General features: G+C 46.0%; 2 protein-coding genes and 1 non-coding gene across 3 annotated transcripts; all 3 read left to right on the top strand.

Annotated features, from left to right (window-relative positions):
* The first annotated feature begins 38,967 nt into the window (after positions 1 to 38,967).
* On the top strand, positions 38,968 to 64,585 carry CGN (cingulin). The gene is given in 30 exon segments (XM_047782900.1): positions 38,968 to 39,062; positions 42,588 to 42,715; positions 44,932 to 45,284; positions 45,286 to 45,807; positions 46,986 to 47,086; positions 47,532 to 47,601; positions 47,712 to 47,807; positions 49,729 to 49,856; positions 50,469 to 50,601; positions 51,324 to 51,536; positions 51,942 to 52,090; positions 52,351 to 52,483; positions 55,683 to 55,883; positions 56,230 to 56,436; positions 56,812 to 57,069; positions 58,305 to 58,355; positions 58,357 to 58,476; positions 59,258 to 59,305; positions 59,307 to 59,420; positions 59,998 to 60,067; positions 60,699 to 60,787; positions 61,234 to 61,317; positions 61,430 to 61,548; positions 61,870 to 61,885; positions 61,887 to 61,925; positions 61,927 to 61,980; positions 62,626 to 62,650; positions 62,653 to 62,788; positions 63,102 to 63,130; positions 63,133 to 64,585. Coding segments are annotated over 29 exon segments (3,708 nt in total). The 5' UTR covers positions 38,968 to 39,062; positions 42,588 to 42,675; the 3' UTR covers positions 63,243 to 64,585.
* Positions 64,586 to 65,799: 1,214 nt separating this feature from the next.
* Positions 65,800 to 120,190, top strand: TUFT1 (tuftelin 1). Its single transcript, XM_047784654.1, has 13 exons — positions 65,800 to 65,947; positions 92,572 to 92,646; positions 93,048 to 93,149; positions 98,929 to 99,015; positions 99,857 to 99,946; positions 102,318 to 102,395; positions 107,571 to 107,684; positions 112,240 to 112,368; positions 112,886 to 112,980; positions 115,540 to 115,645; positions 116,760 to 116,843; positions 117,745 to 117,845; positions 118,623 to 120,190. Exons 3-13 carry the CDS (start codon positions 93,069 to 93,071, stop codon positions 118,684 to 118,686), a joined length of 1,029 nt encoding a protein of 342 aa, XP_047640610.1. The 5' UTR covers positions 65,800 to 65,947; positions 92,572 to 92,646; positions 93,048 to 93,068; the 3' UTR covers positions 118,687 to 120,190.
* LOC125130174 (small nucleolar RNA SNORA11) lies at positions 68,272 to 68,400 on the top strand. Its single transcript, XR_007135674.1, has one exon. It is a non-coding gene; the product is annotated as a small nucleolar RNA SNORA11 (small nucleolar RNA).
* Positions 120,191 to 143,286: the final 23,096 nt, after the last annotated feature.

The raw sequence follows: 143,286 nt of genomic DNA, 5'->3' as shown, positions 1-143,286 counted from the left end.
CTAAGACCAGAGAGTCTAGCTCCCTTATACTGTTGAATTGACAGCATTGGAACTGAGGAGGTTATTTCTGATTCTCCAATTCTGCAAAAATATTGACCATTCTGGGATGCTGGCCCCACTTCACCTGATTCATTGGCTGTGGCTCATTGAATATTCATGTGCTCTCTGCATTTCCAAGCCTCCCTTGCAGTTATTTGGTTGGGCCTCAAGATTGAGTCCTGGCAAATGGGTATAAGAGTGTTAAGTGATGGGTGACTTCCAGCCATGTGGCTCTTCACTTCCCATTTAGTGAAATGGTAGAACCACAAGGTGAAAGCAGCCTAGATCCCTAAGTCACCCCAGGGAGGAGAGCTGAACCAGTGAATATCCCAAAATACCGTGGACTTTACTAGAACAGTATCACAAAGATAAACCTTTATTGTGCTAAGCCATTGATATGCCAGGATTGACTCATTAACTCAACATAGCCTAACTATATTGGTGAATACATTGATATAAAGCTGGATTTTTGTTTTTTTTTTAAGGGCTGCACCTACAGCACATGAAAGTTCCCAGGTTAGGGGGTCACACCTATGCCACAGCCACAGCAATACCGAATCCAAGCTGTTTCTGCCACCTACACCACAGCTTGCAGCACTGCCTGATCCTTAACCCATTGAGTGAGGCCAGGGATTGAATCTGCAACCTCATGGATACTAGTCAGGTTCATTACCACTGAACCACAATGGGAGCCCCCTATATTGGATTTAAAAGAAAAAAAAGAAAAAAGAAAAGAAAGAAATTCTCCTGGAATAGTTTAATGGCTAAGAATGTGAATCAGAATGGTTAACTGGACAGAACGTGACATTATCCACATTGCAGGGTTATTGTATATGGACATGATAGTATATAAAATGCCTAGGATGGCACCTCGCTTATATTAGTTACTCCATAAAGAGTGGCTTATATTATTAGTTCTTAAGATATCTGATACAGGGAGTTCCTATCGTGACGCAGTGGTAACAAATCTGACTAGGAACCATGAGGTTTCAGGTTTGATCCCTGGCCTGACTCAGTGAGTTAAGGATCCAGCATTGCCATGAGCTGTGGTCTAGGCCACAGATATAGCTTGGACCCTGCATTGCTATGGTTATGGTGTAGGCTGACTGCGCTGTAACTCTGATTCAACCCCTAGCCTGGGAACCTCCATATGCCATGGGCACAGCTCTTTAAAAAAAAAAAAAAAGATACCGTAGTATAAGTATTTTATATGACATGACAAAACTCGACTATACTCGTGGATGATAAGCCATGATTCTGATTCTTTCCCAGATTTCTCACCCTAAGGTATCTCTTCTGAATAGTTTAGGTATTGGGCTCAAGCTTTTTTTTTTACCCCTGCCCCCATCTTTTATAAAATTACTGGAAGTAATAAGCAGTATATTGTTTTTAAACAAGTATTTACTCAAATCCTATTTTGTCTCCCAATGTTAATTAACAAATAGCATAACAGTAGTATAATATTGCCAAGTGCTAATTCTTGTGGTCCAGAAATGAAAAAACATAAAATGATGCTATGTGGAGTTCCCGTTGTGACTCAGCGGGTTAATATACAACTAGTATCCAGGAGTTCCCATTGTGGGGCAGCGGAAACTCTACTAGGAACCATGAGGTTGCGAGAGTTCAATCCCCGGCCTCATTCGGTGGGTTAAGGATCTGGCATTGCTGTAAGCTGGAGTATAGGTTGCAGAAGTAGCTCGGATCTGGCATTGCTGTGGCTGGGGCACAGGCTGGCAGCTGCAACTCTAATTCAACCCCTAGCCTCGGAACTTCCATATGCCATGCAGATGTGCCCCTAAAAAGTTAAAAAAAAAAAAATCTGATGCTGTGTGAGACAGGCAGTACATTCTGCAAGGAAAAAGGAAAGCTCTATGGGGGCTCAAGTCTTCAGTGGAAACTTCTTGAAAAGAGTAGGGCTCAGGAGTTCCCGTAGTGGCACAGTCGTTAACGAATCTGACTAGGAATGATGAGGTTGCGGGTTCGGTCCCTGCCCCTGCTCAGTGGGTTAACAATCCGGCGTTGCCGTGAGCTGTGGTGTAGGTTGCAGACGTGGCTCGGATCCCGTGTTGCTGTGGCTCTGGCGTAGGCCGGAGACTACAGCTCCAATTCGATCCCTAGCCTGGGAACCTCCGTATGCCACGGGAGCGGCCCAAGAAATAGCAAAAAGCCAAAAAACCAAAAAAAAAAAAATAGTAGGGCTCAGATCTTGTCTCGAAGCACAGGTAGGCTGTGGATCAGTGAGGGATTGGAAGAGACTCATTCCAAGTGGGCAACAGGAGGATCAAGGTACTAATCAAACCCATAAAGTTTATATGTCACGTTGGGTCATATAAAATTACCGGGGGCTTTCTGTAGGTAAAAAAACAATCAAATATTAGTAAAATTTCATAAGTTTTTACCTAATAAAAGTGGCATTTGTGGGAATTCCCATCATGGCGCAGCGGAAACAAATCTGACTAGGAACCATGAGGTTGCAGGTTTGTGGAGTGATATGCTAGAAGTTTCAGCTGTATTAGTAATATTCTGTTTTTAGTCCTGAGTGGTAGGTACATAGATTCCTTATATGACTTCATATTTCCTGTGGTTCTTAACTATTTCACAATTATTAAAATAATTTAAAGAATAGAAAAAAAAAAGCTGTCACATCAAATGATTTAAACAACCCCTTGAGGTAACACTCATTCTCTTAACTTTTTTTTTTTTCTTTTTAGGGCCTCACCTGAGGCATATGGAGGTTCCCAGGCTAGAGGTCGAATTGGAGCTACAGCTGCTGGCCTAACCCACAGCCACAGCAACGAAGGATCCACGCCTCATCTGCCAAACACACCACAGCTCACAGCAACACCGGATTCTTAGCCCACTGATCAAGGCCAGGGATCAAACTCGTGTCCTCATGGATACTAGTCAGGTTCGTTAACTGCTGAGCCACGATGGAAACTCCAACACTCATTCTCTTGATGAAAATAACACTTGGTGTTCTCAGCATTCTCAGACTTTGATCCTCTTCCCCAGCTTTCCTCCAAGTACATCAGGGGACAGCATGGCTCAAAACCATATGACAAAGGAGAGAAGCCAGAGACACCCCGAAAGTGCAGTGTCCTGTGACTCTTCTGGCTTTTGGGGCAGTATCCCCTCTCTACCTGGTCATTGCTTGCCATGCTGGTGTCTGCAGCTGGGATTTGTGGTTGGAGACCATGTGGACATGACTTGTGAGCTGGCCTCCCTTAGGCGGCTCAGGACTCGTGGCTCTCCCTCAACCTCCCCTCAGCTCTCTGGCTCTACAGGGCCTTCACCCACTTGTCTATGAGGCCCATTTGGGTGGCCATGTCAGGTGGTTCCCTCTGCAGTCTTCACTGCAGTGTCACCTTGCTCCAGAATATCATCCCCCCAGCCAGCTCCTCAGCTAAACCCTGGCTCTGACTGTGGCTTCCCAGGAAAGCTAGACCTCAGGGCCCTCTGCCTGACTACACTTTTACCTGATGTGCTGTGTCAAAGGAGGACAGTGCGCCCTGGGCCTCCTCACAGGGGCCTAAATGGGGTAGGTCCCTGCTATTTCCTCCAATTATATGATGTACCTCTGTCATCTCTAGACAGGAGCCTAGAGTGGAGAAAGTGGGACATGCATGTGACAGTTTTCCCCTTCCCTCTATTTCTTGCTCCCCCTTCTTTTTTCTATTATCCCCCTGGGACCAAAACCACAGGCTTGCCTGCCTTCCCCCACTCCATGTCCCTCTACCCCTGAGCAGCAGCCAACCGGGCCTGGCAGTCACACCCTTTGGGAGAACTCCCTGAGTTAGGTTCCTCAAGCTGGGCTCTTCAGGGAGTTACAGGGAAGAAAAAAAAAATAGTTTTTTCTTTAATTTTAAAAGGAATTTAGGAAATCTTCTTTCAAGCCACTAACCTGTCTTGGAACATTCTTGCCTTGCTGTAAAATCCTATGTTGAATGTCAGAAGCCGAATATCTCAGTATTTCTTTTCCATCCTTCTTTCTGTAACAAAGTCTTATCTTCCCCAGGCAGATGGATGCCAAGGGCCAACTAAGGATAAAGTCATTTTCTCAGAAAGGGAAAAGGCAAGCACCCTATTTTTCAAAAGATTCCTTTTCTTTTCTTTTGCTTTTTTTTTAAGGGTTGCACATGTGACATATAGAAGTTCCCAGGCTAGGGGTTGAATCGGAGCTGTAACTGCCGGCCTATACCACAGCCAAGCAACGCAGGATGGGAGTTGCATCTGTGACCACAGCTCGTGGCAATGCCAGATCCTTAACTCACTGAGCAAGGCCAGGAATGGAACCCGCATCCTCATGGATACTAGTCGGGTTTGTTACCGCTGAGCCACAATGGGAACTCCCAAGATTACTTTTCTAATTGCATTAAAATTCTCCCCATCCCCTGTTCCTTTCCTTCATGGAACTCCAACAAATACCCTGTGATCCCCACAGGTCACAGTCCAAGATTTTCTGCCAGAGTTGATACTCACTCAAAATGTTAAACACCTAGCTGAATAACTAGCTGAATGACACCCCTGACCCATGATGAATATGTACAGGAAATAAAACTAGTTAAGTACGTTCACAGTGTTTCCTTTTTTTTTTCTCTCCCAAAGCACCTCTGGGTACAGCTTTGTGAACAATTTACCCAGGGGCTCCCTTTCCTCCGTCTGCGTTGGCAATGACCCCTTCTGGCCTGGTAAACAAGATCTATGGAGTGTGGCTGGTGCACTTCAGATGCCAGTTAACAAGGCATGACTTCAAGGAACATAAACTACCTCATTGATATCACAGCTGCCTTTTAGGCAAGAGGTCTTTGGAGGAAAACGCACAGATCTGATATTCAGGGAGTCATCGAAAAAAAGTGCAAGGAGAGACTGGCAGCGAGTGAAGAGTCCTGCCGAGCTCGAACTAGCACATCACCGAACCTCCTCTAAGCTCAGTTTCTTCAACTGTGAGATATGACTGTTAGAATTCACTGACCTAATGAACAGAATTTGATTAGCATAGAAAAGTGTTGATAAATGAAAGTGAGAATAATGATAATTATTATTTTATTACATTTATTTAAAAAAAATGTTTTTGGCTGCACTTGGGGCATATAGACTTTCCCAGGCCAGGGACTGAACCTGTGCCACAGCAGCAACTGGAGTCGCTGCAGTGATTGTTGTTTTTATTACTGGCCAGTGGCCACCTGTTGAGGATGAGAGGTGTTCCCCGACCATCAGCACCCTCACCCACATGCCTATGTGGGCTTTCTGATCCAAATGTTGAACTAATGAAAATGGCAAAAATGAAGTGAGTGTGTGTAATGGGGGCAGAGCTATAAAATTCAGCCACAGATCACAGCCTTGATTAGCACAAAAGAGCATTTCCTCTACTGAGAAGGGACAAAGTCAAATTCAAGCACTTCAGGCTTTCATAATACCTTTATAGAACAATTAAAAAAATTTAAATAGGCAATAAAGGAAAAGAGAAAATAAATATTTATTTTAAAGTAAACATAAATTGGAGTTCCTGTTGTGTCTCGGTGGTTAATGAACCCGACTAGTAACCGTGAGGTTACAGGTTCAATCCCTGGCCTCACTCAGTGGGTTGAGGATCCAGCGTTGCCGTGAGCTGTGGTGTAGGTTGCAGACATGGCTCAGATCTGGCATTGCTGTGGCTGCGGTGTAGGCGGGCAGCTCTAGCTCGGATTCGACCTCTAGCCTGGGAACCTCCATATGCCGTAGGTGTGTTCAGCCCTAAAAAAAAAAAAAAAAAAGAAAAAAGAAAGAAAAGAAAGAAAAAAATAACAAAGTAAACATAAATAAAGTAAAATAGGTCCACAGGAGTACTTAACTTCCAGCACCCCAAGCTCCCAGGACGGCATTGCAGTCAGCGCTTCCAGACATATATGGAATACGTCCATGCCACTGGGGTCCCAGGGTAATAGAGGAGCCATAGGAAAAAACGGGAGCCTGGCAGAATTGCCTTTTTTTTTTTTTTTTTTGCTTTTTAGGTTTACTGGTTAGGAAATTCATGGGGCCTATATTTTTCAAATTGTGAGGGGCAAAATCAGTTAGTTTTACCCATTCAGAATATGTATAGAATTCAGCCAACTGCCCTGAGGAGCAGTTTCTCAGTTTGACTTTTGTCTCTAGGATTTAAGAAGTCATTCCCAGGGGAACTTGTTTTTCCTATAGCTGAACATAAGGATTTGGGAGCCAGGGGAAGGAAGGAGGCAAATAAAATGACAATCCACAGAACGAACTGCAAGGTCTGAAGACAAGAACAATTTGTCTGGTGGGATCTATATTAATTAAAAAAAAATCTCCATCTTAAATATTCAGCATCATCGTGCACCTTTTACAATTAACCCAACAAGCAACACTCTTGGTTTGTAGGCCAAATATTTCATTTTCATGGAAGACAGAGCTCGCCTTAAAAAGCCAGACTCCCCTCAGCGACCAGCCGCTTCTGCAGCGTCGGGTAACTTTTCCCTCCAGTTTGGTGGAAGGTTACATTAGAAGAAAATAGTCCCTACCGTCTAGAAACTTTTCAGGGGAAAAGAGGGCTTCAGACGTGCGGGTGGGTGGGCAGCACCCGCCCGCGCCTCGGGAACGGCGAACGCCGGGGGCTGGGCTGCCAGCGAGTGCGGAGGCGCCAGCGGCGGGGGCGGGGCGGGAGGGACGCGAGGCGGGGCCCAGGGAGAAGAAAACCCTGAAGTCCTGCAAAGGGCAGCGTCGGCCAGTGCTCCTCTGCTGTGCACAAGCCTCCCGGGAGGGGGCGCTGGCGGACGGGGTGTTAAGGATGGGGGTGTCGGTCTCCGGAATGCTAGAATCAGCTTGTGTTGTCAACCATCTTTTTTTATTCATCACTTCTTTTTGTCATGATGATCTCTTGGCCTCAGGCTGCGAGAAGGGAGTCATATTCAAAGTGCAGAAGAAGAGGTGACCTGGAGGAAAAATTAAAATGCGATTTTTAAAAAATAGAGTTTTTCTTACTTTCTTTTTCTCTCTCGAGTTAATTTAGATGTAAATTACATTTTGAAAGGCCTCCAAGCTCAGGCTCCAAGGCTCTGTGCTCTTGCCCTCACAGATGCTTAGCATTAAGATTTTGGTGTAATGGTAATTTTGTCAATGGAGGCTGACTCCTCAAAACATCACCCTGGTAAGTAAGGAACATTTCCATGGGTTATGACTTTGAGGTTTTATTTTACTTCATTCTAATAAATGTCCCTTCTAAAAGTTGGTACGATTAAACCTGGCTGAACCCAGGTTTAATTTGGATTATTTTTTAAAAAACCTTAAGGTAATTTACTTACTTTCTCATTCATATTTAGGAAATTTTGCTTTATTGCTATGTGGACTTTATCTTTTGCCATGCTGTTCTTAGTGTGGATAGAAAACAGCCTGTCTTTCTCTTTCCTGGTTGGTACTGTCTGAAATTGTGAGGAGTGCTTAGTGCAGAATATTGCTGAGTATTGCAGATTAAACAATCTGCCATACCTGTTTATTTAATCAGAAACAGCAATCATGTATACAAATAGTCTATACCAAGTTATATACCAGAAATCATCGTGTAAAATAAACTCCTCAAATGTAGAGACCCTATTTTATTCTTCGGCGAAATGGAGTAAATCTTCTTGCAGTGTTGTGTATTTTAAAGGATCTAGGATATTGGAGTTCCCGTCGTGGCTCAGTGGTTAACAAATCCAACTAGGAACCATGAGGTTGCGGGTTCGATCCCTGGCCTTGCTCAGTGGCTTAAGGATCCTGTGTTGCTGTGAGCTGTGGTGTAGGTTGCAGACGTGCCTCGGATCCCTTGCTGCTGTGGCTCTGGCGTAGGCCGGTGGCCACAGCTCCAATACGACCCCTAGCCTGGGAATCTCCATATGCCGCGGGAGCAGCCCAAGAAATGGCAAAAAGACAAAAAATACAAAAATAAAGGATCTAGGATATAATAGGGAGTCATTAAATAATAGCTATTAGTATTATTTATCTTGATATCCTCGAAGTGCTTTGCCCATTGCAGACAATAAATGGTGGTTGATTGAATGAACATACTTTGTTCCTCACTATACATACAGGGAATATACCAGGATGGGACCCTTTAGCCCAATGACTTCATCAATGAAGCTTAGTGTGGAGGTGTCTATACTACAGCTCTTTTATCAGATGCAGGTTCTCTTGACCTTGGAATGTGGGCCACTTAAAGTTTTCAGGGGGAAAACAAGTGTGCCTACTTCACTATTAGGCCCTAACCTCTTGTCAGTATGGAACTTGAAAAGTTTGCTTAAATATGGAAAAGCTAAGCTCACTTGACACAAATCAGGGAGAAAAAAAGTTTCTGCACTTTATTCAAGTTATTCATGTCAAAAGCAATTAGTGGGCCCCAGCTTCCATTACATCATTCATTAGCAGAGTGTGGGCTGGGAGCTCTGCAAGTCACCTGATTTGATGGAGGACTTAAGACTGAATTTGCTTTTGTGTTTCTGCCCTTAGCCATTTCAGTGTTTAGCATGTTTGGAGAAGGTTAGAGCATAACCTGGAGATCTAGTTTATTTATTTTAATGCTGTCAGACGGCTAAGCGGTGGCAACTTGTTGAAGAGATTGACTGATCTGCTTACTTAGATGAAAGACTTTAGTGAATTAATTGAAAGGATTCTGAGAGATACAACATGCCAGACCCCTACTGGCTCATAAAGTTGTTCTTTCTGATTGATGTGACATGACAGCTGAGCACAGTGCATGTAAAGCTGCCGGGGAATAAAACAAGCGTAGTGCTGATGTGTTCAAAGACATGTAAGTGTTCCACTTGAACTGGCTGTGACAACGGAGTCAGCTGGACACTGTGCCCATTTCCTTTGGCTCAAGCACCCGAGCTCAATAAAAACACAGATTTCACAGGTGATGAACTGTTGGGTGAAAATAAAGCCACAACTTCTGAAGAGCTGCACAGATTTTGCTGTGTATTATGTTTCATGTTTTAGTCATTGCTTTTATTTATTTATTTTTTTGCTTTTTAGGGCTGCCCCTGAGGCATATGGAAGTTCCCAGGTTAGGGTTGAATCAGGCAATGCCACATCAGAGCTGTGTCTGCAACCTACACCACAGCTCACGGCAACGCCGGATCCTTAACCCACTGAGCAAGGCCAGGGATTGATCCTGCAACCTCATGGTTCTTCATGGTTCATGGTCGGATTTGTTTCCACTGCGCCATGATGGGAACTCCTCCCCTTTCATGATTTATAGAGAAGAAAATGGTGCTCTGTTGTAGAACACAGTAAACTACATCTAGTCACTTGTGATGGAACATAATCGAGGATAATGTGGGAAAAAGAATGTATGTACATATATATGACTTAGTCACTTTGCTGTACAGTAGAAATTGACAGAACACTAAATCAACTATAATGAAAAAATTAAAATCATATAAAAAATAAAGTTATTATAGAAAAAGAAAGAAAGAAAATGGTGCAGCTGTTTACACCGTATCCTCTAGTGATTTGAAACAAGTCAGAAAAAGCCAGGTGCCTGTCCATAGCTGTGCCTGTCTTAGGTGGATCTCTGCTGCCTCCTGGCAGTAGGGCAGTGAGGCAGGTTAATTACTCAGTGAGTGGAAGTAAATAAGTAAATCCCTAATTAAATAAACCTTCGGGGTGCTAAGAGCTGGCAGTTTCTTTGGATGATCAGTTCTCTTGTTTAAAGGAAGAGCAAACCCAGGCAATTGGGCTCTTCCCTTTTACTTCTGAGAAAGTGGATTTATAACCATCTGGGTCCTCAGCTTTCTGCTTATGTCTCTGACATAGACAGCTCTGCCAGTTGCCAACACTCTTTCCACCTCCCCTGAGACCATGGAGAGATCCTGCAACTACAAAAGGAAGAAAGGGACTTATAATTCAAGAAGGGCTTCCTGCTGTCAAGGCATAATAAGCACCAACACAAACAAGTGAGGGAAGATCTTAGCCTAGAAAATATGTTTTTGTTACAGAAAAGACACTCCCTCCCAGCTCCCACATCCCAGGTCTGGCCTGAGGGAGGCTGTCCCCAGAAAGATGTGGGCATTCAGAGTCAGAATCCGCAAGCATCTGTTGAATAGATAGATACTGCATACAAGGCAGCTCTGTGGACATCTTTCTAGTACACCTTTTTAGCATCTGAACCCAAGAGAAACCCTTCAACTTTTTCCCAAAGGGAATGTTATCCTGCAACAAGATCCTGCAGAGTGAGGACCAACACCCACCGTGATGAAACTGTCAAGTCCTAACCACTAGACCACTGGGGAACTCCCTTAGAAACTTCTTTCTGAACAGAATTATTCTCGTGAAAGAAATAGGAGAAGCATAATAGAAAAAAAATTAAAATCTTTATAAAAAAGAAAAAGTAAACTTGATTTAAAGTTAAAAACATAAATAAATAAAATGAAGAGATTAAAAAAAAAAGAAATAGTAGAAGCATGTCATATTAGGATAATTGCTGTAGAAGATGTATCCAAATAAGGGAAATGGCTCACATACAATTGTTTATTTCTTTCTTCTTGGCCCTCCTTCATGCAGCCACTTAGGAATCCAGGTTAATGAAGGCCTGCAAAAGTCGTGGAGGAGACATGTGGGAGGTTTTTGTGGGCCTAGAAGTAGGGTACATGCCCCCAAATGGGCTCCACCAATGGGTGTCAGTTTGCAAACAATTACTGATGCCTAGAAAAAAAGTACCGAAACAGACTAAGCCCTTAGAAAATCTTATATTAATTTCTTTCCTTTTTTTTTTTTTTTTTTTTTTTTTGCTTTTTAGGGCCATACCTGTGGCCTATGGAAGTTCCCAGGCTAGGGATCGAATTGGAGCTACAGCTGCTGGCCTACGCCACAGTCATAGCAACTCAGAATCTGAGCCGCCTCTGTGATCTACACCGCAGCTTGAGGCGGCATCGGATCCTTAACCCACTGAGCGGGACTGGGGATCAAACCTGTGTCCCCATGGATACTAGTCAGGTTTTTAACCTGCTGCACCACAACGGGAACTCCCTATCATTTCTTAAACTATCAAAATAGCCTCATAACAGAGGCCCTTACCTCTAGCCTCACCCCCCTCTGCCCCATCTAACATGTGAATCCACCATGCTATGCTTCAGTAGTTCCCCCTCACCTACAGGCTTGAGTTAACTTTTGTCACCAAAATCCCATAAGGGCATTCACATTCGCATACCAGTCCCTTCCTACCTCTTAGGCCTCATCTCCTGGCACCGCTCCCTGGGCATTCTGTGCCCCAACCTTACAGACCCCTTCTATTCCTGCACTAATGTGCCTCCTTGCCTTGGACACACATCCTTCCCGGGCCCACTCCCTCCTTCCCTCAGCTTTCGCTTGAATGTTCCTTCATCCGTGAAACCTTGCTTGATTTTCCTCAGCTTGGTAGTGTACCCCTTCCTTCAGGAGAATCATAATTATTTGGTAAAGAATAGCTCTCTCTCTAAAAAATGTATTTCTGCCCCTCGGACTACAAAGTAAATTAGACTCTGGAACATGTGTTTTCATTTATGTATCCCAAGTGCCTCCCGTGGTTTCTGGCAGAGCTGGTACTCAGTGAATGAATGAATGGTTTTCAAACTTTGGACCATTTCAGGAGGAAGACACTCTTTCCTGTCTGTCCCCTGTCTAGGAATAAAGGGGTTGAGGAAGCTAGCACAGGAAGTTGGCACAAAAACAGAAGAAACAATAGATCTCAGAGGAGTTCTCTTGTGGCAAAGTGGGTTAAAGATCTGGCACTGGCGCATGTTTGATCCCTGGCCCAGGAACTTCCACATGCCATGGGTATGGCAAAAAAAGAAAGAAAGAAAGAAAGATCTCAAAAAGACTGTTAGTTGAGAGGACTCTGAGATGTCAGTGTCTAGGATTGGATGTGACATTTCATCCTTCCTTGCTGACAGAGCACTTATACTATTGAAAGGGGCGCTGGGTCTAGCTAAAAAAATGACATCTCTTTGACTCCACTAGATATGAAGAGCCATGTGACAGGGGTGGGAACATTCGGATAGGGTTTTCTTGGAAAGAACTTTAAAGGGGACTGACTCTGCTAGACAGCTCTCTCCTTCCACCTTTGCCTCAGCCTCATTTCTGTTGCTTAGAATATAGATCGGCAGCCACAAATCTTGCTACGAGGAGGCAACTTTGAGGATGGAAGTCATGAGCTAAGGATAGCAGGATATAGATATGGAAGGAGCCTAAGTCCCTAATGTGATGGAACCACACTTTCAGGCTCGTCTGAAAGAGAAATAAAGTTTTGCTTTCTTTTCTTTCCTTTCTTTCTTTTCTTTCTTTCTTTCTTTTTCTTTCTTCTTTCTTTCTTTCTTTCTTTCTTTTTCTTTCTTTCTTTCTTTCTTTCTTTCTTTCTTTCTTTCTTTCTTTCTTTCTCCTTCCTTCCTTCCTTCCTTCCTTCCCTCCTTCCTTCCTAATGGCTGCACACATGGCATATGGAGGTTCCAGTCTGGGATGAATTGGAGCTGTAGCTGTCAGCCTATACCATAGCCACAGCAAACGCCAGAGCTGAGCCAGTCTGCGACCTATACCACAGGTCATGGCAACTCTGGATCATTTAACCCACTAAGCTAGTCCAGGGATCGAACCTGCATCCTCATGGATACTAGTAAGGTTCATTACTGCTGAGCCACGACGGGAACTCTGAAGTGTAGTTTCTTTAAATTGCTCTTACTTACATTTTCTGTTTTATGTAGCCAAACCTAACCCCAATGGATACAATAATATTTACAGAGTCCTCATACTTTAGATGTTTTATGGATGTTGCCTCTATATCTTATGACAGTGCTATAAAGTTTGGCCAGATTGGTCCTTGTCCAGCTGTGTATCATTGGGAATGTGACTTCACCTCTCTGTGCCTCAGTTCCCTCATAAGTAAGATAGAGACAATAATAGCACCTCCACACAGACTTGTGAAGATTGGACAGTTCCTGAATGTAAAATACTTAGAACTCTGCTTGGCGTGTCATCAGTGCTCTCATTAGCCTTTACCATTTTAGCAATGACATAGTAGTCTCCAGAGGCCTGACTCCAGCTCAGAACGATTCGGTAGTTTGTTTATGATGACACAGTAAGTGATAGAGCCAAGATTCAAACCCAGGCTCATGTGAAGCTTAAGGCTGTCTATTTCCCCATGCATATTGGAAGGACCCAATGTGGGTATGCTGCAGGGTGGAGGGGCTGGGGGCCTGACGGAGGGAATGAAATCCTGCCTTTTACTCCTCTGTGACCCTTTGGAGTCGGGCATCCATTGCGCCCTCTTGTGGCCACAGGACTCACTGTGCGCTCTTGGCGCAGAGTGCAGAGGAAGCCCCATCAGGAGGGGGGTCAGCAGAGGGCTTAGCCCACACACGGGAGAAGGATGGGGTATTCAAGGAGGAGAAAGGCAGCTAGCAAGTTCAAGGGAATTAGGACTTCCCAGTCCCAAGTCCATCCCCAGAGCTAGGAGTCTCAGGCTCCTATAAAAACGGGGCCCTGAGAACTCCAGGCGGTTGATAAGAGTTTCTTAAGCATGTTATAGGGCTCTCAAGAGAAGAAATGGAAGATAGTCCCCTCCCTCCAGGAATTCATCACATAATTTGTCCATTCTGCAGTCAGCGGACAGAATTTTATATGGTTAAGAGCATAACTCTAGAGTCAGACTGTCTGGGTGTGAATTCTGACTCTGCTACTTACTCTGTGACCTTGGGCAACTTAATTCTCTGTGCTCCCAATTTCCACACTTAAAGGCGCAGCAGAAATGAATCCAACTAGGAACCATGAGGTTGTGGGTTTGATCCCTGCCCTTGCTCAGTGGGTTAAGGATCCGGCGTTGCCGTGAGCTGTGGTGTAGGTTGCACACTCGGCTCGGATCCTGTGTTGCTGTGGCTCTGGCGTAGGCCAGTGGCTACAGCTGCGATTCAACCCCTCGCCTGGGAAACCTCCATATGCGGTGAGTGTGGCCCTGAAAAAAGCAAAAAAAAAAAAAATGCAAAATAAAGGTGATAATTCTACATACTTTATAAGATCATCATGAGGATTCATTGAGGTAGTATTTGTAATTAGAATACTGTTTGGCATATAGTAAATTCTTGTGTTTTTCAAATAAATAAGTATATGCAAATGTAGGCTTTAGATAACATATAAATGAAACGTTCATTGTGGTTTAGCTTCATAAAATTCAGAAATAGGAGGTCAGGAGTTCCCACTGTGACTTAGAAGGAAAGAAACAAAGAAGGAAAGAAAGAAAGAAACCTGCAAACGATAAGGATGACTCATATATAGAGAGAGGACCAGCTTCTTGGCCATGTGACCCGTCTGGTCACACAGAGACTGCATCAGAAGGGCAACAGTCTTGGTTTCATGTTCTACTATTTTTCTGTTTTGAAATTCTTAACTTTTTTTTCTTTTTTGACTGTCCTGCGGCCTAATGGAGTTGCCTGGCCAGGGATCAGATCTGAGTCACAGTTCTGACCTAAGCCACAGAGGTGGCAAGCCAGATACTTAACCTACTGTACCCAGCCTGGAATCATGCATTCCACCCTCCCAATACACCACTGATCCCGTTGTGCCACACAGGAACTCATTTAACTTTAAGAAAAATTGAAGTATAGGTGATTTACAGGATTGTATTAGTTACAGTTGTACAGGCAAAGTGATTATCTACATATATGTTTTCAGATTATTTTCTATTATGTTATTACAAGATGTTGAATATAGTTCCTGCGTAATGCAGTAAATCCTTGTTTGTTGCCTATTTATTTTATATATATATATATATATATATATATATATACACACACGTGTAGTAATGTGTATCTGTTAATCCCATACTCTTGACTAACCCCTTCCCTATACCCTTTGAAATTCTTCTTTTTTTTTTTGTCTTTTTGTCTTTTTAGGGCTGCACCTGTGGTATATGGAGGTTCCCAGGCTAGGGGTCCAATTGGAGCGTAGCCACTGGCCTACACCACAGCCACAGCAACTACAGATCCAAGCTGAGTCTGTGGCCAATGCCACAGCTCACAGCAATGCCAGATCCCCAATCCTCTGAGTGAGGCCAGGAATCGAACCTGTGTCCTCATGGATGCTAGTCAGATTTGTTTTCCCTAAACCACGATGGAACTCCCTGCCCTTGAAATTCTTAACTTTTGGACAAAAGGCCCCACGTCACTTTCATTTTGTACTAGGTTACAAATTATGTACCTAGTCCTGTATATATATGTTTGTGTATGCATATTTAATTTCATAAATGAGATAATATTATAAATACCTTTCCTTTCTTCCTTTTTATATTTTCCTTATTTAAAATTCAAATTATATTTTCTTTATTCTAAAACTCAATATTATATCTTTGGAGGTATTTTCCTATTGACATGTAGAAATCTTTCCTCCTTTTTAACATCTGTCGTATAGCTATACAGCAGAAACTGCAGGACATTATAAATCAACTGTAATAGAAAAAAATAAAAATCTTTTTTTTTTTTCTGTCTTTTAAGGCTGCACCCTTGGCATATGGAAGTTCCCAGGCTAGGGGTTGAATCAGAGGTCAGCCTACACCACAGCCACAGCATTGCCAGATCTGAGCCATGTCTGTGACCTGCACCACGGAAATGCCGGCTCCTTAACCCACTGAGCGAGGCCAGGGATCAAACCTGCCTCCTCATAGACACTAGTCACATTTTCTTCTGCTGAGCCACAACGGGAACTCTGAAAAAATAAAATCTTACCAAAAAAATCTGTGGTGTAAATGTGTCATGGTTTGTCTAGTCTTCTAGACCACATGCTGGACATTACTTCATAGATTTTTTGCTTTTAGAAATTATGCTGAAAAGACCGTCCTTGTTATACACACACGCTTTGGCATATCTTCAAATTATACGCATACACTACACAAGCAGTTGAATTGCTGCTACATCTTAGGATATTTATATTTCAAATAATGATCGTTATTGCCTTGTTGTGCTCCAAAATATTTGTACTGATTTTCACTCCTACCAAGAAAACCCAACTTCATACATTTCCAAACTTAAGTTTGCCAGTTTGATCACCAAAAAGTCATCTTGTAGTTATTTTAATTTGCATTTATTTAATCATTTAATCATGTGTGAAGATGAACACTTTTTCTATATGTTTATTTATTAATCATTTTTCCCTGGTTTTGAATTTCCTATTTTGAATTTGCTTTGTTGCTTTTCCTACGAGGTTGCTTGTCTTTGTTGTTTCTTTATCTAAACTAAAGAAATTAACCTTTTGCTTATGATATGAATTATAAATATTATCCCTAACATATGTGTCTTTTGATTGTATTTGCAACTTTGTTTTTTTCCTATACAGAACAAAGATTTTCATGTCATACACTGAAACTTCCAGATGAGAAATATTTTAAGTTTCAATCAATATCACTTGATGATAGCTTGGATGTAAAGGGCCTGCCAGAGGAAGACATCAAATGCAACAAACACCAAGGTTTCTAGGTTTGGAGAATAATAATAGTGTCCTTACCGGGCTCCTCCAGCAGGGATCCTTCCAGCGATATAGGTGCTTCTCTCTGGTGAGCTTAGGCAGCCCAAGTTTCAAAATCAAGAATTCATTAGAGTTTACTGCTTTTTCTTTTTTACTTCTTTCTTTTTCTTTCTTTCTTTCTTTTTTTTTTTTTCCTGCTTTTTAGGACTGCACCTGAGGCCTGTGGAAGTTCCTAGGCTAGGGGTTAAATAGAGGTTGCAGCTGCCGGCCTACACCACAGCCACAGCAAAGCGGGATCTAAGTCGCGTCTTCGACCTACACCGCAGCTCACAGCAATGCTGGATCCATAACCCACTGAGCGAGGCCAGGGATTGAACCCATGTCCTCATGGATACTAGTCATGTTCTTAATCCATTGAGCCACAGCAGGAACTCCCTGGTTTTATTTTTTAATAAATGATTTAGGAATAATTTCAGATTCACAGAAAAGTTGCCAAATAATACATGGAGGGGATTCCCAGATACTCTACACCCAGTTTTCCCTGTTGTTAACCTATTACATTAATTTGGTACATTTATTACAATTAATGAGCTAATATTGACACACTCTTATTAACTACAGGCCATACTTTCTTCAGATTTCCTTAGTTTTTAGTCTCCTATCCTTTGTTCCAGGATACCATGTACTATTTATTGCTAATGTCTTGGGTTCCTCGAGACGGTTCGGGTTCCTCAATGACAGTTGAGTTTCCTGCTTGTCGTCCTTGTCATGCCACGTCAGTTCACTGATGGAAGCCAAACTCTATCTGAACTAGCCATGCCCTGGACACAGAATCAGCAAATAGCCAAGTCTAGGTCCCCATCCCCACACTTCCATCTGCTTCCAGCCCCCTTCTCTGAGGCCCTCAGGTGCCCTCCTCTCCCCTCATCCCTTCAGCACCCTGCACATTCCTTCTTTGCCCTCTGACTTTAACCCAACAATTGTTACATCTTGCTTTGAAGTCAAAGGCTGCTTTCTAGCCACCATTGCGGAGATTGGGATTAACCCCCACATAGTCCCAGAAACTAGCTTTCTTTCTTTCTTTCTTTCTGTCATTGTTTGCTTGTTTATCCTCTCGATAAGGAGAGCTGGCTGGGTTTTCTTCATTGCTAGTCTCTGGTACAATGCTTTTTTTTTTTTTTTTTTTTTCCTTTTAAGGGTGTACCTGAGGCATATGGAGGTTCCCAGGATAGGGGTCTAATTGGAGCTGTTGCTACTGGCCTACACCACAGCCACAGCCACGCCAGATCTGAGCCGCGTCTGCGACCTACACCACAGTTCAAGGCAACACCGGATCCTTAACCCACTGAGTGAGGCCAGGGATTGAATCCACAACCTCATGGTTCCTAGTCAGATTCCTTTCCGCTGCACCATAATGAGGATTCTATCTGGTAAAACTGAGCTGCTAGGAAAGATTGAGCACTACGATTAGTAGAGACAGGGAAGTTGGGAAAGAGAGCTGGTGTCCTGGGGAAGTTGAAGCACCTGGTTTCTATGCGTCCTAAGTAAAGGAGAGAGGCACAAGTGGGGAAGTCCTGGAGAAAGTTACAAATATAGATTTTGCGCACTGATGAATGGTTAGTGTTTAAAACAGAACTTTGAGGAGTTCCCTCTGCGGCTCAGAGGAAAGGAACCTGACTAGTATCCATGAGGATGCAGGTTCAATCCCTGGCCTCAATCAGCAAGGAGCTGGCATTGCCATGAACTGTGGTGTAGGTCGTGGATTCAGCTCAGATCTGGTGTTGGTGTGGCTGTGGCGTAGGCCTGCAACTGCAGCTCCGATTCAACCCCTACCATAGGGGCTTCCATATGCCTCAGGTGCGGCCCTACAAAAATTTTAAAAGTAAAATAAGATAAAATAGAGCATTGAGGAGTTCCTGTCATGGCTCAGTGGTTAACGAATCCGACTAGGAACCATGAGGTCACGGGTTTGATCCCTGGCCTCGCTCAGTGGCTTAAGGATCCAGTGTTGTCGTGAGATGTGGTGTGGGTCGCAGATGCAGCTCAGATCCTATGTTGCTGTGGCTCTGGTGTAGGCCAGTGGCTACAACTCTGATTGGACCCCTAGCCTGGGAACCCCCATATGCCGCAGGTGTGGCCCTAGAAAAGGCAAAAAGACAAAAAAAAAAAAGAGCTTTGAGAGATGTCTGCTTTTAGAAGTGGCAGCAGAAAGTAGAGTGAGGGAGAAGAGTAGGGGGCCAAGGAAAGGATCTTGTCTACATTTAGGGGACAGAGGAGGAAGTTCCAATGATGGAGACCGAGGAGGGGCTGGAGCTGCAGAAGATCATGGACAGAGCAATTGTATAAAAACCCGAGGAGAAAAGAGTGAGGAAAACTAGGAAGCAGAGGAGGAAGAGCCATTTGGTAAAGGGAGGGCTAAGAGAAGGTCTTCAATTTCTGAGCTCACCTGCAGAGGAGGGACAAGGGGACTTGGAACCACTGAGTGTGATAAACTGCTTGACTCCGGTGTAGTGAATAGAAAGGAAAGAACTAGGAGAGCAACTCCAAGCTGCAAAGGATGAGGATAAGGTGCTCCTGTACATCTTCAGGTTTAAGGAAAATAACTCGGGGAGGGAACTACTGAAGATGATAGAGAGGAAATGGGAAACTGGTGGAAGTAAGATTCTAGATTTTAGATTCCCTGCTTCACTTAGGATGTAAGTTCACAGAGCCAGGGGTTTCTGTCTGTTTTGGCTTCTGTTATATTTCAGGAGCCTAGAACAGTGCCTAGTGCCTGGTAGGAATTTAATAAACGTTGCTAAGAGGAAGTGGAATTTTTTTTTTTTTGTCTTTTTTGCTATTTCTTTGGGCCGCTCCCGCGGCATATGGAGGTTCCCAGGCTAAGGGTCGAATCGGAGCTGCAGCCCCTGGCCTACGCCAGAGCCACAGCAACGCAGGATCCGAGCCGTGTCTGCAACCTACACCACAGCTCACGGCAACGCCAGATCGTTAACCCACTGAGCAAGGCCAGGGACCGAACCCGCGACCTCATGGTTCCTAGTCGGATTCGTTAACCACTGCACCACTATGGGAACTCCGGAAGAGGAATTATTAAGTCTAGACACTAGGATGAGAGGCTGGTTTTAGAATGAAGGATAAAGATCTCTTCCTCTGAGACCATAGGAAAAATTGAGAAGCCAGAGGTAGAGAAGGAACCCAGGCCTGAAGCCCTAGACTGAGTAACAGGTTACCCAGTGAGGACGGACTGCGGGAAGGCGGGCCTGGCAGGGAACTGAGGGCAAAAACCCCCTCCTGCTCCCATGCAGGGCAGCTGAGAGCTGGCCTGGGACACCAGCTGGGCACTTTTCCCAGCCCTTGCATTCCAGCTGAGTCTCATACACAATGAAGAAAGGGAACTGACAGTGTAGTGACATGATTTAGGTTAATGAATGACTGACTGATCATCTGCCAAGTGGGTGGGAAGTTGTTTTTCTGTCTGCCCACTTTTATAGAAAACATTTTTTATGAATGATTCATCTTGTCTCATTACTCAGAGCACAAATTTGTGAGCTGATAACAAGAGGTTAAAACCCAGGGAGAACAGAGTCACCCTCCTCCCACCCCCCAGTTTCTAGTGGATGGGTATGTTCACTCTCCTGATTGTGGTGAGGATTTCAGAGATGTGACATATGTATATATATATGTGTCAAAACTATCGAATTGTGTATTCACATGTGGGCAGTTCACTGTATGTTAACTGTACCTCAATAAAGCTGTTTAGAAAAAGGAAAACAGAATCCTACATATGAATTTTTTCATCTTTTTTGTTCTTTTTAGGGCTGCACCCGCAGCATATGAAGGTTCCCAGGCTAAGGGTCTAATCAGAGCTGTAGTTGCCGGCCTACGACAGAGCTACAGCAATGCCAGATCCAAGCTGAGGCTACAACCTACACCATAGCTCATGGCAACGCTGGATCGAGGTCAGGGATGGAACCTGCAACCTCATGGGTCCTAGTCCGATTCGTTTTCTCTGCACCACGACAGGACCTCCATATGAAATTTTTAAAATCACAAAGGTTGGATGTTTAAAATGTATATATATAAGTTCCCACCATGGCAGTGGTTTAAGAAGCAGACTGCAGTGGCCTAGTGCAGTGCGTTAAAGGATCTGCGTTGGGAACGTCCATAAGCCACAGGTGCAGCCATTAAAAACAAAACAAAACAAAACAAATCAAAACCAAAAAAACCCCACAAAAATTTTAAAAGGAGTTCCTGTCATGGCTCAGCGGTTAGCCAACCTGACTAGCACCCATGAGGGCATGGGTTCGATCCCTGTCCTCGCTCAGTGAGTTAAGAATCCGGTGTTGCTGTGAGCTGTGGTGCAGGTGGCAGACATGGCTCAGATCTGGCGTTGCTGTGGCTGTGGTGTAGGCTGGCAGCTGCAGTTCCGATTGGACCCCTAGCCTGGGAACCTCCATATGCCAAGGGTGTGGCCCTAAAAAAAAATTATTTGGGGAGGCAACAAAGGTCAACTCAGGAGGACAAGATACAAAGAGAGTCATTGTAAGATTTCCGGTCACCTCCCAGGATAAACCAGCCACTCCCTCTCCTAGGGTTGGGGGTGGGAGGAGGACTGAGGAGGAGAAATTCTTTGGTTAGTAGGGGTGAGAATGTCGTGTTCCTTCTATAAACTTTTTGTAATTGTTTATTTAACTGCCTGGCTCTCTCCTTGAGACCGTATTCTCCTTGTCCCCTTCAATCCATAGAAAACCCTCCCTGTCACAGCCTGGAGAGAAAGATGGCTTTTTCCCAGGGAAGCTAGTCACTCTGCCACTCTGAGGTGTCAGGGAGCCATTTCTCCATCCACCTAAAGCACGACAGAAATTGAGAGACACCAGTACAATCCATGGAATAGATGGATCTGGAGCCTGGTTTCCCTGCCCCCCACCAGAACTCAGAGGTGAGCAATCCTAGCTGAGGCCAGTTTACTTTAAACTTTTCTGAACAGGTTTTGGAAATTTTTCCAAAGGAATTCAATTTAATTGAGTAAGAACTGAAATTACTCCCAGTTTAGTCTCTGCCATCTCATTGCAGTCTTAGGGCTTGTATGCTGGACAGTATGCATGAAAGAGTGCTGGGGGCTCTTCTTAATCCTAAAGAGACGAAGAAGGATCATGACTTGAAACTCAGAAAGCCGAGAGGTTTGGGGAGTTCCTGCTGTGGCTCAGTGGTAATGAACCTGACTAGTATCCATGAGGATGTGAGTTTGATCCATGGCCTCACTCAGTGGTTTCAGGATGCTGTGTTGCCAGTGAGCTTCGGTATAGGTCACGGATGCGGCCTGGATCTGGTGTTGCTGTGGCTGTGCTGTGAGCCAGCAGCTAAGGCTCCAATTTGACCCCTAGCCTGGGAACTTCCATATGCTGTGGTGTGGTCTTTTTTTTTTTTTTTGTCTTTTTGTCTTTTTGCCATTTCTAGGGCCACTCCCACAGCATGTGGAGATTCCCAGGCTAGGGATCTAATCAGAGCTGTAGCCACTGGCCTACACCACAGCCACAGCAACGCGGGATCCGAGCCGAATCTGCAACCTACACCACAGCTCATGGCAATGCCAGATCCTTAACCCACTGAACAAGACCAGGGATCGAACCCATAACTTCATGGTTCCTAGTCGGATTCCTTAACCACTGCACCACAGTGGGAACTCCTGAGGTGTGGTCTTAAAAAGACAAAAAAAAAAAGAAAGAAAGAAAGAAAGAAAAAGAGATTTAGAACCAATATCCTTATTTTCTCCTGATTTTTGCACAATGTATAAACAACGTTAATAGTAAAGGACAGGTAAAAAAATTCATTCATGGAAATGCCACTGTGGCTCAGCAATAACAAACCCGACTAGTATGCATGAGACCGGGTTTGATACCTGGCCCTGCTCAGTGGGTTAAGGATCTGGCTTGCCATGAGCTGCATTGTAGTTTGTAGACACGGTTTGGATCTGGTGTTGCTGTGGCTGTGGCTGGCAGCTGCGGCTCTAATTGGACCCCTAGCCTGGGAACTTCCATATGCCGAGGGTGCATCCCTAAATTAAAAAAAAAAAAAAGAAATCATTCACAACCCTTTACTTAATCAACCAGTTTTATTCTTCTATGTCTTCTTCCAGGTCTCATCTATGTACATGTAAAAAATATTTGTAATTAATGTGTGTTGCACATATGCATGGTTTTCATTTTTCTAATTAGTATTATTTTATTGCCTGGGCGTGTTGGTTTGGGTCCTTTGGGACACAGATGCTGAGACAAAGTTAACAATATAAGATGTTTATTGGGGGTAACACCTGTGAAAGATAAAGAGCGAGGAAGCTGGATTGGACAAGGAGAACCCGGTGTCATGATCCAGCTCTGACAGTCTAGCCAAGGCCGATGAGGAGATCTAGCACAAAGTTTGCCAGTTAGAGGAGTCTCGTATTGAGCAAAAATGGCCAGTCCTAGTTCCCACAGGCTCAGTCACTGGCTGGGGCTGCCTGGTTGGAATGGTCTCAACTTGAACATAATAGTGAATCCTGAAGATGGTGCATCTGGGAGCTGGGAGATCTTGGCACGCGTGGCAACTGAACAGACACACTTTCTCAATGGGAATCCAAGTGAGGCTCCTCCTTGGCTGCTGCCGTCCACTCCTTGCTCATGTGGATTCACTTTTCCATGTATATTGAGCAAGTGTTCCCTGGACCTCTTCTCCTCAGGAGAAACTTAGGGAGGTTAGTGGGAAAAAGTAGAGCCCCATTGCTGCAGTTAGTCTCAGGGCTGCACCTGGTACTCATGGTTTCCTTCCTTTACTCTGAATCCCCTGGACCCTCAGCCATCACCTCTACTGGTCTTGGTGGCTTACCCGGTGGTGTGGCCCAAACCCTCATTTCTGAGGGGTCTGAGGTACCTTCTCGGGTCAGGATTGCAACACTTGTCCATTCGTGATCACAACTAGCCAAAGGAGTACCAAGAGATGCCCGGAGGATCACCGCACCTATTCCTCCCTGCCCCAGCTGGGTAACAGCCGTCCTGACCTTCCCCGATCAAGGTCAATTATCTCTGACAGCATGGTCATTTCTCCTCTTGCCTGCTGCTCCCTGTATACAAGGAATCAAAATGCCCAGGTGGCAGCCATAGCATGAAAGTCAATGCTACCTCTGTGGAAAGAATATGCCCCTTTGGGGATTAGAACTTCAAACCCGGCAGAGCCCAGGGTAGAAGGAGCAGGAAGCACAAAGTCCCCACTGCAATCATTGAGAGCGATGGTAAGTGGGTGCTCTTGTCTGAATGTTTGCGTTCCTCCAAAATTCACAGGTTGAAATCCTAATACACACTGTGATGATGTTAGGAGGTGGGGGCCTTTGGGAGGTGATTAGGTCGTGATGGTGGAGCCCTCATGAATGAGAATCGTGTCCTTATTAAAGAGGTCCAAGAGAGACCCCTCCCTGCTCTGCCATGTGAGGACACAGTGAAAAGACAGACCTCTATTGATGAACCAGGAAGCCCTTGCCAAATGGCAAGATCCTGGATTTCCCAGCATCCAGAACCATGAAAAACCAATGCTTGTTGTTTATTGACTCCCCATTCTGTAACATTTTGTTATAGCAGCATGAGCTGACTAAAACTGTGGGGCTAGTCCTTTTCTGCTCTGGCCCCACTCAGAGCTGGCAGTCTTAAGTGTCACCGAGTATTCCTAGTGTGGAAAGTACTGCTTTCACAACCTGAAGAGGCCCCACAAGTCTGTGACCCCTTCTTTGTGGTAGGGATGGAAGATGGAGTAATTTGTCCTTTTTTATTATTATTATTTTTGGTCTTTTTAGGGCTGCACCTGTGGCATATGGAGATTCCCAGGCTAGGCATCCAGGTGGAGCTACAGCTGCTGGCCTACACCACAGCCACAGCAACGTCAGATCCAAGCTGTGTCTGCAAGCTACACCACAGCTTATGGCAACATCAGATCCTTAACCCACTGAGTGAGGCCAAGGATCGAACCCACCACCTCAAGGTTTCTAGCTGGATTTGTTTCCACTATGCCATGACGGGAACTCCATTGTCTTTTACTTTGGAAGGGATGTCCTGGCATATCTCTTAAACACCAGACTCTTAAGAACTGTACTGATGTGATAGGCCCCTGAATTTTTGTAGGGATTATCTTCCATGCTCTGGAGTATGTGTGTCTTACTAAGGCTTTTAGTGTGCCATCCTGACTGATCAGCATGGTGTCATCATTGTAATGGACCAAAGGGATATTCTGCAGGATGTCCCAACAGTCCAGATTGCTTCTGACAAGACAGGGTGGATCCAGAGGAAGCTGGACTTCGTCTAGGAATCTATTTATTACCTGGCTCTCCTATGCTCCCACTCCAAGAAGCGGGTGAGTATAACACTTTGGGTCTCGAGGTACCAATGTCAACTTAGATCCTGCGTCCAATAGTCCTCAAAACACCCATGTGTTCTCTCCTCTATTTGCCTGAGTAAACAGTCACAAGTCCCTTTTTGGAAACTCTGGGGAATCATTACAGTATACTTACCATGGTATTGCTAGGCTTAGAGGCACAGCTACCTCTTTTTTTTCTTTGCCTTTTTTTAGGGCCGCACCTGTGGCAAGTGGAGGTTCCCAGGCTAGGGGTCCAATCAGAGCTACAGCTACCGGCCTACACCACAGCCACAGCAACACCAGATCCAAATCACGTCTGCGACCTACACCACAGCCACAGCAACACCAGATCCAAATCACGTCTGCGACCTACACCACAGCTCACAGCAACACCAGATCCTTAACCCACTGAGCAAGGCCGAAGATTGAACCCTCAACCTCATGGTTCCTAGTCAGATTCTTTTCTGCTGTGCCACAACAGGAACTCCACCGCCACCTCTTTAATCACTGAATTTTGGGTCTGAAAACTGAGTTTGGGGAACTAAATAAGGGATCATGCTTTTTTTTTTTTTTTGTTTGTTTGTTTTACTGAGATCTCCATCCTTAGGCTTCTGCTCATCTATTTTTGCTTTCTTCTTCTTTTTTTTTTTTTTTTTCCCCTTTTTGGCCACCCTGCAGCATATGGAGTTCCTGGACCAGGGACCAGATACGAGCCACAGTCTCAGCCTAAGCCACAGCTGTGACAATGCTAGATCCTTAACCCACTGTGCCAGGCCAGGGATTGAACCTGTGTTCCCCACACTCCCAAGATGCTGCCAATCCCGTTGCACCACAGCAGGAACTCCTGTTTTTGCTTTCTTTTGATTACATATCTTCAGCAATACCCTTGTTTTGACTGCCCATCATTTTGCCCCTAGGAATACTACATTCTATTACCCATTGACAAATCTTTGTGTCAAGCTCCTGGGCCTTCACTCTGAACCTGCCAGTCATTAGCATGATGGTAACCCCCAGGTTTCTGGCAGTGAAGTGCCACTACTTGGCCTCTGTTGCTTTAGGACTCCATTATTCCTGTTGCTGTAAGAGAGCCTAGCTGTGTCAGCATCTCCTGTGGCTCTGGCTTGCAGAAGAAAGCCAACACTGAGCTCCTTGGTGATGCTGGTACTCCTCTCACCAGCATATTCCTGATGGCACTGGCGAATGAGGTTGTTCCTTGTATAGAACCCCCTTTGTTAGGGTACTTGGCCTCTTACAATTGATGATAACATGAATTCACTGAGCAATGGGCAATTCAGGCAATCAAATTCATTCAGCAAAGTTTATTGTCTCTTCCAAGTTCCTAGGAGCCACTGGGGAACGTCCTTTGAGGAAGTTAAATTCTATCTCAGGAGAGGGAATCCCATTCAATAAGCTCTTTCTTATTCACTGTTATATTTCACCCTTTTATTAACCACCATCAAAATCCAATCCCTAAAAAATGGGGAAAAAATCCTATCCCATAAACCAGTTCCCACTGTGGCACAGGGGGTTAAGGATTGCAGTTTTCTCTGTGGCTGAACAAGTTTGATCCCAGGCCTGGCACAGTGGGTTAAGGATCTGGCATTGCCATAGCTGCAGCTCAGATTTGATCCCTGGCCTGGGAACTGTCATACACTACAGGTGCAGCCTTTAAAAAAAAAAAAAAAAAAATCCAATCCCATAGATACTTCCCAGCTCTTATCAGTTCATATTGGTCAGTTCCTACAGCTCCTTTGGGCTATGTTCCTTTTCTTCCCTCATCAGGATCAGCGTGTTCTTACTGGACTATGCTGTAACTTAACCCTAATTAAGATCCTGGCAGTCAGGAGTTCCCGTCATGGCACGGTGGTTAACGAATTCGACTAGGAACCATGAGGTTTCAGGTTCGATCCCTGGCCTTGCTTAGTGGGTTAAGGATCTGGCGTTGCCATGAGCTGTGGTGTAGGTCGCAGATGTGGCTTGGATCCCATGTTGCTGTGGCTGTGGCATAGGCCAGTGGCTACAGCTCTGATTCGACCCCTAGCCTGGGAACCTCCATATGCTGCGGGAGCGGCTCAAGAAATGGCAAAAAGACCCCCCCCCAAAAAAAATCCTGGCAGTCAGAAGAGGTAGAGACAAATTCTGAGAGAGGGAGGCCTCTGCATCGTCTTGCCACATGGAGTGAGTGCTAGCATCTAATAGGGAAGAGTGGGTGTCTCTTCTGCGGAGTTCAGAAGATTTTAGGGAGGCAAAATCTTTGGGGGCACCACCTGGATACCTCCATTCCACGTGTCGGGGTCCTGGTTTTTCCTGTCTGGGATCCTGACCTTGATTACAGATCTGCTTCCTGGAACTCACAAGTCCTAAGTTCTGTCTTCAGATTTTTTTTTTTTTTTCTCCCACTGCTGTAGATAAGGGCCTCTTTGTAACCCATCAAAGAGGCTCTCTGGCCTTCACAGTCAATTTTCAATGTTTGGTAACTGCTCTCAGCTTTTCATTATCTCTTGGCAGGACTCAACGCAACTTAGTAACAGTCAGCCAATTCCATTGTCCTTGTATCCACTGCTATCCCTCCCATTACCACATAAGCCTGAATTGTTGAACCATAGAAACATTTTCCCACTTCATCATCAGTGCAAGTTTTAGCAACTGGGCCATCATTTTGTTCCAGAGACCATCTGTACCCCACATACTGTCCAGGAGGGGTTCTAATTGCCAGCCAGGTGGTGAGTAAAGCAGTTCCCAAGCCCCATCTTTACTGCCTGCTTTTTCGGGCCACTCCTGGAACCAGCTGAGTCAGTTCAGGTGGTCTAGCAAGCAGATGCTGAGACAAAATTAGGAGTGCAAAGATGTGTGGGGTGGTAATGCCTGTGAAAGTTAAAGGGGACGGAAGCAGGGATGGGTGGGTAAAACCTTTGGGTAGTGATACAGACTGGCTACCTGTGAATGAAAAGGATGTAGAAAGGAAAACTGGGCAAGGAGAAACTCCCGTCATGATGCAGATCCTCCCAAGGTGTAGTCGACCCAGTTGAAAGCTAGAGCGCAAAGAGTGTCCTGTAGAGGAATCTAGCGGTGGGCAGAAGTGGCCAAGTCCTAATACATGCCTGGCGCCCAGGCTGGGGGCTGCTCAGGGAGAGCAGGGCCTTAGCTCTAATACTGTAACAGATCCCAAAGGTGATGGAGCTGGAGGTTGGAAGCTAACAGCAGTAGGGGAGCCGAATGGCAGATTCTTTTTTTATTATTATTATTAGGGCCACACCCACGGCATATGGAGGTTCCCAGGCTAGGGGGTTTAGGGGTTGAATTGGAGCTATAGCTGCTGGTCTCCACCACAGCTCACAGCAGATCCTTTAACCCACTCTGCAAGGCCAGGGATTGAACCTGTGTCCTCATGGTTACTGGTCAGATTCGTTTCTGCTGAGGCATGACGGGAATTCCTGGCAGATTCTTTCTTAAAGGGAGATCTGAGTTACATCGCTCCATGGCTGCCATATCAGGTATTTCATCTTTGAGTCCAGTGCTATATCCATATATCACCTTACCTCTGTATTTGAGACATGTATTTTGAAACAATATTCAGATAAAGAACCTAAGTCCATCAGAGAGGGACTCTGCTGAAATTCTTTGCCACCGTGGACTGTGAGAGAATGTGGGGCTTCGGGATTGTGTGCACAGGTGTAAGCTGCCTAGCTTCTGCCTTCTTTACCAGGACGAAAGGAAGGTGGGATGGGAGGTGGAATCAGCTGTTGTTTGGGAGTGTGGAGGAAAGCTGGCTCTCTCCTCGGAATGGCATTTTATCAACTCGAGGAAAAAAATTATGCAGAAGGAATCCATTTTTTTTTTTTAATTTCCATTGGAATTGGAAGTATGTGGCCTGCTTGCTCTTTTTCCCTTTTAAATGATACTCATATTTTGAATGCACTGGAGACTGAACATACTGGAATTTAATTGCTCAGGGCATTAGAGGTGGGGCAGCTGGGACCAGTAAAATGGTTAGGGGGTATGGGGCCACCTGAGGAGCTTGAAGATGAGTCTTCCTTTTGTCAGGGAGTAACTGATTAGGCCGAAAATGTTGCTTGGAATCATTGTCCCAAACAGTTACCTTGTTATAGATCAGATATGGTTACACTTGCTCATGTTTCTAGATGATGATAAGAGGAGCTGGAAGACAGATATGACTTTCCCCTGCTGAAAGAAGCCCAAAGGAAAACATATAATTATGGAATCTGGAATCAGCTTAATTTCTCAGAGGAAACTGGATCCCAGAGATTTTAAGAAACTTGGCTGGAATTACAGCTTTCGCAGAAGTAATGAGAATATAGGTTTCTTGACTCCTGACTCAGTGATGTCCACTCATAAAATCTCTGTGGAAAGAATAGAGGACGTGGATCAGAAAAAGTGAAATAGAGAGTTCCTGCTGTGGCTCAGTGGGTTAAGAAACTGACATAGTGTCTATAAGGATGCGGGTTCGATCCCTGGCCTCACTCAGTGGGTTAAGGATCCGGCATAGCTGTGAGCTGTGGTGTAGGTAGGTCGCAGATGTGGTTTGGATCCGGTGTTGCTGTAGTTGTGGCGTAGACTGGCAGTGTGGCTCCGATTGGACCCCTAGCCTGAGAACTTCCATATGCCACAGGTGAGGCCATAAAAAAAAAAAAAGTGAAATATCTTTTGGGGACTCTTGGAGATCCTGAAACCAAAGATTGGAAGAATATATCAAGTGAGTATATAAAGTAACCATTTCTCATTATCTTCCCTAACAACATCCATAAGAGAAATTTTACTCAACCAGGAAAAGCCCCAAGCATTAGCATAATTACATGTTGTTATTGCTGTTGAAGGGCAAAGTGTTTGTAATGGAATCTGTAAAGAACCGGTGAGTAATGTGCCAAAGGTCATTATGGTGAGTAGCTCTTAAGAATGGGACTTGAGGAGTTCCTGTCTTGGTGCAATGGGAACGAATCTGACTAGGAACTATGAGGTTTCAGTTTCAATCCCTGGCCTTGCTCAGTGGGTTAAGGATCCGGCGTTGCCGGGAGCTGTGGTGTAGGTCGCAGACATGGCTTGGATCTGGCGTTGCTGTGGCTGTGGCATGGGCTGGTGGCTACAGCTCCGATTTGACCCCTAGCCTGAGAACCTCCAAATGCTACAGGTGCAGCCCTAAAAAGACAAAAAAAAAAAAAAAGAATGGGACTTGAACACATGGGTTGGGACTCGAACCCAGCCAAAACCCAGATTGAGACTTGATCCTGATCTAGGAGAGACAGCAGTGAGGAATGGCTCAAAGTGAGACCTTAATTTTCTGTTCAGGAATTGAACCTGGGCAGCCTCAGTGAACACCAGGAATCCTAACCACTAGAGCAGCTAGAGGCTAAAAGTAGAATTGCCCTGATTTTTGCCCCCTGTTGAAAGCAAGAATGTTTTGAGGAGGCAAAGACTGTAAAAACAGGTATAAAGTTTATTGTTAGAAACACAGGGCAACACGTGGGAGAGCACACAGAAAAGCAGTCTATTTTTCTTTTCTTTTTTTTTTTGGTTGTTTTTTGTTTTTCATTTTTTTTTATTACTCAAATGAATCTATCACATCTGTAGTTGTATAATGATCATAACAATCTGATTTCACAGGCTTTCCATCCCACAGCCCAAGAAGATCCCCCCACCCCCCAAACTGTCTCCTCCAGAGACCATAAGTTTTTCAATGTCTGTGAGTCCGCATCTGTTCTGCAAAGAAGTTCGTTCTGTCCTTTTTTCAGATTCCACATGTCAGTGAAAGCATTTGATGTTGGTGTCTCGTTGTATGGCTGACATCACTTAGCATGATAATTTCTAGGTCCATCCATGTTGCTAAAAATACTGGTATTTCGTTCTTTTTGATGGCTGAGTAATATTCCATTGTGTATATGTACCACATCTTCTTGACCCACTCCTCTGTCGATGGACATTTAGGTTGTTTCCACGTCTTGGCTATTGTAAATAGTGCTGCAATGAACATTGGAGTACATGTGTCTTCGCGAGTCCTGGTTTTCTCTGGATAGATGCCCAGGAGTGGGATTGTTGGATCAAATACTAGTTCTATGTTTAGTTTTCTGAGGAATCTCCATACTGCTCTACACAGTGTTTTCACCAATTCACATTCCCACCAACAGTGTCCTAGGGTTCCTTTTTCTCCACACCCTCTCCAGCACTTATTGTTTGTAGACTTTTGGATGATGGCCATTCTGGCTGGTGTAAGGTGGTACCTCATCGTGGTTTGTTTTTTTTTTTTTGGTCTTTTGTTGTTGTTATTGTTGTTGTTGTTTCATCGTGGTTTTGATTTGCATTTCTCTAATAATGAGAGACGCTGAACATCTTTTCATGTGTTTCTCGGCCATCTGTATGTCTTCTTTGGTGAATTGTCTGTTTAGATCTTCTGTCCATTTTGGATGGGCAGTCTATTTTTCTAAGGCAGAAACAAAGCAGTGATACACACCCAAAGGAGAGTGAGGGTGTGGAGTTCCCCCTAAATGAGGAGCTCCCCAGAGAGGTGACTTAACCACTTATATGGAGGCAGTTCTTTCAGGTCTTTGTCTTCCTTTGGCCAATTATCTTGTTGTATCTTTCACACCTGACCAGACCCAGGGCCCTCCCTGATTTGCATGTGCATTTGGCCAAAATGGATTCCAAAGCAAAGCATGGTGGGAAGGAGATCTAGACTTATTTTGGCCTGGTACCCCCTCCCTTCCTGACCCAGAAAGATCTCTCTGTGCATGTGTAGTTGGGGTCTCCCTGACCCTGGGGATGGGGAGTACGTGACTCTTAGTCTTTTGTCCCAGCAGGGCTTAGCCCCTCTTTTGATCCTATCATTACCATTGTTTAACAGTTCACAAAAGACAAGCACCAGTTATTTGCCTTGTGCCTATTGTTATTTCTCTCTTGAAGTATAAGGTGGCTGGTTGTAAATGTTTATCCTGGAGCCCACCTATCTCTGGTTTCAGGAAGTGTAAATAGAGGCTAGTTGTACCCATCTCCTGCCTCAAGAAATGTAAACAAGAGGCAAGTTGTAAATGTCTCTTCTGGAGCCCATCTATCTCCTGCCTCAAATCCACTGTCTTTTAATTAAAATCACACACTTGGAGTTCTCTCTGTGGTGCAATGGGATCAGTGGTATCTCTGGGGTGCTGGGATGCAGGTTCGATCCCTGACCTGGCACAGTGGGTTAAAGATTTGGCATTGCTGCAGCTGTGACATAAGTTGCAACTGTGACTTGGATCAGACCCCTGGCCTGGGAATTCCATATGCTGTGCAGGGTGGCCAAAAATTTTAAAAATAAAATAAAAATAAAACAGCAATTATTATTTCTTTAAAAAATTAAGTAAAATCACACACTTGGTCTCAAGACTTATTGAAGTTCAGGTTCTTTATGTCTTAGCACAGAAGGAGTTCTGCAAGCAGTAAAGTGATAGGTAAGAAGTAGATTTATTAATAGAGTATGGGCCATCTCAAAAGGTGAGAGGCCTAGAAAATACACATTCCATTTCTTTTTCTTTTCTTTCTTTCTTTCTTTTTTTTTCTTTTCTTTTTTTGCTTTTTAGGGCAGCACCTATGGCATATGGAAGCTCCCAGGCTAGGGGTTGAATTGGAGCTACAGCTGCCAGCCACAGCCACAGCCACAGCCACAGCAATGCCAGATCCGAGCTGCATCTGTGACCTACACCACAGCTCATAGCAATGCAGGATCCCCAACCTACTGGGCGAGGCCGGGGATTGAGAGGGTGGGGATTTCCAGGAACTGACCTTTTACGGTTGGCCTTGGAACTGTCTTGGCACCTGTGGGTGTGTCATTTATTTTAATTTAATTTAATTAAATTAATTAATTTATTTTTTTGTCTTTTTGTCTTTTCTAGGGCCCCGCACCCGCGGCATATGGAGTTTCGGTCAGTTTTCTACTGTACATCAAGGTGACCCAGTCACACATACATGTATACATTCTTTTTTCTCATATTATCATGCTCCATCATAAGCACAGCTTTTATCCTAATATCCTATCCCAGAATCTGCCTTTCCAGTCTACTTCTCACTATTCCCGGGTCCTTGGGCTCAGCCTATAAGATGATCTTCTTCCAGTTTCCACAATAAACACTGTGCTTTCCTGCCCTAAGGGCAGTTGTTTCTCTCCCACCCCAGCACCCCCTCCCCTTCACCTACCTGTTTTCTTCACACCTTAGATACCACACAATTCTAGTAGGAAAGAAAACTTTTTTTTTTTTTTTTTGGTCAGGCCTGCTAAGGATTGAACCCATGCCACAGCAGTGACCATAACTGCTACAGTGACAACGCTGGATCTTTAACTCCCTGAGCTACCAGGGAACTCTGAAGGAAGACTTTTCAGTGGTATTTCGTTTGTGCCATTCATTGGGCACTTTTCATACCCTTCCTTAGGCTGTAGGTAAATCCAACAGTTCCAAAACTAGTTTACAGGGAGTTCCCTGGTGGTCTAGTGGTTAAGGTTCCTCACTTTCACTGCTGTGGCCCAAGTTCCATCCCTGGTCTGGGGACTAGGATCCCACATCAAGCAGCTGAATGCTGTGACTAAAAAAATAAAAGAAAATAAATGAATAAATTAAAAAAAAATGGAGTTCCCGTTGCAACTCAGCAGTAATGAGCCTGACTTGTATCTGTGAGGATGTGGTTTCAATTCTTTACACTGCATGGTGGGCTAAGTATCTGGAACTGTGGTGTAAGTCACAGATGCAAGTTGGATCTGGTGTTGCTGTGGCTGTGGTGTAGGCCAGCAGCTGCAGATCCAATTCGACCCCTAGCCTGGGAAATTCCATATGCTGTGGGTGCGACCCTAAAAAACAAAACAAAACAAAACAAACCAACAAAACTAGTTTACAAAGTTTTTAGCCCTCGGACTCACTCTTCTCTTTGGCAGGCCCAGCAATCTGGTGAACTAAAATTATTTGACTTAACTTCCTCAATTCCTCTCTCCTTCATACCTGGTCTTCCAATTTAAGTTTTAGAACACAAAATTTATCTTTTTGTCTATATCCAGGCTTTGACTGCTCTCTCTTTTTCATTTCTTTACTCTTGCTCACTCTTCTGGCTTATTCTCAAAATATAGCCAAGTCACTCTTTCCTAAAAACAAAACAAAACCAACATAAAACTTTCCCTTTATTTTCCTCTGTTTTTCTTTAGTCAAGAGGAAACTGCAGCTCTCAGGTGGGACTCAAACCGAGTCACACTTCAGAGGAGACTTGAACCCATGATCTCCCAGCTGAAATAACACACTTGGTCTCAGGATTTAATGAGGTTCTTTATGTCTCAGGGCAGAAGGAATTCAGTGAGAGAGAAAGTAATAGGTAAGAAGTATATCTACTGGAGTTCCTGATGTGGCACAGCAGGTTAGGCCTGGCATTGCTAGTATTGTCACAGCTATGACGTAGGTCACAGCTGCAGCTTGGATTCCATCCCTGGCCCAGGAATTTCCACATGCTATGGATGTGGCCAAAAGAGAGAAAATGAGAGAGAGAGAGGTAGATTTATTAATATAGGATGCTTGTGAAGGATACAAGCACAGAACTAAGTGGGAAAGCAGACTTATTTAGAAAGATACACATTCACTAGAGAAAATTAAAACTGTCTCGGAAGGTGAGAGAGGCCTTTCATATGAGGGTGGTTAGTTTGTCATGGGCTGGATAATTTATTTTCTTTTCTTCTTCTTCTTCTTTTTTTTTTTTGTCTTTTTGCCATTTCTAGGGCTGTTTCTGAGGCATATGGAGATTCCCAGGCTAGGGGTTGAATTGGAGCTGTAGCCACTGGCCTACACCAGAGCCACAGCAACACCAGATCCAAGCCGTGTCTGCAACCTACACCACAGCTCATGGCAATGCTGGATCCTTAACCCACTGAGCAAGGCCAGGGATCGAACCCATGACCTCATGGTTCCTAGTTGGATTTGTTAACCACTGAGCCATGACGGGAACTCCTGGATAATTTCATAGGCTAATAAGTGGGAGGATTATTCCAACTATTTTAGGGAAGGGGCAGAGATTTCTAGGAATTAGGCCACTGCCACTATTTGACTTTTTATTGTTGGCCTAGAAAGAGTTGTGGCACCTGTGGGCATGTCATTTAGCTGCTAATATATTACAGTGAGCGTATAATGAGGCTCAAGTTCTACTGGAAGTTGAGTATTCAGCCATCTTGGGCCTAGTTGGTTCTAACCAGTTTATATCCTAACATCAATGGCTATGTCATTCTTTTAATGATTGTGCCCTGCTCCCTTCTCTCCTATCTCAGAGGTATCTTTTCTCCTCTTGATATATTTCTTTTTGTTTGTTTGTTTTTGTTGGTTTTTTTGTTTTGTTTTGTTTCTTAGGGCCACACTTGCAGCATATGGAGGTTCCCAGGTTAGGGGTCTAACTGCAGCTGCAACTGCTAGCCTACACCAAAGCCACAGCAATGCCAGATCAGATCCGCATCTGTGACCTACACCACAGTTCATGGCAACGTGGATCCTTAACCCACTAAGCGAGGCCAAGGGATCGAACCTGCAACCTCATGGTTCCTAGTCGGATTTGTTTCCGCTTCACCATGAAGGGAACTCCTCCTCTTGATATACTTCTGTCACTGCAGTCTGAGCTAAGGGTCTGCCACTCTTTTGAAAATGATGTCTGAAAGATCAATCATAACTTCTAAATGCCAGATTCCAGTTTCTTCTCCTGCTTGAACACTTCTCTTCTGTGGATTTTTTCATCTGTCTCTCTGACTCCTCCATCCCTGGTTTTTCTTTTTCTCCATCTGTCCCATACTTCTCAAGATTTGTTCTTTGCTCTTTCTTAGCAACTTTCACATCTATGAGCATGATTCTTAGGTCTGCTCTAGCCCTAGCTTCTCTTCTAAGCTTCACTTCCAGTTTTTTGCTAGACTTTGTGTATGTGTCCCACCTACCTCTCCAAAATGGCAAGTTCCAAAGTTAATTTTTTAAATTCTTCCTTTTTGGCTTGTACCCAAGACCCCCCGCCCCACACACACTTTTTTTTTTTTTTTCCTTGTTACAGCTGCACCTGCAGCATATGGAAAGTCCCAGGCTAGGAGATGACTTGGAGCTGCAGCCGCTGGCCTACACCACAGCCACAGCCACACCAGATCCAAGCTGGGTCTGCAAACTACACCACAGCTCAAGGCAATGCCAGATCCATATCTTAACCCACTGACTGAGGATCAAACCTGCATCCTCATGGATACTAGTCGGGTTCGTAGCCTACTGAGCCTCACAGGGAACTCCCCAAATCCCTTCCAGGCATCACTCCCTTTCAGTTATTTATTTATTTATTTATTTATTTATTTATTTATTTATTTATGTCTTTTTGCCATTTCTTGGGTGGCTCCCATGGCACATGGAGGTTCCCAGGCTAGGGGTCGAATCGGAGCTGTAGCCACCGGCCCACGCCACAGCAACACGGGATCCAAGCCGCGTCTGCAACCTATACCGCAGCTCACGGCAACGCCAGATCCTTAACCCACTGAGCAAGGCCAGGGATTGAACCCCCAACCTCATGGTTCCTAGTCGGATTCGTTAACCACTGCGCCACGACGGGAACTCCTCAGTTTTTTATCTTTACTCTTTCTGTGTAGCATTCCTGCTGCTCCATTTAGGAATTGGCCAGATTAATAGCTGATCTTTGAGATAACTACTTAGTCGAGTTCTAGTGGTAGTGGGGATAGTCTTGGAGAACTCAGGAAAGAACTGAGGAAAGATTTGTAGGATAAGACTTTGGCTCCAAAAGTTCCATCATGGCTTAGTGGGTTAAAGATCTGCATTGTCACTGCTGTGGCTCTGGTTACAGCTGTGGCCTGGGTTCAATCTGATCCCTGGCCTAAGAACTTCTGCATGCAGAGGGCATGGCCAAAAAAAAAGAATTTACCTCAAAATTCATTCTTTCATGAGACCTCCTCTAATTTACCTAGAACATTCTCTTCTACACCTTTTCACAAAAGTAAAATTACGCCTTGAATATATGTCAATGTATTTCAATGTATTTCTTCTTTCCGTGTATTATATTTTGCTTTAATTTTCTACATTTGCCATACCATATTTATAGAATAGGGAATTTTGCCAAATTGTAACATTTCTTTTTCTTTTCTCTTTTTTTGATTTTTATGGCCGCACTCGAGGCATATGGAAGTTCCCAGGCTAGAGGTCCAATTGGAGCTGCAGCTGCCAACCTACGCCAGAGCCGCAGCAATGTGGGATCCCAGCTGAGTCTTCGACCTACACCATAGCTCATGACAACACCAGATCCTTAACCCACTGAGTGAGGGCCAGGGATCGAACCTGCATCTTCATGGATCCTAGTTGGGTTTGCTAACTGCTGAGCCACGAAGGGACCTCCTATAACATTTCTAAGGAATGGGACCACAACCTCTGGGAAAGGTCTTAGTGTCCCCTTTGACACCCGAGCCTAATGATAGTTTCTCTGTCAGACTGAGTGCTTCCTTGAGGAACAGATGACGATGACTGTGACTCAGAGGCCTCCTAGTTTTCCTTGCAATCTGTGTTCATAGTGCTGGGTGGGGTGTCTCCTTTACCACCCTAACTTTGTATTTACTACAAATACAACAAGTATCCTAATTATTAAGGTGTTACCTTAGGAGAGTTTCCACGTTTCCAATATTGGGTCAATTAAACAATCTCACATTAAAAAAAAAGCAAAAAAAACCCCCTAGAGATAACATGGTCCTGGAGGGACTTTTCCTTTCCCTATGCCCACCCTTACAGTTTTTTTTTTTTTTTTGCTGTTCCTCCCCGGGCCATGGGCCGGTGTGATGACTCTAATCCCTACATAAAGCTTCCCTTGGAATGCGGAGACTTTGCTTCCCTGCCTAGGAACTGGGAGGTGGACTTTACCCTCCAGGTCCTACACGTAGGCTTTGAAGTTTGGGGGGAGGGGAAGGAAATGTGCTCTCAGGAAAGCCCTAGACTGTCAGTGGCAGGTAAGATTCCTCTTCAATCCTCAATAGGTACACAATAAATAGTTGTTGAATAAATACGTGAGAATATCAGAACCTAGCAACATAAACTAAGTCAATCTCTTACATACCTCAACGATTAAAACCTAGGAGGCCAGTTTTCGCTGTTTAACTACAGCTAGAAGATAAGCAGAGTGCCTGCAGTTGGTTGAGCACCCCTGCCTTTACTCTTCAAGGGACTGGAGTCAATTTCCCCACTTCCTGAAAGGTTAAAATGGATTTACAAACTGGGGTTGAGATCCCCTTCTGTTTAGAATGACAGTCATTCCTATTCTGTGGAAACTTACCCCTCCCGGTTCCCATTCATTCATTCACTCATTCAACAAATATTTATTAAGCATCTAACAAATGTCGGTCCCTGTTGCAGGCGTTTGGGATAAAGCAGAGAACAAAGCAAGAGATCTTTGCCCTGGTGAAGCTTGGCGTAGGGCGAGACAAAAGACAAATATGATATTTAGATTTAATTACATAACTTGGAAGGTGATAAACACTACAGAGAAAAAGGCACCAGGCTGCATGATTTGGGGAGGCCAGGAGATGGGGGAGAATCCAAGACAGGGGTCTGGCTCGGGTTGGGGAAAAGGGAGACAGAGCTGATGTGGAGGCTCTGACGTCGGGGGACTGGGAAATATTTTCCGCAGAATGCGACGGAAGAGGATTCCAGCTTATGCGGAGGTAGGTGAAGGGCAGAAAGGAGTCTAGACAGACAGTCCCCTTGCGAAGCCGGGAGGCGGGGGATTGTTTTGCAGCAGAGGCGAGAAGATGCTTTGGCGGCTCCCTACCCGGGCCTGGCGGGGCGGGGGGCGGTAGCAGGCGGCTGACCACTACGCCCCCAAAATGGCCTCCCGATGCCCCTCGCCGCCCCGCCCCCCGGCGCTCCCCCGCCCGCCGGCCCACGTGACCCGGACAGCCCCTCCCGCCCACCCGGGCTGGCGACCCCAGGTCCGGGTCCCTGACGCGGCCGGCCCGCCCCTCGTGGGAAACGGACCAACTGGAGGAAGGGGAGGGCGGGGCAGGTGGTGACGGCCAATGGAGGTGGAGCTCCGGAGGGGAGTAACAGGTTGGTGGGAGGGGGAGAGAGAAGGAGGGAGCGCGGAGGGACAGAGGGGGGAGGGCCCGGGAGCCGCGCGTGCAGCTCTACCCGAGCCCGAGCCCGAGCCCGAGCCCGGGAGCGCCGAGCCCGGCTGGGGTGAGTGAACCGGGCCGGGGCAAGGGCACCTGAAAGACAGGCGAGCCCTCAGGTGTACCCCTGAGGGGCGGGAGTCGAGGCGATCTGAGATACCCAGGGCACAGGTGCTGTGTTGGCGAGAGGAGGAGGGGAGGTCGAGGAAGGGTGGGAGCACTGATTAAGAGCTGGCTCCTGTCCTCAGGTGCCAGAGGCAGGTGCTTGGGAAGGTGCCAGGTGAGGGGCACCTGAGGCTGAGGCTATTCCCAGGGCATGAAAGTGTTTCAGGGCCAAGATAGCTCTGGTGGTCAGACGCCAGTTCCCGGGGCAGGATTTCTCAGAGGCGGGAATGGTGGGGGGAAGGAGTGTTTTCTCAGTTGGGCAAAGGGGACTGCTGCCTGAGGTTCGGAGACATCAGTGAGAGGGCGTGGAAAGGTGCTGTTTCCCTGAGGTTCTTTCCTCCGACGGCCAGTCCGAGCTGGCGCTGATACCTCCCTTCTGACTTTGAGATGGCTCTGAGGTGTGCAATCTTTCTCTAACCATTGCTCACCTACAGGGCAAGACAGGTGCAATTAACAGGCACTGAGAAGTAGAGCAAGAGGGCACCCCCATGTCTGCTAGGTGTGAAACGAAGGCTTTCAGTTTTTGTCTTCCTTTGCTTTCTTGCCAGGGAGAATTTTTCCTACTTCCTCTTGAGAGAGTGCTCTACAGGAGAGGGATCTGAGTAAGCATAGATCCCGAGGTCTTCAAAATATGTAGAAATACATCTTTCTAAAGAGGCCTCTTCCTGGGAGCTAACGTCAAACCCTCCCCCATTCCAAGCACATACTTCCATGGTTTTAGATGGAGCCATTGGGTGACGTTTGGGAGCTTAACCAGGTTCCTTGATGCTTCTCCGAAAATCCCTATTACTTTCTGAAACCCCATCAGGCATCCCTGACAGCTGGACTGTGATGGCTGTCAGGCAGTAGGCATTGGTTCAGGAAACTGGCGGGACTCTTCAGGAGACCACCCGAGTAGGGGATTTAGCACGTCTAGGTCTCCAGGCTGGATGAGAGGTGCTCAGTCGGGGCCCAGGCAAAACTTCTGAAGCAGATTTCCTTGCCTTAGGCAGGTGAGGGAACCTGAGCCAGCCTTAGCTTAGCCCCTTTGATGCCCTGCCTGAGGAGAGTTGTTGTAATTGAGAAATAATTAGTAACCGCTATGTTGTTGACAGGCTGCCTACACATGCCTCTGCACCTCTTTTTTCATCCTGGATTTTTTGGAAATGGGGGGGCTGGTTCTAGGGGACTGCTCACCCAGAGATTTGCCTGACCCTAAGAGGATTCTGGCTTCCTAGACCCTTCCTGCTTTCCCCCAGACTGATCGCCTGCCATCACCCCCATGGAAAGTTGGGAGGGGTAGGGTTGCTGCTTCTTTTAGTACTGGCGGGTGGGGGGAGAACTAAGGTTCAGGGAGGTGGCCTGGCTAAGTGTGAGATCTGGAATGCAACCTTGGGAACTTGAGAGGGAGGGGTAGCGGGAGACAAAGTCTTCCTGTCGCACACTGACTTGTCACTTACCAGGTTCATTGTGTATCTGCTCCTCCTGCCTGTTCCCTCCCCAGCTCTTGCCTCTTCCTTCAGAGTCTTGGCATCTAGGCTGGACAGAGTCCCTTCCCAGGGCTTTGCCCCTCTGCCTCCTCTGCGGTGTGGAATTTCTCTGGTCTGCTTAACAAGCTGCCAGTGGCGTCTCCCTTTGCTTTCTCCCTCCCCTTCCCCTTGCTTCTCAAACCTGTCCAGCCAGTTTGCAGGGGCCCAGTTCCTCGTTGCATTCCCCCCCGCCAACTGGCCAAGCCGCTCTAGCCTGGTGCTCAGGTTTGGCTTTTTTAGTGGACTGAGCTAGGAGTATACTTGGGGGGGGGATTCATTTTGGATCCTCGGGCAACCTTATCTCACTAACTCTTTATGAGAAAATAGCAACTGAAAGATCAAGGTCACTGAGCTGTCCTTTTCTATTTTGACCAATTGCTTTCCTTGTTACCTCTGAGAGGAGTCTAATCTCTGTACCTTTAGTTCACCTGTTTTCTTCATCTGCCAGTTATATAGCATCTAGCATATTGCTTGGCCCTATGTATACCCACGCTTCCTCGGCACACCCGAAACCACCCCACCCCCACTTCCTGCCAGGAGTCCAGAGACCCTGTCCCTCCTAGTTGGAAGCCAGAGAAGCCTTTGCCGGGGCCAGAGGTGATGGAATAGGGGCAGGGCAGGCTAATGAGTAACTCAGGGAGAAGTGGCTGTCTGATACAGGTGCAGTGCCCTCCCCCTCGTTGCAGGCAGGAACAGCAGCGGCAGACAGATGTAGCTGAATTATCTTGTAGCCTAGTCTCTTCCCAGAGTACAGTTGGTGAGGAGTGCCCTGGGCACTTGCCAGTGATGGGAAAAGCAGGGTCAGACAGCTGGTGAGAGCAAAGGCTCTGGGCTCCCTGTTGCCTGGCACTAGATCACTGTTTACCTGCCTCGGGCTTACGCAAGGCCTTGGTGCTGCCCTGCTCCCCTGGCCCCGCCCTGCTGTCCTCTGTAACTGAAGGCGGATGGGTTTCCATGTTGAATCATTTAGAGCCCTGCTTTCTGACCCATCCCAAAGAGCCCTTCAGCCCTCCTGGCCCTGGACCCACATGTCCTGGGCCTTAAGGGAGTTGAGGTTAGGAAGTCATGGGACCTGGGTTAGGCTTGATGCCACCTCTGAGCAACTTGGTGCTCTTAGGCGGGCAAGGAGCTATGAACTGTGCTGGGATTAGGCTGGGAAGCCCTTGACCTGGATCTGATAGATCAGTGGAGGTACTGTCAGGGTAGAGCTGCATCATGCATAAATCATGACTTCTGAGAGCTGGCAGTCTAGGCACATCTGGTTCCAAAATTGTGACTGAGTAGGGCAGAGAGTCCAGGCCAGGAGGAGGTCCCATTATAAGGACAAACATGAAATGGCTGTATGGGATCCTTGGAAAGTCTCGCCACTGCTGTGCACATCTGCCTTGGTTCAGCATACAACCTTTAATAGACATGTATTGATATCTACCATCTGCCAGGCCCTGGGGACACAGGAGTCAGCTGAGAGCAATGTTTTTTGTTTTTTTTTTTTCCCCTCTAGGAGCTTATAATCTAGTAGAGAAGACAGGAGATAAAACATCACTCTGATAAAAGCGTAAAAATAAACTGAGGCAAGTTCACTGAAAGATGACCATAGAGCGTATAATGTAAAGCTGATCTTGTTTGTGCGAGGCTGTGGTCGGGGAAGGGCTCTTTGAGGAAGTGACATCCTTCCGTGGACCAGGTGAAGCCAGGAAATTTCTGTTGGAAGGAGTAGCATGTATGTGCAGAGTGACTTTTTTTGTCAGCTTGGTGACAGCCATATGCTGCTAGGTGCATTCATGCTTAAAATCTTGTCATTTCCCCTCTTTTTATTGAAGTAGAACCTAGGTAAATAAAGTACAAAAATCTTAAGGTTATGATGATAGATTTTTACAATTGTATACACCCACATAATTGTTATTGTCTAATTCTCACAGGTAGTGACATCATGGGATGTTACCATTATACCCATTTTACAGATGAGGAAACTGAGGTTCAGAAAAGTTGTGATTTGCCCAAGGTTATATGCCTCAAGTGAAGAACAGAAGCTGGAATTCTAAGCCAGGTCTTGACTCTAGTCCCCCTTTGCCTTGTAGCTTTTCTGGTCCCATTTCTACTTCAATTCCAACATAGGGCCCTGCCAACTACATATCCTGCTTTTGGGGGTCTCTAGTTAGAAGCTGGTTAAGTCCTCCCCAGTGTCTGAAGAGTGGAAGAATGGGGTCCTCAGGTGATTGAATGTGCCTTAAGGACCTCTTGAGGGAGTTTCCTTTGTGGCTTAGTGGGTTACAAACCCAACTAGTATTCATGAGGATGCGGGGTTCGATCCTTGGCCTCGCTTGGTGGGTTAAGGATCTGGTGTTGCCATGAGCTGTGGTATAGGTGGCAGACTTGGCTCGGATCCCATGTTGCTGTGGCTGTGGTGAAGGCTGGCAGCTGCGGGCTCTGATTCGACCCCTAGCCTGGGAACTTCCATATGCTGCATGTGCTGCCCTAAAAAGCAAAACAAAAAGGACCTCTTGATATTCTGTGATAAAAGTTTGGGAAGGCTGCATTTTCCCAAACACCACAAAGGTGAAGAACTGATAGGGCTGATAGGGATACCCTTTGTTTCTCTGGAGGGGAAGGGTTAGGAATGCTAAGAACTCTAAGCCCTTCTCACCTGGAGTCCCACCCCTCCTTTCCCTGCTCCCCCTGAGTTTCTTGCACTTTTGCAATCCTTGAAAGGGGACTTGCCAAGTTTCCTTGGCCCAGAGTTCCTCGGGAGGTTGAGTTGCCTATGTTTGTTGTCTCTGGCTGGCACATCAGAGGCTCCTCCTCCAGTTTGGTGATAGGCCCTGGTGGAGGTTAGCAGAAGGGGTGGGGAAGCTAGATTTTTATTTGCTCGAAGGAGAACCTCTCCTCCCCAAGTTCTTGGAGCCAGAGCATACCTGGAATACGTTCCATTTTCTTTTCATTTCTTCTTTTTTTTAACGGCTGCACCTGTGGCATATGGAAGTTCTTGAAGCTGGGGGTCAAACTGGAGCGGCAGCTATTGGCCTGCACCACAGCCACAGCAACTCCAGATCTGAGCTGCATCTGTGACCTACATTGCAACTTATGGCAATGCTGGATCCTTAACCCACAGAGCCAGGGGTCGAACCCGCAACCTTTTGGACACTATGTCGGGTTCTTAACCTGCTGAGCCATAATGGGAACTCCTATGTTCCTTTTTCTGACTCTGCACTTAGGCACTGTAGACCCAGGCAGCTGGCCTGTGAGTGGTCTTGGCTCTGGCCCTCGGAAGGCAAGTCTGCCTGTCCTGGAGGCTCTTGGACTGACACTATTAAATGTTATTTAAATATTTTTTTGAATGGGAAGCACATGGTTCCACCATGCAAAAGGGACAAAAAGATACATAGCAGAAAGCCCTTCATGCTCCCGTCCGTGTCCCTAGCTCTCAGTTCCCTCAACCTAGATGCATCACTGCTACGGTTTCTTTGAGCATCCTCCCAGAGAGGGGATGATATACCTTGGGGTTTTTTGCATTTGCTTTTTTTTTGTCTTTTTTTTTTTTTAAGGGCCGCACCCGTGGCACACAGAAATTCCCAGGCTAGGGATTGAATTGGAGCTAGGGGTTGAATTGAAATTTTGGGTCAAATCTGGCCTTTGCCACAGCAACGCCAGATCCAACCTGCGTCTGCGACCTACACCACAGGTCATGGCAATGCCGGCTCCTTAAGCCACTGAGCAAGGCCAGGAATCAAACCTGCATCCTCATGGATACTAGTCAGATTTCTTTCCTCTGTGCCACGATGGGAACTCTTGGGTTTTTTGTATTTGAAATGAGTTCTGGGAGTGGAGGCCCCCTATTCTCCATTGGATTGGAGGTGTCTGCAGGCCGGGCTTGGGTTCACATGTGCGAAGGGGGTGTATATTCACATGTGCGAAGATCAGGGAAACTCCTGACAAAGCCAAACTCAGCAGGACTGTATTAGAAGATAGGGATTCTGGGCCAGTGGGTCTTAAAGTGTGGAATCTGGGCCAGCCAGCATCAGCATCACCTGGGAACTTGTTAGAAATGTAAACCCTCAGTTGGGGACCACCTGCTGAATCTGATTCTCTGGGGGTAGGGTCCAGCAGTCAGTTTTAACAGGTGATTCTGCTGCTCAAACAAAGGATGAAAACTACTTTGGGAGAAGGAATTGGTAGGGCAGTCAGCCTCACAAAAGCTGAGCAAGTAGAGCTTTCTGGGTTTCTATTTCTAGTCTCTCAGCTTAAACTCTCTTCTTCGTCTTCTAGGACCCCTCCGATCCATGGAGCAGGTGTCCAGCATGGCTGAGCCCCGGGGCCCTGTAGACCATGGAGTCCAGATTCGCTTCATCACAGAGCCAGTGGATGATGCAGAGATGGGCACCCTCCGTCGTGGTGGGCGACGCCCAGCTAAGGATGCAAGAGCCAATACCTATGGGGTCGCCGTGCGCGTGCAGGGCATCGCTGGGCAGCCCTTTGTGGTGCTCAACAGTGGGGAGAAAGGTGGTGACTCCTTTGGGGTCCAGATCAAGGGGGCCAACAGCCGAGGGCCCCCGGGAGCTCTGAGCTCTGACTCGGAACTCACCGAGAGCCCCTACTCGCAGGCCAAGGAGTTTCTTGCCACCCTCGCGGGGCAGCACATCTGATGAGGAGCCCGGGGCCCACTGGAATGGAAAGCTGCTCCGCTCCCAGTCCCAGGCCTCGCTGGCAGGCCCTGCCGCTATGGGTCCGAGCAACAGGAGCGCCAGCCTGCTGGAGCTTGCCCCCCAGGGAGCTTCCCCTGGGAGCACCATTGACACTGCCCCCCTGTCTTCAGTGGACTCACTCATCAACAAGTTTGACAGCCACCATGGGGGCCAGATCCGGGGCCGGACTGGCCGCCGCATGCGGACGTTGCCCCCTGAACAACGCAAGCGGAGCCAGAGCCTGGACAACCGGCTCCCACCGGACACCCTTGAGGAACGGGAGCGCCGGTCCCCCGACCACTGGACCCCTAGCACAAAGCGTGACCATCACATGGGCAGCTCGAAACAGTCAGCCCAGAACCTTCTTGGTGGCTTTAGCCGCTCTCGTCAAACGCAGGACTGGGTCCTTCAGAGTTTTGAGGAGCCACGGGGGAGAGCCCAGGACCCTGGGATGCTACAGGTCAGACCCCACCCCTTCGTGGCTTCCAACCCCCCAGCCCCTTCTCATCAGCCCTGACCCACCAGCCCTGGGACCCCGTGTTGATTCAAATGACTCAAGGCAGAAAGTTGCTACTTTTTATCCATCTATTTAATAGATGGTGTTCACAAGTACAGTATACTTCCGTGGGCAAAATTCTAAAGGAAATGGAAGTAATTATGAAATCATTTACGAGCATGGAGAGCTGCTTGTCATCGCCTGACTGTTAACTACGCCTCAGTCACTGGCTTTTGCTAAGTTTATAGTATATGTGAGGCAGGCCTGGAGAATGTGAGCTGTTCCCTCATGCTCTTGCCAAGACTCCTACCTTCCGGGAGTTCTCTTATGCGCAGTGGGTTAAGGGTCCAGCATTGGCCTTAAGCTGTAGTGCCTGGGGTCACTCTTGTGGCACAGGTTTGAGCCCTGGCCCAGGACCTTTCACCTGCTGTGGGCGTGCCCCCCCCCCCCCCCCCCCCCCCCGCCCCCAAACCCTCCCAGCTTTGTCTCCCACGTAGGAATGCAAGTGAGTAGGGGAGTGACTTTACTCTGAGACAAAGTTAAGCCCATTCTAAAAGTAGATCATTTACAGATTCTAGTACATTAACTGCCATTAGTGACAAATAGCCTACGACACAGCTCACAGCTGTTTGAGATCTGTTTGTCGAGCAAAATCTGGTTTGTAGCAATAGTGAGAGGTGTATCCTGCTTGACTCCTTCCTGGCCTTTGCTCAGGCCTCAGAGGTGTTGCCTCTTTTTTTTTTTTTTTTTTGACTTTTCTAGGGCCACACCCATGGCATATGGAGGTTCCCAGGCTAGGGGTTGAATTGGAGCTGTAGCCACCAGCCTACACCAGAGCCACAGCAACGCAGGATCTGAGCCACGTCTGTGACCTACACCACAGCTCACGGCAACGCCGGATCCTTAACCCACTGTGCAAGGGCAGGGACCGAACCCGCAACCTCATGGTTCCTAGTCGGATTCGTTAACCACTGAGCCACGATGGGAACTCCAGTGTTGCCTCTTTACCTGACTTCAGGCCTATTTGTCATGCTTGAAGGACCTTGTTTCCCAGTTGCTACTTCTCTTCCATCTGAGCCCCACAATGCTTCTGGTTTATCTTCCTAATCTTTCTATTTCTTTGGTTTTACTTTTTTTTGTAGTTCAAATCTACTCCAGACCTTCTCCGAGACCAGCAGGAGGCAGCCCCACCAGGCAGTGTGGACCACGTGAAGGCCACCATCTATGGCATCCTGAGAGAAGGGTGAGTGGGGACCCTCCCAACAGCAGAGTCACACACCTCCCTTCTTTCCCTTCTAGCTTTGTTCCCCATCTCCCCTGCTCTCTCTCTCGCTCTCTCTCTCTTTTTTTTTTGCCTTTTGTCCTTTTAGGGTTGCACTTGTGGCATGTGGAGGTTCCCAGGCTAGGGGTTCAATTGGAACTGTAGCTGCCAAGCCTACGCCAGAGCCACAGCAATGCCAGATCCGAGCTGTGTCTGCAACCTACACCACAGCTCACGGCAGTGCTGGATCTTTAACCCACTGAGTGAGGCCAGGGATCAAACACGCCACCCCATGGTTCCTAGTCGGATTCGTTTCTGCTGTGCCACGACGGGAACTCCGCATCTTCCCTGCTCTTAACCCTTCCTTCTCTCATCTCTGCTTCCTCTTTCCTCCTCTAATCTTTGCATCTGTCCTTTTATTCTCCAGAAGCTCAGAAAGTGAAACTTCTGTGAGGAGGAAGGTCAGTTTGGTGCTGGAGCAGATGCAGCCTCTGATGGTGAGTGGCCTTCTTATGGTGGGAGCAGGGGGAGCAGGGGTCAGGGTTAGGGCCTTTGGGCCTTGGGATCAGGATGTGGACTCACTTCCTGCCCCCTGCATCTCTGGCAGGTGGCTTCTCCTGGTTCTACCAAGGCCTTGGCCGGGCAGAGCGAACTCACCCAAAAAGTGGAGGAGCTACAGAAAAAGCTGGATGAAGAGGTGAAGGTGAGGAAAGATAAGAGGTGCAGGAGGCATGAAGGACCACAGGGGGAAAGAACCTTGGCCTGGACTGGCTCTTCCAAGCAATGCAACGAGTCCTTGTTTGTCTTGTGCAACAAGAATGGGTGCCAGTCCTAGCAAGGACTTCTGTGGTTCTCTGGAGCTTGGAGAGGAAGAGCACATTCATCAGGGGTCCAACTACTTTTCCTTCCATTTCCTTTGGAAGTTCTTGTCCTGGCTCTGCCACTTACTGGCTGTATAAATCTTGAGCAGATTACTTACTGCAATTCTTTTCATCATAACAATGATGGCAATAATAGTACCTGTCATTTATTGAGTTTAAGTTTCTAGTGGGTACTATTCCAAATAGTATGTGATAATCATAGTGACCCTGTAAAGTAGGCATCTTGGACTCTTGTATGATGAGAAATTTGAAGATCAGAGAGGTTAAGTGAATTGCTCAAGGTGGTAAGTTGCAGAGGAGGAATTTTAAAATTCGGATCAGATTTATGCTCAAACCTATGTACTTCTCTTTTTTAACGCTGCTTCGACCTCTCACAGTGTGCCTTGTATGTAGTTGGTGCTCAGTAAGTGTTAGCTTGTAACTCCTCTTGTGTCCTGAAAAGCAGTGTAATGTACTGGTTAAGTGGTTGGCTGTGGAATCAAACTAACCGAGTTCAAATTGTTGGCTATGAAACTGACCTTGGGCAAGTTCTATAAATATTCTAAGCTTCTGTTTCCTTAGCTGTAAAGTGGGGATAATAATTATTCTGTGTTAGTTACCTACTGCTGTGTAACAAATGACCTCAAAACACAAACATTACCCAGTATCTGAGGTCCCGGGATCTGGGAGCCACTTAACCGGGTAGGTCTGGCCCAGAGTCTGTGATGAGCTTCCAGTCAAGGTATTGGCTGGGGCTGTCGTCATTAGAAGACTGGCCAGGAGTTGGAGGATTGACTTCTTTTTTTTTTTTTTGTCTTTTTGCCATTTCTTGGGCTACTCCTGCGGCATATGGAGGTTCCCAGGCTAGGGGTCGAATCGGAGCTGCAGCCACTGGCCTACGCCAGAGCCACAGCAACGCGGGATCCAAGCCATGTCTGCAACCTACACCACAGCTCACGGCAACGCCGGATCGTTAACCCACTGAGCAAGGGCAGGGACCGAACCCGCAACCTCATGGTTCCTAGTCGGATTCGTTAACCACTGCACCACGACGGGAACTCCAGGATTGACTTCTAAAAAGACTTACTCAATGGTTGTTGGTTGGAGGCCTCAGTTCCTTGCTCTGTGGACCTTGTCATAAGGCTGCTTGAGTGTCCTCACCATATGGCAGTTACCTTCCCCCAGAGTGAGTGATCCCAGAGAGAAGGTAAGGAGGAAGCTGCAGTGCCTTTTTATGACCTAGTCTCAGAAGCTACACTTCACTTTCCCTTTTTTCTCTTTGTTCAAAGAGAGTCCTGGAGTTCCCATCATGACTCAGTGGAAACGAATCTGACTAGCATCGGTGAGGACGCAGGTTCGATTTCTGGCCCCAGTTAAGGATCGGGCGTTGCCGTGAGCTGTGGTGTAGGTCACAGACATGGCTCAGATCTGGCATTGCTGTGGCTGTGGTGTAGGCCGGCAGCTGTAGCTCTGATTCAACCCCTAGCCGGGAACCTCCATAAGCTGCAGGTGCAGCCTTCACAAGACCAAAAAAAAAAAGAAGAGAGACCTTTGGAAAGGAATGTCAGAGAATTTGTGGATGTATTTTAAGCCCTTACGAGTACGCAGGCTTGTTAGGAGGATTAAATGCAGGTAACATACATGAGGTCCCTAGTACAGGGCCTATTAAATAGTGAATGTCAGTAGATGTTAGACATTCCTATTATTTCGGGTCCTTCTGAGAGGCTTGCCCTACTCTCCACTTGCTTTTCGCTCCTTTTCCAGAAGCGTCAGAAGCTAGAGCCGTCCCGGGTTGGGCTGGAGCGGCAGCTGGAGGAGAAGGCAGAAGAGTGCAGCCGACTGCAGGAGCTGCTGGAGAGGAGAAAGGGGGAGGCCCAGCAGAGCACCAAGGAGTGAGTGCAGCTGATAGGGCATGTGGGGCTGCTGGGGGGCCTTGGAGTTAGAGGCTCCCCCAGGGCTGGGGAGACAGAGGGAGATCTTAAGCTGAAGCTGGCAGACAAAGATGGTTTAAGATAAGACCTTTCTCTACTTTTTCTATTGGGAATGCTAATGGGCTACCTGGGTTTGCCTCTGTGCATGGGTTCTTAATCTGTAAAATAAGGTTAACAGTAGTACCTACTTCACAGGATTGTTTGTGAGCATTCATTTAGCAGAAGTGTTTGCAATGAGTACTGTGTGGTAGGCTCCTGGGGTATGTCAGTAAACCATATAGATGAAGAGCTCTGCTCTCTAAAAGTGTAGCTTCTCGTAGCGGGGAACAGATAGTAAACATTAAACATATTGTATACATGTGTCACATGTGAGCAGGTGATAAGTAGATCCGGTTAAGGGCAGATCAGGAGGGCCGGGTTGTAGGGGAGCAGGTTGCAAAAATTAAGTAGCCACTGGAGGCCTTGTTAAGGTTTGAACAAAGACTCGAAGGAGGTGTGAAGGAATTAATATTAAGTGTTTAGAAAACTACCTGACACATAGCACTTGATAATGTTATCTATGATAATTATTAGGCTCCAGAACATGAAGCTCCTCCTGGACCAGAGTGAAAGTGTTCGACATGGGCTAGAGACCCAGGTGATGGAGCTGCAGGACAAGCTGAAACGGGGCCAAGGTCCTGAGCCTGCTAAGGAGATGCTGATGAAGGTAGGGAGTAGGGCTGGTTACCCCAGCCTCAGCTTCCTTTTAGCTAGAGCATCCTCAAGCGTGCTCATCTACAGCTTCCCCAAAGTATGGGGAGTAGGTAGCTGCTTACAGGTGTACTTAGTACATAGGGTGCTTTCAGGTGGACCTAATGGCGGGGGGGGGGGGTGGCTGGAGCCCAGAATGGTGGTTTCCTTTACTCTAACTAGGCATCTTAGAGACCGGAGAGCACCTGGTACCGTGCCTAACTGATAGGAGCTACTCATTAAATTTTTTTTTTGCTCTTACCTGCGGCATATGGAAGTTTCAAGCCCTAGCTGCAGCAGCCTGGATCCTTAACCCACTGAGCCAGGCCAGGATTGAATCCATGACTTAGTAGTGACCTGAGTCACTGCAGAGACAATGTTGGATCTTTAACCTAATGCGCCACAGCTAGGGAACTCCAATAAATTATTATTATTTTTGGCTGCCCTATGACACATGGAGTTCCTGGGCCAGGGATCAGATCCAAGCTGCAGTTGTGACCTACGCCACAGCTGAGGCAACACCGGATCCTTTAACCCACTGTGCCAGGCCAGGGATCGAACCTGTGTCTTGGGGCTGCAGAGACGTCACCGATCCCATTGCATCACAGCGGGAACTCCAGTATTTTTTGATTGACTGGATGAATGAATTATTCGCTCCTAAGGTGGTCACCTCTGTACTTCCACATTCACTTTCCCCAGGACCTGTTAGAGACCCGGGAGCTTCTGGAAGAGGTCGTAGAGGGGAAACAGCGGATAGAAGAGCAGCTGAGGCTGCGGGAGCGGGAGCTGACAGCTCTAAAGGGTGCCCTGAAGGAGGAGGTGGCCTCCCGTGACCAGGAGGTGGAGCAAGTCCGGCAGCAGTACCAGCGGGACGCAGAGCAGCTTCGCCGGAGCATGCAGGATGCAACGCAGGCATGTGACAAGAGCAGGGCTGGGAGAAGAGGGTACCCTAGGGAAGGGGGCTGCCTTGAGGTCTTGGTATTTTTGGATTTTTCATGGTCATCTCGGGAACTCCCCCTGAAAAACACATGTGGGATGTACTGTAAGCCTTGGTGGGGAAACGTACAAGGGCAGAGGGAAGATGTGCAGTCCAGGAGTCCCGTGGGGAGATAACTGGGGAGGCTTCCCCTAGATGCCAGGAGACAGACTGTGTCTTGGGGTGAGAACCTTCTGCTAGCATTGCACCAGGTACCTGTGGCTGTCAGGGGGTGTGTGCGGGTGCCTCTGGGCCCAAGCCTCCCCTTCTACACACTCACGTTGGTTTGGAGTAAACTCTTCCCTCTGAGTCTCCTGGCCACCGACTCTCCCCTTCCCCAGGACCATGCAGCATTAGAGGCTGAGAGGCAGAAGATGTCAGCCCTGGTTCGGGGGCTGCAGAGGGAGCTGGAGGAGACCTCAGAGGAGACGGGGCATTGGCAGAACATGTTTCAGAAGAACAAGGAGGAGCTTAGAGCCACCAAGCAGGAGTAAGGACATTGCCCCTCAGGATGCTTATCCGTGATTATTATATCCCACCTCCTCTCTGCCCAGGCTGTGCTCTTCACTCCCCCCTTTTCCAGCTGCCTTTTTCCATATCCACCTTCCTCCTCTGCCCTCCCCCCGACCCAGGCTGGGTGCCCAGTGTATTGGCCTCCAGGGAGGTGGTTTTCATCACCCTGCTAACCTCTCCCAGGCAAGTGACCTTACCCTGTTCTCTTACCCTTTTGTTTCACCTCGCTGGGCTCAGACTCCTGCAGCTGCGGATGGAGAAGGAGGAGATGGAAGAGGAACTTGGGGAGAAGATAGAGGTCTTGCAGAGGGAATTAGGGCAGGCCCGAGCTGGTGCTGGAGATACTCGCCAGGTGGAAGAGCTCAAGAAGGTACGTGAAAGTTGGGGAGGGGGTGGAAGGGCTGGTAAGGGGTGATGGGCACCTGCCTCAACTTTCCATTGGGGTCTCCACACTAGTGTATTTGTCTTCCACGGCTTGGTTTTCAGGCTTCATCCTGCCTGCTCAGCCTTATCTCTTCCCAGTATATGCTCCAGCAAGACTGGTCTCCTCATTGAGTATAGAAGTTTCTTTCTTTCTTTTTTTTTTTTTTTTGTCTTTTTGCCATTTCTTGGGCCGCTCCCATGGCATATGGAGGTTCCCAGGCCAGGGGTCTAACTGGAGCTATAGCCGCCGGCCTTTGCCACAGCCACAGCAATGCGGGATCCGAGCCACGTTTGCAGCCTACACCATAGCTCACGGCAACGCCGGATCCTTAACCCACTGAGCAAGGCCAGGGATTGAACCCATAACCTCGTGGTTCCTAGTCGGATTCGTTAACCACTGAGCCACGATGGGAATTCCAAGTATAGAAGTTTCTAATGGAGGAGTTCCCGTTGTGGCACAGCAGAAACGAATCCAACTAGGAACCATGAGGTTGTGGGTTTGATCCCTGGCCTTGCTCAGTGGGTTAAGGATCTGGCATTGCCATGAGCTGTGGTGTAGGTTGCAGATGGGGCTCGGATCTGGCGTTGCTGTGGTGGTGGCATAGGCCAGTGGCTGCAGCTCCGATTCGACCCCTAGCCTGGGAACCTCCATATGCCACAGGTTCGGCCCTCAAGAGACAAAAAAAAAAAAAAAAGAAGTTTCTAATGGAAAGGGCTCTCAGTGGCCAGGTTGGGTTATAGCCAGAGGCTGCTGGCTGCCTCCCAAGAGGCCTCAGGGAGGATTGCCATGGATTTGTGAAACTCCATGGTCATTTTTGCAAGCTCGGAAACCTAATTTGGTCAGCATAGCACGCGTGGCTCCCTCTCTCAGAGGGGACTTATTAACTATGCTTATGCAACAAACGTTTACTAGAATTCCAGCTTATTAACTTACAATAAGAAATGTCGTCACATGGACTGGAACACTTGCAGTGGCATGGCCAGCTGACCTACATGGGAAGCCAAATTGTAATTTGAAGGCTGCTCGGAGTAGAGAATCTAGACACAGAGGGTTAAATGTTTTATTATGCATGGATATTTCACAAATTATAAGGTCATAAAAGTGAAGTGAACACAAATAATTTCTTCATATTTTTGGTATTTATGAAGGATAGGAAAGCAATGAATTATTTGGATGACTTGAAAATAAGAAAATATTTTCATTATAGGGAACTGGCTTTTTTTTTTTTTTTTTTTTGGTCTTTTTGCTATTTATTGGGCCGCTCCTGCGGCATATGGAGGTTCCCAGGCTAGGGGTCGAATTGGAGCTGTGACCGCCAGCCTACGCCAGAGCCACAGCAACGCAGGATCCGAGCCGCGTCTGCAACCTACACCACAGCTCACGGCAACGCCGGATCGTTAACCCACTGAGCAAGGGCAGGGACCGAACCTGCAACCTCATGGTTCCTAGTCGGATTCGTTAACCACTGCGCCACGACGGGAACTCCGGGAACAGGCATTTGTGGCCTACTGAGAATCCTCCTAGATCTACATACCTTTGATTTACTATGCTGGATATGTAGTAGATGCTCATTTAATTTTTTTTGCCTTTTTTTTTAGGGCTGCACCTGCGGCGTATGGAAGTTCCTGGGCTAGGGATCGAATTGGAGCTTCAGCTGCCGGCCTACGCCACAGCCACATCTGTGAGCTACACCGCAGCTCATGGCAATGCCTGATCCCTAACCCACTGAGTGAGGCCAGGGATCGAACCTGCATCCTCCTGGATATTAGTCATTATTGCTGAGCCACAAAGGGAACTCTGCAAGTATTAACTAATCAATGCTTGTTTATCATTTTACTCTAGGACTACTTAATTGTAATCAAGGTAAACAGCTTTTTTCAGTGAGTAAAGAAACTAGTAGCTCTAAATGATGATCTTCCAGGAGTGCCCTTTGTGGCTCAGCAGTTAACAAACCCGACTAGTATCATGAGGATGTGGGTTTGATCCCTGGCCTCACTCAGTGGGTTAAGGATCCCACATTGTCACGAGCTATAGTGTAGATCACAGACGTGCCTTGAATTCTATGTTGCTGTGGTGTAGGCTGGCAGCTACAGCTCCGATTTGACCCCAAGCCTGGGAACCTCCATATGCTGAGGGTTTGGCCCTGGAAAAAAAAAAAAAGAAAAAAAGCGATGATTTTCCAAATAAATAAAAGCCTGAGCTTACACAAAATATTTGGTGGAGAAAAAGAAAATAGATGTTAATCAAACATATTCTTGTGGTTGTGAAGTCAAAAGTATTAATTTTTACCATGTTAAGAAGTTAACACACACACACACAATAAAAGAAGTTAACAAATATCAATGAGAGTCTGAAGCCTTTTCACTATATTAGTTGACATAGTGAACTTGGGCTTCCTTTGGACAGTCTCAGTCGATTTATTATGCTGGATAAAGCTAAAGAGCTAAAAAGTACAACTAGTATTTGAGTTATTTCATATATTAAGTGTATTTTTAATCAATAAATAAAATATACATTAGGAAAATAGACTAATCCAGTCCATTGTGGACCATACACTGTGCCATTTTTCTTTCTTTTTTTTTTGTCTTTTTGCCATTTCTTGGGCCGCTCCCACGGTATATGGAGATTCCCAGGCCAGTGGTCTAATTGGAGCTGAAGCTGCTGGCCTACACCAGAGTCACAGCAACGCAGGATCCGAGCCGCATCTGCGACCTACGCCACAGCTCATGGCAACGCCGGATCGTTAACCCACTGAACAAGGCCAAGGATCGAACCCTCAAGCTCATGGTTCCTAGTTGGATTCATTAACCACTGAGCCATGACGGGAATTCCACTTAGGTCATTTCTCTGTTTACCTGTAATGAATAGATATGAACATTCACTTACAGGTTTTTTTTTCTATGAAAATATGTTTATGCAGTTCTCTTGGATTTATACCTAGGCGTAGAGTTGCTGGGTCATCTGGCAATTTCATTATTATCTTTTTGAGACATTGCCAGATTATTTTCCAAAGTGGCCATGCCACTTTGCACTCTCACCAGTAGTATATGAGACTTTTGGTTTCTCCACATTCTGGTATCTCAGGCTGGCTCTCTCTGCTGTGTCACCATTTCCCTTCCCTGTCACCATTTCTCTTCCCTTCTAGGAGCTGCGCCAGACACAGGAGGAACTTAAAGACCTGCAGGCAGAGCAGCAGAGCCAGGAGGTGGCTGGGAAACACCGGGAGCGGGAGTTGGAGAAGCAGCTGAAAGTTGAGGCTGAACGAGGCCGGGGACTGGAACAGCAGAACCTCCAGCTACAAAAGACCCTCCAACAACTGAGACAAGACTGTGAAGAGGCTTCCAAGGCAAGGGGAGTGGGCACAGGGCTTAGGAGGTGGAGGCTGAGGGGTCTGGAGGGCTGAGGAGCCAGAGGGCGTGGAAAATTACCTATCATGGGTATGTATAGACCAGATCCTTGGTCCTAGGTGTGTGGTTACAGGTAGCCAGGAGGTGGCAGGGGGAGGCCGGGCGGTATCTGGTGACACCCACTGCATCTCTGTAGGGGTGGGGTTCTCAGGGAAGCCTCTGGCTGGCGGCACCACCCCTCTTACATCTGGATTCTTGGGGTCTGCCTTTGGGGTGGCCTTTCTTGGAGTTGTCGTTGACCTTGAGCCCTGGGGTCTGAGCCTCCTCTCCCTGAACTGGCCTCAGGCTCAGATGGCAGCAGAGGCAGAGGCAGCAGTGCTGGGGCAGCGTCGGACGGCAGTGGAAACAACACTTCGGGAGACCCAGGAGGAGAACGACGAATTCCGACGGCGAATCCTGGGTCTGGAGCAGCAGCTGAAGGAGGCGCGAGGCTTGGCGGAAGGCGGGGAAGTGGCGGAGGCACGGCTTCGGGACAAGGTGCAGCGGCTGGAGGTCAGTACTTTTGCCGATCTTGTTAGCTTCCTCCTGGCCCTGTCTCCTCATCCCTGACTAAATCCTCAGCCATCACTTTGATTTGTGTGGACTGTATTTCTGTTTGCCTTCCCAGCCTTCTGGTAACCTTGGGTTTATTTCCTGGCGTATGCTTTGGTGTGACTGTCTCAAGTGTCACTGGCATTTTTGTCTGTCTTCTATCTACTTTTTGCCTGTTCTCTGTTCTTCGCTGGGTCCTCTGAGCCTGTTTTCGTGGCCCACCTTTTTAAAACAAGCATCTCTTCCTCCTTCCTCCTCCAATCCACTCACCTCCAAATGGCTTGAGCCCAAGGTTCGCATCCTGTCATCCAATGGTCCTCTCCTTCCCCATCACAGGCAGAGAAGCAGCGGCTAGAGGAGGCCCTGAACACAGCTCAGGAGGAGGAGGGGAGCCTGGCAGCAGCCAAGCGGGCCCTGGAGGCACGGCTGGAGGAGGCCCAGCGGGGGCTGGCCCGCCTGGGGCAGGAGCAGCAGGCGCTGAACAGGGCCCTAGAGGAGGAGGGGAAGCAGCGGGAGGCCCTCCGGCGCAGCAAAGCCGAGCTGGAGGAGCAGAAGCGCTTGCTGGACCGGACTGTGGACCGGCTGAACAAGGAGGTGGGGCCTGGGGTGGCCTGGGCTCAGGAAGAGGCTCCGCTCATATTGAAGCTTGCCTGGCGGGACAGGGGGTGGGAGTTGGGGTCTCATCGTGTGGTGGTTGCTTTCCTCAAGTTCGTTGTTGGGGAGGCCGAGGCCAGATCCTCAGAGTGGCATCCTTCCTACTTCCCTCCCCTGATGGTCTTGATCCTTGGAGAACATCTCCAGGAGTTCCTCCTAGAAGTCTATAGGCCCAAAGAGCAGAATGTTCATTGGTAGAGATATTTGGAGGAAGAGAAAAGACCTATAATCCCTCCTGGGGCATCTGTAAGACCTAAAATAAGAATTTTCATTGGTAGACTTTTATGTTTGTGGGAAGGGAAGGAAGAAAGGAAGAAAAGGAAAGAAACTGCTCTTTTGGGCTAAGGTTCTCTTACTCTCTCACTGTAAAACTGGAGCAGACACATCATATATTTCATCTGTTCTAAAATGCACATTGTGTCATCTCTGAAATTGATTTGTGTCTTTTTTCGTTTGTTTGTTTTTTGGTTTTTTTGGCCTGTTTCCAGGGCCGCTCCCACGGCATACGGAGGTTCCCAGGCTAGGGGTCCAATCGGAGCTGTAGCTGCTGGCCTATGCCAGAGCCACAGCAACGTGGGATGCGAGCCGGGTCTGTGACCTACACCACAGCTCACGGCAACGCCAGATCCTTAACCCACTGAGCAAGGCCACGGATCGAACCCGAAACCTCATGGTTCCTTGTCGGATTCATTAACCACTGTGCCACGACGGGAACTCCATGAAATTGATTTGTGTCCTATACGAGTGTGTTATAGCTTACCTGGCAGATTTTTCTTTTAGTGGTACGTCTTAAAATAATCATTAGCATCTTGGGTTTGCTGAAATGTTGTCATTAGGGTTTACTTTGTATCAGGTACTGTTGTAAATAACTTTAACATAATTAGTTAACATTCTTACAACACCCTTGTGGTGGAGATACTGTTATCATCCCATTTTACAGATGGGAACCTGAGACCTAGACCCATCTAATAAGCGGTAGAGCCAGGATTCAAATCCAGAAAATTTATATATTACTACCAGCTATACTAGGGACCTAGGTCCAGGAAAGAGAAGAGAGCACTGCTTTGGCAGGAAGGAGGCTCTGGGAGAATCTTGAAGAGTCTGAGCCTGGAGAAGGGACAGAGGCGTCTGTTAAAGAGATGCAGTGCTGAAATAACTCTTTCTCTGTGTTTTAGCTGGAGCAGATTGGGGATGACTCCAAGCAAGCCCTGCAGGAGCTCCAGTCCTCAGCTGGAGGATTACAAGGAAAAGGCACGGCGGGAGGTAGCAGATGCCCAGCGCCAGGCCAAGGAGTGGGCCAGTGAGGCTGAGAAGACCTCTGGGGGGCTGAGCCGGCTTCAGGATGAGGTAGGACTCTTAAATGGCCAGAGGATGGAGTGGGAATCTTTCCAGCGTCCTTTAAGGGATCCTGGGACCTGGGTTTAGGTATAATCACTTAGGTGGGAGAGTTGGGTGGCAGGGGGGTGTTGTCCACCCTAGCTAGGTACAGACAGTAGGGGATGCATCGTCTGTATAGGTGTGATTTGCAAACTCTGCTGCACATCAGGGTCACCTGGGGAGAGTTTTAAAAATCTCAATACCAGGAGTTCCCTTCGTGGCTCAGTAGTTAATGACCCAACTAGCATCCATGGGGACTTGGGTTTGATCCCTGGCCTCACTCACTGGGTTAAGGATCCAGCATTGCCATGAGCTGTGGTGTAGGTCACAGATGCGGCTTGGATCCCACGTCGCTGTGGCTGTGGTGTAGGCCAGTGGGCTACAGCTCTGATTAGACCCCTAGCCTGGGAACCTCCATATGCTCTGGGTGCAGCCCTAAAAAGACAAAAAAAATAAAAAATAAAAATCTCAATACCCAAGATGTATCCTGTACATCTTAATCCTAACTCCTGGGGCTGGGATCCAGGATCCATTGTGTAAAAACTCTTAGGTGCTTTAAACTTGTGTGGAGGGTTTTAAAAAAGACAAAAATGAAAATGGGCTAAAAAGTCATTCTTTTTTATTACCACCATGTTCTGGCAATTCTTAGAATGTCAGTGTTGAACTATTTCTCCCCGCAGGGTGGACTGCTCCCACCCCTCAACCTCCACCTGACCTTATCTGAGCTGTTGCATTTTTCCTTTCTGACCAGACTCAGAGGCTGCGGCAGGCCCTGCAGGCATCCCAGGCTGATCGGGACAACAGCCCGGCTGGACAAAGAGCTGCTGGCCCAGCGGCTGCAGGGGCTCGAGCAAGAGGCAGAGAACAAAAAACGCTCCCAAGACGATAAGAGCCGACAACTCAAGAGCCTTGAGGTGAGGACACTGAGGGTGGGAGAGGGAAGGTGATTGGGGGTGGCGGGGGGTGTGGGGGGATCTGGATCCTGGCACAGGTGGGATATCTGTGGGGAAAAGAGCCAGGATACTCCAAGCCTCTTTCTATACTAGGGATGGAGAAGTAGCAGCCCACAGCTGATGGGTTTTGTTTGACTGCAGTGTTTTAAACAATTTTGAATTCATTGCTACTGTTTGGAAATTTATAGATGTCACATAAAATTTGGGGTTTCTGGGTTTTTTTTTTCTTTTTTTTGCTTTTTAGGGCCACACCCACGGCATATGGAAGTTCCCAGGCTAGGGGTCGAATCGGAGCTACAGCTGCTGGTCTATACCACAGCTACAGCAACACGGGATCTCACCTACACCACAGCTCATGGCAACACCAGATCCCCGACCCACTGAGTGAAGCCAGGATCGAACCAACATCCTCATGTATACTAGTCGGATTCGTTCTTCTGCTGCACCATGATGAGAACTCCCTTTCTGGCTTCTTTTGTGCATTTGGAAAATGGAATAACACTGGGCTTTGAGTCTTGAGTTGTCTGCGTGGCACCAGTTGGCTGGAGCTGAGCAGTGGCTTCTCCCCTTCAGAGTCAACACTGGCTTTCAGTTTGCTATATTTGGCAGTAATAACAATAACAATAGTAATAGCAGCAGCAGCAAACATATATATTGTGCTGTGTGCTAGGTACATAGGACTCCCTTGCATCCTGGGAATAACCCTGTGGGATAGGTAGTCTTGTTTTCTCCATTATACAGATGAGGAAAACTGAGACATAGGGAGACTGAGTCCGTGGCTCCTCAGCTAGGAAGTGGTAGGTTTGATTTTCAAATCTGAGCAGTCTGGCCCTGGAGCCTACACTCGGCCTCTGCATGGCATTGCCTGTCTCGAGTTTGCTTCTCTAGGCTGTACCTTGATGCTTCAGTCTCTAACTCTCACCCTCTCGGCCTTGGCCCCCGGCACTTGGGTTTCTTTCTATTTCCTCTTCGGGAGATAGGGTTGCCTTAGTGAGAAATCAATTCTGGGGGTTTGTCTTCCTGCCAAGGAGCCAAGACCAGAGCCGGCCCATCCCTTCCCCTTGATGCCCCACTTGGTCAGCAGAGGGCGCTAGCGCTATGGTGGCCTCTGGGCGAGGTAGGGAACAGTGGGTTTCTGGGATGTGCCAGAGAGAGGAGTCTGAGACCGTCCTGGTTAGAATTTGGCATTATGGTGTCCAGCATTTGGGGCAGAATTAACCTGTTGTCCCTCTGACACAGGAAAAGTCTCCCGGCTGGAGGCAGAGTTAGATGAGGAAAGGAGCACCGTGGAGCTGCTGACGGACCGGATGAATCGCGGCCGGGACCAGGTAGCCCCTTCCTTTCTCCTCATCTGTGCCTATCCCTGATGGCAGAACCTCTTGGCTCTTTCAAAAACAACCCTCCTTCCCATCTTTCATATCTGGAGAGTTCTGGCGTGCCTGGCTGTACTGCAGAGTCTTGTCTGCTTTGGAAGGGTTGGCAGGTTTCCTTGGGTGGAAAGAGGCCAGGAATTTGAATGGAGAGAGGAATCCTGGTGGCCTGGGCTGCTGACCTGACTCTGGGCTGCTTCCATTCAGAAGTGATGCTAGTTCTTGATGAGACTGAGAAGGCCCTGTTTAAATTCTGTAGCTCCTCCCATTTGAAAAGGCTGTGATTTCTTAGTTGCCTGGGGAATTTGAGGAGTTCAGGGAGTAAGTACCCTTCAGTTACTCTGCCCCACTGATTCATCATTAGTCCTCCCCAAGTCTGGATCCTCTCCCCCTATCCACACTAGGTGGACCAGCTGAGGACAGAGCTCATGCAGGAGAGGTCTGCTCGGCAGGATCTGGAGTGTGACAAAATCTCCTTGGAGAGACAGGTGAGGGGCAGGGGCAGGGAGTCTTGAGAATAGACCCCAGGAGGCAGGTGGGATGACCGTGGAAGTGATCGGAGGTGGAGTGCTAATCCAGGAGTCTTCCTTTCCCTCTCAGAACAGGGACTTGAAGAGCCGGTTGGCCAGCTCAGAAGGCTTCCAAAAGCCCAGCGCCAGCCTTTCTCAGCTCGAGTCCCAGAATCGGGAGTTGCAGGAGCGGCTCCAGGCTGAAGAGAGGTGACAAGGAGCCCATCCTCCCTTTCTCCCTCTGGGCTTTTCTCCTCTGGGGCTGCCTCCATCTTCTGTCTCAGACATGGTCAGCCTGGCTTCATCTTTCTGGAGACCTCTTCTCTTGATAGGGAGAAGAGAGAGTTGGAGAAATTCCACAATGTGAATGACCTCTATCTCCCTGGTTCTTTAGATCTACCCCAGATCCTCCCCAATCTCATGATGGAGCTTGTGTCTGAGTCCTGGGCTCCTGGAGGCAGTAGGGGGCCAAGTAGGGGTTCCTTAAGAAATGGCAACAGCCACAGACATCCCCCCTACCCACCTTTTTAGGGAGAAGACAGTTCTGGCAGTCCACCAACCGAAAATTGGAGCGGAGAGTTAAAGAAGCTGTCCATCCAGATTGATGATGAGCGGCAACACGTCAATGACCAGAAAGACCAGGTAAGGATGGCAGCTGGAGCCAAGCAAACCACATGGTAAGTATATACTTACCAAGGGAGGGCCTCATCTCATACATCTTCTAAGCTTTGGCTTTCTGGAGTTCATGTTGTGGCCCAGTGGTAGCAAACCCTGCTAGTGTCCGTGAGGGATGTGGGTTCGATCCCTGGCCGTGCTCAGTGGGTTAAGGATCCGGTATTGCCGTGAATGGTGATGAAGTTTGCAGATGTGGCTCAGATCCCACATTACTGTGGCTGTGACTGTGGCCGGCAGCTGCAGCTCAGATTTGACCCCTAGCCTGGAAACCTCCATATGCTGCAGGTGCAAAACCCTAAAAAGCAAAAAACAAAAAACAAAAACCCCCAAAACAAGATCAACTTAGACTTTCATTCTATAAGGACAGAGAGACTACAGTGGAAGGACAGTAAGCACATGTATCCAGTGCTTATGATGTGCTAAGTTCTCTTTTTAAGTGATGTACTAACTCATTTAATCCCTAAGACAATCCTGTGAGGTTAGGGAACTTGCCCATAGTCAGAACATTTTTCTGGGGGCAGTTATCCCTTGTCAAGGTTCCTGCAGGGGAGGATCCCTGGCCGTGGTAGCAGCTGCTGCTTTTCTAATGTGGGGACTTGGTATCCTGCCTAGCTAAGCCTGAGGGTGAAGGCTTTGAAGCGCAGGTGGATGAAGCGGAAGAGGAAATTGAGCGCCTGGATGGCCTGAGGAAGAAGGCCCAGCGTGAGCTGGAGGAACAACATGAGGTCAATGAACAGCTCCAGGCCCGGATCAAAGCCCTGGAGAAGGACTCCTGGTATGGGCTGCTCTTCTGCCCCCTGCTCCATCAGGCTAGCAGAGCAAGGAGGGCACGGGCTGGATAGGGAGGAGGGGTTCTGAGAGGGGACCTTTGCAGTCATTCATTCCTGGCTGAAAGCCAGTGTGATTATCTTTTAGTATCTCAGGCTCCCATCCTGTACCCCATCGCCCCTAATCTCTGCTTGGTGGGGGAAATCTTGTGAGTAGCTTTAGACCTTAGAGGAACTGGGAATTTCCTTAGCATGTAAATGGAAGCTGTTTAAATCTTTCTGCCTCTTCCCCTGACCAGTTGTATTCCTCTCTTGACTCAGGCGCAAAGCGTCCCGCTCAGCTGCTGAGTCACTCTCCAGCACGAAGGGCTGAGCTCAGATGAGGAATTTGACAGCGTCTACGATCCTTCCTCCATCGCATCACTGCTTACAGAGAGCAACCTGCAGACCAGTTCGTGTTAGCTCGTGGTCCACAAGGCCCAGAAACCACACTTGAGGCCTGTCCTGGCCAGTCCAGCTCTGCTCTGCTCTGCCCTGCCCAGCCTCAGATCCCCGTTGCTGTGGGGGGACCCAATTATTCAGACCTATGACAGGGAGGGGTCTGGGTGATGGTGATAAAAAGGCATCAGTGTTGAGCTGGTGGATGGGCTTTCCCTTTCCTCTGGAGGAGTGGGGCATTTTAGCCAGCTGAACCCTCTCCTCAAGTGCTGACTCCCCCCCACCCCCGACTCCCTCACAAGCGGCAAGCTCGGTCAGCATATAGGCTGATTGAGCAGGAGAGGAAGGGATAGAAATTGCCATGTGTATAAAGCTTTATTTCTTTAACCCTACACACCCCAGGCTCAGGGAAATACCCTATATGATTCTGCTCTCTTGGACTCCTGTAACTCATTTTCCTCCCATTCTGGAGCAGGGTAAGAACATAATGGGTAATGGACATGCTGGCGTGGCTCTACCCACTTCTCAGATGCTCTTCTTTGCACAGTCCATGGGCCCATGTGAGTCCCCACCTGTCTCCAGTCCTATATTTTTTGTCTTCCCCAGGCCAAGATCCAAGGGACCCTTTCTCCTTCCCTTCCGTCTTTACCATTTCCTCCTTCTTTTCAGTGCCTTAGCCGGGGTGAGGAGATAAGGATGCCCTTCTTGCCTTTTATATACCTGCACATTCATACCTCTCCAAGAACCCCTCCTGCTGCCCCAGTGACTGATGGACAGAGCTAACCAGCTTCTCTACTTTAGGAACCCCTGCGAGAGGGACTTTGGTAGGGCCATGATAGGTGATGAGGCCTGGTTCTGGCTCAGGGTTTCCATCCTTCCTCTTCTCCCTCTCTGACTGGATGTGCTTGTAAGATGGTCACACCTGGGAGCCCTAACAACTGTCTACACAAGTTTGAAAGCAAAGGTTTTGGTCTCTGTGGCCTTGTGATCAGATGTGCCCAACCTCACTAGGGAACTGAGGGACCCTCAATATCTCAGGAGCTTGGTCCTCATACAGAGGGGCTAGAGGCTGACTCTTGGTAGAAATGGGAAGAGGCAATGGAGGATTTATTCCTCCTCTGGGATTTGGGGAGAGCCAAGTTCTGGTGGGGAGGAGGTAAGGGAGATGATTCATCTCTCTTATTTCCTAAGCAGGCTCTGTACAGAGCCTTGAGGAGGGAGAAGTCTGTTTCATCAACCAATGACTTGTGATTTTGTGATTAAAAAAAGTTCCTCTATTCCACAAATCATATTATATCTCCCAATCCAATCCAATCCAGCATTGAATTTATTTTAAATTAACATAAAATTATATATCTATTCTGAAATTTTTGACTTGTCTTCTCATTTCCCCCCCCCCATCTTAACTTTATGAAGAAACCATTTTATTGTTCAATTTAGAGACCGAAGCTGGGGTTTCTTAACTTTTTAGAGGCCCTTTACATCAGATCAGATGGAACCTAGGGAGCCTTAGGTTCCCTAGGTTTCCTTTATTCCTTAAGAAATAAAGGGAGTATTGATAACAGCTCCCTTCTCTCCTGAACAACATTCTGGGAAGAACAAGGCCAGTAAATGCCTTCGAGGGTTAGACCGGAACTGGTTTTTCTTTATTCCTTGGGAACATAGGGATAACCCCAGCATTCACCTCTTAGACACAGAGATAGCCATCCATTCCTACCTGGCATTCCTCTCGTGTTGCCTTGAACAGGGAGCTGATCAGCAGAGCCTATTGTCAGATTCAGGCTTTCTGCCCACTCTGGAGTGGGTCAAAGGCCTCCTCCTGTCATGTCCATATGGACCAAAGCCCGGTGGAGAAGCCATATGCTAAGAGCAGCTGGGCTGGAAGAGGCTCCAAGATCTTTCTTGATCATCCTCTCTTCTAGGTCCTTAAGATGCTAACCTGGGCCAAGGGAGCAAATGTCATTGGAGAAGTTAAGGTTCATCCCTTCTCAAGAATACAATTCCCTTTAAGGCAATGTGTCCCGCCTCTCCCATCCATATAAGGGCAGCTTTGATATAATAGCTTCTGCAAAAACAAGCCCCACCCAGAGTCAGCTGGCTTTGACTTTTGGCCTGGGCTTTTCTGCCAAGGAAGGGCAACCTGCCAGACTGGCTTAGGCCAGTCTGAGTGAGCTGGCCCTGGCAGCCTGTATGGCGGAGGAAAGGGTTTCTGAGTTTCTACAAAGCCTACAGGCTGGCCTAAATATAGGGAGAGGATAATGTATGGAAGATTTTTTTCCAATTTTGCACCCTCTAGGGGCGGGCAGGTGAACCTCTCTTACCAACACTCTGGCCTTAGAGTTGAAATGAGAGGGCAAGACTAACGTTTGAGGTACAATCATATAACACTGGACAAAACTTCAGTTAAGCAGATAGTAGCTCTCAAGCCCCACCTTTAGGTAAATCGGAGCGAGCGCAGACGGGCGTGGCCTGAAGCTCTAGGCTACGCCCACTTCACAATTTTGCTCAGTCATTGGCGAACCGCGTCCTGGGGGCGTGTCCTATCGCCAGCCTCCGCCCCTGACGCAACCTATACAAGGGGGGGGGGGCGGTTCGGCGCGCGCTCGCCTAGTAGGAGCCAGACAGCAAGGCGGAGGGCTGTGTGTGTTCCGTGACCCTCTCGGGAAGATGATGAACGGGACGCGTAGCTGGTGTACACTGGTGGACGTGCACCGGAAGCGCAGACCTCGGTAAGAAAAAGCGACCGCGTCGCCTCCCTCGCTCGGTACTCTTGGTTTCTAATATTCCGCCCCAACCGTGCCCCGCGCGGAGTTCGCTGACATCACCTGGTGCCGTGGCGGTCAGCCCCTCACGGCGCTTCTCTTTTTGTACCGCCTCGCGGCGGGCAGTGGGAATCCGGGGGAGTCTCGGGCTGAAGACTCTTTAAGGCTTGAGGACTCTGGGCGTCCCTGCCCTTTAGGAGGACACTGCGGCTACGGCCAGGGGCGCGGTGCAGGTCTCCAGTGCGCGCTGTTCAGGCGTCCTGTGGGCTCCTAGGTTGAGTCGTAGAAGAATGAGCTCTGGGGACGGGATTCCCCTCGCTCTTTTGAACTTTGGTTCCCAACAAGGGGAACGAGGCTTTTTGTGGGTCCTGGTGACCTCAGAGACCCTTCAAAGAACTTAATGGTGATCAGTAGCAAGACAAAGGGAAGAGAGTGAAACCCTAGGGCTTCAACTCGAGAACGGGTACGGTAGAACTCCAAGTACGCTGAGAATGGCCGGGGACTCTTACCTTTAGTTAGGAGGGCTTGGGCTGTCTGCTTGGGGTCGGGGTCGGGGTCGGGGTGGGGGTGGGGGGGCGTCACCTATTCGCTCGGATTTCTCCTCTTTCCTCCCCGTGCCGTTTTCCTGCCCCCTCCTCCCAAATGGCCAGCCAATAGCTTCCTGGGACATTTTGTTGGTTTTGCTTACGTCTCCAACCTCCAAGCCCCGGGCTAGTGGATGGAGGGGATGCCAGAATCTGGGCTGAGAAGAGAAGGGAAGTGATCTACGCGAGAGCTTCTGGACCGAGTGAGGGTGGGGGAGAGAGAGGAGTGCTAACCCGACGGCTCCACTGCTAAGAGATCTGCCCTGCTCCCCTCACTCCCTAGGCTCCCAAGTCCCTCTTCTCTTCCCCCCACCATAGTGTACTATGCTCTTTCCTCTCCAGAGACAAAGGAGGGGTAACTTGGGGCTAAGTGTTTTCTAGGCTCTTCTGGGGAACTTAACCCAGAATGGGTGTGTGCTATTTTATCAATTTCCAGGCTATTGTGGAGGAGGGTGAAATGGGAGTCAAGGTGATGGGGGGCTTGTATCCCTTCCTTTTCCCCTCTCTGCTCTGATTCTGATTCTCTTCCCTCTTTCTGTCTCAGCTTGCCCTTGAGGTAGAGCTAACCCAACTGCACCTGGATTATGGCTCTTCGAAGAATATTTGTAGAATAGCTGCTTATTTCAAGTTTAAGGCATAGATGATCACTTAATTCTGTTCACAGTCCCCTCTCCATTTCTGCCCAGGCTGTGTTTCTTCTGCCACCTTACAATACAGGTCTTGCTACCCGCCCAACTCCAGTACCCCCCATCCCTCATTTTCTGTAGCTGGCTGCTCCCCCAGCTATGGGACGCAGAAGTGATGGAAAAAATCCATCCTTTATTGTGTCATCCCCAAATCCTACTCTGTGCTCTTGCTCACTCTTTTGGAAAGACTGAGGCAAGGAACAAGGTAGGAGGGAAATAAAGGAGAGAGGTGTTTGCACTTCTCTTTGCTTGCTGTAGAAAGATTTCCAGGAAATTCTTAAGTCTAAGGCATTGGCAATGTTGAGAATGAATTGACATCTTATTTTATCCCTCGATGTTTTGCTGCTTGTCTGCTGGGGCAGAAAGAGTGGATTGAAAAATAGCAAGGAATTCACAGTCTCAAGCCATAGCTAATCAGAAACCTCTGGCACAGGGGGAGACAAAAATTCCCTTTTATTCCTTTTTCCTAGACTGGACTTGAGAGTTATTTGACTTGAAATGTAGGAATGAAATAACTATTGCCTGGGTCTGGTGTTGGAGACATTCCTGAGCTCTTAAGGAAGGGGAGGAGACGGTAAACAATCAATCAGTCAGGAGACAGGCTTTGTCCTGGATTCCTCTCCTCTGAGCCATGCTGCAGATAGAATTTATGGTTGTGGACAGTCGCCAGGAACCTCTTGTATATATTCATTCTCAGTGCATGTGCAAAGTGAGTGAGTGCATAAATAAATGAACAGATGTTTCTTCTGGTGTCAGCAGTGTAGACAGTGTAAGTAACTGGTGTGTTTTAGTGAGTGTCAGGACCCTGGAACTGTGGTAGTATTTCTCCACCAGCCAGGCCACGTGCCTCAGTGCACCCTGCATGGATATGGAAATATCACACTACTGCATTCTCTGGGTTGCTTTTATTGTTGGAGGCAGATGCAGCAGGTACAATGAGCCAGTGTTTTTCAAACTGCTGATCAGAATCACATAATCATTGAGATCAACTTAGTGGGTCAGAACCAGCATTAAAAAGAAATAGATGCGCTCAGAGGAAGAGGCCTGAAGAAATGGCTCCTCTGTTTATAACACATTCAACAGGAATCTGGGTTCATTGTCACAAGAGGCACAGAACTGTGTCCTTCCTATGGACAAATAATCTAAATGTATCCTCCTGCCACCCCCTCCCCCCTGGGGTGAGGGGGCTACTGGGCAGGACCAGTAGGACAGGGCTCAATCATGGCAGAAAAGCTACAGTATTTAGTGGAAGAGTTTGCTACCTAGAGCCTGTCCAATCCATGCATGGGTGGGTCTTGAGTGGTCTTATAGACGTAAAGGCTTTGAACTTCTTTTTTCAAGAAAAAAAAGAAAGTAGATCCCAACCATATGCCATTCTGGAAAAAGTAAAACCATGGAGACATTAAAAAGATCAGTGGTGGAGTTCCCGTTGTGGCTTAGTGGTTAACGAATCCGACTAGGAACCATGAGGTTTCGGGTTTGGTCCCTGGCCTTGCTCAGTGGGTTAAGGATCTGGCATTGCCGTGAGCTGTGGTGTAGGTCACAGACGCAGCCGGATCCCTCGTTGCTATGGCTCTGGTGAAGGCCAGTGGCTGCAGCTCCGATTGGACCCCTAGCCTGGGAACCTCCATATGCTGCAGGAGCGGCTCTAGAAAAGGCAAAAGACAAAAAAAAAAAAAAAAAGATCAGTGGTTGCCAGGAGTTTGTGGGGAGAGAGGAGATAAATACACAGACAACTTTTTAGGGCTATGAAATACTTTGATATCATAACTATGGGTATATGTCATTATATTTTTGTCCAAACCCATAGAAAATGCAACATCATTCACTTCATTAGCGTGAAGGTGGTCTGTGGACTTTGGGCGATTATAATATATCAAAGTACGTTCATCCTTGGTTAAAAAGTACCATTCTGGGAGTTCCCTTGTGGTGCAGTGGGTTAAGGATCTGGCATTTTCCCTGCAGCTGCCCGGGTCACTGCTGTGATGTAGGTTCGATCCCTGGCCCAGGAACTGCTACAATGCCTTGGATGCAGCCAAGGAAAAAAAAAAGTTCCATTCTGGTGAATGATATTGATAATGGCTAGGCATGTATGTAGGGAGAGGGGTATATTGGGAATTTCTGTACCTTTTGTTGTAAACCTCAAACTGCTCTTTAAAAAAAAAAGTCTTAAATAATTAACATTCTTGGAGTGGGAGTTCCTGTTGTGGTGCAGTGGAAACAAATCTGACTAGGAATCATGATGTTGCTGGTTTGATCCCTGGACTCACTCAGTGGGTTAAGGATCTGGCATTTCCATGAGCTGTGGTGTAGGTCAAAGATTCTGCTCGGATGCCACGTTGCTGTTGCTGTGATGTAGGCTGACAGCTGTAGCTCTGATTCCACCCCTAGCTTGGGAACCTCATATGCCACTGGAGCGGCCCGAAAAAGCAAACAAACAAACAAACAAACATTCTCAAAATGTTAGGGTAGACATTTTTGGCAAAACTTTTGTTTTAGTTATATGTATGTATACATATTATACATTTGTGGGTGTGTTTATTCGATTGTGATGTAAAATGTATTTTTTTAAGTCAAAAAAGTTTACAAGCCACTGTAGTAAGTTATACTGGCAAATAAAAGCACAATTAACCTCTAACTCATTGTTATTAGACATTCCCATTAAGTTCCATTATTATAAGCAACAGAGAGTGACTCCAACTAACTTAGGCAGAAGAGGAATTTAAGGAATTTAATTATGGGCAGCTCACAGAATTTAAGGGAAAGCTTAAAAAGTCTGAACCAGAGGGGTCCTGGGGCCCCCGTAAGTGGAAGGAACTAACTAATGGAGGGGTCCCACTTCTGGGCAAACCAGTTCCAGCTGTTTTAGGTCTTTTTGTCATTCTGCTTGAGACTCCAGGGAGAGGGTGTCACTGGCCCCTTACCCACCTTGGCCAGGGCAGGTTGGGATTCCTTGATTGCTAGGCCCACCAGACTACCCAGTGAAGGAGGGGGATTCTCCAAAGCAAAATCCAAGTGCTATCATTAGTGGGGGAGGATGGAAACTGTGTGGCAAAAGCAACAGATGTCACTACATTTGACTTTGCTTTGAATCCCTGATTTTCTTTTCTTTTCTTTTCTTTTTGGCTATGCCTGTGGCATGTGGAAGTTCCCGGGTCAGGGATCAAACCCATGCCACAGCAATAACAATGCTGAATCCTTTAACCACTAGGCTACCAGGGAGCTCCTTAATCTTTTTTTTTTTTAATCGAAGAAGTATATGTGCATGATTTAAAAAGCCCTGATGATATCAAAAGACTTTAAAGGAAAATAGTAAGCAGTTACTTATCCAAGGCCTGACCAATGGAAGTTACCTTCAACTCTTTTAGCTCTTTGTAGCATTTACTGTCATGTTTCTAAATGACATGTTTATGCTTTATTGGTTTTAGACATCACTGACTTCCTGTTGTAGGAATTATAGGAAGTTTATACCCCCACCCTGTATATGCTCCTTTTTCCTTCTCCCATCTTCCCAACGAGATTATATCACAATTTTTGACTGCACTGTGATTTCCGTTAGTAGCATTGTGGTTAAGATCCTGGTTCTGGGAGTTCCTGTCGTGGCTCAGTGGTTAATGAACCCAACTAGTATCCACGAGGACTCGGGTTTGATCCCTGGCCCCGCTCAGTGGGTCAAGGATCTGGCGTTGCTGTGAGTTGTGCTGTAGGTTGCAGATGCGATTCAGATCCCACGTTGCTGTGGATGTGGTCTAGGCCGGTGGCTACAGCTCCGATTCAACCCCTAGTTTGGGAACCTCCATATGCCGTGGGTGCAGCCCTAAAAAAAAGACAAAGACAAAAAAAAAAAAAAAAGATCCTGGTTCTGGGAATCTGACCCAGTGGACTATGGTTAGGGTTTTAGTGTTTGCTTTGCCCAAAGATCATGTTGGTAAGTTACTTTATCTCTTCAGTCTCAGTTTCCTCATGTGTAAAACAGGGGTATTAACTGCACCTGTCTCATAAAGTTCTTGTGAGGTGCATGTGAAATATGAAGCACAGTGCCTGGCACATGGTAACTACTCGATGGAGTTGTTATTTTCTGTTACTGACTGGCTAGACTGTTTTAGCTTCCCCTGGTCAAGGGATGGAGAAACTGGGAACTCTCTGTTCTGGTCTATTATGTTGCTGTTTGTCTTACCTGTTCCTCTCCTCTCATATTGAGGACGAGAGGGGACCTATAAGTAGACTCAGGGTGAAGATCTGAGTAACATTTGCACCTACCAGCTCAGCCAGAACTGTGTTAAAGTGATAGTCAGGGATCATATTTTAGCATCCCCTTCTTTTCTTCCTCCTCCTTTTTCTGATCTCATGGTCAAGGCAGCTAGTGTTCCTTGAAGATCTGGGCTCTGATAAGATATTCTATCAGCATTTCCCTTCCTTAGAATATTTGCATCTTCTTCCCCTCCCCTACTTCCCCACAACCTACTTTTTTTTTTTTTGGCTGCTCTTGTGGCTCATGGAAGTTCCCAGGTCAGGGACTAAATCTCAGCTGCAGCTGAGACGTACACCACAGCTGTGGCAATGCTGGATCCTTAACCTCGTGTGTCACAGCAGGAACTCCCTGTTTGTTTTTCATCTTGATCAGCCAGAAAGATTCTCTCAATGCTTGAGTGGATTTGGATTTTACACCAGCTGCAGTCTGAGCCTTTGTCTTTACCCTGGAATAGGTGTCATTCCTTTAGGACCCCAGAAGCTGAATTAGTTTTAATGCGAGGCCAGGGATTGAACCTGCGTCCTTATGGATGCTAGTCGGTTTTGTTACTGCTGAGCCACAACAGGAATGCCCTCATTTTCTTTTTATAACAGCTCTTTTTGAGATATAATTTACATATGGTACATAGCACCCATTTAAAGTATAACAATTCAGTGGTTTTTAGTATAGTCGCAGAGTTGGATTCATCAACACAACTGATTTTAGAACATTTTCATCACTCCGTAAAGAAATCCTGACCCATTAGCAATCACTCCCCATTTTCTTCCAACACCTGACAAAAGCTACCAGTCTACTTTCTTTATGATCTGCCTATTCTAGATATTTTATCTAAATGTAATCATATAAATGTGATCCTTTGTGACTGGTTTCCTTCAATAAGTATACTTTTAAGGTTGATTCATATTGTAACATGAATCAGCCTTTCATGCCTTTTATGGCCAAATAATATTCAATTGTATGGCTATATTATGACATATGTTCATGAATAAATGTTGTTGGACTTGGTTGTTTCTACGTTTTGTCTATTGTGAATAATGCTGCTGTGAACCTTTGTTTCTACACCACAGGATTTTTGTTTTTGGGTTTTTTCTGCTTTTTAGGGCTGCACCCACAGCATATGGAAGTTCTCAGGCTAGGAGTTGAATCAGAGCTGCAGCTGCCAGCCTATACCACAGTCACAACAATGCCAGATCCTCAACCCACTGAGCAAGGCCAGGGATAGAACCCAAGTCCTCATGGATGTTGGTCGGGTTCGTTACTGCTGAGCCACAGTGGGAACTCCCAAAATTTGTTTCTAAGTTTCAAAAGACTTTGATCTTTATTGGAAAGAAATACCTAGGATTGGAATTGCTGGGTCGGAATGTTTACATTTTAAAAGAAATTTCGTCTGGAGTCATTGATGTGTACTCCAAAAGAATGAATGGATTCTAACCGGTGGAAGCCCTGGCTCTGTGACACATGGGTGGGGAAGAAACTCCTGGGCAGAGGAACCGCTCAAGTTTGGTGACTGCCTTTTCCTTCCACTGGTGAGACCTGACGAAAGCTCAGCCCATAAATTCCTCCCCATGCCGTTCCACCTCCCCAAATCATTGGAAGTTCTTCCTTTCAGGAGCACTCCAGCTGATGTCCCCAGGCCTGCCAGGAATTTGGGAATCCTGGCTCCGCTGGAGGATCTGGGAGAGGAGGCTTACCCAGTCAGCAGGCATTTGGCACCAATGTTTGCTCATATTTCTCCCAGGTGGGAGTGGTGGGGTGGTGTGTGTGCCCAGATGGTTTCGGTTCCACACACATATGCTCAGAGCAGGCGGGACGAGCTTCCTCACCTGCTGGTAATTATGGTATGTGCCTCTTTGGGTCACCATGCAGTCTTATGAAACCTTTGTCTCCTAGGGGTGGGGAGGTTGAGTTGAGGGAACAAGTATGTGCCAGGAAGGCTGTCGGCCCAGATTGAAGCCTGGCCAGCACGGGCCGGAAGAGGACAAGAAAATAGGGTGGGATGGGGATGGGGACAAGGAAGGACGGAAAAGGACATGGTCTTCCAGGGTCTGCGGCACAAACGCAAAAAAAAATCCAAGATGTAAAATAATCAGAGACTCGAGAGGGGGAGGGGCGCTCAGAACCGCCCCCTCATTCCGGGCTGGCTGGGAACTAGGTGGGTTTCTTGGGCTGAGCAAAAGCGTGTCTCCCTCAGAGTTGAGAGTTTAGGAGCCCACCTCCCTCTCTGGACACACTCTCACTGCCAGGCCCTGGTGTTTTCCCTCCAGGGAAGGAGAACGGCTGCCCCACTTCGGGTGCTGCCCTACCTCCTTTTTCTCATCTCACCTCTCAATCACCCTGGGTCAGCCCTCTGCATCGAGCTCGTCCAGCCCATGCCTCTGGGCAGGCAGCCAGACGAAAAGGAGACACCTGTTTGTTGACTAATCGGTGGGGAGGAGCGGGAATGATTCTTGGTGCCATACCCAACAAAGGACCTTCTCTGGCCTAGAAAACCCTGCAGAAAGTGGGGGATCAAGGGCTGAGCAGGCTGGGAATCTCAGCCAAGCGAGGGTCAGCCCCCAACCACTGCACCTGGCTTCTTTGACTTTATTGAGGCTTTCGTCGTCCTGGCCTGTTGGGAACCATTGTTTCAGGGGGCTGGTTATTCCCATTTCTCAGAAGGGGAAAGTTGAGGTGGCCACTGCTGCAGCAGTGTGAGAGACCATGTACGTTCCAGGTGGAAGAGGGAGCAGAACTGAAGGACAGGTGATGAAGGAGTGGATTATAGGGTGAGGATAAACTAAGGATGTTGGTTTTAGCGGGGGTGGGGTGGGGCAAACTCCCCTTCCCTTACTTCTTTCTAGAAAGGCCCTTGACCCTTATCTGCTGTCTAGTCCTCGTGGTCCCGCCAGAGCAGGCTGGGGAGTGGGACCTGGGGAAACATTTTCCCATAGGTCTCTCCCCATTCACAGGAGCCTGTGGTGTGAGAACCTCTGGGGCCTCCGTGTTTATCTTTCTATCGCTTCTCTAGGCCCTCAGCTATGTGTTTACCCCCTCCCTGCGCTGAGGAGTGAGTCACAGCTGAGATTTGTTTGAACGGAGTGGAGAGGCTGCCTATAATTTGAAGGTGGCTGGGCTTCTCCCCAAGAGTGTTTATGAGGTTAGAGGCTGCTCCCCTTGCGATTAGCTCTTTTCCTTTGTTCCCAGAGAAGATGGTTCTCCCTCCTAGCTCGCCTTTCCGTGAGTCCCCGGTGGGGACCCCCCTGCTAGACATTTGGGGCTGTTCCTACAGCTCCCTGGAGCCTGCTCACAGTCCCGAGGTCCTTCGGTGGCACCAAGTAGAGATGGGCTGGGTTTCCCTCCTCGGCTGTGGGTTGGGGGTGTGGGGTGAGGTCTTCTGTGGCCTTAGAGAGTGAATCCTCTGGTTCTGGAGGATGAGGTGACAGAGAGGATTTATTCACAGTTATTAGACAGTTTGTCTCACCCATCTTCCTTCCTTGCAGTCTTTCTAGACTTCCTTGGGAAAGTTAATGCTGCTTCACCTTTGTGAAGTGATTTAAGGTTTGCAAAGCACTCTCACACTGTTCCTACACATTTTTTACCTACCCTACCTAAACTGTATTATTAGGTATTATCTTCCCCATTTTGCAGATGGAAAACTGCCCAGAGAGATAAAGTGATTTGCTCAAGAATCAGTAGGTCTCATTCAGACTCAGACCCCACCTCTGACTAAAAAAACTTAGTGCTTTTTCTTTCCTTCTCTTTATTTATATATTTTATTGTAGGAATATCACACAAATACATCTTTGTTGCAAAAGTTTATATGGGCTGAAAAGTCCCTTTACTTCCCTGCCCTTCTCTAGCCTTTTGTGTATGAATTCAGGGCTTTTCCGTGTGCCTTCTTGCAAGAAATGCCAGTGGGGCATAGTGGTTAGGAGCACGGACTCTGGAGCCACAGGCCTACGTTTGAATTGTGGCTCTGCTCCTGACTAGTTATATGACTTTGGGCAAGATACTTGACTTCTGTGCCTCAGTTTTCTTATCTATGAAATGGGGATTTGTATTTACCATATAGTTGTGTCATTGAGATTAAATAAGTTAATGCATATAAAGCAGTTAGAATAGGGCCCAGTAGGGCACAGCGGGTGGTAACTGCTTTATTTAGGAGTTGGCAGTTACCTAATACTATGAACATATATATAGATGCACTTAAATAAACAAGAAGTCATATTTTATGAATTAATTTGTGACTTGCTTTTTTCTCCTTAATATATCTTGGAATCTCTTCCTGTTAATTTGTAGAGGTTTATTTATCAGCAGTGTAGTATTTCTTTAAAAATATTTTTTACTTTATTTATTTTTAAATTTTAAGGTGTTCCCATTGTGGTGCAGTGGAAGTGAATCCAGCTAGTATCCATGAGGATGCGGGTTCAATCCCTGGCCTTGTTCAGAAGGTCAGGGATCCCGTGTGGCTGTGGCATAGACTGGCAGCTGTAACTCTGATTCGACTGCTAGCCTAGGAAATTCCGTGTGCTGCAGGGATGGCCCTAAAAACCAAAAAAAAAAAAAAAATTAAAATAATTTTTATTGTTCTTTTTTTGGGGGGCCGCCCCTGGGGCATATGGAAGTTCTGGGACCAGGAATCGAATCTGAGCCAGAACTGTGACCTACACCATACCTGTAGCAAAGCCAGTTCCTTAACCCACTGTGCCACATCAGAAACTCCTTATTTTTTATTTAAAAAAAAAATTTTTTTTGTCTTTTTAGGGCTGTACCCGAGGTATATAGAAGTTCCCAGGCTCGGGTCCAGTCGGAGCTTTAGCTGCTGGTCCACACCATGGCCACAGCAATGCGAACCATGTCTGTGACCTACACCACAGCTCATGGCAACACCATATCCTTAACCCACTGAGCAAGGCCAGGGATTGACCTCACGTCCTCATGGATACTAGTCAGGTTCATTACCCCTAAGCCACGACAGGAACCCCTATTTAAAAAAATTTTTTTAATTGAAGTATAGTTGATTTGCAATGTCATGTTAATTTCTGCTGTACAGCAAAATGATTTAGGGAGTTCCTGTTGTGACGAAGCGGAAATTGAATCCGACTAGTATCCATGAGGATGCAGGTTCCATCCCTGGCCTTGCTCAGTGGGTTAGGATATGGCATTGCTGTGAGCTGTGGTGTAGGTCGCAGATGCTACTCAGATCCCTGTTGCTATGGCTGTGGTGTAGGCTGGCAGCTAGCTCCCATTCCACCCTAGCCTGGGAACCTCCATATGCCACCGGTGCAGCCCTAAAAAGCCAAAAAAAAAAAAAGATTTGGTTATATACTTAGACACATATCCACTCTCCTGTATAGATTATCACAGATTACTGAGTACATTTCCCTGTGCTATATAGCAGGTCCCTGTTGACCATCCATTCCATATATTACAGTGTACATATGCCATCTCCAGCTCCCGGTCCTTCCCCGTCTCTCCCCTTTCCCCTTTGGTAACCATATGTTTGTTTTCAAAGCCTGTGAGTCTGTTTCCATTTTGTAAATAAGTTCATTTTATTACTTTTTTTTAGATTCCAAATATAAGTGACATAATATTTGTCTTCCTCTCTCTCTTTTTTTTTTTTTGTCTTTTTAAAATTTTTTGTCTTTTTTTTTTGGCATTTCTTTGGCCGATTCCCGCAGCATCTGGAGGTTCCCAGGCTAGGGGGCAAATCAGAGCTGTAGCCGCCGGCCTACGCCAGAGCCACAGCAACACGGGATCCGAACTGCGTCTGCAACCTACACCACAGCTCACGGCAATGCCGGATCCTTAACCCACTGAGCAAGGCCAGGGATTGAACCCGTAACCTCGTGGTTCCTAGTTGGATTTGTTAACCACTGAGCCATGACGGGAACTCCTATTTGTCTTTCTCTGACCTCACTTTGTGTGATAATCTCTTGATGCATCCATGTTGCTCCAGATGGCATTATTTCGTTCTTTTTTATGGCTGAGTAATATTCCATTGTGTATATGTACCACATTTTCATTATCCAGTCCCCTGTCAATGGACATTTAGGTTGCTTCTATGTCTTGGCTGTTGTAAACAATGCTGCAATGAACCTTGGGGTGCACGTATCTTTTTGAATTATAGTTTTCTCCAGATATATGCCCAGGAGTGGAATTGTTGGATCATGTGGAGTATAGTATTTCATATACAGATGTTACCATACTTAATGCACTCATTGACTTGAAAGTATTTATGCTATTCCCAGGTTTTTAACTACTGTAAATAGTATTGCAGTCAACATTTTTATGCACATATCTTTGGGCAAATGCGCATGGATTTTCACAGAGCATATCCATAAAAGTAAAATTATTGGGTCAAAGGATTTATAAAGTATGCAAACTCTTTATATTGCCAAATTAACTTTTAAAAATACTTTTATAAACTTACACTCTCTCCAATGATATGACATGTGAGATTCGTCTTTCTCCCTGCATCCTTACCAACCCTAGATGTTATCAATATCTGTAAAATTTGCCGTTTACTTGGTCTAAAAACGATATTTCTGCAGGAAAGAAACACAATTGCTTTATTGAAAAGCAAGAAAGGAGACTTGTATATATGGGAAGTTTTAAAGCATAGCAGTAAAATGGGCACTGATGTACTGAACAACCAGCTTAAGAAACAGATTACCAATACTTTTCAAGCCTGCTGGGGTCCCTTCTAGATTATAACCCCTCTGCTTCCTCCACAGAATTTATTTTCATTGTCTTGAATTCTGTGTTTATTTTCTTGCCTTTTATTTTACTTTTACTACACACCCAGGTAATATATTGCTTAGCTTGGCAATATAGTTTTGAACCTTATATACATGGTATATCACCTGTGTTTCACCTGTGTTCTACCTTTTTTTTTTTTTAAGGGCCGCAGGTATGGCACATGGAAGTTCCTGGGCTAGAGGTCGAATCAGAGCAGCAGCAGCTGGCCTACACCTCAGCCACAGCAACTTGGGATCCAGGGTGTGTCTGCAACCTACACTGTAGCTTGAGGCAACGCTGGATCCTTAACCCCTTGAGTGAGGCCAGGGATCTAACCCACATCCTCGTGGATACTAGTCAGGTTCATAACATGCTGAGCCACAACGGAAACTCCATACTCTTACTTTTTTGCATGGCATGAATTTTGAGATTCCTTCATGTCGATGTATGTAGCTCTAATTCATTTGTTTTCACAGCTGAATTGTAGTTCATTGTGCTAATATGCTGGAGTTTATCCATCCCTTTTCTTGCACACCATTTGGATTGTTTCCCCTGTGGATTGTTGCAGTATTTTGCCATTGCAAACAGTGCTGCTGTGAGCATACTTTTACATGTCTTATACTTCTTAAACCTAAGTTTATTGAAATTCCCCCCCAAGTGATACCTCGTTTTTTTTTGTTGTTGTTTTTTTTTGTCTTTTTGCCTTTTTTAGGGCCGCTCCCATGGCATATGGGGGTTCCCAGCCTAGGAGTCGAATCAGAGCTGTAGCCACCGACCTACACCAGAGCCACAGCAACGCGGGATCTAAGCTGCATCTGCAACCTACACCACAGCTCATGGCAACACCGGATCCCTGAACCCACAACCTCATGGTTCTTAGTCAGATTTGTTAACCACTGCGCCACGACGGGAACTCCAATACCTCATTGTTTTAATTTGCATTTTTCTGATTACTGGTAAAGTCGAGCATCTTTCGTATATCTATTAGCTATTTATATTTCTTGTTGGAGTTGCCTTTTTAGTCTTAGCTCATGGTTTTCTTGTTTTTCCCTTTTTTCGTGCCTGTTTTTTTCCGTATTCCATACCACTTCTCTCAACTAAAGAGTCCTATGTTCTCGAAAGAAAGGGAATTGGGGAAAATCCCAGACCACATTACCTGGAGTTTGCATAATATACATTCTTTGATGTGCTTACTCTAAACAAGGCGCTGTGCTAAATAAGCCATCCAGGTCTTTGAGGAGCTTATGATTTTATTGGGGAGATGAATGAATGCATAGGTATTTACGAAGGCTAGGGCCAGTGTAATAGTGTAGAATATGTAGGATGCAGTGGGTGCAGAGGCAGGCTCTAACTGGGGAGTGCTGGGATAGGACCCTTAGAGCTGAGCCTTCAAGGCTGAGCAAGAATTCTCCACGGCGGCAAGGAGGAGGCTCCCTCTGCAGAAGAAAACAGCATATGCACCTATGGGGAGGTGGTTGTGAGTATTGCACTTGGAGACCCATTGACAGATGCAGAGATTTGGATTTGGATGCCTTCCTCAAATTGGATCAGGAAAGCGTGGGGTAGTGAGTGTAGGGTGCACATGGGGCGCTGGTAGGAGTCAAGACATTATGTGATATAGACAGTGATAGGTCTGATCATGAGAGGACTTTAATACTATGATAAGGAGTTTTACTTACTTATTTACTTTAGACTTTAAGAAGAAAAGCTTTATTAGGGCAAAGAGGGTTATTAGTTTTCCATTGGTATCTGTTTAGAGTTTAAAATTTTTCCTTATTAAGAAATGCATATGTTTATGTAAAGCAATAATACACGTACATAAAAGTACACATATCATAAATATACAGTCAAGTAATATTCACAAACAGGACATGCTCCTCTAACCATCACCCAGATCAGGACGCATCATTACCAGTATCACAGAATCCCTCTCCTCCCCTTCTAGCCATCACCTATCCTCCACCCCTCAAGCGTAACAATTCCTGACTTCTAAAGCATGTATTAGTTTTGCTTGTTTTTATACTTTTTGTGTAGGTGGGACCAGATAGTATACTTTTCTGTCTGAATTGTGTGGGTTTTGTTTGTTCATTTGGCCTCGCCAGTGGCCTGTGAAAGTTCCTGGGCCAGGGATTGAACCCCAAGCCACAGAAGCAACCCAAGCTGTCGTAGTGACAACATGAGATCCTTAACCCACTGTGCTCAAGGGAATTCCTCTGTCTGAATTCTTTTGCTTAACATTTCTGTGAAGTTTATCGATGTTGCATGTACAGTGGTTCATTCTTTTTCGTTGTTGTGCAATGTTCTGTTGTATGACTGTATCACAATTAATTTACCCATTCTACTCAATGAACATTTGGGTAATTTCAAGTTTTTGGCTACTATGAAAAATGTTACTATGGGGAGTTCCTGTCATAGCTCAGCAGTAATGAACCCAACTAATTCCATGAAGATTAGGGTTCGATCCCTGGCCTCGCTTGGTGGGTTAAGGATCTGGCATTGCTGTTAGCTGTGGTATAGGCCAAAGATGTAACTCAGATCCTTTGTTGCTATGGTTGGCAACTGGATCTTGGATTCAACCCCTAGCCTGCAAACTTCCCTATGCCACATGTTCGGCCCTAAAAAGCAAAAAAAAAGAAAAGAAAATTTTGCTATGAACATTCTAGTATATGTTATTTATTTAAAAATTTTTAAATATATTTTTTATTTTTACAGGCCGCACCTGTGGCACATGGAAATTTCAGGCCACAGCCACAGCAACACCAGATTTCAGCCACATTTGTGACCTACACTGCAGCTTATGGCAACTCTGGATCCTTAATCCACTGAGCAGGGCCTCAATCAAACCTGCATCCTCACCAACACTATGTTGGGTTCTTAACCCACTGAGCCACAGCAGGAACTTCTGGTATATGTTTTTTTAATGGGGAAAGTATGTATGCATTTCTATTGAGTAGATAAACAGGGGTGGAATTGTTATGTTATAGGGTATGCATGTTTTTATCTTTGGTTGATGCTTCCAAAATGATTCTGATAATGAACAAACCACCAACAGTGTATGAGAGTTCTGATTGTTCCACAGCCCCCAACACTTGGTATTTTTTTTTTTTTTTTAGTCATTCTCATGAGTATTTTGTGGTATAGCCTTGTGGTTTTAGTTTCTAGTTCTTTGATGATGATGACTAATGAGGTGGAACCCTTTTCATGTGTTTATTGACCATTTGGAAATCCTTTTAGGTATCTATTGAAGTCTTTTGCCTCTTTCTCCCTCTTATGTTTCCTCTTTCCTCTTTCTTTCTTTAAATATACTTTTTTTTTTTTTTTGCTTTTTAGGGCCGCACCTATAGCATATGGAGGTTCCCAGGCTAAGGGTCAAATCAGCTTCAGCTGCCGCCCTACACCACAGCCACAGCAATGCAGAATCCAAGCCTCGTCTGTGACCAATACCACAGCTCACGCTGGATCCTTAACCCACTGAGCAAGGCCAGGGATTGAACCCACAACCTCATGGTTCCTAGTCGGATTTGTTAACCCTGTGCCACAACGGGAACTCCTAAATGTACTTTTTATTTTGAAATACTTTTAGATTTACAGAAAAGTTACAAAGATGATACAGAGAATTCTCATATAGTCTTCACCCAATTTCCCCCAATGTTAGCATCTTATATAACCATGGTACTTTTTTTGGTCTTGTCTTTGCTTTTTAGGACCGCACCTGGGGCATACGGAGGTGCCCAGGCTAGGGGTCAAATTAGAGCTGCAGCTGCCGGCCTACACCATAGCCACATCTTCAACCTACACCACAGCTCATGGCAGTGCTGGATCCTTAACCCACTGAGCGAGGTGAGGGATCAAACCCACGTCCTCATGGCTACTAGTCCGGTTTGTTAACCACTGAGCAACAGCGGGAACTCCAAGAATTTAATACTATTGTATCATTTGGATTTCACCAGTTTTTCTACTAATGTCGTTTTTCTGATTCAGGATTCAGTCCGGCACACCACTTTCTTTTTAGTCTTTTTGTTTTGTAGACTTTTTTTTTTTTTTTTGTCTTTTTGCCTTTTCTAGGGCCGCACCTGTGGCATATGGAGATTCCCAGGCTAGGGGTTTAACCCGAGCTGTAGTCGCTGGCCTACACCAGGGCCACAGCAACGTGGGATCCAAGCCGTGTCTGCAACCTACACCACAGCTCATGGCAACACCGGATCCCTGAACCCACAACCTCATGGTTCCTAGTCGGATTCGTTAACCACTGAGCCACGACATTCTTGATGTATTCTGAATATTCTTTGTCAGAGAGTCATGGAGTGAATATCTTCTGATCTGTGGGTTGTCATTCTCTCTCTCAGTGGTGTCTTTGATGATCAAAAGTTTGAAGTTTTAATATAGTCCAATTTATCGATTTTTTATGGGGAGAATTTTTTTGTGCCATGTTTAAGAAAAATTTTGCCTTTGCCAAGGTCATAAAGATGTTCTCCTTTAAAACCTTTATTGTTTTGCTTTTCACATTTACATCTGCAATCCATCTGGAATTAATGTTTATATATAGTGTGAAGTAGGAGTTCACAGGCCTCTTTTTCTATGACAAGGTATATTTACTTTAACTTATAAGCATATAGAACATGTCTGTGTGTATTAGTCAATGTGATCTCCCTTAAATGTTGTATTTTTCATCTTACCAACTAATAAAACTAAGGCTGAGGGAGAACAAGATTAGTATATACAACAAATGAAAGCTGGAGCCAGTGTTTGAGCTAAGATCTAACTGTTCCAAATGCTATTCTTTTTTTGCAAAGAAGAGAGAAAGTCAAGTTGGGCCTGAGGGGTATTGGACCAAGCAATAAGTCTGATGGTAATCTAGGTACTGCTGTGTATCATCATTCTAACTATCAAAAAAAAAAAAAAATATATATATATGAGTTTTGCTTTTTAGGGCTGCAGCTGCAGCACATGAAAGTTTTCAGGCCAGGGGTTGAATCAGAGCTGCAGCTGCTGGCCTACACCACAACCACAGCAATGCCAGATCCGAGCCACATCTGCGAGCTACACCGCAGTTCATGGCAATGCTGGATCCTTAACCCACTGAGTGAGGCCATGGATCGAACCCACATCCTCATGGATACTAGGTTTGTTTCTGCTGTGCCACAAGGAGAACTCCAAAATGTATTTTCTAAAATAAAAAAATATATATAAAAAATAGGAGTTCCTGCTGTGGCACAGCAGAAACAAATATGACTGGGAACCAAGAGGTTTCAGGTTCGATCCCTAGCCTTGCTCAATGGGTTAAGGATCTGGTGTTTGCCGTGAGCTGTGGAGTAGTACGCAGATGCGGCTCGGATCTGGCATTGCTGTGGCTCTGGTGTAGGCCGGCAGCTGTTGCTCCGATTAGACCCCTATCCTGGGAACCTCCATATGTTGTGGGTGCGGCCCTCAAAAGACAAAAAAAAAGTTGACAGTAGCCTAACCTACACTGGGATGAGGGGATTTAGGTTAAATAAATTAGTCTGATCTTTTCATGGAGTACCAGGGGCCATTAAAAGCCAATTTTGAAGAATGTTGTAATGTGATGTAATGTTCATATAGTAGTTGTAATGTGATGGAAATTAATGATGAAATATTAAAGGGAAAAAAGCAAGTATATGACTGTATATAGTAGTATGCCTTTCAAAAATGTGCATAGAAAAATTATAAGGATTATGCTAACATTTTGATAGTGGCTATTTTATTTTTTATTTCTTTTTTTATTTTTTGCTTTTTAGGGCTGCACTTGGGGCATGTGGAAGTTCCCAAGCTAGGGGTCCAATCGGAGATGTAGCTGCTGGCCTAACACCATAGCCACAGCAAAAGAAGATCTGAACTGCGTCTACCACCTACACCACAGCTTGTGGCAATGCCAGATCCCTAACCCACTGAGCAAGGCCAGGGATCAAACCCACGTCCTCATGGATACTAGTCAGGTCTGTTACCACTGAGCCACAGTGGGAACTCTGATAGTGGCTATTTATTTTCTTCATTATATATTCTTTAATTTTTGTCTCCAGAAGTATTTATTACTTTTTGAAAAAGGCAGTTGTAGATTTGCATGCAGTTATAGGAAATAATAGAAATCTCTGTACTCTCAGCATTCCTCAATGGTAACATCTGGCAAAACCATAGCACACTGTCGCAACCGGGATAGTGAATATTTCCATCACCACAAAGATACTTATTTTTAGAGCCATACTTTTTTTGCCCTTTTAGAGCCATACTTTCTTCCTTCCTGCCCCCATTTTCTTCTTAACTCCTGGCAACCCCTAATCTATTCTCTGTTTCTATAATTTTGTCATTTCAAGAATGTTATATAAATGGACTCATATAGCATGTAACCTTTTGTAATTGACTTCTTTAATTTAGCATAATTCTTTGGAAATTGATATGCATGCATCAATAATTTTTTTCCTTTTTATTGCTGAATAGTAAGTATTCCATGATATGGCCATACCACAATTTGTTTAAACATTCAGCTATTGAGGGCATCTGTGTTCTTTCTAGTTTTGGGGTATTACAAATAAAGCTGCTCTAAACATGAGTGTATGCTTTTTGTGTGAATGTGAGTCATCTTTTCTTTGGGTTAAATGCCCAGGATTTCTGTTGCTGGTTCATATAGTAGTTGTATGTTTAGTTTTTGAAGAAACTGCAAACTGCTTTTTAGAGTGGCTGTGTCACTTTATATTTCCACTAGCGTTGTGTGAGTGATCCAATTTCCCTGCATTCTTGATAGCATTTGGTGTTGTAGTTTTTGTTTTAGCCATTCTGATAGGTGTGTGGTGGTCTCTCACTGTATCTTAGTGCATTTCTCTAATAATTAATAATGTTGAACATCTTTTTATATGCTTATTTACCACTTATATATCTTATTTAGTGACATATCTTTCCATGCCTTTACCCACATTATAACAAAATGTTAGGGGGAGAGTTCCTATTGTGATGCAGTAGAAACAAATCCTACTAGTATCCATGAAGATGAAGGTTCAATCCCTGGCCTTGTTCAGTGGGTCAGAGATCCCATGGTTGCTGTGAGCTGTGGTGTAGGTCACAGACACGGCTCGGATCTCGCATTGCTGTGCCTGTGGCATAGGTTGATTCAACCCCTAGCCTGGGAACTTCCATATGCTGTGGGTGTGGCCCTAAAAAGCAAAAAAAAAAAAAAAAAGTTGAATAAAATCTCTGTATTCATGGAAGATATTGGATGTCGTTTTTCTCCTTTTTAAAATTGTCTTTGTCTGGTTTTGGTGCCAGTGGTGCCACAGTAAGAGTAGCTTCATAAAATGAATTGGTAAGTGTTCCCTCTTCTTTTATTTTCTGAATGAGATTATGTAGAAATAGAATTGGTGGAGCTCCCATCGTGGCGCAGTGGTTAACGAATCCGACTAGGAACCATGAGGTTGCGGATCCGATCCCTGGCCTTGCTCAGTGGGTTAAGGATCCAGCGTTGCCGTGAGCTGTAGAGTAGGTCGTAGACATGGCTCGGACCCCTAGCCTGGGAACCTCCATATGCTGTGGGTGCGGCCCAAGAAATGGCAAAAAGACAAAAAAGACAAAAAAAGAAAAAAAAAGAAAGAAATAGAATTGGTGCTAATTTTCAAAATATTTGATAGAATTCTTCAGTGGAGCCATCTGGGCCTAGATATTTCTTCTCAGAGAGTTTTTAAATTAGAACTTTAATTTCTTTAATAGTAATAAGGCTATTAATATTACCTATGTCATATTAGATGAACTCTGACAGTTTGTGTTTTTTGAACAATTTGGTTCATTTTGTCTATATTGTCAAATTTATGTTCTAGATAACTCAGACTTGCAGAACAGACTTGTGGTTGTCAGGGGGTGGGGGTGAGGCAGGGAAGGATCGGAAGTTTGGGATTAGCAGATGCAACCTGTTATATACAGGATGGATAAACAACAAGGTCCCACTGTATAGGACTGGGACCTATATTCAATATCCTGTGTGTGATAAACTATAATGGAAAAGAATATTAAAAAGTACATATATATATATGAATCACTTTGCTGTCCAGCAGAAATTAACACAATGTCGTAAATCAACTATACTTCAATAAAATTTTAAGAAGAAAATTAAAATTTTAGAATATATCAAAAAATATGTTCATAGGATTCTTTATAGTGTTATCTTACACTTTTTTTTTTTTGCTCATGACCTACACCACAGCTCATGGCAATGCCGGATCCTTAACCCACTGAGCAAGGCCAAGGATCAAACCCGCAACGTCATGGTTCCTAGTCAGATTCGTTAACTACTGAGCCATGATGGGAACTCCACCTTACACTTTTAATACCTATAGGATCTATAGAAATATCTTGTTTCATTCCCAATATTGGTATTTATGTCTCCTATTCTTTGTCAGTCTTGCTATTAATTAGTTCCATTGATCTTTTCAAAGAACCAGCTCTGTTTCATTGGTTTTTCTCTGTTAAAGTTTATGTATTTATGCTCTTATCTTTATTAATCCCTTCTTCCTGCTTGCTTTGCGTTTAGTTCTTTTTCTAAATTCTTGTAGTGGGAGTATTCTATAAATGTTCATTATATCTTGCTGGTTAATAATGTTATTAAGTTCTTTTATGTACTTCCTGATTTTTTTAAATTATTGATTTGAGACTTTCTTTTTCTTTAATGTATGCATTTAGTACTATGAACTTCCCTCTTAGAACTACTCTAGCTATGTCTTACAAACAAAGTTTGACATTTTGTTTTCTTTCTTTCTTTCTTTTTTTTTTTGTCTTTTTGCTTTTTTTAGGGCTGTACCTACAGCATATGGAGGTTCTCAGGCTAGGGGTTTAATTGGAGCTGGAGCTGATGGCCTATGCCAGAGCCACAGCAACGCGGGATCTGAGCCATGTCTGCGACCTACTCCACAGCTCACAGCAAACTGGATCCTTAACCCACTGAGCAAGGGCAGGGATCGAACCCGCAACCTCATGGTTCCTAGTCGGATTTGTTAACCACTGAGCCATGATGAGAACTCCTGTTTTCTCATTTTTATTCAGTTTAGTGACTAAAAAATTTCCCTAAGAGTGCCCTTTTGACCCAAGGATTATTTAGAGGTATGTTGTTTAGTTTCCTAGTGTTTGTAAGTATTCCTCTTATCCTTCCGTTATTTATTTCTTGTTTGATTCCATTGTGGTCAGATAACATGCTCTGGATGATTTCAGTTCTTTCACATTTGTCAAGGTTTGTTTAATGGTCCAGATTATGGTCTGTCTTAGTATATGTTCCATAAGTACATGAAAAGATGTGTATTCTGCCACAGGTGGAAGGAGTATTCTATAAATGTTGATTGTATCTTGCTGATTGATGCAGTTAAGTTCTTTCATATATTTGCTGATTTTTTTCTTAATTGTTCAATCAATTGTTGAGAGGTAGATATTGAAGTCTCCAACTATAATTGTGGATTTGTGTATTTCTCCTTTCAGTTCTATCAGTTTTTGTTTCACATATTTTGCAGCTTTGTTGCTTGGTGCATATACATTTGGGGTTGCTATGTCTTCTTTGTGGATTGACCCTTTTACATTATATAATGCCTTTCTCTATCTCTAATTCTCTTTGCTCTGAAGTTGACTTTATCTGATATTAATATAGCACTCTTGCTTTCCTTTGATTAAAATTTATATGATATACCTTTTACCATTCTTTTGCTTCAATTTGCCTGTATTTTTATATTTAAGGTATGTTTCTTATAAGCAGCATATAATGAATCATTAAAAAAAAAAAAGCCGTTCTACCAATCTGTTTTTTTAACTGGTGTATTCAGACCATGTACATTTTTTTTTTGTCTCTTTGTCTTTTTAGGGCCCCACCCGTGGCATATGGAGGTTCCCAGGCTAGGGGTCTAATTGAGCTGTAGCCACTGGCCTATGCCACAGCCACAGCCACGTCAGATCCAAGCCACATCTGCTACCTACACCACAGCTCATGGCAACACCAGATCCTTAACCCACTGAGTGAGACCAGGGGTCAAACCTGAAACCTCATGGTTCCTAGTCGGATTTGTTTCTGCTGTGCCACGACGGGAACTCCCAGACCATGTGCTTTTAATATAATTACTGGCATGGTAAGTCTGCCATTTCATTTTTGTTTGCTGTTTGTTCTCTCTGTTTTTCATTTCTTTCTTTTATTTTTCCTGCTTTTCTCTGGGTTACTTGAATATTTTTTAGGATTCCATTTTGATTCACTTATAGTGTTTTTGAGTACTATCTCTTTGTATAGACTTTATAGTGGTTGCTCTAGGTATTACCAGTTTGAGTGAGATGTAGAAACCTTACCTTCCTTTACATTCCTTTACCCTCTTCCATTTATAATTAATTTAAATATCTCCTGTATATGGATTTAGAATCACATCAGACAGTGTTATAATTTTTAGTTTCAATCATCAAACATAATTTAGAAATTAGGAGAGGTAAAGCCTATTATATTTACCCATATTTTTGCTTTCTGCGTTGTGTCTGTCTTTCCAGTTATTCCAAGGTTCCCTTTTCATTATTTCCTTTTTATTTAGAGAACTTTCAAAGCCATTCTCTTAGTGTAAGTCTACTGGTAAGAAAGTCTTCAGCTTTCCTTTACTTGAGAATGTCTTGATTGCCCCCTCATTTCTGAAGGATATTTTTCCTGGGAAGATTATTCATCGAGAAGGTTTTTTTTTTTTTTTTTTTTCAGCACTTGAAAAATAGTGTGCTATTTTCTTCTGGCATTTATGGTTTCTGATGAGAAGTCTGTTGTTATTCAAAGTGTTTGCCCCTTACAGGTAAGGTGTCATTTTTCTCTGGTTGCTTTCAAGATTTTGTCTTTGTCTTCAGTTATGAGAAGTTTAATTACAATATATCTTTGGATGAATTTTGGGTTTATCTTATTTGGTGTTTGCTCAGCTCCTTGAATCTGCAGGTTTATGTCTTGTGGCAAATTTGGGAAATTTTCAGTTATTAGTTCCTTATTTACTTCTTCAACTCTCTTTCTTCTCTCCACCTGAGACTCTGATCACGTGAATGGAGGCAATAACATCTCCAGGCCCAAATCCAGCCTAGTTCTCGCTATGCTCTTCTAATTAGAAAGCCATGAAATAAACCAAACTTAATGATCTTCATTGGCTAGTAACACCTTTGTTCTGGCTGAGGGATACACCAGCTTATCCCAACTGCTTCCAGGTATGAGGAGATTGTCTTTTAATCAAAGTGCATACCTTTGTCCTAGAGAAAAAGAGTCAGCAGCCACTCTGGCTATTTTGAAATCAGTTCTCCTTTTATTTTTGGCCATGCCAATGGCATATGGAAGTTCCTGGGCCTGGGATCAAACCCATGTCACAGCCGCAACCTGAGCTGCTGCAGTGACAATGCTGGATCTTGATCCTGTGCCACAAGGGAACTCCTTTCTTTTGTGATGTTCTCTTGACCCAGATGTCATGGAACACTCACTATGTGCACAGAAAATACCTACCTTTGTTAGGGGCTGTGGCAGACAGCCTCCTGCAAAGAGTTAACAGAAAGGGCAATTCCTCCTAGATCACAAATAAGTAAGAGGCATGTTCCACCAAAGGCCCTGTGGTGCTAAGGGAGCTCAGGGAGGGGAGTATGTGTTTCCTACAGGATTTAGCGAAGTGTCGTGGAAGATGTGGCAATTGCGTGCAAGCTCTTGAGCAACTTGCAGAAGCCCTGGTGAAAACCGGGAGAAAGAACATTGAAGGCAAAGGAAATAATGAGAGCAAAGTTACTGAAGTGGGAAAGCCTGGGACGTACTGGTTGGGGGCCAATGAAGAGCAGTAGGAGGAGACATGAGTTGAGTCAGACTACAGAGAGACAAATGCTACACTAAGGGTCTGCCTTTTATTTGATAGGAATTAAGTGTTTTTGAAAAACTAGTCTTCCCCAGGATTGGGAAGGCTTAAGGGCCATGTGGGAGTGTCTTCTATCTTTCTTAAATTTTGGTTCATTTGAAGAGGTGGGAGGAGGCTAATATTTGAGTACCTCCCTCTTATGTGGCAGATTTTCAGTTACTGTTCAACCAGAAAGCCCTCAGCTGGATAAGAGTGTTCCCATTGTACAGCGAGAACACTGAGAGTTAAGTGTCTGAGTATAGAGACTGATTATTTCTCTACCAACTTACTCTTTCTTGTGTAGCAAGGACTACTGCCTGCCCAGAAAAGTTTCACCCAACTTCCTGGCAGAGTCCATTCTTTCTTCCTTCCTTCTTTCTTTTTTTTTTTTTGGCCATGCCCACATCACATGGAAATTCCTGGGCAGGAATTGAACCCAAGCCACTGTAGTGACAACACTGGATCCTTAACCTCCTGCACCACAAGGGAACTCCTCTTCCTTCTTTCTTTCAACAGACATTATAATTTTTTTTCCTTTTTCTTTTTCTTTTCTTTCTTTCTTTCATTTTTTTTGTCTTTTTGTCTTTTCTAGGGCCGCACCTGCAGCATAATGGAGGTTCCCAGGCTAGGGGTCCCATCGGAGCTGTAGCCACCAGCCTACACCACAGCAAAGCAGGATCTGAGCCACATCTGGGACCTACACCACAGCTCATGGCAACGCTGGATCCTTAACCCACTGAGCGAGGCCAGGGATCGAACCCACAACCTCATGATTCCTAGTCGGATCTGTTAACCGCTGAGCCACAACGGAACTCCTTTTTCTTTTTTTTTTTTTTGTCTTTTTGCTATTTCTTGGGCCGCTCCTGCGGCATATGGAGGTTCCCAGGCTAGGGGTCGAATTGGAGCTGTAGCTGCCAGCCTACGCCAGAGCCACAGCAACTCGGGACCCGAGCCGCATCTGCAACCTACACCACAGCTCACGGCAACGCCGGATCGTTAACCCACTGAGCAAAGCCAGGGATCGAACCCGCAACCTCATGGTTCCTAGTCGGATTTGTTAACCACTTCGCCACGATGGGAACTCCTTTTTCTTTTTATGCTGCACCTGTGGCATATGGAAATTCCTGGGCTAGGGGTTAAATTGGAGTTGTAGCTACAGGCCTACCGTATAGTCACAGCAACACTGGATTTGAGCCACATCTGACTTTTGCCACAGTGTGTGGCAATGCCAGATCCTCAACCCACTGAGTGAGGCTGGAGATTGAACCCATATCCTCATGGACATTGTGTCCTGTTCTTAACCCACTAAGCCCACCAAGTCTGGGAACTCCAGACATTTTATTTATCTATTTATTTATTTAATTTATTTTTGGCCACTCTGAGGCATATGTAGTTTCCAGGCCAGGGATCAGATCCAAGCTGCAGTTTCAACCTAAGCTGCAGCTGTGGCAATCCTTGACCCACTATACAGGGCCGGAAATTGAACCTGTGTCTGGTGTTCCCAAGATGCTGCCATTCCCATTATGCCACTCTTCCAGACATTTTAAGCCTGTTAAGACTAGGATGGCATTTATACTTTTGGACCACAAGGCAGAGTATGATCAGATGACTTCAAGGTCACTTTCACCTTGACAGCACCCATCTTCCCTCCATTGGCAGGGAGAGGCATATACTCTTCTTTTATGCTGTCATAATCTCAAAGCTGGAAGGAGTTTTAGAGATACTGAGTTCAACCCTGTATTTTTTCAGTGAGATCTAGAGGCCCAGAGTGGCTAAGCCTCTTGTCTACCTGTATATATAACACAGGTTATTGGCAGGGTTTGGTCCACCCCTTCTTGCTGATCTTCTGTCAATGCTATTATCTCCCCAAATCTCCAGCCTCTTACTTCTCCCTCTTATCAGAAGTTTTTTCCCCTCAGGTTTTCTATTTTCCCCCATAGCGTGTTTTTTAAACTTTCTTTGAGTTATGAAAATCAGTTTCTTCCTTTGAAATAGGCTGATCCCTATTGCCTTGTCTGCTTTCATTTGGATACTTTCTGTGTGGCTCAGAGAAATAGCGGTTTGGATTCAGGTACCTTCCTGTGACTTGGTTCAGAAAAGATATCCTAGTCTTGTAAAGTGTATCAGTAACTTCCTGGTTGGCTGTCAGGTGCAGAAGTTCTGGATTGGGGATGACCAATCCAGGGATGCCCTCTCCAGGGTTGGGGAAAGGGGAGTGCATGCCATGTGCCTGCTGTAATCTGGGGGCCAGGGTAGCCCCTCTGGAGTGTACTGTGGGGTCTCTGTGAGGTGTAAGGAACGCTATCAGCGTCCATGGAAACATCTTTATATCACCCATAAGTGACCTGAGTCTGGGCAAGCTGATGTCAGCTCTCTAGACCTCAGCTTTTCTTGTCTGTGAAATGGCCCACTCCGCGGGCTGGCAGAAGTGCACCTGTGCTGGTAGTAGACTGTAAAGGTAAGAGGTTATTGTTGCTGTCATTGTCATTATTAGGGCAGCGTGGATATTCTCAGGCTGACTCTCCAGAGTGAACTGACAGGAGATGAACTTGAACGAATAGCTCAGAAGGTATTGAGGTTTTTGGTGGGGCGGGGCCTCCTTCTCTCAGCCAGTTCTCCTTCCTTGCTGCTGACCCCGTGTCCCAGTGCTGGCTGGAGCCATCTCTGCTGCTGCCCTGGAGCATCTCCTTGCAGACACACCCAGCTGACCTCAGCATTGTGCACCGCTTTGGGGGCTGGGGAGACCCCCACTAAAATGAAAACTAACCTGCAGTTTCGACTAATTTTCCCCGTCCTGTGTTCTTGCTACTGCGTGGCTTCCAGTAGAGGTTCTGAAACGGATTTTTGGAGGGGAAAATCCGACTAACCTTTCAAGTCTTTTGAGAAGCACTTCTTCTGCAGTGGTTGAGGGGCAGGAGTTCTGTGTTTGTCACATGGTTTCTAAGCCACTGTTCTCTCTCTGTCTGGCAGGCGGGCAGGAAGACGTATGCCATGGTGTCTGGCCGCTCAACTGGGCATTCTCTGGCCTCAGAACTGGTGGAGTCCAATGATGGACATGAAGAGATCATTAAGGTAAGCTTTCCAGTGTACCTCCACTCTTCCTCTTTTTCTCCCTACAGACACAGGAGAGGGAATGGCTATCTTTGTCAAAGGGAGCCTGTGGTTTGACTAGGAAGAACCAGATGGGCACTGCTAGTTCCCGACCATCTTCTCCTGCAAAGATTTTATTTTATTTTTGCTTTTTAGGGCCACACCCATGGCATATAGAAGTTCCCAGCCTAGGGGTCCAATTGGAGCAACAGCTGCCAGCCTATGTCACAGCCACAGCAACGCAGGATCCAAGCTACATCTGTGACTTACACCGCAGCTCTTGGCAACGCCAGATCCTTGACCCACTGAGCGAAGCCAGGGATTGAACCCGAGTCCCCATGGATCCTAGTCAGGTTTGTTATCACTGAGCTACGACGGGAACTTCCTGGGAAGATCTTAATTAACACCAGGAGACCACAGGCAGTCTGTAGTGACTTTGGTGCAGCCTGGCCCCAGGCAAGAGGATGGATGTGATGATTTTTCTAGGTGCTTATCCACTGTCCTTGTTTAGCTGCTGGAAGTTGTGGAGACAGATGGGAAGTGAGTTTATGGAATTTATATTTTTAATCAAAACAGTTTTTCTGGAGTTCCCGTCGTGGCGCAGTGGTTAACGAATCCGACTAGGAACCATGAGGTTGCGGGTTCGATCCCTGGCTTTGCTCAGTGGGTTAACGATCCGGCGTTGCCATGAGCTGTGGTGTAGGTTGCAGACGCGGCTCGGATCCCGCGTTGCTGTGGCTCTGGCGTAGGCTAGTGGCTACAGCTCCGATTGGACCCCTAGCCTGGGAACCTCCATATGCCGCGGGAGCGGTCCAAGAAATAGCAACAACAACAACAACAACAAAAACAACAACAACAACAACAAAACAAAACAAAACAAAAAACAGTTTTTCTTATTAAAAAAAATTTTTTTTGTCTTTTTTTTTTGCCTTTTCTAGGGCTGCTCCCGCAGCATATGGAGGTTCCCAGGCTAGGGGTCGAATCGGAGCTACAGCTGCCGATCTACACCACAGCTCATGGCAACATCAGATCCTTAACCCACTGCTCAGGACCAGGGATTGAACCTGAGTCCTCATAGATATTAGTCAGGTTCATTACTGCTGAGCCACAACGGGAATGCCTTATTTCTTTTTTAAAAACAGCTTTTTTTTTTTTTGTCTTTTTGCTATTTCTTGGGCCGCTCCCGCGGCATATGGAGGTTCCCAGGCTAGGGGTCTAATTGGAGCCGCAGCCACCGGCCTACGCCAGAGCCACAGCAACTCAGGATCCGAGCCGCGTCTGCAACCTTCACCACAGCTCACGGCAACGCCGGATCGTTAACCCACTGAGCAAGGGCAGGGACCGAACCCGCAACCTCATGGTTCCTAGTTGGATTTGTTAACGACGGAACTCCCCTAAAAACAGCTTTTTGATGGAGTTCCTGTTATAGTGCAGTGGTTAACGTATCCCACTAGGAACCATGAGGTTGCGGGTTCGATCCCTGGCCTTGCTCAGTGGGTTAACGATCCGGCATTGCCGTGAGCTGTGGTGTAGTTTGCAGACTCGGCTTGGATGTGGCGTTGCTGTGGCTGTGGTGTAGGCCAGCGGCTAGAGCTCCGATTAGACCCCTAACCTGGGAACCTCCATATGCCGCGGGAGTGGCCCAAGAAATGGCAAAAAAAAAAAGACAAAAAACCCCAAAAACCAGCTTTTTGAGATATGTCACATACCATGCAGTTGACTCAGCTGAAGTGTACACTGCACTAGATTTTAGTATATTCACAGAGTTGTGCCGCCATCACCGCTAATTTCAGAATGTTTCCAGGCACTGCTTGTGGCTCCTGGCAACCACCAGTCTACCTTCTGTATCTGTGGGTTTGCCCCCTCTAGACATTTCATATGAATGGAATCATACAACATGTGGCCTTTATATGTGGCTTCTTTCACTTAGCACAGTATTTTCAGGGTTCAGCCATGCTGTGTATATCAGTACGCATTGCTTTTAATGGCTGAGTCATATTCCCTTGAATGAATGTATCACATCTTCTTACCCATTCATCAGCCGATGAACATTTGGATTGTTTCCATGTTCTTGCTTTTATGAATAATGCCGCTATGAATATTCATGTTCAAGTTTTCGGGTGAACATATGCTTTCAATTCTCTTGGTATATACCTAGCAGTAGTGAAATTGCTAGGTCATGTGGTAATTCTATATTTATCTTTGGAGGAACTACCAGACTCTTTTTCCAAAGCATCTGCTCCATTTTACATTCCCAGCAGCAGTGTATGAGCGTTCCAATTTCTGTACATCCTCACTAACACTTGTTTTTGTCCTTGTCCTTCTTTTTGATTACAGCCACCCTAGTGATGTGAAATGGTATCTTGCTGTGGTCGTAATTGGCATCTCCGTAACAACATCTTTTCATACGCTTATTGTCCTTTTACATATCTTTGGAGAAATATTTATTCAAATCTTTTACTCATTTAAAAATTCACTTGTATTTTTTTTTTGTCTTTTTTGTCGTTGTTGTTGTTGCTATTTCTTGGGCCGCTCCCGCGGCATATGGAGGTTCCCAGGCTAGGGGTCGAATTGGAGCCGCAGCCACCGGCCTATGCCAGAGCCACAGCAACGCGGGATCCGAGCCGCGTCTGCAACCTACACCACAGCTCATGGCAACGCCGGATCGTCAACCCACTGAGCAAGGGCAGGGACCGAACCCGCAACCTCATGGTTCCTAGTCGGATTCATTAACCACTGCGCCACGACGGGAACTCCTTTTTTTTTTTTTTTTTAGTTCAATTGTGTTTCGATTGTTGAGATATAAGGGTTCTTTTATATATTCTGGATACTATACACTTATCAGATATATGATTTGGAAAAATTAAAATTTTTTCCCATTCTATGGGTTTTTCTTTTTTTGCTTTCTTGATGATGTTCCTTTTTTTTTTTCTGATTTAATTTTTTAAAAATTTTATCGCCACACCGAGGCATATGGAAGTTCCCAGGCTAGGGATTGAATCTGAGCCACAGCTGCAAGCTATGTTGCCGCAACACGGAATCCTTTAACCCACTGCACCCGGCTGGGAATGGAACCTGTACCTCCGCAGCGACCTGAGCCACTACGGTCGTATTCTTTTTTTCTTTTTTCTTAGGGCTGCACCTGTGGCATATGGAAGTTCCCAGGCTAGGGGTCGAATAGGAGCTGCAGCTGCTGGCTTACACCACAGCTACAGCAATGCTAGATCCAAGCTGCATCTGGGACCTACACCATAGCTTGTGGCAATGCCGGATCCTTAACACACTGAGTGAGGCCAGGGATTGAACCCACATCCTCATGGATACTAGTTGGGATCTTAACCCATTGCACCATGGTGAGAACTCTTTGATGATGTTCTTTAAAACAAAAGTTTTTAATTTGGTAAAATCCAATTTATATGTATTTTTCTTATGTCACTTGTGTTTCGGTGTATCTAAGAAGGCTTTGCCTAACCCAAAGTCACAAAGATTCCTATACTTTCTTCAAAGAGTTATGGTTTTAACTCTTATGAGTAAGTCTGTGACAAATTTGGGTTAATTTTTATGTGCGATGTGAGAAAGGGGGTTTGACTTCATTCTTTAGCACGTGGATGTCCATTTTTACCAACATCATTTGTTGAAAAGATTTTCTTTCCCCATTGAATTGTCTTGATACTCCTGTGAAAAATCAATTAAATTCTTTTTTTTTTTTTTTGTCTTTTTAGGGCCACACCCACAGCATATGGAGGTTCCCAGGCTAGGGGTCCAGTCAGAGCTACAGCTGCTGGCCTGCACCACAGCCACAGTAATGTCGCCAGATCCAAGCCATGTCTGAGACCTACACTGCAGCTCATGGCAACGCCAGATCCTTAACCCCCTGAGTGAGGCCAAGGATTGAACCTGCATCCTCACGGTTCCTAGTCAGATGCATTTCTGCCGAGCCACGACAGGAACTCCACATTTTTCTTATAATGTTATTTCAGGATTCTCACTTATATTCCATTGATCTACATGTCCATCCTTATGTCCATCCTACACTGCCTTGATTACTGTAGGTTTTAGTAATTTTGTTCTTTTTCAAGATATTTTTAGCTATTCAGTGTTCTTTGCGTTCCATATGAATTTTAGTTTGTTAGTTTCTGCCAAGAAGCCAGTTTGGATTTTAATAGGAATTGTGTTGAACTCTTAGTTCAGTTTGAAGAGTATTGCCATCTTAACAGTATTAATTTTCCGAACTTTTTTAGGTCTTCCTTTATTTCTTATTCTGTAATTTGTTTCTGTTATGTTCTATAATTTTCACAATTCAAGTTTTGAACTTCATTACATTTCTAGATTTTCTTTTCCTTTTTGTTGCTATTGTAAATAGAATTTTTTAAATTTCATTTTTGGGTTGTTCATTGCCAGTGTATAGAAATACAACTATTTTTGTGTATCGATAGTGTATCGGACTACAGCCTTGCTGAATTAGTGTATTTGTTCTAATATTTTTTTAGTGGATTCCTTAGGATATTCTATACACACGATCATGTCATCTAAAAATAATTTTACCCTTCCCTTTCCAATCTAGATGCCTTTAATTAATTTCTTTTTCTTACTCAAAGTCATTGCATGGCCCATGAAGACAGTAAAACTACCCCGTAATTCAGTCAGTGTAATCCTTGTTAACACTTTATTGCATATCCTCTCAGACATTTTCCTATATATTTGTATTTTTAAAAAATTGTGTTATAGGGAATTCCCATTTTGGCGCAGCGGAAACAAATCCGACTAGGACCCATGAGGTTGCCGGTATGATCCCTGGCCTCGCTCAGTGGGTTAAGGATCCAGCGTTGCCGTGAGCTGTGGTATGGGTTGCAGACACAGCTTGGATCCCGTCTTGCTGCAGCTGTGGTGCAGGCCGGCAGCTGTAGCTCCAGTTTAACCCCTAGCCTGAGAACTTCCATGTGCCGTGGATGCGGCCCTAAAAAGCAAAAATAAAATAAAATAAAATAAAAATTGTATTATATACTCTATTCTATAATTACTTAACTGCCCCCCGCTTCATGGTACTCTGTAGTATCTTCTGTATCCCTAAATGGCTGCATAGTTGCATAGTCTGCTATTATGCACATACCATAATTTCTTTAATCCCCCATTGTTGGGCATTTTGTCTATTTCCATTTTTGCAGCCATAGACAATATTATATCAAACATATATGTATATGGCTTTTTTTCTTTCTTTCTTTCTTTTTTGGCCACCCTGCAGCATATGGAACATCCCAGTCTAGGATCTGAGCCACAGTTGTGACTTATGCCACAGCTGCAGCAGCACGGGATCCTTTAACCCATGTGCCAGACCTGGGGTCAAACTTGTGTCCTGGTGCTGCAGAGACTTCGCCAATCCCATTGTACCACAGCCAGAACTCCTGTATGTGCTTTATAATACAAGTAATAAAGAAATACTTTCTCAGTTGTAAAAAACTCGGGCATGGTGTACAGAGAAAAATGTGTAAATCCCTTTTTACAACCCTCTTTCCATAAATTTACATATGTGTATGTGAGTATTTATGCTAGTTTAGCTGAACTTATTTCATTAGAATACATTTCTAGACGTAGATTTGATAGGTCAAAGAGTAAATATAGTTTAAGTCTTCTGATCAGAATCATGAAATTGTTACCTAGAAAGGTGGTGACAATTTACCCTCCCACCTCAGTGTATGAGGCTGCCTGTGTGGAGGTGATGTAACTGGGGGTTTCTTCATTACTGTTGTTTTCCTTATTTCAGGTGTACTTAAAGGGGAGGTCTGGAGACAAGATGATCCATGAGAAGAATATTAACCAGCTGAAGAGTGAGGTCCAATATATCCAGGAGGTGGGCACCCCTTCCCCTTTGTGGAAATAACCTAGATCAATTCTCTGAATCTCACAGTTTTTGGCTCCCTTCTTTTATAGGTTCTTTTGTTTTGGTTTGGTTTTTCTTTTTTTTTTTTTTTTGTCTTTTGAGGGCTGCACCCGTGACATATGGAGGTTCCCAGGCTAGGGGTGGAATCAGAGCTGTAGCCGCCATCCTATACCACAGCCACAGCAATGCAGGATCCGAGCTGCATCTGCCACCTGTCCCACAGCTCATGGCAATGCGGGATTCTTAACCCACTGAGCGAGGCCAGGGATCGAACCTGCATCCTCATGGATGCTGGTCAGGTTTGTTAACCACTGAGCCATGACGGGTACTCCCTACAGGTTCTGATTTTCTCCCGTCTGCTCCTTTCATATCTCCAAAGCACCATCATGTCTCCTCACGTGGAAATATCATTTCTCACCCTCCATGAATCAACCAATCCATTAATTAACAAATACTTTTTAAGCACCATGCACCTAGCACTGTCCCTCAGTCATTCCATCCGAAATTGCCAGCCTTGCTTCCCCAGTTTTCCTAACCTTCACCCTGGTTATGTTTCTCCTTGACACCTGTCACCATATAACATCCTACGGGTTTTACTTATTTGTCTTTTGGGTTCTGTGTCTCCCCAGTTAGAATGTTAGATCCACCAGGGCAGGGGCTTTATTATTTTGTTGTTTGTGTAGGAAGGACTGGGCTGCAGCCCCAGCCAGTGCTTAGAACAGTCCCTGACTCATAGACTTATGGGTTGGGCATGGGCACAAAGGTGGTGCTCGCTCTCCCAAAGCTAAAGCCTCTTGCCCTCTCCTCCCAGGCCAGGAATTCCCTGCAGAAGCTCCGGGAGGATATAAGTAGCAAGCTCGACAAAGATCCAGGAGCTTCTCTCCATCAACAGGAGATACAGGTAATAGGACATGGTCCATGGTTGGATCTCAACTGAGGAGGTGGGGTTGTGTCAGGCTCCAGTCATGCAGTGGGTACCAATCTAATACCACTGCCAGCAAACACAGGTGGTGCTGGCTTCTCTGAGCATTCACAGCTGTGTATTTACACCTATTAGCCTATATACGAGTACACCTGTTCCTTAAACATGTACAAAAATTGAATTTATATAAATAAAATTATCTTTAAGTTATGGGCAAAACCTTTTATCTATAAGAATTCTGTGATCAATCTTGTGATACAAGGTCTTATAAAGCAGACAATCACCTATAAATCCGGACTTCTCATAAGCCAATCTTGTTTAGGCTGCTGATACTTACACATCAGAAGTCTTGGTCCTTGTCTGTTACCATCTGTGTCTATAGCTCTTGCTCACCTGGGATGGGAAGCTCCTCTGGGTTACAGTTCATCCTCTGACCCCTGCCCCCCTCCCCTGAGCCCAGTGTGTGGGATGCACAGGTCATCAGTGAATGTTTGTTAGACTGAACCGATTGGAGAATGCTTCTTGAGATGGATCCAACTCTTCAGTTTTTTGGTTTTTTGTTTTTTGCCTTTTAGGGCCACACCTGCAGCATATGGAAGTTCCCAGGTCAGGGATTGAATCAGAGCTGCAGCTGCTGGCCACAGCCACAGCCACAGCAACTCAGGTTGCAGCCTTGTCTGCGACCTACACCACAGCTCACAGTTAACAGATCCATAACCCACTGAGCGAGGCCAGGGATCAAACCCACATCCTCATGGATACTAGTTGGGTTCCTAACCTGCTGAGCCACAATGGGAACTCCACCTTCTCAGTTCTTTAAACCATTGAGGATGGGAGTTCCCTGGTAGCTTAGTGGATTAAGAATCTGGCATTGACACTGCTGTGGCTCTGGTCACTGCTGTGTTGTGGGTTTGGTCCAAGGCCCTGGAATTTAAGCATGCTGCAGATACAGCCAAAAAAAAAAAAAAAGAGGATAAAAATGTTTCCAGGAGGAGTTCCCTTGTGGTGCAGTGGGTTAGGGATCTGATGTTGTCACTGTAGTGGCTTGGGTTGCTGCTGAGGCAGGGGTTCTGTCCCTGGCCTGGGAACTTCCACAGCCACATTTACAGCCAGAAAGAAAAAAGGATCCCCAGGAGAGCACAGCTGTCTCTTCCATGGCTTTACCCTCATCCTCCTTTAGATTCCAAGTTGCATCTCCTTCATTTGCATTTGGCTTGAGTGGGGTGTTCCTTCTCCCGTGGCCCCTGCCCTTGTTTTCCTGAGGAGAATAATGACCTGGCAAATAGTGCCAGCTCCTCTTCATCTCAGGTGTATGCTGGGCTTGTGTAGTGGATTCCCCCTAACTCATCTCACTTTGCCTAAAGGTAGGACTCTCACTGCCCAAGCTCACCTCTGTCTGGTGGGAGGTGCTTTGTCAGGTGACTGAAGAACCGACTGTGCCCAGAGCCTGGCCCAAACATCCAGGCCCCTTGTTTGCACAAACCAGCAGTCACAAGATGACTAATCAGGCCTTGGGTTGAAGTGAGTTGCAGATGCCACTTCCCCTTTTCATTTATGCTTTGTCAAACCTTGTCAGGATCCCCCAGGGGCAAAGGAAACTCTTTGTTTGTGGCAGGCAGCTGCTCAAATTTCCTGGGCTCCGAGGGATGGGCCTACACATTTTCCAGTCTGCTGAAAGGTTTTAGCCTGAGGTTTCCTTCTTCCTCCCCACAAGGCTAGAATAGTCCCTCTCCAGGCTGCACACATTTCTCCACTCTCTCTTTTCTCCATTATCCCAAAAAGCACTAGACATCTTTTTCCTTCCTCCTCTCCCTCCCTCTCTCCCTCCCTTCCTTCCTTCTTCCCCCTCCCCCGATCTCCTCCTCCTCTTTCTCTCTTTTTCTTTTTTTGGCAGTGCTAGTGGCATGTGGAAGTTCCTGGACCAAGGATGGAACCTGAACCACAGCAGTCACAATACCAGATTCTTAACTGCTAGGCCACCAGGGAACTCCTCTCTTTCTTTCTAAAATTTGTTGTTTGTCTTTTTAGAGCTGCACCCTTGGCATATGGAGGTTCCCAGGCTAGGGGTTCAATCGGAGCTGTAGCCACCGGCCTACGCCACAGCCACAGCAACGCCAGATCCGAGCCGTGTCTGCCACCTACACCACAGCTCAGGGCAACGCTGGGTCCTTAACACACTGAGCGACGCCAGGGATCGTACCCACAACCTCATGGTTCCTAGTCGGATTTATTAATCACTGAGCCACGATGGGAACTCCTCTTTCTAAAATTGGAGCTCTTAGAAGAATAACATTTCGAAGTTGGTTGCTTGGGACTGTTTTCACTACCAGTTTTCTTTTCCTTTGAACAGGTAGTGCTAGAAAAGCCCAATGGCTTTAGTCCAAGTCCCTCGACTCCGCCTCCGCCTCCAAATAGCAGAACACCCGAGGTAGGTCCCAGCAAAAACAGTGGTAACTACTGCCTAGCCTGGAGGCAAGAAATCTTCCTTCCTGATCCTTTGGTTTTATTGCTTTCTCTCTCTCACTAAATATGAGGGTTATATTTACTTGCGGTAAAAATTCAAACAAAGGAGAAATGTGTAAAGTGGAAATTCTTCTTCCCACTCCTTGGAAGTGTCCATGTTAACACACTGAAGTGGGTGGCTCCATTTAGAGTAAAGCTTCTCAGCTTTCAATGCCCATTGGAATGGCCTTGGGAGCTTTAAAGGATGTGATGCTTGTGTGCCATCCTTAGTGTAATTAAACCGGTCTGAGATATGGCCTGGGTATCAGGACTTTTAAAAGCTCTTCAGGGGATTCTAATGTTTAGCCAAAATTCTAGGGTGTTTTTCTATACACAGACAGCCACATTTAAAAGCCTTGTGTGTGTGTGTGTGTGTGTATACATGTACTAATATATACACATACACCATATATATGTATAAATGTATGTATGTAATATACACATACTTTTCACAAGTACGGCCTGATAAATACATTATTTCTTGCTTGCTTTTTTATTTTATTTATTTTTTATTTTTTCCCGTCGTACAGCATGGGGACCAAGTTACACATACATGTATACATTCTTTTTCCTCCCATTGTTCTGTTGCAGTGTAAGTATCTAGACATAGTTCTCAAGGCTACATAGCAGGATGCTTTTTTATTTTTTTAAACTGAAGAGTATATTATAGCATTCTTTCCACATTAGTACTTGTAGATTTACCTCATTCTTTTGAATAATGACATAGTATTTCTTTCCATGGCTGTATTTTTTTTTTAATTCCATTCCCTCCCTCAGCTTTATTGTCGTATAATTAACAAATAAGCATGGGTGTACTTTTTAAATTTTTAAAATTTTTTTTGCTTTTTAGGGCCACACCTGTAGCACATGGAAGTTCCCAGGCTAGGGGTCAAATCCGAGCTACAGCTGCTGGCCTACACCACAGCCACAGCAGCGCTAGATCCAGGCTGTGTTTGTGACCAACTCTGCAGCTCATGGCAACGCTGGATCCTGGACCCACTGAGCAAGGCCAGGGATCGCATCCACATCCTCAGGGATATGAGTCCACTGTGCCACATGGGAACTCTGCATGGCTGTACTTTTTTTTTAATTACTCAATGAATTTATTACATTTATAGTTGTAAAATGATCATCACAATCCAATTTTATAGGATTTCATCCCACAACCCCAGCATATCTCCTCCATCCCCCGAACTGTCTCCTTTGGAGAGCATAAGTTTTTCAAAGTCTATGAGTCAGTATCTGTTCCGCAAAGAAGTTGATTTTGTCCTTTTTTCAGATTCCACATGTCAGTGAAAGCATTTGATGTTGGTGTCTCATTGTCTGACTTAGCGTGATAATTTCTAGGTCCATCCATGTTGCTGTAATTGCCGTTATTTCTTTCCTTTTAATGGCTGAGTAATATTCCATTGTGTATATGTACCACATCTTCTTGATCCACTCCTCTGTCAATGGACGTGGTTGTTTCCATATCTTGGCTATTGCAAATAGTGCTGCAGTGAACATTGGAGTACATGTGTCTTTTCAAGTCATGGTTTTCTCTGGATAGATGCCCAGGAGTGGGATTGCTGAATCAAATGGTAGTTCTCTTTTTAGTTTTCTGAGGCATCTCCATACTGTTTTCCACAGTGGTTGCACCAGTTCACATTCTCACCAACAGTGTAATAGGGTTCCTTTTTCTCCACACCCTCTCCAGCACTTATTGTCTATAGACTTTTTGATGCTGGCCATTCTGGCTGGTGTAAGGTGGTACCTCATAGTGGTTTTGATTTGCATTTCTCTAATAATGAGTGATGTTGAACATCTTTGCATGTGTTTTTTGGCCATCTGTGTGTCTTCTTTGGAGAATTGTCTGTTTAGCTCTTCTGCCCATTTTTTGATGGGCTTGTTTGTTTTTTTGGTATGGAGCTGCAGGAGGTGTTTATAAATTCTGGAGATGAATCCCTTGTCAGTTGATTCATTTGCAAAGATTTTCTCCCATTCTGTGGGTTGTCTTTGTGTTTTGTTTAGGGTTTCCTTTGCTGTGCAGAAACTTCTAAGTTTAATTCAGTCCCATTTGTTGATGTTTGTTTTTACTGTCATTACTCTAAGAGGTGGATCTGAGAAGATGTTGCTGTTGTTTATGTTGGAGAGTGTTTGGCCTGTGTTTTCCTCTAAGAGTTTTCTCGTGTCTGGTCTTATATCTAGGTCTTTAATCCATCTTGAGTTTATTTTTGTGTATGGTGTTAGGGAGTATTCTAATTTAATTCTTTTCCATGTGGCTGTCCAATTTTCCCAGCACCACTTATTGAACAAGCTGTCTTTTCTCCATTGTATATTTTTGCCTCCTTTTTCATAGATGAGTTGACTGCAAGTGTGTGGGTTGAATTCTGGGCTTTCTGTCCTGTTCCGCTGATGTCTATGTCTGTCTTTGTGCCAGTACCATACGGTTTTGATGGCTGTTGCTTTGTGGTATAGTCTGAAGTCTGGGAGCCTGATTCCTCCAGCTCCATTTTTCTTTTTCAGCATGTCTTTGGCTATTCTGGGTCTTTTTGTGCTTCCAAACAAACAAATTTTAAAATATTTTGTTTGAGTTCTGTGAAAAATGTCCTTGGTAATTTGATAGGGATTGCATTGAATCTGTATATTGCCTTAGGTAGTATAGTCACTTTGATAATATTGACTTCCAATCCAAGACCATAGTATGTCTTTCCATTTGTTTGTGTCTTCTTGGATTTCTTTCATCAGTGCCTTACAGTTTTCAGAGTACAGGTCTTTTGTCTTTTTAGGTAGGTTTACTCCTAAGTATTTTATTCTCTTTGATGTGATAGTAAACGGGACTGTTTCCCTAATTTCTCTTTCTGATCTTTCATTGTTAGTATATAGAAATGCTGTCAATTTCTGTGTATTAATTTTGTATCCTGCGACTTTGCCAAATTCATTGATGAGCTCTAACAGTTTTCTGGTAGAGTCTTTAGGATTCTCTAGGTATAGTATCATGTCATCTGCGAACAGTGATGGCTGTACTTTTTTTTAAAATGTCATTTGTTATTCTTTATATGCATGATTATATAGGACATGCATATTGTATAAAATTAGGGAAATTCAGAAACACAGAAGAGTTGAAAGAAGAAAAAAATATCAACTGTAATCTATCCAAAGAAAGACTCAGTTTGGTGAAATTTCCTTTAATGGAAATGTATATATACAATAGTGAGATTAGACTGTAAATGGCATTTCTCTGTATTTGTCTCTTGCTTGGATGGGTATTGTTTTGGTTTGGGTTTATTTGGCCTCAAGTGCAGTTGAATCAGACCTTCCAATCAGGGCTTATTATTATCATTGGTCCCATAAAGACCTCTCACTGCTTTTACCTTTTTTTTTTTTTTTTGGTCTCCCCTACCGAAAGAAAGGTATTCACTCTAACATGTTCAATATATGATTTAAATATACTTATTAAATAGGTTTTAATTTTCATAATGGACTTGTGCTATTTTTCTGGGTTTTGTTTTTGTTTTTGTTGGTTTTTTTTCCCTCTAACACCATGCTTTTCAGCTCTGTCTTTGTTGCTATGTTAAAATCTAGTTTGTTGTCTCTAGCTCCGACATGCACAATTTTATAACTCCCTTTTCTCTCTTTATACTCTCTCTCTCTTTTTTTTTTTTGTATTTTCTAGGGCCGCACCCATGGCATATGGAGGTTCCCAGGCCAGGGGTCTGATTGGAGCTGTAGCTGCTGGCCTACGCCAGCAGCCACAGCAATGCTGGATCCGAGCCGCGTCTGCGACCTACACCACAGCTCACAGCAACGCCAGATCCTTAACCCACTAAGCAAGGCCAGGGATCGAACCCGCAACCTCATGGTTCCTAGTCGGATTCGTTAACCACTGAGCCACGACAGAAACTCCTCTTTATATTCTTTTATATCATGAAATTTTTCCATGTCACCAGTTAGTCTTACAAGAACACCATTTGAAATAAGCACATAACAGTTGTGTTCCAGGAAGAGGCTTTCCACTCATTCTCACCTGCCCAGTGGCACAGGCACAGACGTAGGGGAGCTGACCTAATAACTTAATGCTGTGGTTCTAGCCACTCACTTTAGATGTGCCATTTGGCTTTTTCCCTTCCCCTGAATCACTGCATTTGGCAGATGTGCTGTTGGCAACGTTATAATAATACCTGGCACTATCTTTCAGCAAGCCCTTCCGGATATTATCTGACTTGGTTTTGAGGCCGCCTGTAAGGCAGGGTGTGGTAAGGAGTCTTCTCACTGCTTCCCAGGTAGAGAAACAAGGTCCACAGGACTCAGTGATAACACAGTACCAGGGACGCTGTCCACTTCTCTCACCTGAGCCCTGTGCTGTGGTTTGAAGGTGCTGCTGCTCCCCATGGTGCGCAGCAGGGAGAGACTTTTCTCTAAAAGTCAAGGGAGTTGTAAACTGAAGTGGGGCAGAGATGGGGGCAAGACCCTACATGCCGGCTCAGCCCTAACCACCCCCAGGTTGGGTGTGTCCGGGGGAGGGATTCACAGTAAGCTCAGTGAGACAACCGTTTCCTACATCAAATCAGGTACCTGGACTTATTGGACGCTTTTGCCCTAAAGCTGCCCATCTGCCAGTAACCCTCTATCTGCTGATCTCTGTGTTAGGGGGAGAGAACAGTAGAGGATGTGCCTTTGGGAAGTGCCCCGCATGATGGGTATGGCACAGTCTCTGCCCTTGGGGAACTGTCATCTGTATGGGAACATGGTCCCTGCTCTCAGTAGGACACACATGAGGATGGCATAACCATACCTGTCCATTGGTCAGTTAATACACATATAAAAATCAGGGCCGTGTAGGACTTCCTGTGTGGCTCACAACAAAAATTATGTGTCCTAAAATAATCAGGCGATTAGAAGCTGGTTGAGTTCTTTAGGGTATGAAGAGATAGTGTTTTCATATGAATAACTTGGAACTCCTGGGTGCCCAAGACTAACTCTCCCCCCTTGCGTGATGTGAATTCTTTTGTGAGGGTGGTCTGGGCAAGAGGGTCCAGACGAGTGTGCGTGGCAGGTGGATCTTCTCTTGCCAAGTTACAAACACAGCGGCTTCACCTTCCTTTTGCTGCCCTGGCTGCAGGTGGACACCTTTGTAAATGAAGATGTCGAGAGCTTGAAGAAGACTGTGCAGGACTTGCTTGTCCAACTGCAGGAGGCTGAGCGCCAGCACCAGTCAGAGCGTGTAGATTTTGAGGTGAGATTTGGGATTCGGGGAGAAGGTGCCCTAAGGGTTGGGCCACTATTCGCAGGTGCCAGTGAAGTTTTCCTGGAGGCCCGGGGCCCTTCCCATCTGCTTTGCCCTTTCCTGGATATTTCTGGTTTTTGCTTTCCAAGGCTAGCCTGTAGTTTGATGGTCAGCTCTTGAGTCTCTGCTCTGCTGGAGATGAGCGATGGCACTGGTGTGGGAGAGCAGGTAATTCAGAAGTCCTCTCTGTAAGAGCCATGGTGAGAACTGCTGTGCTCTAGCCACCATGCAAGGTATCAAGTTCACCACTGCATCCATAGTGTCTGGGACAATACCTGGCATCAGGTGGTTGCCTCTTAAGTGTGGACCAGACGAATGGATGAATCGGTGTGGTCACAGGAAGAACTGTGTCTGTAGAATCAGGGCCTTTTCTAGGGCCACTCCCGAGGCATATGGAGGTTCCCAGGCTAGAGGTCGAATCAGAGCCGTAGCTGCCGGCCTACGCCAGAGCCACAGCAACTTGGGATCTGAGCCGAGTCTGCGACCTACACCACAGCTCACGGCAACGCCAGATCCTTAACCCACTGAGCAAGGCCAGGGATTGAACCCAAAACCTCATGGTTCCCATTCGTATTAGTTGACCACTGAGCCACATCGGGAACTCCGAGAATCAGGGGACTTTAGATTAAGTCTTGGCTTTACTACACTGAACTCTGTAATTTTTTTTTTTTTATTAAAGTATGGTTGATTTATGGTGTTTCAGGTGTAAAGCAGAGTGGTTCAGTTGTGTAAAGATATTTTTTATTTAATTTTATTCTTTTCTACAAGTCTTTAAGTTTTATTGAAGCATAATTGACAAATTATACTTCATGATGATTTGATGTACATATACATTGTGAAAGGAGTCCTTCCGTCTAGTTAATTAACACATCCATAGTTGTTAACACTGTACTGTGTAAAGAAATTTGCTAAGAAAATTTAAATATTCTTACCATTTCTATATGTATGTATATACTCTTTTTCAGATTTTTTTCTGTTATAAGTTATTACAAGATTTTGAATGTAGTTCCCTGTATCTGTTAATTCCAAATTCCCAATTTATTCCTTGCCCCCCAGCTCTGTGATCGTGAATATCTCAATTATTGTTATCCGAATAATACTCGATTATTATAGAAGATTAAAAAAATACAAAGGCCTATATTATAGAGAAAGCCTCTCACTATGAAAAGTGTGTGAGGTCTTCCATGCTTTCCAGAAACTTCTTTGAGTATTCTTTTTTTGTGTGTGTGTCTTTTTGCCATTTCTTGGGCCGCTCTCACGGCATATGGAGGTTCTCAGGCTAGGGGTCAAATTGGAGCTGTAGCCGCCGGCCTACGCCAGAGCCACAGCAACGCAGGATCAGAGCCACGTCTGCAGCTCACGGCAACGCTGGATCGTTAACCCACTGAGCAAGGGCAGGGATCGAACCCGCAACCTCATGGTTCCTAGTCGGATTCGTTAACCACTGCACCACGACGGGAATTCCTCTTTGAGTATTCTTATAGGTACCCCAGGGCAGTTTTCCTAACAGCTCTGTGTGAGAGTAACCATCTGTTATCTGCTTTTGTTCACCCATAGTAAAGTACTTTTTAGGTCATAAATATGTGATGATAGGATTCAGCCCTGCCCAGGCATGCCCCAGGGCTGGTGGAAAGGAATCCCAGGCTGAACTCTTGTTTCCTGGAGCAAAAGAGAGAGAATTTTTTTTTTTTTTTTTTTTTTTTTTGCTTTTTAGGGAGGTTCCCAGGCTAGGGCTCAAATCAGAGCTGCAGCTGCCGGTCTATACCACAGCCACAGCAACTCAGGATCTGAGCCATGTCTGCAACCTACACCACAGTTCACAGCAATGCCAGATCCTTAACCCACTGAGCGAGGCCAGGGATAGAACCCGCATCCTCATGGATCCTAATCAGGTTCGTTAACTGCTGAGCCATGAAGGGAACTCCAAGAGAGAATTTTTGAGAGGTGTATTGAGGATCAGGACAAAGGGCAGTGAGAATGATCAGCTACCTCAAGAGGAATTGAGGTCTTATTTGAGCAAATAATTTAACCTCCTTAACCCTCAGTTTCAACTTTTATAAAAAGGGGTCATGAAATATACCTCACGAGTTTGATGTGTGGACTGAATGAGGTAATATATATATATAAATGTATTTATTACTTGAAAGGGTTTTTGGTTTTTTGTGGCCACACCCATGGCATGCGGAAGTTCCTGGACCAAGGATCAAACCCAAGCCACTGCAATGACAGTGCCAGATCCTTAATCTGCTGAGCCACAAGGGAACTCCTCAAAAGACTTTTGGAAATGAAAGCTACCCTGTATTAACAAGTGGGTTGTCCCATCCTAAATAAATTTGACATAAGGTAATACTAAGATTAGTTTGGTCTCAGAACAAAGTAACTGTGCAGTAGAGTAGTTTGTTGTATCTATTTCAGATTCTGTAATTTGGGTAATTTGGTTGAGGATGAATCAGTTCAGTGACCAGCTGTTCTTTACCTTCTTGGAGCAGAACAGGAGGAAGGGGAGGTTGAGGCTGCAGCACTGACCAGACTGTGAATTTCGGAAAGAAATGTTTACATAGAGACGCGTCATGAAGTACTGGTTGGTTTTGGCAGCCCACAGAGTGGTCTGCTAGCCCTGGGTTTCAAAGCTTGAGCCGAAGGGTCCTGAGTAAAAGCCCAAGGCTAGGAGGCTCCTGACAGCCTTACCACACAGGCTTCTGACAAGGGGCTGTGGCATGTACCACCCACCTGCCATGTGCTCCATGAGTCACTCCCACTATCGGTAGGTCACCACACCCTCTTGTGATTAAGAGGTTCCCTTAGGGCAGGGCTGGCTGGGACAGATGTGGCAGGGAGAGTGTTTTTCCTCCCCTTTGTGATTTACAGCAGGATGTGAGGATCATCTGCAGCCCGATACAGCTGTGCTTCAAGCACACATCAACCTGGGTGCAGTGTTTCTGTACAGAAATGAGAGGCCTTGTTTTTATGTCCCCTGGGGCTGGCCTGTTCCAGGCTAATGGATTTTTTTTTTTCTTTCATTTTAGGCTTTATGCATGGCGTATGGATATGGCAGTTCCCAGGCTAGGGGTCGAATTGGAGCTACAGCTGCTGGTCTACACCACAGCCACAGCCACATGGGATCCAAGCCAAGTCTGCGACTTACATCATAGCTCACAGCAATGCCAGATCCTTAGCCCACTGACTGAGGCCAGGGATGGAACCTGCATCCTCATGGATGCGAGTCGAGTTCATTAGCGCTGAGCCACAACAGGAACTCCTGGTCTCCTTTTCTGAACTGGAGGTAGGAAGGGCAAGGTTGTCAATGACCATGGAGACAACCTGCCATGAGGCAGGGTCTGCTGCCATCAGGGAGGATTTGCAGTGAGTTTGCTCTGGAGTGGGCTGTGTGCATGTGGATGCGTCCCCATCACACCTCATCCTGTGCTTTGCTTTCTCCTCCCTGCTTCTGACTTTGGGAGGAGCTAGACAAACTGGTTGCTGGTGGTGTGTTTGACCAGGGCTGGTTAGGCTTCGCAGAGGTTACCTGGGTTCCTTTTCAGTAACTGATCAGGAAGTCATTGTGAAGTAAGTGGGAAGCGCGGAAATGGATGATGAAGTTACTGGGTGGCTGGGTGACCTTGAAGAGGTCCGTTGACCTTTGGTTGTGAAAGGAGAGGGTTGGACTAGGTGCACACCCGTTCCATTCACGATGTTGTAGAGCAGTTGAGCCTGCGCTCAGTGCTCTCCCGAGCTCTGCAGAGGTCAAGGTACCCAAGGTCTCCGCCGCCGTGAAGCTGATGGCCTCCCAAGGGGAGCAGGTGCACACAACTGACCCGGTGAAATCCGCTCAGTGCTGCAAGCGGGAAGGACTGTGTGTCCTCTGTGGACACACAAAGGAAGGGCCCCTCTCCTGAGCTCAGAGGCTCCCTGGGAGAAGCCGTGTCTAAGCTGAGACCCAAAGGATGATTAGGAGTTGGCAAATGCACGTGGGAGGAAAGGAGGCACGTTCTCTGTTTTTTTCACTCTAAAGTGTGCTTCTGTCCTTTCCAACCTGGCTTATCATCTTTGACAAAGAACAGGTTCTTCCTGGTGCCAGTAGCCCTTCTGGGTGCCATTTCAGCTTTTGTATGCAAGCTGCAGCAGGCTTTCAGGGAGGGCGAGGAAGAGTGGGAGACAGAGGAAGGACAGGGAGGTATCCTGCCCTGGAGTCTTTGCATTAGGAAGAAAGCCACAGCACTGGAGGCACTGGAGGGCTGGTGGGGATGCTGAAGAAGCTGGCCATCCGGAAAGCAGTGGTTGTGGGCTCCAGATGTCACTCTAAAGTAGAGCTTAGCAGCTATGCGCCAGTTCGCCCAGGAAATGGAGTCCATGCGCTTGTCCTGGAGCAGTGAATGGGAGATGGTGCTCATCGGGGTTGCTGCCCTCCTCCCATCACTGAGCTCAGATTCCTGGGTTCTTTTCCAAGGATTTTAGACACGTCTACCCCTCCACACCCTTAACATGTCCCCATCCTGTGTCATAGGCCACACTCAGCCGGTACCAGAGAGAAGCAGAGCAGAGTCACGTGGCCCTTCAGCGAGCGGAGGACCGAGTGGAGCAGAAGGAGGCGGAAGTCGAGGAGCTGCAGAGGCGCTTGCTGGGGATGGAGACGGTAATCGGAGCCTTGCTCTTCAGTCTCCAGATTCCTGGGCCAGAGGGTGCCCCGAGTTTGAGTGAGATGGTTGCAGAAATGCTCCTTTTCTGAGCAGCTCCAGAAAAGCACATTTCACAGCTTCCTTTGGCGAATCCTTTCGAGTTGAACCCATCTTCATTTTCGGCGGGTTCTTGCAGAGCTGCTCTTTGGCCTTTGAAGACTGTTCTTAAGGAGCCACTTGGCCTGGTTTCTCGGGGATTGGTAGCTCTAGCTGGCAGGTGGGCCTGGATAATGCAGGGCCAGACTCTCCCTCCAGGCAGCTGGGTGAGGCTGAGAAGTTTCTATGTGCTGAGGGTGGGAAGGGTTATCCCTCACAGGGGAGGGCGCCCCATCAAACCAGCTTGGCCTGCTGCTCTTTGGCGGCTATCCCAGGCCCAGCGGGGGCTGAGCCCCAGCCCTAGTGCCCACCTCACCCCAAACGCAGAAGCTGTTGCCATCTCCTCGTCCTAGATTTCCTTTCCTTTGGCTCATCCAGGAGCATCAGGCGTTACTGGCGAAGGTCAGGGAAGGGGAGACAGCCCTGGAGGAACTGCGGGGCAAGAACAGCGACTGCCGAGCAGAACAAGAAAAGTAAGGGCCCTTGTTCGCCGTGAGGCTGGGGTGCAGGGAGGGGAGGGCACAGACCTGGGGAGGAAGCTGGTGCTGATGTCAGATCTTCCAGCTCTGACTCACCAGGTGTTGCGCAGGGTAGGGCCCTGCCCGGGGAGATACTGTTTGGGAAGCTGCCATCTCCGAGGAGCTCATTTTCCATGGAGAAATAACCTGAAGAAAAGGCTTTCGCAGCTTTAGAGCCAGGGGCAGGCGGGAGCTGGTAAAGCATATGCTGCTGCCGCACGTTGTTCTCTGATTGCTACACTGGCTGTGGAAGTGGTGTCATTACACCACCGCTCACTCCCCCCGGAACAAAAGCCATCTGTAAACTCTCTAAGGGTAAAATCAAATAACTTCCTTGCAAGTCATGCTCATGAAAATACAAACGTGCAGCTTTGTAGAGAGATACTGAACGTCTTTCCTCCAAACCGACTCAGAGGCTGAGACCCACCTGTCAGCAGTGGCATAGAGGGGATCTTTCTGAGGTCCTTCCTACTCCAGAGTTAGAGGGTTTCGCAAAGTCCCTCTGGTCAGAGGGGATCAGAGGCCCCAGACCAGTGAAACCTACAGAACAAAGATTGAACTATTGTTGGACCTTCACAAATTTAGAACTTCTTTATGTTGGCACTTAATATGTTATATCTCAAATGATAAATCAAATTTAACATGAGCATATCAGTCAGGTCTTCGTTGTATAAGTCGGACCTTTCTAAATTCCGCAGACATTACCTGCAGGGCTTTCTCAGGAATTCCTAGGTGAGCAGACATGATCCTTGCCGTCTTGGACCCCTCAGTCTCCTTGGGGCATTTTCTTTCCTTTGGGATAACCTCGATCTAGGCCTGCCTGGCACGGAAAATGCAGATATCTGTAGCCTTCCTTCAGACTTGATAGCAGAATCGCTTTAAATTGCTCAGCCCTCCCTCCTCAGTGGTGGAGGTGCTCACGGGCAGGTGACTGGGTGGAAGGAGCAGGAGAAACAGAAAAACCAGATAATCTAAAACTGACTTGGTGGAGTTCCCACTGTGGCTCAGTGGTAACGAACCCAACCTGACTAGTATCCGTGAGGATGTGGGTTCAATCCCTGTCCTTGCTCACCTGAGGCGTTGCTGCAAGCTGCTGGTGAGCCGCTGATGAGGCTCGGATCCCGAATTGCTGTTGTTGTGGTGTAGGCCAGCAGCTGCAGCTCCGATTCGACCCCTAAGCCTGGACCTTCCACATGCTGCCAGTGGGGCCCTTAAAAAAAAAAAACAAAAAAAAAAACTGACTTGGGAATGGCAACTGACATCTATGCATCATAAATGCTGATTTTCTTTTTTTTTTTTATTCCCCCTCTGACCGCACCCACAGCATATGGAAGTTCCCGGGCCAGGGATCAAATCTGAGCCACACCTGCAGCAACACCGGATCCTTAACCCACTGTGCCACAGCAGGCACTCCATTGCTGATTTTCTAAACGGAAGGAAACTAAGAAATCGGGCCCTGGAAAGCTGAGGGTAGACACATAAGAATGTTAGAAGCTTCGGAAGGATGAGATCGGGGGCTCAGATTGCATTGTCCCCCATGCCAAGCACTGCCCACCTTCTAGCAGCAGGCATTTGTCTGCTTCCTCAGGCAGACCCAGAGAGTAATGGGTGCCAGCAGTTCTTCAGAGCTCAACTCCTAGACACTCTCCCCAGCCACCCGGCCTTTGGAGAGAGCCCAGTTTGCTTAGAAGATGCAAAAGAACCAACAGTGTCTGGGAAAGCGGAAGACATAGAAACAGACTTGTGTGAAGAGACTTTAAGGGTCCTCACAGCTTATCTCCCTCTCGATGTAAAATCCCTGCCAATGGCTTGATAGTCCTGGATATCTTAATCCCAGCTCCTACTTGAATCTTTCAAGGAACGAGGAGCTCATTACATGAGGCAGTCCACTTTCTTTTTCGTCTTCTTATGCTGCTCCCGCGGTATATGGAGGTTCCCAGGCTAGGGGTCTAATCGGAGCTGTAGCCACCGGCCTACACCACAGCCACAGCAAATCGGGATCCGAGCTGAGTTTGCAACCTACACCACAGATCATGGCAATGCTGGATCCTTAACCCACTGAGCAAGGCCGGGGATTGAACCCATGTCCTCATGGATGCTAGTCAGGTTCATTAAGCACTGAGCCACGACAGAAACTCTGAGGCCAATCCACTTTCAGGCAGCTCTCATACTGAGAAAGTCTTTCTCGTGTTAACCTAAGAACTGCTTCCTTGGAATATCTACCTATTGGGTTGAGTTTTAACCATGAAACTATCCGCAATGACTTATCCTTTCTTACCTTTCTGAGCCCCAGTCGCCTTATTTGGACCAGATGATGTCTCGTGATGCTTCCAATGTGTTTTTCTAAGGCAGCCTAGCACCTACCCTGGGCAGCAGCAGAGCACTGGGGAATCGGACAGAGGGAATCACACCTGATCAGAACCCCCTCCTCCCCCCGAGCTCAAAGGCCTTGCTGTACCTGGGTGGAGAAAGCATCTTCTCCCCTGGCCTCAGCCTTCTGGTCTTAACCCCCAGGGCTGCTAACCTGGAAAAAGAAGTGGCTGGATTGCGGGAGAAGATCCACCACTTGGATGACATGCTTAAGAGCCAGCAGCGGAAAGTCCGACAAATGATAGAGCAGGTAAGCAGGGTCAGGTCTTAGCCTGCTCTGGGTCACCCCCATCCCCCACCCCAGAAGTTTCTGCCTTGAGTCTAACCCTGTTTTCCTGTTAAGTCTACACCCTTATTTATTTGCTCCCCTGGGTATCTTGGCTTATATTCATAAGTGGCCCCATAAAACATTTATGGCTACTGATTACTAGGTTAGGATGATGGAGATTTGCTTTCCTCCCATCTTTCCCCTGTTTTTGGTCGTTTGCCTGTGCTTTCCCATGGGAAAAAAAGGACAAGGTTGGTCTCTCTTTGAAGAGTGCTGGTAAATGAGTAATTAAGTCCCAATAAACTCGCTTATCTGCATGTAGATTATCAACCTTTGTACCTCATGGCAGATTTTCCCCTGCCTGAGCTTTAGGGTCATGTACTCAGAATTTGCCATTTTGTAGAACTGTTTTGAGAACATAAGACCTCCTAATTGGGAAGGCATAGTTGCTGCATGTCAGCTCCGGGAGGGCTAGGATTTTTCTCTCTTGTTTACAGCTGTTTCCTATTGTCTGGAACAGGGCCTGCCTCAGCTATGGTAAACACTCAATAAATACTTCTTGAGTGAGTACATAATTTGTGTCTCCCAAAGTCAAATGGAATGGTGTTTTTTTTTTTTTTTTTGGTCTTTTTTTTGCCTTTTCTAAGGCTACTCCTGCAGCATACGGAGGTTCCCAGGCTAGAGGTCCAATCAGAGCTGTAGCCCCGCCGGCCTATGCCACAGCTCACAGCAACACCGGATCCTCAACCCACTGAGCAAGGCCAGGGATCGAACCTGCAACCTCATGGTTCCTAGTCGGATTCGTTAACCACTGAGGCATGACGGGAACTCCAAATGGAATGGTTTTTGAACCATCCATTATTTTGGATTCTCAGGGTGGTGTTCCCCTCACACCTCCTGCTCCCATACCTGGGATAATCGAGGGTTTAACATTGACTGAAACACGGCTTTTATAGAAAAGCTGAGCAAGTCACACGAAAGGTGCCAAACTGCCCTTTGTCTCTGCTGGCTCCTCCATGGCAGCAGGGTGAAGTTCGATGCGTATGTAATCAGTCACTTCAAATCGAGCTTTGGTGTCTCTCCCACATCTTTGCAGCTCCAGAATTCAAAAGCTGTGATCCAGTCAAAGGACACTGCCATCCAGGAACTCAAGGAGAAAATTGCCTACCTGGAAGCTGAGGTGTGTGTTCTGGGCAGCCTGGGAAGGGAGTGGACTGTTGGAGAAAAGACTGGACATAAAGGAGAGAGAGAGATTCTGGAGAGGGCTTTGGTCCTGTCTAGTTGTTGCTTGGAAGCGTGTGTCTGGGGTGGTTGGTTGGTCTTTGGTTCTGCTGAGTACGTGTTTTCTGAGACCCTTCAGGGACTTGCTAACAATGGTAAGACCTGTCCCCAGTCTGAAGGGACGCAGCCTCATGGTGCAAACCCCATGCCATGGCAGCAGGGAGGCGGGCCCTTCATTCTGACTGTGTGGGCTCAGCAGAGGAGCTGACCATGGAGCTGGGCTTTGAAGGAGGAGGCAGTCTGTAGGGGGAAGCGATGGGCTGGATTAACTAATGAGTTCTTCTTGGTCTGATTCCTCCTGTATCCCAGAGCCCTTCCTGCCCCTTAACTGACTACCTGAGATTGCTTTGCAGCCATTGTGTGAAGGTCCCAGTGGATAGGAAAGATAAAAGAGATGGGAGACAGGGTGGTTTGTCTCCAGGGAGTTTGCAGTCAGGATTTAGAGATAAAATACATTTAAAAATCTATATCTAAGAATATTTTATAGGAAATCCTGTTGACAAACACAAGTACATATCTCAACTGCCTATAGGAAATTATATGCGGGACGTGTACAGAGGGGATGGATATACAGGAGATGATCAGTTATTGAGCGAACATCCTCAGGGAAGGAGGCTGGAGCAAGTGCTGGAGGGAGAGAGCAGTCTGGGGTGGTGAAGGGGAGGGGAGGGCATCCCGGTGGCACAGGAGAGATGGGGGTGACAGCCGCACACACAGCTGGAGACCAGAATGAGCTAGTAAACTCTGATGAATGGCACACCAGGAAAAGGCCAAGTCTAACCTCATCACTTGTGTTACAGAATTTAGAGATGCATGACCGAATGGAACACCTGATAGAAAAACAAATCAGTCATGGCAACTTCAGCACCCAGAACCGGGCCAAGACTGAGAACCCGGGCAGGTGAGTTGGCTGTGAATGAAGTGGGGTCCAGGTAGCAAGCAAAGGAAAGAGGGACAGAGCCATGGGAAGGAAACCTTTAGCGCCAAGGCCAAAACTAGCTCTTTTAAATCCAGGTTTATTCTCTCAGTCTAATGTGGCCTGTTCTCCACCTGAACCATTTCCTAACCAGGTTAGAGGCGATCCTAATACCCCAACTCCAAGGAGGCCCATAAGCAGCTGCTAGAAGAGTCTGAACCCCTTAGAGTGCATGCAAAATGGTGAATGTGGGAGTTACCACTGTAGCTCAGTGGGTTAAGCCCAGGTTGCTGTGGAGCTGAAGGTTCGACCCCTAGCCCAGCACAGTGGGACAAAGGATCCAGCATTACTGCAGCTGTGGCATAGGTCTCAGCTGCATCTCAGATTCAGTCTCTGGCCCAGAAACGTCACATATGCCGCAGGGGCAGTCATAAAATTAAAAAAAAAAAAAAAAATTGTGCGTGTGTCCTAAGGACGTATTTCTAGAGAGCGGACCTTATGCTTCCGAGAGATTCACAGAAAGGTCCAAGACTGAAAAAAAAAATCAAGACTCCCAGCCATACCCACGCCTCAGTGGTTCAACTGCACCCTCTCTTTTCCCCACCCTGCCACCACTCTCCTAAGCTCTTGGCAGTTAGTGTTTCACAGCGCTGAACCAATGGTCAGCCAGCCCTGAAGTGTCGGACCCAGAGGCCAAGTGGAGGGGCGGCTCTGCAGGGTGGGCAATGACACAGCACTCAGCGTTTCCCACTTCCTTTTCAGCGTTAGGATATCCAAGCCCCCCAGCCCTAAACCCATGCCTCTCATCCGAGTGGTGGAAACATGAGCTAAAGGAGACGGATGCTGATGCTGCTGCTGCCACCTCAGGCCTGCGGAGGAGCCCCCACCCCTGGAGGCTGCTGGCCCCAACTTTGATTTCCTGACTGTTCCCTGGCTGCAGTCAGGGTTCACATTTCCAAACTCTCATCCTCTGGGCACTGGGCATTTGGAGGCTGAGCGCCCCCTCTGGACACTGCAGCCTTCTGGAGGCTGCTATCCTGCCCATGGGAGCCAGGGCAGCATCCTTATTCCCGTAGTTATTATTCTTCTCTGTAGCAGAGCCTCCCTTCTGTTGTAGACTGGAGTTCAGCTGTCCCAGATGCCAGGCCCTCAGCGGGTTCGGAAAGGTGACAAGAGCTGCCTCAGCCCTGGAAGCTGGAGGCACAGATGTCTGCAGTGACTGGAGAGTGTCCTGGGGGAGCCAAGTTCCTTCCGTAAACACAGCTCAGTTCTTAGCAACAAACTGTTTGTTTTTCTACTTGCTCCACCCTCAGCCCAGGCTGACCTCGGCCTCCGACGGATAGACAGTGGGGCTACCTGTCATGGCTTGGTCAGAGTCAGTGAACCTTGACTTTGACTGGATGGCCTGGTCTTTGGGGGAGGGGAATGGCCTTCAGGGAGTAGCTCTTAGCAGAAAGACTCCATAAGGCCATGGACAGTTATGTGGGACTTCTTTCTGCTGTGAAGACTCCCAGAATCTCTTAGGGTTTTCCCCTGAGTTGCAGTGCAAGATACACCTTGGTCTTCTGACTCAGAGCCTGAAAGCTGTTTTCATTGGGTTCCATCAATCTCAGCGAAACTGTCACGGTATTTATTTTGCTAAATTATTGGTGTTTTTGCTTACAACTCACGACTGATTTAATACCAGAGTTCTACAGCCTTCTCTCGCGGTGTTTGGACTTGCTCGACACAGGGAAAGACTGTTCCCACTGGTCCATTTGAGAATGACATTGTTATAAATCTTTTTTCTCTCTTTCTTCCACCTGCTGCTTTTCCCTTCCTCCTGAAAACCTGCTCTGTACCTCAGGGAGGCAAGTATATTTGCCCTGAGGCATCAGGGTTCTGAGTATGTGCTGTTTGGGAGGGACTGACTTCTTCCCTTGACCCCCTACCCCATCCTCCTCTGCAGCACAACCGGTCTGTTATCCTGGCTCTGAATGCACCTGCTACTCATCATGTTTCCTTTAGGGCTCTTCCTGCAGCCTCAAGAAGGAGCTAAGCATCAGAATGTGGTCCTATGGGACACAGAGAAATGAAAACCAAACATGAATTAAGTCTTTAGGTTCTGCTTGGCTCAAAACCAGAAGCCTTAAGTCTGTGGTTTCTGTGCATCAGGACTGGGCTCCTGTGCTGGCCTTGTCCGCTGTGGCGGTCTGGTGTTCTTCATGCCGTTCCCGCTTGTAAAACGAGACCAAAGGACCAGATCATCTCCATGGGCTCGTCCAGTTCTGATATTCTCTCCGGTGGCATAGTCTTTATAGGGTGACTTTAATAAATTATGTTAACATGTCTTTTTGAGCTCCTGGCCTGGTTTCTTTTCACTTTTCGGGAAGGATCAAAGAATACAGTTTTAGGAATTCCCTGGCTCAGTGGGTTAAGGATCTGGCATCATCACTGCTGTGGCTTGGGTCTGATCCCTGGCCTTGGAGCTTCTGCATGCTGCATGCGTGACCAAAGAGAAAGAAAGAACATAATTTTAGTTGCCTCTTGTAGATGGACCCCCTGCTGTCCACATCTGGATGGTGTGGAGGCATCTGCAACACTGTATGATAGGAGGGCTTTGTGGCATTTAGAGGAGTTGGAATATCCCTGTTAAGCAGCTCCCCTCCAGCTTGCTGGTCTGGGTCCTTATTTTAAGAGGTGGCCCCTAACTTCAGCTTTGACCCTCTCTGGGGTGGCAGCCTGGTGGGAGCCCTAAGCCTGGCCAGTATGTATCCTCTTTGGTTGGAAAAGAGCTGGTTAGAGGCAGAGGTCCTCTGGGTTACATGAGATGTATCAATCAGCACTGAAGGAAGATGACTAATTCCACCTCCTTCACGGAAATGAAAAGCTCTCTGGAAATGCTGATCACAGCTGTTTGAGGCTTTAGTTTTTGGCTGTCTCTGTGCATCATTCAATTAGTCCAATGATCTTTTTTTTTTTTTTTTTCTTCTTTCTCTGAAAAAATGTAGTTGACTTCGGGGCCCAAGGGGAACATAGCTAAGTTCACATGAAACTTCCCTGAACCAAAGAAACTAGAAATGCAGCCCCTCCTCCCCGGTGCTGTTTCCTTTCTAGCCTCCTTTCTACTTCAATGGAAAGAAGGCAAATTTTTCTCTGGCTTTTCTTCCTCCTTCTCTTGCTTCTCAGCTAATTCAGACCCCAGGCTTCAGAAAGCACTGGAAACCTCCTTCCATTCCAGACCTGGGTTTGTCTTCTGACAGCCTGCGTTCTCTTCTTTCTCTGGCAGTCTTGCTTGGTCTGGGTGTATCTAGACTGTGCTTGTTCTCAGAATATTAAGAGGTGGAAGCAGGGTGGGGTTGCCTCGGGTGCCAAGAAGACTTGCACGGCTGGAAGAAGACAGGAGTGAGTGTGCCGCCCTGCAGGAAAGGGAGGCTCTGGACTTGGTGGGATGAGCAGAGATTCGAGATGGAGATAATGGAAGAGTCTGGAAGTGTTCTGAAGTTAGAACTAGAGCTCTAAGAGATTGCTTAGACCGAAAACTGCTTCTGGTGTCTATTTCCCTGAAGTTGGTTGCACCCCTGCCCAAAAGAATGGGTCTAAGGAGGGCCTAAGGAGAGAGAATGTCATTGAGGGAAAGGTAGAGTTTTTTTGGTTTTTTGTTTGTTTGTTTTCCTTTTTTTTTAGGGCCAGACCTGTGACATATGGAAGCTCCCAGGCTAGGGGTTGAATCGGAGCTGTAGCTGCTGGCCTACAGCACAGCCACAGCAACTTGGGACCCGGGCTGCCTCTGTGACCTAAACCACAGCTCATGGCCTTGCCGGATATGTTAACCCACTGATCGAGGCCAGGGATTGAACCCATATCCTCATGGATACTTGTTGGGTTCATTACCACTGAGCCACAGCTGGAACTCCTGAAAGGTGGTTTTGATCTTGGCAACTTTTTCAGTTAGAGACAGAGAATGAGGATGGAGGAGAATGAGCTAGAGCCCAGGGCCTGAGAAAGGGCGTGGTGAGAAGCTGCTCCTGACTTCACTGGCCTGTTTATTGCCTGTTAGGTCATTTGGAAGCCAAATCCTCTGTGCTCCTTGAATATGTTGTGGAGGGAAGACGGAGTCTGAGTCCCTGGGACCTTTGCCACAAAGGCCTGCTTCTTTGAGCTGAGTGTTGAGAGCTGCCTGGACATGCAGCCATCAGCAGCAGCCTCTTGTAAACCTGGAGCATCACCCCAACGTGGGAGAAGTTTGCAGCACACTCCTGGCCTCCTGAATAATCCTCTGTCCTCCCACCTCTTCATTTGTCCCCTCCCTGAATGGAAAAAGCCTGACAGGGACATGGTATTTCAACCAAATGGTACATTGGACTCTTTTTTTTTTTTTTTTTTGAAATTAAATATCTAAAGCCAAAAGCTGATTGGCTCACTTTCATCTCTATTTTAAAAAGACCTTGGAGGAGTCCCGTTGTGCGACAGTGGAAATGAATCCGACTAGTAACCATGAGGTTGCGGGTTTGATCCCCGGCCATGCTCAGTGGGTTAAGGATCCAGCATTGCTGTGGGCTGTGGGCCGCAGACTCAGTTTGGATCCTGTGTTGCTGTGACTCTGGCGTAGGCCGACAGCTACAGCTCTAATTCAACCCCTAGCCTGGAAACTGGGAACCTCCATATGCCACAAGTGTGGGCCTAAGAAGCCAAAAAAAATAAAAAAATAAAAAAAAAAGACCTTGGGGAGTTCCTGTTGTGGCTCAGCAGGATACCCAATTAGTATCCATGAGGATGAAGGTTGGATCCCTGGCCTCACTCAGTGGGTTAAGTATCTGGTGTTGCCATCAGCTGCGGTGCAGGTTGCAGAAGCAGCTTGGATCCCAGGTTGCTCTGGCTGTGGTGTAGGCCAGCAGCTGCAGCTCTGATTTGACCCCTAGCCTGGGAAATTCCATATGCTGAGGGTGCAGCCCTCAAAAGAAAAAAAGAAAAAAAAAAAAAAAAGACCTTGTACAGTGAAATGTTCTAGGATGTATTCTGGATAGATGCATTGACATGATACAGCTTAAACAACTTAATTTAACTGAGGAGGGTCATATCCCTTGGGATAGAAAAGCAGATTTCTTTAATCAGCCCTTCAATGTGTGTTGCTGGTTTTTGTGGGGCCTCTGCTAATCCCCTGGGCTCCCACACTTCTCACTGCCAAGCGTTGCGGAGCTTGGGCCTGAGTTAGTTCAGGCTCTGACCCAACAACAGATGTTCGCCTCAGGCCCTTGGCCTGTTTTCCACGCTTCGATTTAGGACTTTAGCTTTGCAAGGAGAAATTGTGGCCTATCTTCTCTGTCCCACTTCTAAATACCATGGCCTTGAAACTCAAAGGTGGAGACCTAAATATTCTCTAGCCCCTCTTTCTCCAAGGAAAAATCCTCATCCAGGCTGAGGCTAAAGGAGATGTTTTTCCCAAAGGTGAGTAACTTCCAGCTCGGTGAGCTCTGTGGTTTGGCAGTGAGACCTGCTTTGAACTCTCAAATGTGCATGGCCTTTCTGGTGGACTCTCTCTTCTTCTGGAGCCCTGGGATTGAGGGTAGATGGTGGCAGGATAATTAATTTCCTGACAAGGTGTTGGTGGCCAAGTCTTAGACCACAGGATCTCAGAAGCTGAGGAAGTCATTTGTCCAGTGACTTAATCTATCAATTTAGTGCCTTTCTTCCCTCTCACTAGTCTTCTAGGCCAAACTCGTGGGTGTCTGCAGGAGTTGGGGGGCCCTTATATCTGTTTTATATCGATTTAAATGTGTTTGTGTTTGAACTGGCCTGCTAGGTAAAATTATGATTGTGGGGGGAAATTGGTAAAACACTGATGTTGAGGAAAAACTTAATTTTCCACCTGTATGTCTCCTTTACTATGTATACAGAACACCTCACTTCTGGTCACCAGACATGTGGGTTTTTTCTTACACCAAGCAATTCTGCAACACCAGAATTTGTGTGTTAATTGTCCAGAATTTGTGTGTTAATTGTCCTACAATTTAACACAGCTCTGACACCATCTACCTGGAGGCCAGCTTAAGGGCTCAGTCCCAAGAGACTGCCCCCCCACTTCAGATGCCAATCACAAGTAGCAAGACTCTAGTTAGACTTATGTGACTTGGCTGCAAACCAGAGGTTCCCGCCACCTCCTTGGGTTCAATTAATTTGCTAGAGAGGCTCACAGAATTCAGGGAAACACCTACTTACCTTTACCAGTTTATTAAAGGATATAATAAGGGATGCAGATGAATCACCAGATGAAGAGATCCATGGGGAGAGGTTTGGGAGGGTCCCCAGTGCAGAAGCTTCCATCTCTTGGACGTTGGGGATGTGTTCACCCACCTGGAAGCTCTCTGAACCCCGTACCTTTGGGATTTGGTGGAGTCTTCCTCACGGAGCTGTGATCAATCATGAACTCCACTTCTAGCCCCTCTTCCCTCTCTGGATAAGTGGGGGATGAGGCTGAAAAATCCAAGCTTCTAATCATGTCTTGGTCTTTCTGGTGACCAGCTGCCATCCCGGAGCCCGCCCAGAGTTGCCTCATTACAACAGAAGATGATCCTAGTGCTTTTATCACTTAGGCATTTACAAAGGTTTTAGGAATGCTGTGCCAGCAACCCAGGGCACAGATCACTATGTATATGTGTCCTTATTATCTCACAACTAGTCTATAGATTGCTCTCCTTGGATATATTATAATCTGAGTCAGGAGGACTGAAATTGACTTCCTTCGCAACTACCTTCCTTTTTCAACCTCTCATACCTTCTCAGTAGAGAGAATCACTCTCTCAGGTGATTCAGGCTAGAAATTTTAAATCCGCCTTTGACTTTTCTTTCCATTTCTTAATCCTTTATATCCAGCTTGTCGACATATCTTAATGTTTGCTCTATTGAAGTATCTCCCAGACTTGCCTCTTTCCGTGTTCACAGCCTTGTCTTAGCTCAGCTCTTTAAGCCTAGTCCTCCCTGGTCCCCCCACCTCTAGCCTAACCTGCCCCAAATCACCCCTCCTCACCACCAACATTTGAATCTCCCCGATACTATTTTCATCCTGTCAGTTGGGGTTATTTAGCCAGGGACAAAAGGCTGAGGGAAATTTTTTATCTTTTTTTTTTTTTTTTTTGCTTTTTAGGGCCACACCCACGGCATATGGAGGTTCCAAGGCTAGGGATCCAATCGGAGCTGTAGCCGCCAGCCTACACCACAGCTACAGCAACGCAGGATCCAAGCCACATCTTCGACCTACACCACAGCTCATGGCAATGCCTGATCCTTAACCCACTGAGCAAGGACAGTGATAGAACCGGCAACCCCATGGTTCCTAGTCGGATTAGTTTTCCGCTGTGCCACAGCAGGAACTCCTGAGGGAAATTTTGACAGCAGTCTCCAAAGAGATGAAAATCTGTGCCGTGGGAGGAGGTGCAGTTTTACCCCATCTAGCTCCAGAGGGCTGAACTTGGACCTGTGGGTGTCCCTGCAGAGAGACAGCTAAGAAACAAAAGGATGTGTTGATAATTAGAGTGTCAGTTGGACTGTCTTGACATGTTAGTGAGTTTCCTTACATACAACAGTAATATCCCCGTTAGAAAACAATCTGAAATACCATAAAGGCAAAATACCTAGAAATAAACTTTATTTGAAATGTCAGTAATTTACATGAAGAAAATGACCACTTAGTTGAGAAATATGGGAAAACTAATGAAGCAAACTTCCCTGGATGGCAAAATTAGAACTGTGAAGATGTCAATTCTTCCTTATTTTTAGGCTTCCTGTAATTACAGTGAAAATTCCAATAGAGATCTTTTAGAATCACATATCATCATTTTTTAAATTCATCTGGAAAAAATAAACAGGAGAGGTGGCAAGGAAAATTTTGAAGACAAAGCTTAATTGGAGGATTATTAGCCTTGGCGGATAGTGAAACATTGCACAGCTCACACACGAATTTAACAGATTTAGTTAGGCAGAAAGAGACCTAATTTTATATAAACATTAAAAAAGGATAAGGAGTTCCCGTCGTGGCTCAGCAGAAATTAATCTGATTAGGATCAATGAGGTTGCAGGTTCCATCCCTGGCCTTGCTTAGTGGGTTAAGGATCCGGTGTTGCCATGAGCTGTGGTGTAGTTCGCAGACGTGGCTCAGGTCTGGCGTGGCTGTGGCTGTGGTGTAGGCTGGCAGCTGTAGCTCCGATTCAACCCCTTACCTGGGAACCTCCATATGCCACGGGTGTGGCCCTGAAAAAAAAAAAAAGAAAAAACAAAAGGATCAAAGAAACATTGCAGTTCTATGGGGAAAGAAGTATTTGAACAACTGGTTGAAAATTTGAAAAAAAAAAAGGAGTTTTTTTGCGGTACAGAGAGTTACAGACCAGACATTCAGACATTGTCACTGCAGCAACTTTGGTCACTGCTGTGGCTTGGGCTGGATCCCTGGCCCGGAAACTTCCATATGATGTGGGTTTGGCAAAAAAAAAAAAAGAAAAAAAGATTCTAACCTTAAACAGTACACCTAAATAAATTCTAGGTGAATCAAAGAAATTAAATATTACAAACTTAACTGTAGAAAAACTAGAAGAAAAGACAACTGAATATCAACTCTGAGAGGAGACCCATTTAGAATTTTATTATTTATTTATTTATTTGTTTGTTTGTTTGTTTGCCTTTTGTCTTTTTTAGGTGGCTCAGAGGGTTAAGGATCCAGTGTTGCCACTACTGTGGCTCAGGTTGGATCCCTGGCCCAGGAACTTCTCCATGCTGTGGGAACAGCCAAAAAAAGTCTTGAAGGAAAACATTTTAGTTCATAAAAATGTAAAAATTCTCAATTAAAAAACTAAAGAAAGCCAAAAAATGAAGAATTTTTTGTGGCAAATATGATGAACAGTCAACTTCTTTTTCTTGACTGCAGCATGCAGTTCCCAGACCAGGGATTGAACCCAGGCCATAGTGGTAAAAGCACCAAATCCTAACCCCTGGGCCACCAGAGAACTCCCATAGCTTTGGAAAAGACAAAAAAAAAAGTTTCTAAAAAGGCTAGAAATAAATACACCGAGTTGCTCACCATGTTCATGTTAAGGCAGGGTTTATTTTTCTGTTTGTTTTTTGTTACCTTTCTGCTTCGTTTTCCACATTGTCGGTAGTGTTTACTCTTCTCTCTCCAGCAAGGGTGTGTTGGTTCCCAGACTTCCTCCTGTTCGTGCTGGGATCATTGCTGTCTTGGGATGTTTGCTGGTGTCATTTCCTTCACCTGGAATGCCTTTCTCTTTTGACCTATCAATCTATTAACTATTTTTGATAATTTATACAAGAGTATTAGGCAGTTTATGGACTATCATGTACATGAAATCACTTTGTAGAGGGTTTTACAGAGGCCAGTTGTGATTGTTAGGAGGGGGAAAAAAGAGGAGGAGGAAGAAGCAGAGAAAAACCTATTATTTGTACAGTATGGTGCCAGGTGTGAGGGGAGGTCAGGATGGAGATATATAGAACAGGGTTGAGGCCCTCCAGAAGCTTAGCATCTTGTCAGGTGGATGGGGGAAAAATACCCCCATGTGGAGTAGGTGTGTGATGATGGAACACGTGAAATTCGAATGTGAGAGAGGCAGACAGAGCTGTAAGAGGAAAGCAGAGAAGGATGGGGGGATATGGAGCTAGAACAAGGCCCTAAAGGATTGGGGCAGGTAGGTTCAAGAAGAAAGGACATAAAGAAAGCTAGAGTTGGAAATAAGGTGGGGTGGGGGTGGGGGGGGGCGGTGAGGCCAGCTGAAGATCCTTCTGGAAAGTGGTAGGAGGTTGGGGGAAGGGGAAATAAGTAGAATGAGCCTGGCGCAGGAAAGTCTGGATCCTAATCTTTATTTTTATTTATTTATTATTTTGCTCTTTAGGGCTGCACCAGCAGCATATGGAGGTTCCCAGGCTTGAACTAGCACTGTAGCCATTGGCTTACACCACAGCCACAGCACCATGGAATCTGAGCCAAATCTGCGACTTAACACCACAGCTCATGGCAATGCCAGAGAGTGAGGCCAGGGATTGAACCCGCATCCTCATAGATACTACTCTGATTTGTTTCTGTTGTGCCACAGTGGGAACTCCCTGGACTCTAATTTTTAAAGCAACAGGTCTCCGCTGGAGTTTTAAAAAACGAGTGTATGGAGTTCCCATTGTGGTGCAGCAGAAGCGAATCTGACTAGGAACCATGAGGTTGTGGGTTCGATCCCTGGCCTTGCTCAGTGGGTTCAGGAGCTGTGGTGTAGTTTGCAGGCATGGCTCGGATCTGGTGTTTCTGTGGCTGTGGTGTAGGCTGGCGGCTACAACTCCGATTAGACCCCTAGCCTGGGAACCACCATGTGTGCAGATGCAGCCCTAAAAAGACAAAAAAAAAAAAAGCAACAAAAAAACCCCGAGTATGTAATTCCCAGAGAAGTGGTGAGCAGGATTCTTCCTCGCATGTCTTGTTCAATACTGAATAGCCTAGAACGTAGAAGAGTGGTACTTGGAACACAGTAGCTGCGCAGTGAATATGAGTTGAAAGGAAATTAGAATGAGGGAATCATAGGAGTGACACCATAACATAAGAAGGCTCATCCAGAAGAGGTAGGTGATGTGGACTGAAAAGGCAAAGGCTGGCAGCAAAGAGACAAGTTAATAGATTGCTAGGGTACTTCCAGGCATGAAGTAATGAGGGGCTGAACTGGGATTATGGCTGCTGGGCCTGGAAGTATGGGAACGGGTATGAGAGTCATTTGGAAAGAAACCAATGGGCTTTGGTGACTGACCGACCAGATGTAGGAGATGGAGTAAACAGAATCCAAGATAACATCAAAGAAAGTTAATCATACTTTAAGACAGCCTGAGTTCCTCTTCCAGGAAGCCTTCCCAGAATTCTCAAGCCTGTGCTGTGTTCCCTTTCTGAAATCAATTAATGCAAATAATCTGTATCACCCTGTATTAGGATATAAAAATTATAACATTATAATCCAGACTTTGCATATGTTTTTTTCCCCAGCTAGATTGCAAGCTTTAAAAGGTCAGGGAACTATCAAATCCCTACTGTGTCCAGCCCTGGGACTGCCACAAAGTAGATGCTCCATAAATCCTTAGTGTTTCAGAAAACCTGTATTCTCCTCTGTGCTGAAGAAGGGACTTACCTTTGTTTCTTGTTTTGAAATGTTTTCATATTCTCATTATATTTTTATTTTGGCTGCACCCATGGCATGTGGAAATTCCCAGGCCAAGGATCGAACCTGTGCCACAGCAGTGACCCAAGCTGCTGCGATGACAATGCCAGATCTTTAACCCACAGAGGCACGTGGGAGCTCACTTCATCTTCTCTCCTACTTGGTCCCAGGGAGCATGGAAGAGACAGATCTGGAGTATTAGCATCTTTCCTATGTAAGAGTCAAATGCCAGCTCTTAGCATTGTCATCAGCAGTAAAGAAATTTATTCCTTTATTCATTTGTCAATCATTCAACAATGGGGAAATAGTGTAGCATAGAGCTTAAGAGTCCATGGGCTTTGGATCTTGCTTCTAATCTTAGATCTGTCATTCACTGGGCCATGCTGGTTTGGAAAAGTTATTTAATCTCTCTCAGCTTTAATTTCCTCATCTATAAAATCAAGTTAATGTCTACCTAATAAGAACATTTAGTGAGTGCTTACAGTGTGTTTGGGCACTGCCATTTAATTCCGATTTTAGGGAGTTCCCTTCGTGGCTCAGCTATTGATGAACCTGACTAAGATCCGTGATGATGTGTGTTCTTTCCCTGGCCTCGCTCCGTGTGTTGAGGATCTGGTGTTGCCGTGAGCTGTGGTGTAGGTCGCAGATGCAGCTTGGATCCCAAGTGGCTGTGGCTGTGGCTTAGGCTGGCAGTTATAGCTCCGATTTGACCCATAGCCTGGGAACTTGTGTATGCCGCGAGTGTGGCCCTAGAGAGCAAAAAATAAAATAAAATAAAATAAAATAAATTCCTGTTTTACAGTGAAGGAAGTTGAAACCCAGAAAAAGATGCTCAGGTAGGAGGTATGGAACCAGTGGTCGGTCCTAGGCAATCTGGTCCCAGAGCCCCAGTGTCTAATGCTGTGCTTTATAACTTACAGGTATGGCGACTGTCACCACAAAACCATATCTAAGTATCATATGCAGTATGTCTGGCAGTGTCAGCAGACACTGAATATGCTAACTATTGGGTTTTTTTTAAAGTAAATAATGTTTTTATTTTTATGTATTTATTTTGTCTTTTTAGGGCCACACCCACGGCATATGGAGGTTCCCAGGCTATGGGTCAAACCCACAACCTCATGTTGTCTAATGAGGGTGGGGGTTCCATTTCTGCTTACTTCTCTAATTAGGGCATGTCCTTAGCTCAGTGACCAGATCTCTCTAATTCTTGGGCTCCTTCTCTGAAAAAAAAAAAAAACAAAAAAAAACCCACCACCAAAAAAGGAGGGGTTGGACCAAGGTCCTTTTTGGCTCTGAAATTACACGGGTTTTTGCTGGGGGAGAGGGGGCAGAGGGGGTGGCGTGGGGACAGCAATGTTTCAGAGCACATTTAGTGACAAAAGAGTTTTTTGTTCGCTAGCTGAGGTACTACTACACCCAAGGTTGCAGCCACAAGAGGGCAGCAGGTCTTTGAGCACCTGGGCAGGTGCCACCATGGGCCCCACAGGAAGACAAGCAGATTCTCTCCTCAAACCTTGCCTAGGTCCCTGGAGTTTTCCTGTTAAAATCCTACTCACTTATTTAGCGAAGGGCAGCCAGCCAGCTTGGGATGAGACAAGGGAGCAGTTTTGCAAATTAACTCTATCACCAGAAAGATTAAAGTCCAGGCCTAAAAGGAATTTGATTCTAGGAAAGTAAATATTTTATGAAAAATTGAAAATATATCCCTGTCCTATGGCTCATATCATCAAAGGCAGCGCTTTGAGAAGAGCTGGGAGCATTTTACAAGTCGTAAAAATTTTAGCAGGCCGAAAGTTGATTTTAAAAACTCATTTGTGGAATTCCTGTCATGAAGTGTTGGAAACAAATCCGACTAGGAACAATGAGGTCTGATCCCTGGCCTCACTCAGTGGGTTAAGGATGTGGTGTTGCCCTGAGCTGTGGTGTAGATTGCAGACGTGGCTCAGATCTGGCTTGGCTGGGGCTGTGGCGTAGGCCGGGAACCTCTATGTGCCATGAGTATGGCCCTAAAAAAGCAAAAAAAAAAAAAACCCACCAAAAAACAACACTCATTTGTGGAGCTCCCGTGTGGCCTAGTGGGTTAAGGATCCCAGTTGTCACTGCTGTGGTACTGGTTCAATCCATGGCTTGGGAATTTCCACATGCCTCAGGTGCAGCTAAAACAAAACAAAACAAAAAAAAAAAACAAGGAGTTCCCGTTGTGGTGCAGTGGTTAACAAATCTGACTAGGAACCATGAGGTTTCGGGTTCCATCCCTGCCCTTGCAGTGGGTTAAGGATCCAGCGCTGCCGTGAGCTGTGGTGAAGGTTGCAGACGAGGCTCGGATCCCGAGTTGCTGTGGCTCTGGCGTAGGCTGGCAGCTACAGCTCCGATTAGACCCCTAGCCTGGGAACCTCCATGTCCCGTGGGAGCGGCCCAAGAAATGCAAAAAGACAAAAAACAAAACAAAACAAACAAACAAAAAACAAAAGCAAAACAAACCAAACTCATTTGAAAGGCCGTGTGTTAGAGCACATTTCTTTTTCTTTTTTTTTTCTTTTCAATATCTACTTTTAATCTCATATTCTTTTAAAAATATCAGGTATATTGGAATAAACATTGGTTGTCATTTTAAAAATCAGTATTTCACTACTGCTATTTTCATATGAAATCCAATCTTATAGAACTACAGAGACCGTCTAAATCAAAGCTGCAATGTAATTCATTTTAAATGAGTAATTTGGAGTTCCCGTCGTGGCGCAGTGGTTAACGAATCCGACTAGGAACCATGAGGTTGCGGGTTCGGTCCCTGCCCTTGCTCAGTGAGTTGACGATCCGGCGTTGCCGTGAGCTGTGGTGTAGGTTGCAGATGCGGCTCGGATCCCGCGTTGCTGTGGCTCTGGCGTAGGCCAGTGGCTACAGCTCCGATTCAACCCCTAGCCTGGGAACCTCCATATGCCGAGGGAGCAGCCCAAGAAATAGCAACAACAACAAAAAGACAAAAAAAAAGAGTAATTTAAGCTCAAGTTATATTTCCATAGACCACATTTCTTAGTTCCTTCAGAAGTTTCAGTTCATTTTGCTCACGTTTATGGCAAGAAAGAATTGGTTCTGGAGGTTTCCAGAAAGCTCAGTCAAGCCAACATTAAATGAATGAATGAATGATTTTTCTGGAGACAATGAAATAACCAAGACTGTCATGTGTGTGCTGAATAAAAAGCACCAGCCTGGGCATCTGAAGGATATGCAAGGATGGAGAGGAAGCTCCGTAGGGTGGAGAAGAGGGCTGGGCGCTGGCCTGGCTTATCCTCTTCAGAGTTCTGATCAGCAGTAATCACATTTCAGATCATCACAACAGCCCAGACATTCCATATAGCCTGCCCAAAGGCCTCTTCGAATATATAAAGACTTTGATTCCTTGAGAAGACAATTCCCATGAGATTATAATCTTGCAAAAGACCTAGAACCCCCACAGAACAGGATATATAAGGATATGAGCATAATATAGGAAGATAACATTGCTTATTCACAAGCAATAGAGCTAGAGCTTTGGTCTGTTTTTGTCCCCCTCCCGCAGGGCCAAGGAGGGGTCATGGTTCGGATTAAGCTGCCCCCTGCTTTACTCATCCAGCCTCATTTCTGAGCCTCTGTTGCCTTGCCAGTTGTTTCCAAAACACACCAAGTCCTTTCTCATCTTTCTGCTTTTGCATATGATCTTCCTCCTGCCTGGAATTCCTTTCCCTGCTTTATCTTTCTAGCAAGTTTTACTCATCATTCCAAACCCCAATGACACTGTTTGGTGAAATCTTTCTTGACTCCCCAGGGACTCCCCAGACAGCCAATCAACCTTCACCAATGCTCCCATAGCAGCTAGTACAAAACTTATCACATTGCACAGTAATTGTTTGTTTTCATGTCTGCCTCTCCCCTCAGACCTGAGAATTCCTAAAGGGCAGGGGCTGATGATTTTGCTGTGTCCCTAGTGCTGGCCCATTGTGCACACTCAGTCCAGGCTGGCTGAATAGAAATGGACTCTTTTTCCAGTAACCAGCAGGGCGTTTTGCAAGGTGACTGACCAGGATCACTGAACAAAAGAAAATCATTCCTGGAGGGAGCCCTTGGCCACTTGACTGATATCAGGAGCCAAATGCAGATAACTGATTGCTAACATTCGATTGCATTGGAGGGCACACACCACCCAAAACTCGATGGAGACCACTTGCCTGGAATCCACTTTATTTATAGAAGACTACATGTAAGAAGAAGAAAACTTCTGGAGTTCCCGTCGTGGTGCAGCGGAAACGAATCCAACTAGGAACAATGAGGTTGCAGGTTTGATCCCTGGCCTCGCTCAGTGGGTCAGGGATCCAGCGTTGCCATGAGCTGTGATGTAGGTCACAGAGAGGGCTCGGATCTGGGATGGCTGTGGCTGTGGCCATGGCTGGCAGCTGAAGCTCAGATTCGACCCCTAGGTCCATATGCCCTGAGTACAGCCCTAAAAAGCAAAAGAAGAAGGAGAAGAAGAAAACTTATGATAGTGTGATTAAGCTCTGGGACCTGAATTTAAGGGAGTAGTGAGTGCTCCAAGTTAAAGGTCTTTATAATTCTGATATGTTTTGGAAAAGAGTACAGGAGTGAGTAGGTTAAATGTGAATAGATGACCTCAGGTTTCAAGTTTATGTAATAGAATTGCTCTGGTCTGGGTGCTCCACCTGGAGATGGGGAGGGGGGCTTTGGTAACTTGAGGTGGAATGACCTGGTCCTTTATGAATGGGTGATGGGGGTGGATTCATAGCAGCTACTTCTCTGCACAGCACCTCACAGATTTGCCTCATTTGCAAACATCTGAGGGATCAGTAAATATTAGTACATATGGGTTGTCAGTAAATAGACTTTTCGGGAGCTGCCAACACCCGCTGGTGCTTTGTGCTTGTGCTTCTCTCTGCCTCCAAGTCTTCCTTTCTGCCTCCTTGTCCCAAAGCCTCTTGGCATGAACGTGGGGGGAGCCAGCTGTATTGGAAAAGGCTTAGAAGACAAAGTTAGAAAGGGGAAGGCGACCTTCAAGGGAAAGTAAGTGGGTAACATAATTGATTCCATTCTGGGCAGGGGATTTCCTTGCAGGGCATTTTTTTTTTCTTTTTTTTCTTTTTTTTTTTTTTCCGTCTTTTTAGGGCTGCACCCATGGCATATGGAGGTTCCCAGGCTAGGGGTCAAATCGGAGCTATAGCCACCGGCCTATGCCACAGCCACAGCAATGAAGGATTGGAGCCGCACCTTCGACCTACACTACAGCTCATGGCAATGCCGGATCCTCAACCCACTGAGCTAGGCCAGGGATTGAACCAGAAACCTCATGGTTCCTAGTCAGATTCGTTTCCACTGCACCACGAGGAGAAGTCCTTTTTTTTTTTTTTTTAAATTGGGCCAGGTTTGAATCCCAGTCATAGCTGTGACCTACACCACAGCTGCATCGACACCAAATCCTTTGACCCACTGTGCTGGGGCAGGTATTGAACCCTGCCTCTGGAGGCAACTCAAGCCACTGCAGTCAAATTCTTAAATCACTGCCCCACAAAGAGAACTCTGAAATGGAATCTCTTGATCTGCACGTCAATCAAAACAATTATGGGGAGTTCCCGTCGTGGCGCAGTGGTTAACGAATCCGACTAGGAACCATGAGGTTGCGGGTTCGGTCCCTGCCCTTGCTCAGTGGGTTAAGGATCCAGCGTTGCCGGGAGCTGTGGTGTAGGTCGCAGACGCGGCTCGGATCCCGCGTTGCTGTGGCTCTGGCGTAGGCCGGGTGGCTACAGCTCCGATTCAACCCCTAGCCTGGGAACCTCCATATGCCACGGGAGCGGCCCAAGAAATAGCAACAACAACAACAAAAAAGACAAAAGACAAAAAAAAAAAAAACAATTATGGGAGTTCCCCTTGTGGTGCAGCAGAAACAAATCTGACAAGCATCCATGAGGATGTGGGTTTGAACCCTGGTCTCACCCATTGAGTCGGGGATCTGGCCTTGTCATGAACTATCTTGTAGGTTGGAGACATGGCTTGGATCTGGAGTTGCTGTGGCTGTGGTGTAGGCTGACCTCTGATTCAACCCCTAGCCTGGGAACTTCCATATGCCTTGGGTGTGGCCGTAAAAAAAATGAGGCTGGGAAATGTTTACCACCCAGAAATTAAAATAGGAGGAAGTTCAATGTTATGGTTATTCGAACCATGAATTTACACCACACATATTTCAAATTTAGCATAATTTCTTTGCTCTATATCTTAAATAGCCTCACTGATTTATTAAATTTTTTGTGATAGAATATATACAACATAGCATTTAGGATTAGCACTTGGGATTTTAACCATTGTTAAGTGTCTCTTTTGTGGCATTAAGTACATTCACATTGTTGTGCAACAATCACCACCATCCACCTCTGGCACTTTTTCATCTTTCCCAACTGAAACTATGTACTCATTTTTTTTTGTCTTTTTGCATTTTTGCCTTTTCTAGAGCCGCACCCACGGCATGTGGAGATTTCCAGGCTAGGGATCTAATCGGAGCTGTAGCCACCAGCCTACACCAGAGCCACAGCAATGTGAGATCAGAGCCGTGTCTGCGACCTACACCACAGCTCATGGCAACACTGGATCCTTAACCCACTGAGCAAGGGCAGGGATCGAACCCGCAACCTCATGGTTCCTAGTCTGATTCGTTAACCACTGCACAACGATGCGAACTCCTCTGTACTCATTCAGCACTAACTCCCCATTCCTCCTCCTTATGCCCCTGGCAACTGCCATTCTATTTTCTGTCTGCATGCATTTGACTACTCCAGGAAATTCTTACAACAGGAATCAAACAATATTTGTCCTTTTGAGACTGGCTTATTGCACTTAGCATAATGTGTTCAAGTTCATCCATGTTGTAGCACGTGCCTTGCTGTGTTTTAATTAAACTGTTCTCATAAATTTGTCCTGTACAGTCTTATTTCTAGGAGTATCTTTCTATACAGATGAAGTAGGATTCATCATCTCTAGTTAAAGGTGGAGAAACCAAGATGAAGAGAAGATAAGTGTATTGGATACAATTGGTGGCTTATCCAAATCTATTCTCCCATGTCCCCCTCCCCCTTACCCTTCTTTCTTTTGACAAGTCCCAAATTTTGTTCTGGTATTCACTGGCAAGCTATGCACACAGGGAAGAAGCTATTCTTAACCCCAGGAGTAAGTCTGGATGCATTTGAGTCAATTACAGTAATTTTAGCTCCTTTGCCAATGATTAGTACAGGAGATGAGCAGGTAAGACAATTTTGGCCTATGAGACATGAGAGAAATTGATGTAAGTATTCTAGAAAGGGTTTTATTTTCTTTTGATTTTATAAACACACATTTTCTTTCTTTCTTTCTTTCTTTCTTTCTTTCTTTTTTTTTTTTTTGTTCTTTTTGCCTTTTCTTGAGCCACTCCCTTGGCATATGGAGGTTTCCAGGCTAGGGGTCGAATTGGAGCTGTAGCCACCGGCCTACGCCAGAGCCACAGCAATTCGGAAACCAAGCTGCGTCTGTGACCTACACCACAGCTCATGGCAACGCTGGATCCTGAACCCACTGAGCAAGGCCAGGGATCGAACCCACAACCTCATGGTTCCTAGTCGGATTCGTTAACCACTGCGCCACGACCAGAACTCCTATAAGTACACATTTTTCTATTTCTCAATATGGTGGCCAAGTATGTGGGGTGATACCTGGAGCTCAGCAGCCATCTTGCCACCATGAGAAATGTTAGCCAAATCACCCAGAGGATACACTGAAGATGGCAGAGGGTGAGATAGAAGGAATCTGGATCAGAGCTGCTGCTGTGGCACAACAGATGGAGCCCTGAGATGCAGGTTCAAACCCTGGCCTAGAACAGTGGCTTAAGGATCTGGAGTTGCTATAGCTGCAGCTTGGATCTGATCCCTGGTCCAGAAACTCTGTATGCCAAGGGGTGGCCAGGAGAAAGAAAGGAAAAAAAAAAAAAGGAATCTGGATACTTTAATGGTGAATGAGCTTCTGAATTAATCAACTCTGGAATTCTCCCCAGAGTTCTTGAGTCTTGCCACTTAAATCATAATTTTCCTTATTGGGAGTTCCTGTTGTAGTGCAGTGGAAACAAATCTGACTAGTATCCATGAAGATGCAGGTTTGACCCCTCGCCTTGCTCAGTGGGTTACGGATCTGGTGTTGCTATGAGCTGTAGTGCAGGTCGCAGATGCAGCTGGGATCTGGCATCGCTGTGGCTGTGGCGTAGGCTGGCAGCTGTAGGTCTGATTCGACTCCTAGCCTGGGAACTTCCCTATGCTGTAACTGCGACCCTGAAAAGCAAAAAATTAATTAATTAATTTCTGTATTATTTAAACCACTTTTGAATTTTCTGTCCTTGCCACCCAAAGCATACTAAATGACTTGCCAAGAATTAAAGCTAAACAGTAACCAATGCAGAGGACCCAAGTCTCACACACTTTTCTACTGGATGATGCTATTGACTCAGCATTGGTCTTTGTGTTATGAGATATCCCAGCCTATCGTATTATGTCTAAACTATTGGTTCTGGGAAGCAATTTCTAGGAAAGGGATCCTTGGAAAATTGAGTTTGATTTTGAGATGGGGGAAACCCCGAAAATCTCAGAGAGGTGGTGTGTGACAAAGTGGAAGACAGGTTATGATATGAAGACGACAAGGTAAAAAGTTTTGAAACATTGAAACTACAGAATGCTGATAGGGAACCAACATAATTACAATTACACACTGAACTGACATCAATGCTCAGTTACCGGAAACCTCCAGCAGGTCATACTAGCTATGCTTAATAGTCTACCCAGCAAACTTTCTCTTAAGCAGGTGAGCTGGGCATGTGATCCAGGTTTGGACTATCATAGTTCTTCATTTTCCAGGCAATTTCAATCCGGCCAGGTGGTAGGCACACGACTCAAGGAAAGGCCAAAGTCCTTCCCTTGGAAATTATATACGGATGCTGAGAAAAAGCAAGGTGTTTTTGGCTAATAGACAAAGAGAAGCAGAGATGAGCAAAACTAAAAGTCAGACCAAAAAGAGGGAGGTGGCTTTGAGTTCTCTGTGTCGGACCTTAAGGCCTGGGTTCCTAAGCACTTGCTTTAAATCAATGAGCTATCCTAGGGTAGCAGATTGTATTTTCCAGAAATGGCCACCAAGATATATCCCATCTCATACCACCCATATACTCTAATTACAACACAACATCGACATTCCTTCCATGGAGTGGTGGTGTCTATGTTCCCTCCCCTTGCACCTGGGCAAACCTTTGTACCCACTTGACCAAACAGTATGGTGGAAGTGATGCTATGTGACTTCTGACACTGAGTCACAAGAATGCCATACACTACTGCTTTATCCTCTCGGGACATCTGATTTTGGAATCCAGGCACCATCCTTGAAGAAGCCAATAGCTACATGAAGAGGCCATGGATGAAGAGGTCTAGCCAAAAGCCCTTGATGAGGTCCCAGAAGATGGCCAGCCTCAACCACCAGAAAAGAGACAGTTCCAGATGAACTCAGCAATCAAGTCACCCTTAACCTTTGAGTATTCCTGACTGAGGTTTCAGGCATCAAGGGGCAGAGACAGTCATTCCTATGTATCCTACCAGAATTCCTGGCCCCTAGGCCCATTAAGAATAATTAAATGATGGTTTTATTTATTCATTTTTATTTTAAAGAATTTGATTTAATTTTTTTTTTTTTTTTTTTTGGCTTTTAGGGCTGCACTCGAGGCCTGTGGAGGTTCCCAGGCTAGGGGTCTAATCGGAGCTGTAGCTGCTGGCCTATGACGGAACCACAGCAACGCCACATCCGAGCCGCGTCTGCGACCTACACCACAGCTCACGGCAACGCCAGATCCTTAACCCACTGAGCAAGGCCAGGGATCAAACCCGCAACCCCATGGTTCCTAGTGGGATTCGTTAACCACTGAGCCACGACGGGAACTCCAATGATGGTTTTATACCACTAAATTTTGGGATGGTTTGTTATGCAGCTACAATTAATGGAAATACACAGTGTCCTTCTTAGCTCTGTGAACCAATAAATTCTCTTTTTGGCTTAAGCTAGTTTGAATTGAGTTTCTGTCACTTGCAACTAAAGGAATCCTGACTCTATTCCCCAGGTACTACCCATTTTCACCCCGCCCCGCCCCCTTTTTTTTTTTTTTGGCAGCACATGGAAGTTCTCGGGCTAAGGGTCAGATCGGAGCTACAGCTGCCAGCATATGCCACAGCCACAGCAATGCCAGATCTGAGCCACATCTGTGACCTACACTGCAGCTTACAGCAACGCCGGGTCCTTAACCCACTGAGCGAGGCCAGGGATCGAACCCACATCCTTATGGAAACTAGTTGGATTTGTGTCTGCTGCACCACAATGGGAACCCCAGTATTATCCATTCTTACGAATCAATCACTCAATTTACCAATAAAGGAATTTTTCATGTGGTCTTTGTAGAAAAAAAGTGCAGAAAGGTAGTGAAAAGAAAGAAGAGTTAGAATTAGGGCAAGGGCATTAAAAAAAAGGGTTCGTCCTCTTTTTGTTTCCTTCAATCCATGACTCCACAAGAAATGACATGCCTTATTTCCTCCTTCAAGCCATTTCATTGTTCAATTTAGAATTGGATGCTGGCCACTGATCTGCCGAGTGAGCTTTGACAGTCACTGTACCTTGCTGCGTTCACTTCCAGTTTTGAAGGGTGGTAGTGAAGGGAACTATTTCTTTACCAGCAAATGAGGGAATGAGACTGGATGTGATAGTTATTTTATTTTTTCCTTTTTCCTTCTTCCCTTTTTTTTTTTTTTTAGGGCCACACCTACAGCATACAGAGGTTCCCAGGCTAGGGGTTGAATCGGAGCCGTAGCTGTTGGCCTACACCACAGTCACAGCAACTCGGGATCCGAGCTGCATCTTCGACCTACACCACAGCTCACGGCAACACTGGATCCTTAACCCACTGAGCGAGGTCAGGGATGGAAACCTCATCCTCGTGGATACTAGTCAGGTTCATTAATGACTGGGCCACGATGGGTTACTAGTATTCTTAATAAGAACTATATGTTTGGAGTTCCGGTCATGGCGCAGTGGTTAACAAATCCGACTAGGAACCATGAGGTTGTGGGTTCGATCCCTGCCCTTGCTCAGTGGGTTAAGGATCCGGCGTTGCCAAGAGCTGTGGTGTAGGTTGCAGATGAAGCTCGGATCTCGCGTTGCTGTGGCTCTGGTGTAGGCCGGTGGCTACAGCTCTGATTAGACCCCCTAGCCTGGGAACCTCCATGTGCCGAGGGAGTGGCTCAAGAAAACACAAAAAGATAAAAAAAAGAAAAAAAAGGGGGGAACTATATGCTATGTATTATATTCGGTGTTTCCTACATATTCTCATTTTCTCCCAACCAAGTCCCTATGCAGCAGGTATTATGAGCCACTTTATGGTCCTTTCCTGGACTAATATTCTCTCAACACTTGTTGAGCTCCTTCTCTTGTGCTTCTCATTCTGATATCCTCTGAGGGCATGAGAAGTCACATGTATCAAGTTCCTTGTTTGCAAGACGCTTATGTTCAGGTTGGAAAGGTAAAGCTAAACTAGATATTAAGTTGAGCAGCAGTGGCCATAGATGCATCAGGAGTTACACTTGTTATCTAATGTCATGTAACAGATGACCACACATTTAGCAGCTGAAAACAACACACATGTATTATCTCACAACTTTTGTGGTCCAGGAGTCTGGGCTCAGCTTAGCTGGGTCTCCTGCCGTGTCTCACAAGCCTGCAATCAGGCACTGGCTAGGCTGTGTTCCTCAGTGGAGCCCAGGATCCTTCCCCAAGTTCAGGAGGTTGTCGGCAGGATTTCTTGCAGGCCTAGGACTGAGGGCCCTTGTTCTTTTGCTGTCTACTGGGGGCAAGTCTCAGTTCCTAGAGGCTCCTGCAGTTCCCTGCCATGTGCTTTCTCCACAGGCAGAGACCCTCACTCTGGTTGGCTAAGAAGGAGTGTTATATAATGTACCTGTAACCATGGGAGTGACACATCATCATCTTTGCTGTGTTCCATTGCCTAGAAGCAAGTCACAGGTCCCGCCCACACTCAGGGCAGGGGATTACACAAATGTGTGACTCACTGAGGGGGAGCTGGGGTCACCAGAAGGTGTATTTGCTGAAGGGATTTAAAGAAGAGAGAGGTCAGGGTGACCTGGAATCCTCAGGGGAGCCTTTATGGAGAGAGGCTACAGCTTGAAGGGAGTAGAAGTGAGACCAGCAAAGAAGGAAAGAGAAGAGGCAAGATATCTAGGACCAAAGGGCTATATGAGCAACGGTGTGGAGGTGGGGTTCTCACCTAAGTACATAAAAAGCTAATGGAAATCTGTTGATTTCCATTACATCACAAAGGGTGGGAGGGATTTTTTTTTTTTTTTCCCTTTAACTGAAAGGAAGCTGGATAGTAGAGAGTCTTGGCCTTGGAGTTGGAAAATCTGGGTTCAAGGTTCTGTTCTGCCATTAACTAGCACTGTGATTGGATCTGCTGGTTATGAGTCTAGTTTCTCATGAATGCTTCTATTTACCTGATTATCGTGAGGACTAAACAAGCTCTTGGGTGGGAAGTGCTCTGCAAAACTGTCCAGGTCCCATTTCCAAAGGCAGTTTCATCAACTTTCAAGTCCCCACTCTCTCTGAGTCCCCCAGCTTTCTGACTTCTCTTTCTCAGCACCCCCCCCCCTCCCCACACACACACCGCTTCCTCTTAAAGTCTCTAAATGCAGGGAGGGAGACATTCTCTGGGTTCTAGTCTTGGCCCTCCTCTCATCTCACTGCACCTCTGCCTGGTGCTCCCATCTGCCACTACCCAGAACGGATGGCTCCCAAATTTGTGCTCTGCCCAGACCCTTTTCCCCAGTGTCAGACTCATGCGTCCAACCAGTTACTCATCAGTTCCTCTTGGATCTCCCGCAGGCCCTCGAATCCAACATACCCTAAACTGGACTCATTATCTTCCCCCCAAACCTCTTCTTCTTCCTTTTCATGCCTGGTCTTAAGGAATCACACCGCCAACTCAGGAATCTTATCTCCTTCTTTCCTCCCCCACCTGCCTGAGTTCCAAGGGGTCCACAAGTCCTTTTCCTCCAGTGAATCCCCCCTCCAGCACCACTGCCCTAATTTGAATCTCATAAATTCTTGCCTGAATCACTGCCATCGCTTCTTAACTGATCTCATTTTTGTCTCCACACTTCCCACAGAATGAACTTTCTGAAGCACAAATTTGATAATACCGCTGCTCTGATCAAAAGCATCCAAAGGCCCTCAAATGCTTCAGAATGAAAATTCAACCTCTTGAGCATGATTTTTACTACCTGAAGCCCTCCTGGATCTGACTCTTGCCCACCTCCCCCTTTCCTCTCTCTGACCACTGTCTCTCTGTCCCCTCTGCTCCAGCTTGCCATTCTCATATTGCACAGTGTCCTTTCAAATCTCTGTGTATCTTGTCACACTGTTCTTCCACCACTACCCTTCCCTGTCTATGATCACTCGCTCAGCTCTTCCTTTTTTTGGGGGGGGCACACCTGAGGCATGTGGAAGTTCCGGGGCCAGAGATCAAACCCACGCCACAGCAGCGACTTGAGCTGCTGCAGTGACAAGACCAGATCCTTAACCCGCTGCACCACAGGCGAATTCCCCAAGCTGTTCCATTTTGAAGGCCTCTCCTATGTCACTCTTAATAACCTGTGCGGGCCTCTAGCACAGTGCTTATTACTCAGAAGTGCCAAGGTCTGTATTGTAATTGCTTTTTATTTTGCTGTCTCTCTTGCTAGATTGTGAGTTCCTTAGAGCTTGTAATGGCATCTCATTTTATTTCTTATTTTGAAGCTCTGATCACGTTTCTAAGTATTTTTTGTATTTATTTTTTGAATAGGCAAAATGAACACCTGTCTAAAAATTCAGAAGTTGGAGTTCCCATCATGGCTCAGTGGTTAACGAACCTGACCGGCATCCATAAAGACGCAGGTTTGATCCCTGGCCTCACTCAGAGGGATAAGTATCCGGTGTTGCTGTGAGCCATGGTGTAGGTTGCAGTCGCAGCTTGGATCCCACGTTGTTGTGGCCCTGCTGTAGGCTGATGGCTACAGCTCTGATTGGACCCCTAACCTGGGAACCTCCATATGCCACAGGTGCGGCCCTAAAAAGACAGAAAGACAATAAATAAATAAATAAATAAATAAATAAATAATTCAGAAATT

This window comes from Phacochoerus africanus, chromosome 6, assembly GCF_016906955.1.
Source record: "Phacochoerus africanus isolate WHEZ1 chromosome 6, ROS_Pafr_v1, whole genome shotgun sequence".
NCBI lineage: Eukaryota > Metazoa > Chordata > Mammalia > Artiodactyla > Suidae > Phacochoerus > Phacochoerus africanus.
The sequence above is the reverse complement of the archived record's forward strand: the minus strand, read 5'-3'. Positions and strand labels throughout refer to the sequence as shown.

Bases quoted from the DNA above. Each gene is read 5' to 3' on its own strand.
- TUFT1 (XM_047784654.1), top strand. From the start codon at position 93,069: ATGGTGTCTGGCCGCTCAACTGGGCATTCTCTGGCCTCAGAACTGGTG. The intron at 93,150-98,928 runs GTAAGCTTTCCA...TCCTTATTTCAG, and splicing joins GACATGAAGAGATCATTAAG to GTGTACTTAAAGGGGAGGTC. The intron at 102,396-107,570 runs GTAGGTCCCAGC...CCCTGGCTGCAG, and splicing joins CAAATAGCAGAACACCCGAG to GTGGACACCTTTGTAAATGA.